Source organism: Amblyraja radiata, chromosome 6, assembly GCF_010909765.2.
Source record: "Amblyraja radiata isolate CabotCenter1 chromosome 6, sAmbRad1.1.pri, whole genome shotgun sequence".
Lineage (NCBI taxonomy): Eukaryota > Metazoa > Chordata > Chondrichthyes > Rajiformes > Rajidae > Amblyraja > Amblyraja radiata.
The window spans coordinates 29063070-29207248 of NC_045961.1; the positions used below are offsets into that span (position 1 = coordinate 29063070).

The window sequence follows — 144179 nt, forward strand, 5'->3', positions numbered from 1 at the left end:
CGTGATTCACGTGTTCCAAACTATGAGTGTGTATCTCCCCTATCTCTCTAAACTTCTTCCTGCTGAGCCCTGACATGAAATGTTAATTCTGGAAACCACTCATATCCCATGGCTCCGCACAAATAATTTCCTTTTAGTCCGAGAAGACCTACTCCCTTTCCAGCTACCCTCTTGCTTCTAATATATTGCAATTCTCTTCAATTCCGTTGGCCATGGCTATTTCATGTCCTCCCTTTTCCCTCCTAAATATTTTCATACGATCTCCCCTATAAAAACTTCAAAGCACTCACTTCCTTACAACTTAGTTTAACTTATCATTGTCACATGCAGTAAAAAGCATGGTACTTGTGGCAGAGATCAGTCTTGTTATCCTTGTGTGTTTTGTGTAGAAACGAAAGGAAGATAAAGAAGTTGAGGATTGACTGTCACTGCAGCAGATTTTCCAGTACCTCATTAAACCCAGTATGATAGAAAAAAATGTGCAAAACACCGTGCAACACTACGGTGTTCTTAGGGGGTGTCCATCAATAGCCTCAGTAAATTTGCAGCATTGCAATAATGGCCATGCATCATCACATCCCTGGCCTGTACCCCTCGAATTTTGCCGGGCCCCTCCTTCTCAGCCAGTGAACGCTTTTGCAGCCTCCCAGCTGCCGAGCGGTTACTCACTGGATGCACCGGCCGTCCCTGCAGAGCTCCTGCCCCGCCGGCACGCTTTATTCCTCCCCGGCACCGCAGCTACTGCTACTGCTGCTGCTGCTGCTGCTGCAGCGTCCGCGCCCTCGGCGTCGCGTGCCATGCACTCACCCGGTGCACGCGCGGCCGCGTCCAGTTACCGTCACCCTGGCAACGCTCAAGGCCGGAGAACCGTCACCATGGCACCCGGAATGTCTGTGGACGTCACACTCCTTCTACCGCGTGACGTCGGCTCAGCGTGCGCCGCGGCTTTTTGTGAATGAACCCACTGATGCAGCTTCTGCCCGAGCCCTGGAGCAGCGTCCCCGACACGATGCATCCCTTATGGGGAATAGTGGGCTAGCACGCAAGACTCTTGGAGAGAGTGGATGTGGAGAAAATGTTCCCATTATTGGGGGAGTCTAGGACTAGAGTTCATAGCCTCAGAATAAAAGGAGGTTCCTTTAGGAATGAGCTGAGGAGGAATCTCTTTAGTCAGAGGGTGGCGAATCTGTGTAATTCTTTGCCCCAGAAGGCTGTGGAGGTCAAGGCAATGGATATTTTTAAGGTGGAGATAGATTCGTGATTAGTATGGGTGTCAGGGGTTATGGGGTTAGGAGGGAGAGATAGATCATCCATGATTGAATGGCAAAGTAGACTTGATGGGCCGAATGGCCTAATTCTGTTATCACTTATAACCTTATGATGCAGCAACCTCGAGGGGCGGCACAGTGGTGTAACTGGTAGAGCTGCAGTAATACACCCTACTCAGGATTAAATTGCAGGAATACCAAATTCGCACCCATTTGTGGGCCTCAGTGCCTCGTGGAATATTTGTCAACTGACTTTCATCAAGCTTTTGTTCTGGCGCTAGAAACATTGTTGTGGCAAAAAAATCTCCCAAATGTCATTAAATGTGCTCCATTGTGATTTTCCAGCTCACGTAGTTCCAGGTTATTCACGTAATCTTTTTTTTTTCCTAACCATGTTTCTCCTGAAGCAGTGCTATTGAAACTGTTTAAGAAGGAACTGCAGATGCTGGAAAATCGAAGGTACACAAAAAAGCTGGAGAAACTCAGCAGGTGCAGCAGCATCTATGGAGCGAAGGAAAAGGCAACGTTTCGGGCCGAAACCCTTCTTCAGACGGCCTCAGCACTTATTCCCCAATCTGCTCAGGTTCAATATTTAGTTTTCTCTTAATTTTACAAGACTTTTCTGCACTCCACCCTAATTCGAATGGAAATTCACCTGTTACTCTTATTTCTCTTGTTGTATAACATGGTGCTGCATAATTGGCATCACAAGGGAGACTTAGATTATCCAAAACCTATTCTCAGGGTTTACAGGATTCACATAGGCTGGATGTCACCAAGATAATCCTCACTGAGATCTGTAACCTCTAATACAATCTCATTGTGTTTGTATTGCTTGGGCCACAGAGGTCATTAGCAACTTCCTCATCTCAGAATCATTCTAGGCCACTATGGTTGGTCTATGTTGCACCTCCGATTGATGCCCAGTGCTTTGTTGAGATCATTTAAGTCCTATACTTAGAATACTAGGTTGGCAGAATTTCTCAAAGCACAGACATTCATAGACTGCACTTTCATGTTCACCAACCTCTCTCATTTCATCTGAGGTCCGGTAAGCACTTTGGCACTCCTTGCTCCGCCCATAGCTGAAGCAGCATCACTATCCCAAAGCTAGATGAGTGCTACTTGTGTGGTGCATATATTTGCTGGATCCTGCCGTTGCCGCCAAAAGGGCAAGTACTGGCAGCTACACAATTTTGCAGTAGTCCAAAACAATTGCACCTGCTACAGCACTGCACAGGGAAATTTCACAATGCTGTTCAGGGTACTTTGTGTTGGAAGATCATAATATTTATGGGATTTAAAAGAAAAATTGTGCTAAGGGACTCTCAAAAACTGTGTTTATGGAAATAAGGAGGTATTTCCACAATCAATCCTCAAACTCATTGATCCAATGGAAAAGATCTAATACTTTTAAAAATACCCAGTATTAAGATTGCATTTTGATAATTTGGCCTGTAAGTACATTTTGGCAATGAATAAGAAACAAAGACAGAGAATAATCATTTTTTATATATTAAGAGGCATCGGATATGGAAGACACAGGAATGTGGCCAGATCTTATCAAAAGCCAAAGCAGTCATGATGGACAAAAAGGCATAAACCTGCCACCTTTTTGTCACTGGATAGTAGGGTTGCCAACTGTCCCATATTAGCTGGGACATCCCGTATATTGGGCTAAATTGGTTTGTCCCATACGGGACCGCCCTTGTCCCGTATTTGACTGCTACTACTTGGGTCGAGGGGACTGTCGGGTCGGAGCGCCATGTCCTTCCGCGCCCGTTCCGACGTAGTGCAGCCCATGGAGTGCAGCAGCAGCGTCTCGCCCATGACCCCATCGGTCCACAGCCCGGCCAGCTTTCTGACCTTCGCCTACCGCCGACACCACCACCCCTCCTTCTCATGGCCAATCATCAGTTGATGAGTTGGATGGGGTGCCGGACATTGTGCGCGGTGTCGCGCCCAGCATAAACTTCTCAGTCGGCCCGCCGGCTGGGCTTTGTGTGCAGTCCAGCACTCGGACCAACTCATCATTCACCCAGCCACGGCCTAGTCAATCAACAAATTGTCGTCGGGAATTTGTCCCTTATTTTGACCTTTCCAAGTGGCGGCGCTGTGATACGGCTGCGGCTCGCCTGCTGTCTGTCTGTTTTTACTTTTTTTTTTTTTTGTGTGCTGTTTTTTTTGTCTAGTTTAGTAATTTTTTTGGTTATTAGGTGGTGTTATGTGTGTGGGGGGAGGGTGAAACAGGGCTTTCTGTCTCTCCCTTCGGGGGAATGCGACTTTTTTGTCGTATCCCCCTTCTCTTCCCTCGTCTGCGCTGAGGCCTAATGGCGGAGCTGGCGGCCTCCAACCTGCGACCGACCTCGAGGGTCCGGAGGTAGAGCCAGCCAGGACTCACCAACGCGAGGCTGGCCGTCTTCGAGCTGTGGCGACGTCCGGGTAGCGGCACGACTCGGCGCTCCGGTGAGGGCGGACGGCGCGGGGCTGAGACACTCCCGTGCGGGCGGCACGGCTACCGGCTGGAAGGCGCTCCCGTGTGAGCAGCCCGGTGCGGGGCTGAGACGCTGCTGTGTGGGTGGCCTGGCTACCGGCTGGAAGGCGCTCCGGTGAGGGCGGACCGGCTCCCGGCTGGAAGGCGCTCCGGTGAGGGCGGACCGGCTCCCGGCTGGAAGGTGCTCCCGTGGGGGCAGCCCGGTGTGGGGCTGAGACGCTGCCGTGTGGGCGGCCCGGTGCGGGGCGGAGACGGTGCTCCGGCGGCTGAGGCGGCGTTCTGGCGGCGGCGACCTGGATCCGGGGCTCGGCCGCGGGCCAGTGGAGGACAATGTCGGGAGCTCGCAGGTCACAGGCTGGTGCCTGTTTTCCGGAGCACCCGTTGCAACAGCTGCGTCCGCTGGACTGGAGGGCGGCAGCTTCGTCCACCCCCGGGCCGCGGAGCTTGAACCGCGGGACTGACTTACCATCGCCCGGTGGGGTATCGGCGCAGAGGGAGAAGAGGAGGGAAGAGACAGTAACTCTAAGACTTTTGCCTCCATCACAGTGAGGAGGTGTTTGGTGAACTCACTGTGGTGGATGTTAATTTGTGTTTATAGTGTTTTGTTATTATTACATGTATGGCTGCAGGCAACAGCATTTCGTTCAGACCGAAAGGTCTGAATGACAAATAAAGGATTCAATTCAATTCAATTCAATTCAATTGTCCCTTATTCTGGAGTGAGAAAGTTGGCAATGGTTAAGAAATTCTTTTATACAACACTGAAAGAAGTGCTGTACGCTTGAAAACAGACTTAACTTACAAGAAAGCAAAAACTGTAGATTGGCTATTGCATGCTAGCCAATTAGAGTTTGTTTGTAGTAGCCCCGCCTAGTACATGCTTTATAATATTAGGAACTCGCCTATGTCAGGCAGTAGATGTAGAAGCTTGGACATGTAATGTGCTGCATATCCAATACTGTAAGTAGTCTAATAAAGATGCGTTGTATCTTGAAATGTGTATGAGCCCGGTAATTACATGGTGTCAGACGAGTGCTTCGGTCCCATTCCGCTGTTTACCACGATTCTTTTCCTTTATCAGTTTTATTTTATAATTTTTCTCTATCCGTTATGGCTAACTCTTGCCGCAAACCGAGCCCTTTGATCTTTGATTCATAGCCGAGCGATGGCGTCTCTTCGAGCGTGACTACACTCATTATATCCACATTGTTCATCGTAATGACCCTGACGATTTAAAAGCATCACTACTGCTCAATCTAGCGGGTTCAGAGACAATAAATCGCGCCAACATCTTCGAATTTGCTCCTGCCATTCTGGATGGCATCGGGCAGGCCCTAGTGCCTGCCGAGACCATTGATAACCCAGCAGTTCTACTCAGACAATTCAGAGAGCTGTGTGACTTGCCATCAAATCGTATACTCGTAAGAACAAAGTTCTATGCCCGTTTGCAACAGGTCGACGAACCTGTCAAGCGATTTATCAGCGATTTACGACACATGGTTGCATGCTGTCATTTCGGTGAGTTGACGAATGAACTTGTGAGAGATAAGATTGTGGGGGAATGATCGATCGTAAACTGAGGGCTGAGCTCCTTCGCAACCCTGAACTGACTCAGGAGCAAGCTATCCATTCATGTCGTATGTCAGAAGTTGTTGCACCGCTTGCAGACCCTGTGTCCCCCAGCCCACGACAGCAACACAACATCAATCTTACTAATTACTCCTCCCGCAAAAGCCCAAATGTACCTGCTGTGCGATGTTCGAACTGTAACTATTTCCACGAGAGAGGTTGCCAGTATTGTGTAGCTTACGGTAAAACCTGCAATCACTGTAAAATGCTTAATCATTTTGCGAAATGATGTAGTTCCCGTGAGACTGCCAGTACTTCAAGGACGAACTTGCACCTGCTCCGAGAATTCTCAGATTCTGACTCCCAAGAGCTCGACTGACTCCCACGAGAGCCATTCTGAAAATGCTGATGGCAGCTCTGTGATTCACTCCCTCCTACGATCCTCTAAAGGGCCTGTCCCACTGTACGAGGTAATTCAAGAGCTCTCCCGAGTTTAAAAAAAATCAAACTCGTGGTAAGCACGTAGAATGTACGTTGTGAGTACGTCAGAGCTCGGGACGTCTCTTAGCGGCTCGTAACGCTAACGGCAGGTACTCAGGAAATGCGGTAAGCTCGTGAAGACTCGTGAAGATTTTTCAACATGTTGAAAAATGTCCACTAGAACCCCGAGTACCTACGAGCGGCTATTACCGTAATTCTCCGAGTTCGATTCATGTGAAACTCGGGAGAACTCTTGAATTAGCTCGTACAGTGGGACAGCCCCATTACAAGCTGCTTGACCCTGAAGTGACTGTGTTCATAAACAACAGGCCTTTGCTAGCCAAAGTGGATGCAGGTGCAAAGGTCAATGTAATGTCGATAAGGGAGTTTAACAATATACGGAATGCCGAACAAATGCATAAGAACTCCTCCACGCTTCGGGCTTACGGGGGTGAGGTTTTGCATCCACTCTGAAAAGCCGATTTAAAATGCACGGTAGATGACCAGACAAGAAACCTGCAGTTTCACATCGTATGGTCAGACTCAGAGACCCTTCTCGGTATTAATGCATGCCATGACCTGGGCCTGGTATATTTTGGACGTGCCGTCCACAAACTATGTCTCACAGACGAGCCAGCAGAGCAGCTGCTATCCCAGTACAAAGACCTGTTTGATGATGGACTTGGCAAGTTGCCCACAAAGTATCGGATCGCTGTGGATCCTACAGTCACATCTGTGCTCCGTGCACCACATCGTGTTCCCCATGCCATGCGAGATAGAATACACAATGAACTTAAACGCATGGTTTCCATTGGAGTCATTGCTGAAGTCAGAGACCCGTCTGATTGGGTTTCCACCATGGTCGTAGCGACTAAGAAAAACAAAGAAGAGATACGCATCTGCGTCATCCCCAGAGATCTGAATACTGCAATAAAGAGCCCCCACTACCACAGAAGACGTCGCTGCGCAGATTGGAAACGCAGCAGTGTTCTCGGTCCTGGATGCCAAAAGCTCTTTCTGGCAAATACCACTAGATCCTGCATCATCCAACCTGACGACTTTTGCTACACCCTTTGGCCGATACAAATTTTTAAGGATGCCCTTCGGCATCAACTCCGCCAGCAAAGTTTTTCAGCGCACAATGGAACAAATGTTTGCAGAATACCCGTGTGCCATCATTGTTGATGATATTCTCGTCTATGGTCGCGATCTGGCTGAGCATGACGCAAACCTGAAGAAGATACTAGACCGTACCAGAGACATTAATCATAACTCAACCCACTTAAATGCAGATTTCTGGTTCCTGAGGTCACCGACGTCGGATATGTTTTCACCAGCAGCGGCCTAAAGCCTGATCCACTGAAAACTGCAGCCATTAACAAACTGCCTGCTCCTACCGATGTCCCAAGTTTGCAACGGTTCCTCGGGATGGTAAACTACCTGGGCAAATTTATTCCCAACCTCAGCGATCTGTCGGCCCCCCCTGCACCAACTGACACATAAGGACACGGCATGGTCCTGGTACCCGCAGCACCAAAGGGTTTTTGACACTCTGAAACTACAATTAGCCAGTGCGCCGACACTGTCATATTTCAACCTCAGATTACCGGTAACCATCACATGCGACGCGTCCCAGTACGGGTTTGGTGCGTCGTGCCTACAGCCCACCACCAATGGCGACGTAAAGCCAGTCTCATGCATCCCGTACACTGACTGATACCGAACAACATTATGCCCAGATTGAAAAAGAACTGCTTGCAGTGGTTTTCGCCTGTTCCAAATTCTCGTTTGTGCCGACGGACTGTTTACGCCGCCTGGGTGAATACACGGCTGCGGATGGAACTCTACAATTGCTGTCCACCACCATACGGGACGGCTGGCCCCATAAACAGTCGAGCACCCCGCTCGAAATACGACCATACTTCCTAGTTGGCGACGAATTAGTGCTGCAGGACGGAATCATAGTCAAAGGCCACAAGGCAGTGTTTCCGACTGCACTACGGTGGGCGAGTACTATGACGACATCCACAGGAGCCACCCCGGCACGGAAACCATCCTCCAGCGGGCCCAGAGTATGTTTTACTGGCCCAGAATTACAAAATTCATACGTGAAAAGACCGAAACGTGCACTATCTGCAACAGTTTAGCACCACACCAGCAGAAGCAGCCTCTTCTGCCCCAACCAGCTCCTTCCCTCCCGTGTCATCACTGGCCGATAACATCTTTGAATGGCATGGAAAACACTATCCAGTTCGTGTAGACTCTTACTCGGGATGGTTCGAAATAGACTTACTGCAAACCATTTCCTCTGAGTCTGTGATCGAGAAGCTGCAACAACACCTTTCCGTACATAGCTCCCCTGTACGCAGTCAGACTGACAATGGCAGGCAATTTACCAGCCAAGCATTCAAGAACTTTGCTAAAAGATGGAACTTCCAATACGCCACCAGCAGCCCAGAGTTCCCACAGTCCAACGGACTGGCCGAGCGCGCTGTTCAGAGTGCTAAACAACTCATGGAACGTTCCTACCTGACAAAATCCGACATTTACCTGGGCTTACTCAACCTACAAAACATTGCATGGGACAACGTTCTTGGCTCCCCCGCCCAGCGACTAATGTCCTGCCAGGCGCGTCCACCCTTACCTGTCTCTCAGCAGCAGCTGCAGCCAGGCGTCCGCTCCCCGCCCACGGTGCAGAAGCAACTGCAACTTAAACATGACACACAAAAACGTTACTACGACAAGTCGAGCAAGCCGCTTAAACCACTGGCACATGGGCAAATGGTTCGCCTGCAAACCACCAAAGGACATACCCGGCTGGGGCACATTTTCGGCCCTTCCAAAGAACCACGTTCGTCCCTGGCCGAAGTAGACAGTGTCATCTACAGACGCAACAGTCAACATATCCTTCCAGTGAAGGAACCTCATCCTGCGCCTACAGGTCCTGATACCCCGCCTCTCGTGTATGCAAGGACTGTTCCAGCTACACCACCTACAGCTGTTGTTGCTGCCGCGTGTTCCCCGCGTCAGTTTACACCTAGCTCGCCCGTGGCGACTTCTCCCACCAGGCCTGCCAGGTCGCCAGTCATGTCCCTACTCCCGATTCCCATTTTTGCTCCCGCAAAAGAGGGTGAGGCGGCCTCCTACTGCACAAGGGCCGGACGGGTTTGCAGGCCAGCCATTAAATATGGTGATTTTGTATAATCTTGCTAGCATGTTCCCCTCGGGTATATAGCTTAAGGTATCGTAGCTACTTTCTATTTTCTACAAGAAGAGATGTAGATTGGCTATTGCATGCTAGCCAATTAGTGTTTGTTAGTACAGGGTAGTAGCCCCGCCTAGTACATGCTTTATAATAATAGGAACTCGCCTACGTCAGGCAGTAGATATAGAAGCTTGGACATGTAATGTGCTGCATATCCAATACTGTAAGTAGTCTAATAAAGATGTGCTGTATCTTTAAATGTGTATGAGTCCGGTAATTACAAAAACCATGCTTATTTGTGGGCTTTTTAACGACCAGCAGAAAATTTGATCACCAACCTTCAATAATTTTTTTTTCAGTGCTGAAACATGTTATGGCAAAAACTCTCCCAAATGTCATTAACGATGTAACATAATAAAATTACACTGGAGGCAAACATATTTGTTGGCATATCTGATGCAGGCCATAAAAACAAGCGATTTTCTTTTGCCCTTTCCCAGTACAAAAGTCATGGAGTTGTACAGCATGGAAACCGACCCTTCGGCCCAACTCATCCATGCCAACCCAGATTTCCCCTCTACCGAGACACACCTGCCACGCTTGTCCCATATCCCTCAAAACCTTTCCTTTCCATGTACCTCTCCAAATGTATTTTTGAATACTGTTATAGTACCTCCGTCAACTACCTCCTCTGGCAGCTCGTTCCAAATACCTACCACCCTGTGTGGAAAAAGTTACTCCTCGGTTTCCTATTAAATCTTTCCTCTCTCACTTTAAAGCTATGTCCCCTGGTTCTTGATTCCCCTATTCTGGGTAAAAGACTCTTAGCATTCACCCTATCCATTCTACTCATGATTTTATACAACTCTAAGATCACCCCTCATCTTCCAATGCCAAGGAATAAAATTCTAGCCTGCTTAACCTCTCCCTATAGCTCAGGCCCTCGAGTCCTGGCAACATCCTTGTAAATCTTCTCTACATCCTTTCCAGCTTAATAACATATTTCCTATAACAGGGGGACCAAAACTGAACACAATACACCAAATAGAGCCTCACCAACGTGTTGTACAACCATCACATAACATTCTAACTTCTATACTCAATACTCTGACTGACGAAGGCCAATGTATCAAAAGCCACCTTGACCACCCTATCAAGCTGGAACGCCACTTTTGCTATTGCTTTTCAAAGCAATTTAGATTTTGCAAGGGGAACGGAGTTTCTGATACCATGTTAAGGAAGAGTCAAAAGATTAAGATCAGAATAATATTATAAATAGAAAGTATAGGGTTTATTTTCGTCAACACATCACAACAGAAAAAAGCCAACACTGACTGAAAATAAAATATTTACAATTTTACACCAAAAATCACAAAACATTTTCAATAGATTGATTAACACAACCAGTTTTGGGGTAAGTTAGGAAATGTACTCTTTTCACATTGACATTGAAACTGTTACAATGGCCATTTAAACTTCAGAAGGCTACTTAACTTCAACCAAATTAAAATGACCAGATTTTGTGTTTGGGTGACTATACATTTAAATGAATCATTTTGGTTCAGGTACCGAATTTGTGCAGTGTTCTGTAATTTCAAAGAGGTAATAGTAAACATTTGTTCGACAAGCAACATCAAATGCTGTCTCACCCAAATTATTTTTTAGATCAGAATTTATGTAACGATTCATTAGCAACAATTCAATGGCTTCCTTGGTATCTTTACTTCCTGAAGCAAGATGTAGTGCTGTATGCAGACCATTCGTCTGGGCATTGATGTCTGCATTATTCTGCAGAAGAAATGAAGCTATTTCGGCATTGTTCCATTTACAAGCACTGTGCAAAGGTGTCCAGCCATCTATAGTACGAGCATGCACATCTGCTCCTTGAGTTATCAGCTTGCGAACAACGTCAATATGACCACTGTAGGCAGCCCTATGAAGTGGTGTGTAGTGGTCATCGTCTTTAACATTGACAAGCTCTGGGTTTTCTGAAAGAAGTCTGCACACTATCGAAAGCTTCACCATGAAAATAACAAGAAAATATACATATTCATTATTATTAGGCATAGGTAAACAGGTTAATAATAGCTTCATTGAATGCAGCACATTCTTGATTACTAAGGCCATCATCGAATGTAAAGACATTCATAGCTATCAATACTTTTAAACTGTGTTCCTCAATACAAGCTTCATGACGTTACCACAACTAACATGTATCTATGATACACTAAATAAGAAATGTATGCTATCAACAAGATGCATCACAAAAATAAATTGAGCAATTCAGGATTAAAGTTACGATATTTTACAGTGGCAACATTTAAAAAATGCCCCAGGGATTCACAGTCCTAATGTTTTATTTGTATAAATGGCAAAAATAACATCACAAGGAACAATTAAAGGGCATAGTCCTTTGAATAAAGTATACAAGGCACATTTCAGGTAATATAGTGGAATGTGTAGATATATGGAAGAGGCTATTCAATATGAATAATAAAGTCTGCACAGTGCACATTAACAAGGCAGTAAGATCCTTAATAATGCACAAAGATGTCAAAATGCAGATATATTATCAGACAGTGATGGCATATTACAACCGATAAAAGGCAACTGGATCGGAGTAGGATTAACATAAATGGGTGTTTTATGATTGGTGCAAATATCATGGGCTGAAGAGTCTGTTTCCATGGTGCATGGTTCAATATTGAGTGAATTTTCATTGTTGAAGTATTTGAATCTGAAGATTCCCAATATGTCAACAATGTAAGCCATGGGTGATCCAATCAGGTACCTACCTGGTTTTTCTCAGCTGCCCAAAGTAATAGATTTGGTAGGTCATTTTCCAGCTCTTTCTCTTTCATTGTAAAATAAGCATCATTTTCAGCTTCGTCATCTTCATCATCAGACTCTCCTTGCCACATGCTGTGTGTCCCCACGGGTATCAAATGTCCATGTGTCTCTAATAGATCAAGTTGGTTGAAGTAGTTTGTGAGACCGGCAATTCCTTCAGTGCTGCATTCTGTATTCTCAGATTCTTCAGTTATTTGATTTTCTTCTGAAGATTTTGCAACAATTGACACTTTCTTCTTCACCATGGGACTATTATTCTCTTGCCCATTCATTTTCCACTGAAATACCTAGATTTTCATTATTGCCTTACTTGAGTGTACCACTTCAGATTCAACATTGTAGTTGAAGATCCACTGTAAAGAAAAAAACACAATCAGAATCAGCACTGACCTGATACCTAGTACCTATGTAAAATGTCCAGTGTTCTTTTAACCATTTAAAGTAGGCAAGTGCACAAAAATACACATTACTTTTACATTATTTATACTTGATGATGAAAGCTCAACAGAAGAGGTGATTAAAGCACTTTAATGCAGCCCAGATGAACAAAAGGGATTATGTATTAGTACAACATGTAGTAGCGGCTTTACCTAAAGTCACCAAAATGATTTTGAATTTTTTTTTAAAGTACTGCATTCTTAAATGGACTAAGTGAGCTTTATCTTACAATATATTTTTGGATAAGCAACAATATTTTGCTTTTCTGCTGCAACTAAGTGATGGAAGTTTGTAAAGGTAAGGCAATAGGAGAGTTTCCTTCTAAGAGCACAGGAGGGGCTGATTCCTAATCTTCTCAGCATTAAGGATATGTTGTTACCAAATAAAGTAATGGATTAACTTTAATGAATTTTAATGAACCACAGTAAGATCTTTTTCAAAACAGTGCTCTTTTAATGAAAGAACAAAAACATACATTTCAGGTAGAGACATCTGCTTAAAGCGAATGAAAATAAAATTGAATACATAAAGAGTTGTGATTACACATGAACTATTAAGAGAACGAGACAAAATTCATGACCGAGAGATTAGAGGAAATAAGTATAAACAATTCAGAGAAAAAACAGGAAAAAAATATTGACTGCTTTACAAATATCATTAAAGGGCAATAATAAGGAAAAACAAAAAAAGGATTACACAAATAAGAAGGTACACAAAAAAGCTGGAGAAACTCAGCGGTTTGAGGCAGCATCTGTGGAGCGAAGGAATAGGCGACGTTTCGGGTCGAGACCCTTCTTCAAACAAATAGGAAGGATAATTTGTGACTGACTCATTTTGGGTCATAATTTCCCAACAAAATAACGGTACAGTCAAAATATTCTTTAAATATGTGAAAATGTGAGTGAGCTCAGGTAAGGGCAGATGTAGGGTTAAATTAGAAATTGAGAAGCTGCTGCACAACACGTGATGCTCTACTATTAGCTTTGCAAAAAAAATGATAGTTTACTGTCTGGATCAAATAAACAACCCATGAAGCTACTGTGTATTCAGCAAGCTCAAACAAATCTCTGTAGAAAATAGATAGAAATTGTAGAAAATGTCACTGTTGAGTCCTTCAAGGTCAAGGTCAAAGCCAGCCAACTTTTCTATCATTAACGATTGACTAATGCAAGCATTGAATTTCATTCATATCTGCTGTGGAAATTAAATATTTTTTTACTCTTTCTTAATCCAGCATTTCTTTGCCACTTTTTATTTCACTATCTGTATGCGATTTGACATTGAACTCTCATATTTTGAACTGGATTTCTTTCTTAGTTTTTGTTGGTTTCATAAACCAATCTGCCTAGTTAAAAATATACAATTGTTTACCCGCCTCACTCAAATGACAGAGCCATACAATTTGATAATTATTTGAAAGACTGAGGAATTGAGAGCTATCGGGAGCTGGCACAGAGGGGAGTTGAATCCAGCATGTTAGGCTCCAGGGACCTATTCCTTTTCCAATTTTCCTGTGTTTTTTTGCTAGCTGTGGTCTAATCATTACCACCAAAATGCGAGACAATTGGAGCATAAATATGGAAAGTCAATCTAATGATGAAAACTGACAAATTCCCTTCAACAGAAAATTGGGCAATATATGCAACTGTTGCAATCCAGGGAAATAATATCTTTTAACAATGGGAGGTATCCTGAAAGTTTGAAAATAATACAAAAATAGTTTGAAATGGATTATCTGAATAAAGTATAGAAATTATGCTGTATTCCATCTGAACTGATAAAAGAAAAACAAAATTGTTAGGAAGAAGATAAGTTATTGCACCATTCCCTCAAGGGAAGTTTAGTGAAAGAATTTGAGAACGAAAGGAAGTCTGAAGTTGCTGTTCACACATATATCATGTTAGCACTTGGGATAAAGTATAAAAAATGGAGTCATGAATTTCAGTAATTGCCATGGTAGAAGCTGGTAGTGTTTCAGTAATGGTAATTAAAGTCCTTAGTGATGAGTAGAATGTGAAGTTTTTCAGAATTGAAAGTGGCACACAACATTTGTGTCAGCAAATAGATGTATGGGGAAATCTACTCAAGAAGAGAATAGGTCATTAAAATAAATCTAGAATAAGCTTGGTACACAGTGTTTTTAGAAACAGAAGATTTTAGATTTATGGCCTTTCACAGTTTAAAATAATTATATCAGGGACTGAGTGGTGGTGAGAGGAAAAATTAAAAGAAGAGCATGTGATTGGCTACAAGGTTCAAATCTAAGTTAGCTCTCAGAGCTAACCAATCAATCCCATTCCGCAACCTATTTAACTGTAAACTATTTCCTCAAAGATGTCCAATATAATCCAGTCAATTCTCCTACACTTGGGGAAAATGTCAGCAACCAATTCTTAACAAACAGTGCATCTTTGAGATGTTGGAGGGAAACCATGTAGCTGTGAGAAAATGCAAACTCAATTGAACTCAGATCATTAGAGTTGTGGGGCAGTTCCCCAAACATGCCAAATATATTTTAAAATAGTTCAACTTGCTGTTGAGGACGTAACAGGTCCAAGTGATAAAATAAGTGCACAAAAGTCGGAATATAAGCAGATCCGTATGGGATAGAGATTTAAATTGGACGTAACTCGAGGTTGGAGATGTTATTCCAAAATAAGCCAGGTTGAATTATTTATTTTAGTTCCCTCATCCTGTGGCAGGTAAAAAACACACACATATTTGGGGCTCTGGAAAAGGAAATGGAGTGGATAAAATGACAGTTATATCTGCGTTTGCTCTGGAAGCTGTCAAGGGACGAAAGCACAAGCTGGGTCGGGTTGAGCAGTGGGAGTTAGGAGATATTTAGTGTAGGAAGAAACGACAGATGCTGGTTTACACCGAAGATAGACACAAAATGCTGGAGTAACAACGGGCCGGGCAGCAGCATCTCTGGAGAAAAGGAATGGGTGACGTTTCGCGTCGAGATCCTTGGTGTTGGCCTCACTGAATGTAGAGGCTGGTGCAAGGGGGAGACGGGGCCAGGGAAACCACAGTGGAACATGGATGGGAATAAGAGTGCGGCTGATCGATGCAAGGACCTAAATCGCAGCCGGTTACTCACTTCATCCGCCACCTCTCCTCTCCTCTGCTCGCCTCTCCTCTCCTCTCCTCTCGGCCGCTTGTGTTTCCGGGTTGCAGCGGAAGGTCGGCCCTGGCCTGGTCGTGGGGACGCGGCGGTTGTGATTCCGGGGGGCGGCACGGACACAGGCCCGAAGCGGCCCCAATAACAACAACAGCAGCAGCAGCAGCTCCCAGCTCCAGCTTGATCAAGGCTGCTCCTTCATTCACATCCCCATCGTTCAGAAACCCACGCCCCGGTTGGCAGGAGCACGTGTGAAAGTGGAGCCGAGCAGTCTGCCAGGATGAGTGCTGGAAACACGCTGTAAGTTGTGCACAACAGAGTTTGCCGTGAATCATTCATTGAAAGCTTTCCGCACCTTATTAAATACATTGATAATATTACTGGTTACAAGAGTTTGCTGTGAAGTATTGAAAGCTTCAGCATTTGGTTTTCTTTGGCCTGTTTGTGTTTGTCAGTTTAGTTGCAAGGAGCAGTGTGAAAGTGAAAGTGGAGCCGAGCAGTTTGTTAGGATGAGTGCTGGAAACATGCTGTAAGTTCTGCACAAGAGTTTGCTGTGAATCATTGGAAACTTCCGCTTTTTGGTTTCTGTCCCGTTTGAGGTGTTTGTCAGTTTAGCTGCAAGGAGCAGTTTGCTCGGACCGAATGCAGTTTGAACAATAGTTTTTGTTTTCAAGATAGTTAATACCCCGAGTACGGTATATCTTTCCGCACCCGATTAAAGACATTGATACTATTACTGATTTTTGTTGATTCTTCTGTACAAAGATACATTATTTGAAACATTACAGATAAAACAACTCGGTTAACTTTTTTGATTCTTTTTAATTTCAAAATATACTTTATTCGAGGAATAATTATATACAATACAAGATCCATACAAAACTCCATTATACACTATACATTAGCAATGTTACACAATTTTGAGATTTAAAAAATCAAGTCTTTAATTTATCCTATCAGATAAAGCATAAAAAGAAGTTTAATTTGACACCTAATTCACTTCCATATCTTCAGTGTTAAATAAGTTATGGCCATTTTCATACTCGGAAATTGGCATCTTGTTCCCTATTGCTTTTTCATTGACTTAACACAAAAGCTGTGATCGAGAACATTTAAAAGCCGATAACTTTCTTAAAATTTAAGAGAACTGAAAGAAATGTTCAGTTATTATAGATTAAAGCATTCTGAAACAAATATGAAACAATCTTACTTAGATGACTTGAAATTAAAGCATATAATTAGTCAGTTACCTAATTGTAGCTAATAACAAAATTCAATTACTACATCTAAACATCTATCCATTTCTTAAGAATAGATTAACATTTTTAAATAGCCTAAGTGTCCAAATAACATTCACACAAGAATCCAGAATATAACATAATTTTAAAATCTCATTGTCATGGGTTTATAGGCCAAATGGAAGGAATGTAATGTTTAATACCTGTAAATGAATGGCCATTTAAATCAGCTTGTGAGTGGGATTTTCTGGAACGGGACCATTTGGAACGTTGAGGTTGCGGTGTTTTTAGTCCCCATATCTGCAGCAAATACACTGCCGGTTCGTTCGGGGACTAAATCACCGTTTCGCAACTTAAAATGTGAATTAAATACATCTTAAGAAACACTTTTATACATAAAAACAAACTACTTTCTTTTACCTGGTCCTCCATAAAATCCGTCCCCGTTTTCGGCATTGGCGGCTTCAGAAGCTGCTTTTAAAATCATTCCAGCGATTAACTTGTCGGGTGACTTAAAAAAACAAAAAACACACAGAACGGCCGTAGGAACGATTCTTTAGCAACATCTTGCACTCCAACAAATATAATTCAGGACCAGGTCGGGGGAAAAAACCCGTTTTAACCCCGCTCCCCCCCCCTCAAATGCGCCAAAATCGCGCACACGACCAGTGGCAGAATTACAGCGCCGCTGAAGGTAAGTTTTGTAACACACCTATATACATTCAATACAGTTTCCCCAAATCACAATTTTACCCCACACCCTTGCCACTTGTGGCTCACTGGCGTGGAATCCCTTCCCTTATTTTTGAGGGGCGTCTCCATCACACCCTGCCCTGCCCCCCCATGTTCAGCAGTGGAAGGACCCTAAACTGTGGTCCTCCCCCACCGAGCCTTGGCGTAGGCTGCACCGAGCTTCAGTGCGTCCCTCAGCACCTACTCTTGCAGCGGGCCACTCGCCAACATTCCCCGACGGACATCCCGCTCTGCTGGGAGGTCAACAACGCTTGGGCAGACAAAAGAGCGTCCTTCACTGAGTTGATGACCTTCCAGCAGCACTCGATGTCAGTCTCTGAATGCGTCCATGGGAACAGTCTGTAAATCCGTGACAGGGATCCCTGCAGACGTCAGGCTGTTATTCATTGATTACAGCTCGGCATTTAACACAATCATCCCCTCCAAACTGGTTACCAAATTCGCAGAACTGGGTCTCTGCGCATCCCTCTGCAACTGGATCCTCGACTTCCTCATCCACAGACCACAGTCTGTTCGTATTGGTGGAAATGTGTCAGCCTCGATAACAATCAGCACGGGAGCACCTCAAGGCTGCGTGCTCAGCCCCTCTGCTGTACTCACTCTATACCCATGACTACGTAGCGAACCACAGTGCGAACTCCATCATCAAGTTTGCTGACGACACCACTATTGTGGGGCGTATCACTGATGGGAATGAGTCAGAATATAGAAGAGAGATCGAGCAACTGTCCATATGGTGCCAGCGCAATAACCTGGCCCTCAACACCAGTAAAACCAAGGAACTGATTGTGGACTTTGGAAGGAGTAGGAGGGGGACCCACAGCCCCATTTATATCAACGGGTCGATGGTTGAAAGGGTCAAGAACTTCAAATTCCTGGGCGTGCACATCTCTGAAGATCTTTCCTGGTCCGAGAACGCTAACGCAATTATCAAAAAAGCTCATCAGCGCCTCTACTTCCTGAGAAGATTACGGAGAGTCGGATTGTCAAGGGAGACTCTCTCTAACTTCTACAGGTGCACAGTCGAGAGCATACTGACCGGTTGCATCGTGGCTTGGTTCGGCAATTTGAGCGCCCTGGAGAGGAAAAGACTACAAAAAGTAGTAAACACTGCCCAGTCCATCATCAGCTCTGACCTTCCTTCCATCGAGCGGATTTATCGCAGTCGCTGCCTCAAAAAGGCTGGCAGTATCATCAAAGACCCACACAATCCTGGCCACACACTCATCTCCCTGCTACCTTCAGGTAGAAGGTACAGGAGCCTGAAGACTGCAACAACCAGGTTCAGGAATAGCTACTTCCCCACAGCCATCAGGCTATTAAACCTGGCTCGGACAAAACTCTGATTATTAATAACCACTTTCTGTTATTTGCACTTTAACAGTTTATTTATTCATGTGTGTATATATTTATATCATGGTATATGGACACATTTACCTGTTTTGTAGTAAATGCCTACTATTTTCTGTGTGCTTAAGCAAAGCAAGAATTTCATTGTCCTATACAGGGACACATGATAATAAACTCACTTGAACTTGAGACCTCTCCACACTCTCTTTGTGAATCCACACTCTGCAAAGAGGTGGGCAACCGTCTCCTCTCAATAACAGCTGTCCCGAGGGAGACGTGCACTGGTAGTGAGGTTCCGATGGTGCCGGAAGGATCTGACTGGGAGGGCTCCCCTCACCGCCAGCCAAGCCAGGTCTTGGTGCTTGTTGGTGAGTTCTGGCGATGAGGCATTTTGCCAGACAAGCTGGGCAGCCTGCTCTGGGATCTATGCCACAGGATCCATGGAGTCATTTCCCTGCAGTGCCTGCAGGACATTCTGTGCTGACCACTGCCAGATGAACTTGTGGTCAAAGGTGTTGGTCCGGAAGAACCTTTCCACGAACGACATATGGTGCAGCAATGCCCAGCTGACTGGCACATGACGTGGCATCTGCGCCAGGCCCATCCTTCGCATCACCGGGGACAGGTAGAACCTCAGCAGGTAGTGACACGTGGTGCCTACGTGCCTTGGCTCTACGCTCCGCTTGATGCAGCCACACACAAACTTATTGACAATGTTACAATTCTAAGATTATCAAATTCAATGAACACTAAAAAATCGTTATCTATACATATACAACATACATACACATTTAGGACATACTGTTTTGGTCCATTATCTTCATGCTAACCATTACGAGGGGAGACTAATAATATAAGCATAATTTCTGCTGGGAAGTCGGGTAGGGTAGTGGTAGATGTAATAATATGTTGATCAATAAATGTGAGGTGTTGCATTTTATTTTAAGGTATGTCGGTTGTCAAGTAAGGATAGAACACCGTTAAACTGAAAAGTGCAGAAAAGATTTACGAAGGTGTTGGCAGGACTCGAGGGATTGATTTAAAGGGATAATTTGGGCAGATTACGATTTTATTTCTTCAAGCACAGGGGACTGGGGCATGATCTTATACAGGTGCATAAAACCCAGAAGGGACATAGATAGATAAGGTGAATGCACTGTATTTCCCAGGGTTGTGGAATCAAGAACTGGAGGACATAGGTTTAAGGTAAAAGGGGAAAAATTTAATAGGAGCCTGAGGGGTAGCTTTTTCACTCCGATGGTGTTACATATATGGAACGAGTTGCCAGAGGATATGGTTGAGACAGGTACAATAGCACCATTAAAATATATTTTGACAGATACGTAGATAGAAAAGATATTGAGGGATATGGGTTTGATGCGAGCAAATGGGACAAACCTACATTGGCATCTTAACATGGAAGATTTGGACCAAAGAGGTTGTTTTGTGTGGTATGACTCTTATAATCAGAGGGGATAGATTCAAAATGAGGAATAAGAGGTTTAGAGGGGAACTGGGGAATATTTTGTTCTCCCATGTAGGTGGTGAAGGCAGGTACTATCACAAGATTTAGGAACTACATTTGATTCATATCCTACTAGCGTAGGAGATTCAAGTGCTGGTAGATGAGATTGGTGGAGATAGATACTTAATGGTCAGCATCAACATAATCGGCCAAATCAGTTGTTTCTAGGCTCTAAAACTATATAATCCACCTCTCACTGCCCTCAACCCATTGGGCCTGGTCTCGCCCTAGCACAAATGTTCTTTTTGTTCTTTCCATTCCTCCTGCCACTTTCCCTGTAACATAGAATTACTCTTTATATATGTCTCTATATCTATATATATATATATATATATTTATTGTCTTTCCTTGTTTTGACAAAGATTCTCCCACCTGAAATGTTAACTCTTTCTCTTTCCATGCACTGTGTGTTTCTATCAATTCCTGTTTTTATTTTAGATTTCCAGTATCTGCAATTTTATTTTCAAGAAAGAGGTATTAATCTTGTTTTGCATACTACATGCTGAATTGTTCTTAATGACAGACAATTAAGCAAACTATTCAGATAATGAATCCTTGACCCTTTCTAATTTTAATTATCTGAATGTCTCATAATTATTACAGAGATGATACTGATACTTTGAAAATTTTGATTGCAACCGACATTCATCTTGGTTATTTGGAAAAAGATGCCGTAAGGGGAGGTGATACTCTTGTTACCTTTGATGAAATTTTAAGATGTGCACAGGATAATGAGGTGAGTTACCAATATCAGCAATAATGTTCCAGAAATGTGATTTACTATGATCATTGGTTAGTAAATGAAAAACATTATTAAAATTATTTCTTTCTTCATACTGTTATGTGCCTCAAGAAGACGGCATGTATTATCAAGGTTTCCCGCCATCAGGGCCAAGCCTTTTTTTTTGCACTGCTGTTATCAGACAAGAGGTACAGAAGCCTGAAATTCTGGAGTAGACTATCAGTTTGAGGAAGAGCTACCATCCATCCTATGATTGCCTATCTCGACAATGGAACATTATGGTCTAGCTCACGCGTTACCCTGGACGTTATTATTTCTAATTCTAATTATATGTCTGCACCAGTGTCTTATTTTTGTTGCGCAGTCTTTTAGAAACTTTAGGTATAATTTGTTTTTGTATGTTTGTCTGAGACTATGTGCCTGTGATGCTGCTGTAAGCATGGTTTTTCATTTACCAGTGATACTCTGTATTTGTGCTTATAACTTGAATAATCTCAACTTGAAACTGTGACTGAACCTGGGTTGTAATGAGACATGTAATATTCCGTGTTCTTGGATTCAATGTGTCAGCAAAACAGGAAAACAACTGCATGTATTTTTAACCGGTTTCTTGATCTGCTTCCTTAAAATAGGCTGGTCAGCATGACTTTGTGAAGGGGAGGTCTTGCTTGACAAATTTGCTGGAATGCTTTGAAGAAGTAAATAGCAGGACAGACGAAGTAGAGTCAGTAGATATTGCTTACTTCGATTTTCAGGAAGCTTAGGAAGTTGAGAGCCCATGGTATTAAAGAGCAGATACTAGCATGGATAGCAGGTTGGCTGGATGGCAGAAGACAAAAAGTGGCAATAAAGGGAGCTTTTTCTGGCTAGCTGCCAGTGACTAATGGAGTTCCGCAAGGGTCAGTGCTGGGGCTGCTACTCTTCACATTGTATATTAATGATTTGGACGAGGAGATTGAAGGCTTTGTGGCAAAGTTTGCGGATGATACGAAAATAGGTGGAGAGGCAGGTAATGTAGAGAAATCAGGGACTCTGCAGAAGGACTTGGACAGGTTGGGAGAGTGGGCAGAGAACTGGCAGATGGAATATAGTGTAGAAAAGTGTGGAATCATGCATTTTGGTAGTAGGAATAAAGGTGTAGACTATTTTCTAAATGGGCCATGATTGAACGGTGAAGTAGACTTGAAGGGGCGAATGGCCGAACAAAGTCCTATTCCTTATGACCTTTCAGCATGCTTTATTTACCTGTCCTCAAGGTCTCATCCCAAAACGTCACCTTTTCTCTGGAGATGCTGCCTGACCTGCTGAGTTATTCCAGCATTTCGTGTCTATCCTCAATGCGAACCAGCATCTGCAGTTCCTTCCTGCACTGCTTCCTTAAAGGATCCGCTGGCATCCATTCCAAGTTTCCTCCCACATGACCTATTAGCCATTGCAGTGCCTTTTCCTCAACTTTTGGATAAAATTTCATTTACTACTTTTTGCCCACCTGCCATCTAAAACTTTCCTATTCAGATATTTAGTATAAATTGTAAAGTTTACTATTACAAGGTCATAAGGAATAGTAGAATTAGGCCATTCGGCCCATCAAGTCTACTCTGCATTCAATCATGACTGATCTATCTCTCCTAACCCCATTCTCCTGCCTTCCCCTCATAACCTCTGACACGTGTACTAATCAAGAATCTATCTCTCTGCCTTAAAATATCCCATTGACTTGGCCTCTACAACCTTCTGTGGCAAAGAATTCCTCAGATTCACCAACATCTGACTAAAGAAATTTCTCCTCATCTCCTTCCTAAACGAACGTCCTTTAATTCTGAGGCGATGACCTCTAGTTCGAGATTCTCACAAAAATGGAAACATCCACTCTATCCATGCTTTTTACTATTCTGTATGTTTCAATGACTCCCCTTATTCTTCTAAACTCCAGCGAGTACAGGCCCAGTGCTGACAAACGTCCCATCATAGGTTAACCTACTTATTCTTGGGATCATTATAAACCTCCTCTGGACCCTCTCCAGAGCCAGCACATTCGTCCTCAGATATGGTGCCCAAAAGTGCTCACAATATTCCAAATGCGGCCTTACCAGCACCTCATAGAGCCTCAACCATACTATTGTGCCTCCTAAATTTAGTTTAAAAATTTTCATATTACATAATGTAGCAATGTTACAAAGTTTTGAGATTTTAAAAATCAAGTCTGCAATTTATCCCATCAGATAAAGCATAAAAAGAAGTTTAATTTGACACCTAATTCACTTTCATATCTTTCAGTATTAAAACTGTTGTGAATATTTAGTTTAAAAATAATGAACATGGAGAGAGAGAGAATAACACAAAATATAGACAATTTAGACGGCTTGTCTCCAAAAAAAATGGGCATTTTAATCATCTTGCTTCTGGAACGCGATCGATTGGAACGTTGCATTTGCGGTGAATTTCAACCCCATATCGGCAGGAAAAACACTGCCGATATGGGGCCCAAATAACATTTTCGCCTGTAGAGGATTGATTAGTCATCCCAAGAAGCAAGTTTATATGTAAAATACACGACATATTTTGTTTTGTCCCGTACGTGAGATCCGTCACGTTGTAGGCGTTGACGGCGTTAGAAGTCGCTTTTTATTTTAATATCATTAAATTGTCTCGCGATTTAAAATAAAAAAATCGGGAATGGAAGTTGGAACGATTTTTCTGCAGCAGCTGGCAGCCCGAGGAAATCTGCCTCGGACAGGCAGTAGAAAACTGGATTTTAACCCCCCCCCCCCCCCCTCTCAAAGGCGCCAAAGTCGCGCACACAGCGAGTGGCAGAACAGCAGCGCCACTGAAGGTAAGTATTGCAATATCGCTACATAATCTACAGGCTAAATTCCAGGAGGCTAATTTGCCATGAAATAATTTAGATAAGCTATAATAATCTTCATGCTTAATTAAGCAGATGTAACAAGTAACACATTTAACATAACTGGATGATTGTAATAAAAAGTTTTTTGCTTTGATTGCCATCAGGAAATAATTACTTTACCTCTAATGGTGATTTGATATATACTATCCAGGGCAGCAACTGAAACTTTAAAGACATTTACTCTGTGGAAACCCATAGATCTCTGTCCAGTTGCTGAAAGGGAAAATCATTTCGTTATTGCAGTATTCCCCTGCGCACTGTCATTTAAATTAGTCAAATTAAGGTTAACCTTCTAAATAGCTCTGGAAAAAGTATATTTTCGGCATTGAGCGTGGCTGATGCAAGATTACGCAGAAAATCATGTTTTAACTCCATCTCTTTCCATCTCTTAGGTTGATTTTATACTGCTGGGTGGTGACCTCTTTCATGACAACAAACCTTCCCGGAAGACATTACATACCTGTATGGAATTGCTAAGGAAATACTGCATGGGTGACACTCCGATACAGTTTGAAATATTAAGTGACCAGTCAGTCAATTTTGGTTTTAGTAAGTAAGTACACATTATGACTTTTATTTACTGATTGCAGTTTTTTCTATTATTTAAAGTATGTATAATAAAACTCTTAGCAAATTAATGATTGGCGAGAAACTCTGAACATTCATGGAGAACTGGCAAAATGATTTTCCTATTCATTTAAAGTTTTAAATGTACTCGGCATTTTTGTTACCCATAAATTTAATTTCAGTTGTATGGAGATGGATTTGGCAGGGCTAAGTTTGAAAAATAAAAACAAAACTTGCATTAAAGATCTGTTTTTCATAGCCTCAGATCTTTACTATACCACCTTGTTTTGTAGAACAATCAGCAGTCATTATACTCACAGTCCCACAGTGTTTTGATGACAAGATAATAGAAACATAGAAAATAGGTGCAGGAGTAGGCCATTCGGCCCTTCGAGCCTGCACCGCCATTCAATATGATCATGGCTGATCATCCAACTCAGTATCCTGTACCTGCCTTCTCTCCATACCCCCTGATCCATTTAGCCACAAGGGCCACATCTAACTCCCTCTTAAATATAGCCAATGAACTGGCCTCCACTACCTTCTGTGGCAGGGAGTACTTCTGTTAGAAGTGCATTTGTGAGTTCCCCTGTGGTCTTTATTTTCAAGTGTGCTCTGGCTGGTTTCAGTCAAAATCCAAGCTGCTTAATGGTAATTTGACTGAAATACTGGAGAAAGTCTTGTTCGAATACCATTTAAGGTATAAATTAAGGCTTGGATAGAGTGGTCATTGAGAGGATGTTTCCACTGGTGGGAGAGTCCAGGACTAGACATAGCCTCAGAATTAAAGGACCTTCCTTTGGGAAGGAGATGAGGCAGAATTACTTTAGTCAGAGGGAGGTGAAGCTGTGGAATTATTTGCCACAGAAGTATGTGGAGGCCAAGTCAATGAATATTTTTAAGGCAGAGATAGATAAATTATTGATTAGTACGGGTATCGGGGGTTATGGGGAGAAGGCAGGAGAATGGGGTTCGGAGGGAGAGATAGATCAGCCATGATTGAATGGCAGAGTAGACTTGATGGGCTGATGGTCTAATTCTGCTATTACTTATGACCTTAAGACCTTATGGATTGATGGAGTAGGGGAATAGACTTAAAATATAAAACAAACCTGGTATTTCTCAAATTATAACCATTGATCTGTTTTCAGGTTTCCTTGGGTAAACTATCAAGATGGAAATTTAAACATCTCCATTCCTGTTTTCAGTGTTCATGGTAACCATGATGATCCTACAGGGGTAAGATTTGTGTTTTTAATTTTTTACATATTGAGAATTTAATGTCCAATCAATTCAAGTCGGTGTCTTTTGTCTAATGCACTAAATTTAGTACATAGGATGCAACTTGAATTAAGACCAGGATTTGTGGAAATTATTTCTGTAAGTGGGTCAGATCTCTCGAACATTGAGAGATATAATTTTAAAAAGTACCAAACCACCTCATCACCTGTTAGCTGCAATTGAAAGCCATTTATTATTTTAAGACCTTGGAAGTCAAATGTTTGCCGAGTAGAATTATCAGAATTTGTTGTTAACTAATAGTAATGCCCAATCAATGGTCTTTAACCAATATTGCAAGAAGTTAGAGGAGAATTGTTCAAATGAAATGTTATTTCTGCACAGGTGCTATGGAATCTCCTGAGTACAGATTTTAGTTTTTGCTTTTATTTTAAATTATGAACTGTTGGCTTCATTTTTAAAATTATCTATTAACCTGCTGGGAGTAGTTGTCCAGCTATCCACTTCATGCTGGAACAGGATATCTAATGTGTGCAGAATTTTTGTAGATCTGGCATCCCTTCTCACCTTTCCTCCTCTTGTTCCACCAAACCTGTGTCAAAATCACTATGTCATGTATTTTCTATTAATCTTCATAATTGTTTTGAGGAGGTAGTCCTGGATTTCTTCTTTAATATACTTTTGATTTTTAATTTTAGTTGAACAATATAATGCCTTTCTTCATTTAAGTTTCTGTAACATTTAACCCAAACTAACCACCTCCAACAGATGAGTGAAATCATGGAAATTAACGCAGGGATGTTTATTGGACCTTTCATTTGCTTTGTTGCTTGGGAATATAATTGGAGTTTGTGTGCCATCTTAAATCTGCCAAAACACTCTATATTTCAATTATGTTACAGGCTGATGCACTGTGTGCCTTGGATCTCTTGAGCTGTGCTGGATTAATAAACCATTTTGGTCGAACAATGTCAGTTGAGAAGATTGACATTAGCCCTGTACTGATTCAGAAAGGAGATACCAGGTTGGCCCTCTATGGGTTAGGTGAGTTCTTGAGCATGGGTCACTAAAACTGTTGACTTATTTGAATGGGTGTATTTGTTTTAAGCAGTTAGTTATAAACTAAAAGTTTGCTCTTTGCAGGCAGAATGACTTGCGTTTTATGTAGTTTCTTTCTAAGAGTTTTATCATGCCTCATGACGAATAGTTTTTTGAAGTCAAGACAAACAAAGCATAAATGGTAAACATGATAAAAGGACAAGTAGACTAGATTCTATGACTTTTTAAAAAATCTTTTAATTAATTTTTTTCAAAAACAAAACAAAAAAAAAGATAAACGTAACAGTGATATTGATACATAGGGATCAGGATTACATTAATAACAAGTATAACCTAAGTATGAGTCCAGTGTCAAAATACACATTGAGTATAAACCTCCTGGTCTCTATGTAAATATAGTTAAGTGTTTAAAAGAGAACTTGTCTATATAAGAACAAAAAGATAAAAAGAAAAAAAAAAAAAAGCGAGAAAAAAGAGAAAAACAAAACCCTCTAAACTAGAAAAAAAATACAAAACAAAATCTGGGCTACAAAAAATTTCAACAATTTAAGTCCCTGTTCGTCGTCAAGTCCGTTCCACCATATAAAGGCAAAATAATTATTATAACGGTTAGAGAGGGGACAATTTATATCGTATGAAAATGTTGAATAAAGCCTATCCTACCAAGTCCTATCAAATTTAACCAAGGGTTCAACAATGTCACTCCTAATTTTTCTATCATTGATATCGTTTCAGAGTACCAATGGAGTGCAGTAGGAGGATTAGAGTCTTTCCATTTAAATAAATAGATCTTCTGGCAATTAATGTAGTAAAAGCAATCAGCCGATGGGCGGAATGGGACAGATGAGTAGAATCTAACATTGGTAGCCCAAAAATTGCAGTAATAGGATGAGGTAAATCAATACTTAAAACTACAGAAATAGTATCAAAAATTTATTTCCAATATTTTTCCAAAAGTGGGCAAGACCAAAACATATGAGTCAGTGAGGCCACTTCAGAATTACATCTGTCACAGGTAGGATTTATATGACCATAAAAAAGAGCGAACTTATCTTTTGACATATGAGCTCTGTGAACCACCTTGAATTGTATCAGAGCGTATCTTGCACACATTAAAGAAGTATTAACTAATTGAAGAATTCTCTCCCATTTCTCTATAGGTAGAGAAATTTGAAGTTCTCTTTCCCAGTCATTCTTAATTTTATCAAATGTATCTATTTGTAATTTCAAAATCAACTCATAAATAGTCGTTATTAAACCTTTCTGATAAGGGTTCTAATGTAATTTTTTCCCCAAGATTTCGGTTGGATGTGGTAACGGAAAAGAGGGTAGAGTAGCCTTCAAAAAATGTCTAATTTGTAAATATCTAAAGAAATGTGAGAGGTAGATTATATTTAGTGGAGAGTTGTTCAAAAGACATAAAACAACCATCCAAAAATAAATCACGAAAAGCTGCTAATCCCTTCCTCTTCCTTAACAGAAAAGTTTGATCAATACTGGAAGGTTGGAAGAAAAAATTAGATATGATAGGACTCGATAAGATAAAATTATTCAATCCAAAAAACTTACGAAATTGAAACCGTATTCGGAATGTATGTCTTATTGTTGGGTTAATCGTATATTTATTCAATCTCGTAATTGTGAAAGGTAACGAGGCCCCTATAATAGAGGCCAATAATAACCCTTGCATAGAATCACGTTCAAGATTTATCCATCCTGGGCATTGGGTATCTTCTAAATCTTTTGTCCAAACGTTAAATAGCGAGCATTAACTGCCCAATAGTAAAATCTAAGGTTTGGCAGTGCCAAACCACTGTCTTTTTTTGATTTCTGTAAGTATTTTTTACTTAGTCTGGGATTTTTATTTTGCCATATATATGAAGAAATTTTTGAGTCAATAATATCAAAGAAAGATTTAGCAATAATAATTGCTATCGTCTGAAATAAATTCAAAAATTTAGGTAGGATAAACATTTTATTGACATTGATTCGGCCAATTAGAGATAAGGACATTGGTGACCATTTAGTAAACTGTTGTCTGATGTGGTCAATTAGGGGCGTAAAATTGGCTTTAAATAGATCCTTATGTTTCTTGGTAATCTTAATGCCTAAATAAGTAAAATAGTCGGTAGTCAATCTAAATGGAAACTGTCCATAATTCGAAATTTGATTGTTTAATGGGAAAAGCTCACTCTTGCTAAGATTTAGTTTATAACCAGAAAAACTACTAAATTGATTAAGTGGTGCTACTATTGCAGGAATAGATTTCACTGGGTTAGAGATAAATAATAACAGATCATCTGCATAAAGAGATAGTTTATGTGTCTTATTCTCACGAACAATACCAAAAATGTTAGGGGATTCCCTAATAGCGGTGGCCAAAGGTTCCAAAGTGATATCAAACAATAAAGGACTTAAAGGACAGCCCTGTCTAGTACCTCAAAAGAGCCTGAAAAAAGAGGATCTCTGATTATTGGTAAGTACAGAAGCTTGAGGTATATGATATATCAGCTTGATCCAAGAGATAAATTTTGGACCAATCTTAAAATTTTCAAGTGTATTGAGCAAGTATTCCCAATCTACTCGATCAAATGCCTTCTCAGCATCAAGTGAAATGACACATTCTGGAATTTTATTTGACGCTGTATATACAATATTCATTAATCTCCTAACGTTAAAGTATGAGTAACGATTTTTAATAAAACCTGTCATCTTCAGAAATAATTTGCGGTAAAATATTTTCCAATCTCATAGCTAATATTTTTGAAAGAATTTTGGAATCTACGTTTAACAGTGATACAAGTCTATATGATGTCACTTCAGTAGGGTCTTTATCTTTTTTTAAGAATTAAAGAAATAGAAGCTTCATAAAAAGATTGTGGTAATATATTCATGAAAAAGGCTTCTTTAAAAATCTTGCATAGCCAGGGGGACAGTAAACTTGAAAAATACTTTAAAAATTCCACTGTAAACCCATCTAAACCAGGAGCTTTACTAGAATTCATCGAAATAATTGCTTTCTGTAATTCTTCCTCCGTGACGGGTTCATCTAACAACAGAGACTCATTATGTGGTAAATTTGGCAAGTTCAATTTCTTTAAAAACTCATGCATTATATTGGAATCAGTAGGAAATTCTGATTGGTATAGGGAGGTATAAAATTCCTGAAAGGATTTATTAATTTCATCCTGATCTACTGTCAATGTACCATCCCGTTTACTCACTTTAATAATCTGACGTTTGGCTGACACCGCTTTCAACTGATTGGCAAGTAATTTGCCAGATTTATCACCATGTATAAAAAATTGACTTTTGGTTTTAAGTACCTGGTTCTCAATCAGTGATACTAATAACAAATCATGTCTCATTTGAAGTTCAACTCTATTCTTATAGAGCTCTAAACTAGGAGCTTTTGAATATTTTTTAATCGATTTGTTAAATATCATCAGCCAATATACGTATTTCATTTTTAGTTTGTTTGTTTAATCCCACGGAGTATGAAATAATTTGTCCACGAATATATGCCTTAAAAGCATCCCAGACTACACCATTGGATATTTCTTCAGTAGAGTTTAAGAAGAAGGCAATCTGATCTTTAATAAAATTAACAAAATTGAGATCTTGAAGCAAAGTAGTATTAAATCACCATTGTTTAGCACTAAACTTGGAATCAGATAGTTTGAGTGTTAGTTTCAATGGTGCATGATCAGAAATAGCAATTGCATCATACTCACACGCAGTGACCGATGAAACTAGCTGAGAATCTATTATAAAGTATTTAATCCTAGAGTAACTATAATATACATGAGAGAAAAAAGAAAATTATTTGTCATTTGGATGTAGGAATCTCCAGACTTCTAACATTCCAGTCAAATAAAAAAGAATTGATAAAACTAGCGGATTGATTTGGAAGCGCATGACCAGATGCAGATCTGTCCATCGCGGAGTTCAAACAACAGTTAAAATCTCCACCCATTATCAAAAGATGTTCATTTAAATTAGGAAAGGATGCGATTAACTGTTTAAAAAAACTCAGGTTGATCAATATTAGGTGCATAAACATTCACCATAACAACTTTTTGGTTATGAAGAACACCAGTGATCATCAAAAATCTACCATATGGATCAGAATATGTTTCATAATGAACAAAAGAGATTGAGGAGTCAATAAAAATAGAGACTCCTTTCACTTTCGCCGGTGAATTTGAATGAAACTGCTGTCCTCTCCAAAACTTAAAGAATCGTTGATTGTCATCTTTCCTTACATGAGTTTCCTGAACAAAGATAATCTGAGCATTTAGTCTATGAAGAACTTTAAAAAAAATGTTTCCTCTTAATGGGATGGTTCAGACCATTAACATTCCATGAGAGGAAGTTAATAACTTTATCCATATTGTTTGTAAAAAACATGTGGAATGTTAAGGGTTAATTTTGTGGACCATAGCAGTTCATGATACTGGAAGGAGAAAAATCTAAGGCGGAGCCGGATGTGACGACATTTCAGACATTTTTGTAGTTCAAATTTTGCACAGATAGAAAAAACTAAACTAAAAGCAAAAGTCCCCCTCCACCCATGCAAAGCCCGAAACTGACCAGTAGGCAGTCAGTACGCTACCTAACCCCTCCCCTACCCCCGTCTCTTCAAATGACAGCTCCAAACTTTAACAATTTGTATATTTACCACTCAATAGCCAAAGCAAATTAATATTATGGTTGAAGAGTATGTGCAAACTGTGAAAAACAAGAACTGCTTCACATTGTTTGTCTAAAGATAGGGAAAAATCCTTCGGAGGACATTTTAAAAGTCGACAAACTAACAAAGAAAATCTTAAAAGTTAATGTATAATACCATTACATTAAATTAAGAGTATCTTAGAGAAATTAAAAGTTATGGTTTGATACCATCATACTAAAATTCTAAAAAGTAATTAGAAAATAATTCATCCGATTAAATTCTTAATCATTTACTGAGCGTTATATTGTCAAAACAGGAACAATAAATCTCCGATTTTAACTCAGTTATCAGTAACTCCCCGTCGCGGCTTCAGTATCCACCCCCATAACCCTGCGTTCTTGAGCATGGTTCACTAAAACTGTTGACTTATTTGAATAGGTGTATTTGTTTTAAGCAGAGTTAGTTATAAAGTGAAGTTTGCTCTTTGCAGGCAGAATGACTTGTGTTTTATCATGCCTCATGCCGAATTGTTTTTGATGTCTAGACTAACAAAGCATAAATGGTAAACATGATAAAAGGACAAGTAGACTAGATTCTTTGACTCTAAACATATGAACAGTGGTACGTCAGACACTCTTCAGAAAGCCTAATGGAAAAGAATATTAATTAATGATGCACATAACATTGAATGTTTTTTTCCCCTTGTTTAATGGTGAGAATTCTAATGTTTACAGTTCTAATGATCATCCCATATTAAAAGAAACAGTCTTCTCGTTCGTTTAAGTGCTGCGGGAATCCTTGAAATCAATTTATTTCACAGTTGATCCGAGATTTAAAAACAGCAACTTTTCAACACCATAGTTACAGGAGTATAGTTTCTACTTTATCTAGTATCAGTGTAAGGAACTGCTCACCTCATGATCCCTTAATGCCTCCCAGTCTTCTAAAAAAACCCTGAAATTATTAACAGAATTGAATCCAGCTCAGCACTCTACAATTTGCCTGGTGCACTGTCAATACAGCAACTTTTCAAATACACCTTCCTCTTCCCCCTGCATCACGAGTAGAAAAATGGCTGTTCTAAACTCCCTTCATGCCAGTTATCCCATTCCTTCATTGTCATTAGATCAATATTTTTATCTTAACAAAATAGTTGGAGCATGAATTCAAGGAGAAAATCCATCACCTCCTTTTGGTTTCTAAGAATTGCCCTCATCCTGCAAACAATTGGTACTCTTGTAAGCTCGATTGCTACTCTGGAGAAGAGAAGAATGGGGTATTGAGAATGGTGCAAGGAAGGAGGCCACAATATTTTAAACAAAGGCATTTAAACTTGAAAATCAATAAACTGCAGATGCTGTAAGACTGAAACAAAAACAAAAGAAAATGCTGCAAACATGCAGCAGGTCAGAGCAGCTCTGGAAATAAAAACAACTTAATTGATGTCTCTCTAAGTTGCAAACCTTGTAGGTGAGAGGTGAGCTACTGCAGTTTGGCAGTATTGTCCATACTTCTCAGTTGGATGTGACTTACTGCAGATGACATTCCACTTCTCCCTGACGATCCTTTGCCAACCACCTCATCAGTATGTGTAGGAAAGAATTGCAGATGCTGGTTTAAATTAAAGGTAGACACAAAATGCCTGAAGATGGGTCTCGACCTATTCCTTCTCTCCAGAGATGCTGCCTGTCCCGCTGAGTTACTTCAGCATTTTGTGTCTACCACCTCATCAGCATGACTGAATTGGAAACTTGCATGGGGAGAAAAAATCATTCTCCTCTCAACATGGTGGTTAAGCATTACTGAAGTTTTTTCTGCCATTGTTTAAAATATGTTGACTGCCAATTTTAGGGCAACGTTTGGGTAATTTTAATTTTGTTTCTCAGTGGAAGTGCTGAATGCGGTTGATGTGATGCATGATACACCAGTTTAAGATGTAAATTGGGACAAAATATCAATATTTAGCAATATCTGATATTTTAATGACATAAGGGGGAAAGGTAAATCAAATGCTGAGATAAAACAATTAGTAAGAGCCATGTTTTTGAGACTTATTTAACTTGAAGTAGTTTATAATATTTGATAATGCATTAAATAGCAGTTAGACGTTTAATACCAGTTGAGTTTTTGAGAATTATCCTTTTGTAAAATGCCAAGAGAGCAAATGATATTTTGTTGCTATTTGATGAAATGCTTTAACAGATGATGTTCAGGATATTATGTAATAATGCAATCAATAGAAGTAAGGCTTGACATACCAGTTAACATTTTGAGACTTGTGCTTTAGTAAAATACCCTAGTTAAACATGGAATTTTGTTGGTAATTTGGTGAAATGCTTTATTTGATTTAATAATTCATAGGATCCATTCCGGATGAACGTCTCTATCGAATGTTTGTAAATAAACAAGTAACAATGCTGAGGCCAAAGGAAGAGGAAGACAGCTGGTTTAACATGTTTGTCATTCATCAAAATAGGCAAGAAACAATCATTTTATGATTTGGTGGAAAATAACATTTCATAGTTCATAAGTTAGAGGAGCAGAAGTAGGCCACTCGGCCCATCGAGTCTGCTCTGCCTTTCAATTGTAGCTAATCTATTGTTTCCTCTCGACCCCACTCTCCTGCCTTCTGCCCATAACCCTTGACACCCTTGCCAATCAAGTATCTGTCAATTTCCACCTTACAAAATACCTGACGACGGCCTCCACAGCCTTCTATGGCAATTAATACCACAGATTCACCAACCTCTGACTAAAGAAATTCCTCCTCATTTTCTTTCTAAAGGTACAATCTTTTATTCTGAGGCTATGCCCTTTGGTTCTAGACTCTTCCACATGGAAACATTCTCTCCACATCTGCTCTGTCCAGACCTTTCACTATTCAGTAAGTTTCAATGAGGTGTCCCCTCATCCTTCTAAACTGCAGCAAGTACAGGCCCAGTGCCACCAAACGCTCATGATATGTTAACCCAGTCATCCCGGGGATCATTCTCGTAAATCTCCTCTGGACCCTCTCCAGCACCAGCACACCCTTCCTCAGATATGGGGCCCAAAACTGCTCACAATACTGATGCGATCTCCACACCTGCGGTCAGACCACACACCTTGCCCATGTCAAGCCACCTGAAGATTTTTTACAAGTAAACATTCATGTAAACGATGACTCAGAGAATGAAATCACAAATACGGTCTGACCAGTGCCTTGTCAAGCCTCAGCATTACATCCCTGTTTTTATATATTACTGTTCTTGAATTAAATGCCTTTGACTTCCGTACTACCGGTTCAACTTGCAAATGAACTTTTTGGGAAACCTGCACCAGCACACCCAAGGACCCTTGCACCCCTGAGTTCTGAATCCTCTCCCCATTTAAAAAATAGTCAATGCCTTAATTCCTACTACCAGAATGATTGAATTCATAACATTTATATGTAATTTTAGTTTAGTTTAGTCCAGAATGATTGAATTCATAACATTTATATGCAGATTTAGTTTTGTCTAGAGCGCAGAAACAGGCCCTTTGGCCCACTGAGGCCGCACCGACTGGCGATCCCCGCACATTAACACTATCCTACACACATTAGAGGCAATTTACACTTACACAAAGCCAATTTACGTACATATCTGTACGACTTTGGAGTGTGGGAGGAGACTGAAGATCTCAGAGAAAACTCACGCGGTCATGGGGAGAACGTACAAACTCCGTACAGACATCATCCGTAGTTGGGATCGAACCCACGTCTCCAGCGCTGTAAGGCAGCAACTACCACTATGCCAATACAATTTTTCCTTTAAATGAAAATACATTCAAGTGCAGAGTAAAATCCCAAATACTGCTCTTGTTGAGATCTTCTGTAAATTATCAACAAAAGGACATTCAATTCCTGCATTATTTCTATATCTGTAATAATCTACAAAGTATTGCTAAGAATTTAATTCTCTGAGCCATTGTTTACATAATTATTTACTTATAGAAAATCTTCGGGTGGCTTGACATGGGCAAATAGAGAGAGTACAGAGGAGATTTACTAGAATGTTGCCTGGGTTTCAGCAACTAAGTTACAGAGAAAGGTTGAACAAGTTAGGGCTTTATTCTTTGGAGCGCAGAAGGTTAAGGGGGGACTTGATAGAAGTCTTTAAAATGATGAGAGGGATAGACAGAGTTGACGTGGATAAGCTTTTCCCACTGAGTAGGGAAGATTCAAACAAGGGGACATGACTTGAGAATTAAGGGACTGAAGTTTAGGGGTAACATGAGGGGGAACTTCTTTACTCAGAGAGTGGTGGCTGTGTGGAATGAGCTTCCAGTGAAGGTGGTGGAGGCAGGTTCGTTTTTATCATTTTAAAATAAATTGGATAGTTATATGGACGGGAAAGGAATGGAGGGTTATGGTCTGAGCACAGGTATATGGGACTAGGGGAGAATACGTGTTCGGCACGGACTAGAAGGGTCGAGATGGCCTGTTTCCGTGCTGTAATTGTTATATGGTTATAAGGTGTGGAGATGTGTGGTATTGGTTAATATAGAGCGTGCCAAATATTTTGAAAGGGAATGCAAATAATTTTCATGATCTACCTTTATGATGGAATTGTCTTCAAGACGAAGGTCATAGTAAAGTGACTTTGAATTCTGTATTGGGGACGATCTCATAAGCCAGTTATTTGTTCAATTTAAAGCTGCTTAATTGTTTTACTTGTATCAGTAATTATTTCCTATGGTTCTAGAGAAGTGAGATAATAATTTAAAGTTTCATTCAAGATTAGCATTGTGTTTGGAAATATTTCTATAACTGTATATAATCTAATTCAGTAATTATGTGTTTCTCAAACAGGAGCAAGCACGGAGCCACCAATTACATTCCAGAACAATTTCTGGATGATTTTCTTGATCTTGTCATTTGGGGACATGAACATGAGTGTAAAATAGCACCCGCAAGAAATGAACAGCAGCTGTTCTATGTTTCACAGCCTGGAAGCTCTGTTGTCACTTCTCTTTCTCCTGGAGAAGCTGTAAAAAAGTGTGTATTTTGTTTTTGCTTGCTATAGCACTTTTAGCACAGGTTGACGAGTTAATAGGTGCATCTTCTGTTTTTAAAAGTTTGACTTGGAATTGTTATTTTTATGGCCCATCCCTGATTGCCACAAGGAGTTTCAAGTAATTGCCTTGACCTCCTATAGGACTTGTACTGAAATAATGATTTGGCACCGTTGAAGGAATCTCACAGAAATGATGACATTTGTATGTCCTCGTTAATCTGTCTTTTTGGCATACTTAGATATTAATATTTTACCAGTTAAAAGCTAATTATTGTATTATTTAGCAAAGCAGACAAAATTAGGTGGATTCTGAGGTGACAGATTAGATCAGTTTGAAACTGTAAATTCTTGCACGGGTGCGGCAGACAGAGAATGACAAGGCCGATGGATGGGTAGTTTGAAATCTCCCTCCAATATTTATGCACAGGTGTTCCTGGTGCATGGGCTAGAGGTTCTCCATGCCATCCCTAAAATTCTGCTTTAACTTTGGCCGTGAATGAAAGTTCTCTGGAACCAATGGAAATGTTGCACTTTTTCTCCATTCACAGTCAAGAAAGTTACTTAATACAATACAATACAAATTTATTTGTCATTTGAACCTCGTTGCGGTCCAAATGAAATGTTGTTTCTGCAGTCATACATACAAAAAGAAAAAGACCCAAGACACAACACAATTTACACAGACATCCATCACAGCGCATTTCCTCCTCGCTGTGATGGAAGGCAAAAACGTATCTCTCCCCTGCACTCCCCTTCCCCCCCCCCCCCCCCCCCCCCCCCCGATGTCAGAGTCAAAGCCCCTGGCGGACGATGGTAATTGTCCCGCGGCCATTAAAGCCACGCCGGGTGATGCAAGGCCGCACTCCGGGTCTTGGTGTTGGAGCCCCCGGCGGGCGCTAGCAAAGTCCCGCGGCCATTCCAAACCGCGCGGGGCGGTGATGTAAGGCCCCGCTCCAGGTAATCTTCAACCCCGCAACTCGGGCGGGAGAAGTCGCCGTTGCAGAAGCCCCGAAAAGCGGTCTCCCAGCAGAGACCCGCGGGCTCCCGGTGTTCCCGTCTGCCAGACCTGCGGTTGGAGCCTCCAAATTTCCGGGGGTCGGGTCGCAGCCGAGCGCCACCACAGCTCCACCCGCTCCGAACTCGGCCAGCTCCGCGATGGTGAGTAGGTCCGCAGCTCCGCGACTGGAGCCCCAGGTCGTTCCTGTTGGAGGCCGCTCCACGTTGCAGCCCCAACGACAACGGAGACCCGACAAAGAAAAGGTCGGGTCTCCCGTGCAGGGAAAGATTTTTAAAGTTTCCCCCCCCACCTCCCGCCCCCCATACACATACCCTGTCAAAAAATAAAATAAAAACTACATTAAAACGAGACAGAAAATAATAAAAAGACAGACGGACTGCAGAGGCCGCTGCGACGTGAGTAACATGCAATAGTTACTTGTGGGATACCTGAGCTTAGTATTAGAGGGGAAATCTTTTTTTTAAATTCCTTATTCCATTTCATTATCTCTGTTTTATATTAATGGATCCACCAATTGGTTGAAAAATATTTTTCTTAGATATTGTAAAGTTTTCCATATTCTACAAATAAAGCTTGCCCAAAATTAAAACCGGATCTGAATCTGAATTAGTAGCACAAAGTTTAGTTATCCATAGAATTTGGCTGCAAAAGTCATAGTCCCACTGTGCTAAATAATTGTTATCCATAACAGCAGCATGGTTTGTATAATTATTTCTAATATTAATGCCGAACTCCATCTGAGCAGTGCTCAATTATACACAGTCATCGGGTGTCTTTTACATGCACTTACATTTGGACATCATTAAAATTGTTGTTATTTATGAACATATATATTTCTGATAGTTTATTCCTCTCACTTAGACACATTGGACTGTTGCGAATCAAAGGAAAGAAAATGAATATGCAGAAAATTCCTTTGAAAACAATTCGCCAGTTCTTTATTGAAGATGTTGTTCTTGGAGATCACCCTGATATATTTAACCAAGATCACCCCAAAGTCACACAGAAAATAGAGGCCTTCTGTGTTGAGCAGGTAGGTCAATGCAATGTAGTGTAAGTCATTTGGTCTTACCATTCATTAGAAATTGTTGCTAATCATAGCCAAGATTAGGTGCTCCGGGTAAATTGGAGGGAGATTTTTTACTGCAACTGCATACCTTTTTGTTTTGGAAATATTTCAACAATGCCCAGAACTTACTTGTTTTTCTGACTGGCAAGAGAAATAAGAATAATTCCATTGATGACTCCATTGTTGTCAATCATTTTGAGTTAGACAATCTATTGTAACAGATACATTCTATCAGGTTTGGATACTGGTCGTTTGTTATTGCCTTTTATTGCTCAAACATTTAATTAACTTCAATCACAGTTCTTTTCATAATCTCACTTTCACCATTTGCCTGTTAATTCTGCTACTCTAAACATTTATTCGCACTGAAATCAGGTTGAAGGGTCTCAACCCGAAACGTCAGGTATTCCTTTTCTCCAGAGATGCTGCCTGACCCGCTGAGTTACTCCAGCTTTTTGTGTCTATCATTTGCTTTTTAACGTAGATAAAGCTGTTATTTTCTCAGTGATCGTTCTGTCATGAGGGAAAAAAGATTTATCAAAATTCTTAATATGGGGAGAAAAAAATGTATTCGACCAATTCATCATAAAGTAGCTGGAAGAATTAGTAAGCTATCTCCAGAAAAATCACAAATGTTATGTTTGTGAGTTGAACTTGTGGACTTGCAGGTTTCTCTGCTTAAAGAATTTGGGTAGAGGTGCCAATCAATCTGGCTACTTTCACCTGTATAGTGTCAAGGCAAGAGTGTTTTATTATCATATGCCCCAGATAGAACAATGACATTCTTACTTGCAGCCGCACAACAGAATATGTTAACATACCACATTGTAAACAATAAAATAAACAAGAGGAAAAAAAACTCAGTGTGCTCATATGCACACACACATATGCACACACGCGCACACACACCCACATGCATATACACACTCACACACATGCATACACTCACACACTTGCATACACACACACACACACGCGCACACGCACACACACATGCATACACATACTTACACATAAAAAACAAACAAACAATAATAGTGCAAAAACACAAAACTAATGGTCCAAAGTCTGTGTATTGGAGGTTGCGGTGTGTAATAGCCTGATGGCTGTAGGGAAGAATCTGTTCCTGAACCTGGACGTTACAGTTTTCAGGCTCCTGTACCCTCTTCCCGATGGCAGGGGTGAAATGAGTGTGTGGCCAGGGTGGTGTGGGTCTTTGATGATGCTGACTGTCTTTTTGAGGCAGCGACTCATGTAAATCCTTTAGATGGAGCTTTTGGAGTGCTGTCAGCCCAGCACCCATCTGAGCAAATGGATACTATGCTCCTGACAGATCCCATACAAGTGGTGAAAAGTTCTTGGGGTGCCAAGAGACGCAATATACTCAGCCTGTCTTGCCATGGGTATTTATGTGGAAAATCCAGTTGAGTCTTTGATTGGGAAATGGTTGCTGGTGATGGTAATAGCACTGAATATTGAGGGTAGGTGGTTAGGTTTTCATGGTGAATAGTTGAAGATTAAGGTTAAGATGGTGACAATGGTTAGACGTTTCTTAATCTGAATCCTATATTAATTTAGAACAATAATCAGTATTCATGTTCTCAGTATATTTGTATTTATCTTTTAGGTGGAAGGTCTATTGGATGTTGCCGAAAGTGAACGCATTGGAAATCCACAACAGCCTGAAAAGCCTCTCATAAGACTGAGGGTTAGTTTGCATTTATGATTTCCTGTTATTCAAAATACACATTTAAAACACAGCTAATTCCAAAGAACTGAAGTGCCAGTGGATTCTTCCAGCTTGGTAAAATTTTGAGCAGAAAAGATATCCCAATGAATTGCACAACATGCAATAGTTCAAAGCTGCTATGGGGAAAAAAGTCTAGGCGTTGGAGTTTGTGTGTTATTAAAGTTTTGTACAGCTTTTATGAAAGAAATCCAGTGTGGTGTGGAAGGGGATGCTTTTGAAATGTGATTTGATTTGAGATTGAATAACAAGGTATGTTTTATAGATATCGATCAGGTCTAATTTCAAATTCTGTTTTAATGAGAAACATAGAAATCCTGGTAAAGGCTCAGAGGATGGACAACCAGTTTAAGAACACTCGGTTACCAGGATAAGGGAGTTGGGGCTATTAACTTGAGTGAGGGTTCATAAGCTTTCAGTAAATTTGCCCAAGGTCATTTTTTGGGGGAAAGAAAAACCAAATGGATTTGAATGGGTCAATTTATTTGTTCAGATGGAGAGATGGAGAAGTGTTGAGATTGAGAAGTTGAGCTGGAGAAGTTACAGAGCAGCAGATATAAGTACAAGTTAACAAAGTCCAAAACTAGATGTGATGTGAAGAAGTTCTTCATTAATACTTTTATATTGATAAATTGGAGATGAATTTGAACACCTTTCATAGATCAGTGGATCTTGATAACAGGTTACTCTGCCAATCAATTAGCTATCATCTTATTGATTGGCAGAGTAGGCTTGTAAGGTCTACTCCCTTGACATTTTTTGTTAAATAAGATTAAGGGGAATAATGGCATCAGAAACTACATCTTGTCGGAAAACAAAGGATTAATTTTATACACATTAGGTAAATTAATCAAGTCAGTATTTTCCTGCATTTCATCAGTGATTATACTTAAGTTAGCTTTTGGAACAAAATGTTTTTTGACGTCTTTGGGTAATAAAAAGCACTGCATAATTGCAAAAATGCTCCAAGCAGATAATGAAAAATAAATTGTGCTGAGTTTCACTTCCTTGTCTTGATGTGGTTTAGGTAGATTACAGTGGTGGATTTGAACCCTTCAATACTCTTCGATTTAGCCAGAGATTTGTTGATCGAGTGGCTAACCCCAAGGATATCATTCACTTTTTCCGGCACAGGGAACATAAAGAGAGAAATGGTAAGCCTGCATTCTGTACTTAATGACAAATATTCATACATTTCTATTTGCCTACAATATAATATGACATTTGTGCTGCAACTTTCAATGATGGTAAGGCACTACAGGGGATTTGTGTGATCGAGTTATTAGTACTGTTAGGTTGGTTTGCTCTGTACCAAGATGCAGTAGAAAAACGTTGTATGATAGGATTTGACAGGATAGCAAATAAAACAATCAAACCATACACAAATCCAAGTGCAATGAGAAGAATGAAGATCGTGCAGAATATAGACTTACAGAAAGTACAAATAAGAAAGCTCCAGCGAGAGATCTGAACTATACCTTTGGCTTATGAAAAGAACGTTCAAATGTCTGATAACAGCATGGAAGAAACTGTTCCTGAATCCAGTGGTATGTGCTTTCAAGCTTTTGCATCTTCTTCCTGATGGGAATGAAGAAGTGGGAATGACTGGGGTGTAAGAGATCCTTGATTATGTTGGCTGCTTTCTCAAAGCAGCGTGACGTGTGGATGAGTCGATTGGGAGGGGGCAGGGGCAAGGGGGTACGTGGGAGGAGGAGAGGGGGCTAATTTACATGATGGACTGGATGGCATCCTCAACTATGCAGGGCTGTCAGGGCAGGTGTCAGCAAAATGGCATTTCAATGGGAGTGGCAACCTGACGGGGAGATTTGGTAGTGAATTCCATGCTGCTTAACTTTGATTCTGTTCTTATTAAGTATCACTTTAGCCGATACCTGTCTATCTAGTTCTATTATAAAATTCAAAATTTTAAATTGCAATGTTGGGAATTGAAGTTACAGGCCTGAGGATTGCCAATCTTCCTTTATCAGTATAGGTGCACATTTTTTCCCCACCCTCCACTGTACAGGGTCTAATGGGTTTTGTAATCTAAAATACCACATTTTGCTTTTGTGTGTGATATTGTGTCCCATGAATCTGATAGAGCTTGTTGAAAATGTCACCAAGAGGATTGGTAAAGGGAAGATAGTGAACATTGTCTATGTGGACTTTGGCATGGCCTTTGACAATATCCTACATGGTTTGGAAGGTCGGGAAGTTACCAGTGAGTATTCTGAGGGATAGGATATACATGCATTTAGATGGACAGAAGTTCATTACGGATAGTCTGCATGGTTTTGTACGTGGGAGATCATGTCCCACAGATCTGAGTTTTTTGAAGTTATGATCAATAGGTAGACGTAAATATGGACTTCATCAAGGCATTTGACAAAGTTCCGCATGGTAAGCTGCTCTGGAAAGTTAGATCGCTTGGGATACAGGGAGAGGTAGCCGACTTGATTGCAATTTGGTTTTGTGGAAGGAAGCAGAGGGTAATGGTGGAAGATTAATTTTTGGACTGGTCCGCTTTGGTATGGTGCTGGGTCCATACTGTTTGATGTCTGTTGCTGTTTGACATCTGTTACAATGATTTGCATGAGAATGTACAAGGCATGATTAGTTAAGGGCCTGTCCAAACCTGCATGCGATTGCATGCGTCTAGCGCGACCAAACTTGGTCGCTTGAGGCGTATGGCCTCGCGGGGCCGGTCCCACTTCGATCAGCGGAAGCGTATGGAGTTGTGCGGGGCTGGTCCCGACAACGCGCGGGGCTCCAAAAATCTTGCACTGTCCGAAAATCCCGCGGTTGGTCCGCAGGCGCATTGAGGGCGTACGCAGCGTCTCGACGGCGTACACAGCGTCTTGATGCGTACGCCTAGCGCGTGGCGTTGCGCGATGATGTCACCGCCCGACGCCGTGCGACGTCCAAATTCAGTCGGCCCGCCTCCTGCCCAGCTGATTGGTGAGTTTGACGTAAATTACGTCTTGCGCGAACTTTACGCGAACTTAGCGCGGACTTACCACGAACTTAGCGCGAACTCCGCTTCCGTTTGGTCGCGCTAGATGCATGCAATCGCATGCTGGTGGGACAGGTCCTTAAGTTTGCAGATGACACTAAAGTAGGTGGTGTTGTCGATAGCGAAGATGGTTGGCAAAAATAACAGCAGGATCTCCATGGTTTTGGCAGGTGGAATGGTTAATGGAATTTAATACAGATAGGTTTGAGGTGTTGTATTTGAGAAGTCCTACACAGAGAATGGCAGGGCTCTGGGAAGTGTTGCAGAGCAGCGGGATCTAGCAGTGCAGGTACCTAGTTCCTTGAAAGTGACATTGCAGGTAGATGGGGTGGTCAAAAAGGCTTTTGGCACATCGGCCTTCGACAGTCAGAGCATTGAATAAGTTTTATGAGGATGGACACAAAATGCTGGAGTAACTCAGCGGGACAGGCGGAATCTCTGGAGAGAAACAATGGGTGATGTTTTCAGTCGAGGCCCTTCTTCAGAGGATGTTGTCAGGCCACAAGGGCCGGGGCTATGGAGAGTGATTGCACAGGCTAGGACTTTATTCTTTGGAGCACAGGAGGGTGAGGAATGATCTTATAGAGGTGCATGGGAGGAATAGATAGGGTAAATGCATAGTCTTTTAGCCAGAGTAGGGGGAATAAAAATCCGAGGACCACAAGTTTAAGGTGAAGGGGGAAATATTCAATAGCAACTTTTTTTACACTAAGGGTGATAGGTATATGGAACGAGCTGCCAGAGGAGGTAGTTGAGCCAGGTACTGCCATAACATTTAAGAAATACTAGACTAAGTGGGACCCGTTGGGTCCCAGCATCACACGGGAGGGCTGGACACCCTACACAATATTCCACCTCTGCAGCAATTCCAATATTGCTGGCCAGTGGGGGGGGGGGTGGGGGGCACTTTCTGTTGCGCTAGTATGAGTTGTGGGCCGAAGGTACTGGTTTCCAGAGGGCTAGTATGGAGTTTGTGGGCCAAATGGATTTTTGGGCTGGCAGCACAGTCACTGAGGGCTGGCAGCTCAGTCACTGAGGCCTGGCAGTACAATCACTCGGACCTGGCAGGCTGGCGGCTGAGAAACTGCCAGAAATTCTTCCCAAAACAGGTGACAGACTGTAAGAGAGAAGGGGGAAGAGGGTGGACTGAATGGATTATTGGGCTGGCAGTTCAGTCACTTACAGCTGGTGGGCTGGCAGTTCACTAACTCACGGCTCGTGGGCTGGCAGTGCAGTCACTCACGCCTGGTACGCTGGCAGTTCACTCAGTCACCCCACCTACCTTCACCCCCCCCCCCCCACTCTGCTCCTTGCCATTCCCCTCCCACCCACACATTCAGTGCATCTCCAAACAACCTCCCCCCCATGCACTCTTAGTGGCTCTCCCACAGAGCAGCCATTCCTGCCTATTAGGTTCTATTGTGATGAAGAACACAGCATTAAAAGTGCAAAAAGGTTTTATTAAAGTTTAAAATGTGAATGACTCTTAAAATATAAGAACAATTTAAATTTTAAAGATGAGATTTATTAAGTTTTTACTTGTGTCTTGTTGCGTCTTGTTGTGTTCTGCTGTTCACTGCCTCTTGATGACTATTTCCTGTTGATAAAAAGAGACAATTTTAATATAGAGAAAGTCAGCGGTCAAATTTTAAGAAGGAAAATCTGAGAATTTATCTCAGAAGTCATCATTCAACGAAGCACGCTATTAATGACAACATTCTTGGGCGATGTTCCATCCTTCAGGAAACCTTTGACATTTCCATTCATATTTCTGTTGAGCTAGTATGTTGGGCTGAAGGTACTGGTTTCCAGAGGGCTAGTATGGAGTTTGTGGGCGGAATAGATTTTTGGGCTGGCAGCTCAGTCACTGAAGGCTGGCAGCTCAGTCACTGAGGCCTGTTCTGGCAGGGGGGCACCAAAATGCTTAGTGTTGCTGAAGACATCGGGAAGAGTTCTGTTCACAACTTCAAAGCATTCTCTCCTAATCATTGGACATTCATCCCAAACAATGACTTTCACTTGCCTCGTGAAATGTGCCGTCTTAGAGTTCTTCTCGATGTTGCACAATGTATCCTCGGCCACTTGGATGGGTATCTTGAATCGAGAATGTGTAGTTCTTCTACCAGGCAGAAATGTAGCTGCTATCCCAGAGGATACTACAGCAATAGCCACATCACCTTGACCTCTAACATTTCCTGACATGATGTTGAAAAAGCAGCCTAAAGACAATTTCAGTTGTTAATGAACACAAGATTTTGTGCAAAACATTTTTTTGAGGTGGGGTTTGTCAGGGTGGGGTGGGGGGTGGTAAACATGGTGCAGCCAAGGGAGGGGCGCAGCTTCAGGCGGGGGTCCTCGTGAGCTGATGAGAATATATTCATACACACACACACAGTCACTCACACACATATTCAGACACACACACGTACACACACGCACATATTCACACACACACACGCACATATTCACACACACACACACACATATACACACGCACACATATTCACACACACACACATATTCACACATACACACACATATTCACACGCACACACATTCACACACATTCTCATACACATATTCACACACACAGACTCATTCACGCACACACAAACTCATTGACACACACATTCACACAAAGACCCACACATAGACTCATACACACGGACTCACTCACTCACACGCACACACAGACTCAATCACACACACATACACAGACTCATCCCCCACCTCAAGACGTTGCCCTATGGGTGGTAAATGTCGTGCAGCCAAGGGCAGCTTCAGGCGGGGGTTGTCGTGAACTGATGAGAAGGGGGGTGGGGGGGGGGGGTGTCGTCATGCAGGGGATGTGGACGGCTTCAGTAGGAGGTGCATCCTATAGCATGGCGGAGGGCAGCGTCTTGAGGTGGGGGATGTCAGTGGAGGAGGGGGGCAGTGAGCGATTTACTCATGACCTGTGGACTCACTCACTGCCTTGGGATTAACTCATGGCCTTTGGACTGACTGACTCTCACAGCTTGTGGACTGACTGATGCCTGCCCGACTTCTGGAGTCACGTCCGACTTTTGTAAACTGAAAACTGTAACATCTACATTGAGGAACAGCTTCTTCCTGACAGCCACCACGCTATTAAACATAACAAATAAGCTCTGAACTACGAAATACTATATTATTTCACACACACACACACACATATATATTCACATGCACTCACACACATATGCACACACACTCATATTCACACACACACACACACACACACACATAATCATGCACACACACACACACACACACACACATTCGCACACACACATATTCACTCACACACATATTCAGACACACACATGTACTCACATATTCACACACACACATATACACACACTCGCATATTCACACACACACACATATTCACTCACACACATATTCAGACACACATGTGCACACACACACATACACATATTCACACGCACACATATTCACACACACGCACACATATGCACACACACATTCACACGCACACATAATCACACATACACATATATTCACACACACACGCACATATATATTCATACACACACACACACATATAGGGAGGTTTCACGGCAGTCGGGTCACAACCCATGATCCGTACTGTTGCTACGCTACACCAAATGGATTACACGCGATGTACTGCAGGTAGGCACTTACCATTGTTTCCAACTCCATCTTCCAGGGAGATGCTAACCGCATTTCGTTGTCTCTGTACTGTACACTGACAACGACAATTAAAGTTGAATCTGAATTTGAACGTAGTGGGTCCGTTGAAACCCGCCGAAAATGTCCATTTTTGCGCTGCAAATAATTATGGAAATCGGGATGAGCATGTGAGACATTTAGCCTACCAGAATTCCAAAAGTGAGGAGAAATTACGGTAGATAGAAGTGAGAGCTGAAGGGACAACAGACAGAGTGCTTAGCGAACATTGGCCGTTTGCTCACTGCATTTCATCAACACTAAAGCATTATTTGAGTTTTTTCTTGATTCCTTTGGCATCTAAAAAGTTTCAGAAGTGATAAATATGGCTGTATTTTTTTAATTAAAAAAAAAAAAAAAATAGGTTATCTACTATAGGTAAATAGGTTTTTACGTACAAAATGAAAACTCATCCGAAGAAAAATTTACAGCCAGATTTATCACTTCTGAGAATTTTTAGATACCAAAGGAATCAAGAAAAAACACGAATAATGCCTTACTGTTGATGAAATGCAGTGAGCAAACACGATAATTCCGATATTTTCAATTACGATATCTGCACAGCCAATGTTTACCAAGCACTTTAGTTGATGTTGTCCCTTCAGCTCTCGCTTCTCTTTACCTTCATTTCGCTTCACGTTTGGAATTCTAATGTTGGGTACATGTCTTTCACACTTACCCCAACTTCCACAGTTTTTTTCAGAGCAAAAATTCAACATTTTGGCTGTTTTTAACAGGTAGGAAAGTACGCGTTTCTTGCATTAATAACATATACCGGAAGTGACGGATGTCTTCCAGATGGATTAAGCGGTTCCGTGCGTCAAGTCCTATGACCTTGTGACCTTACGTGCAACCCCCTATTCACACACACACACATCCACACACATATATTCACACACACACACACACATTCATATATATTCACACACACATATATATATTCACACGCACACACATATATGCACACACGCACGTTCATATATATTCACACACATATATATTCACACACACACAAACACATATATTCACACACGCATATATATTCACACACACACATATATATTCACACACACACACAAGTTCAAGTTCAAGTGACTTTATTGTCATGTGTCCCTGTATAGGACAATGAAATTCTTGCTTTGATTAAGCACACAGAAAATAGTAGGCATTTACTACAAAACAGATAAATGTGTCCATATACCATGATATAAATATATACACACATGAATAAATAAACTGGTAGTGCAAATAACAGAAAGTGGTTGCTAATAATCAGAGTTTTGTCCGAGCCAGGTTTAATAGCCTGATGGCTGAGGGGAAGTAGCTATTCCTGAACCTGGTTGTTGCAGTCTTCAGGCTCCTGTACCTTCTACCTGAAGGTAGCAGGGAGATGAGTGTGTGGCCAGGATGGTGTGGGTCTTTGATGATACTGCCAGCCTTTTTGAGGCAGCGACTGCGATAAATCCCCTCGATGGAAGGAAGGTCAGAGCCGATGATGGACTGGGCAGTGTTTACTACTTTTTGTAGTCTTTTCCTCTCCAGGGCGCTCAAATTGCCGAACCAAGCCACGATGCAACCGGTCAGCATGCTCTCGACTGTGCACCTGTAGAAGTTAGAGAGAGTCTTCCTTGACAATCCGACTCTCCGTAATCTTCTCAGGAAGTAGAGGCGCTGATGAGCTTTTTTGATAATTGCGTTAGTGTTCTCGGGCCAGGAAAGATCTTCAGAGATGTGCACCCCCAGGAATTTGAAGTTCTTGACCCTTTCAACCATCGACCCGTTGATATAAATGGGGCTGTGGGTCCCCCTCCTACTCCTTCCAAAGTCTACAATCAGTTCCTTGGTTTTGCTGGTGTTGAGGGCCAGGTTATTGCGCTGGCACCATATGGACAGTTGCTCGATCTCTCTTCTGTACTCTGACTCATACCCATCAGTGATACGCCCCACAATAGTGGTGTCGTCAGCGAACTTGATGATGGAGTTCGCACTGTGGTTCGCTACGCAGTCATGGGTATAGAGTGAGTACAGCAGGGGGCTGAGCACGCAGCCTTGAGGTGCTCCCGTGCTGATTGTTATTGAGGCTGACACATTTCCACCAATACGAACAGACTGTGGTCTGTGGACGAGGAAGTCGAGGATCCAGTTGCAGAGGGATGCGCAGAGACCCAGTTCTGCGAGTTTGGTAACCAGTTTGGAGGGGATGATTGTGTTAAATGCCGAGCTGTAATCAATGAATAACAGCCTGACATATGAGTTTTTGTTGTCCAAGTGGTCCAGTGCGGAGTGGAGGGCCAGCGAGATCGCATCCACCGTTGATCTGTTGTGGCGGTATGCGAACTGCAGTAGGTCCAGGTTTTTGTCGATGTAGGAGTTGATTTGCTCCATGATCAACCTCTCAAAGCACTTCATCACTACCGGCGTTAGTGTCACTGGTCGATAGTCATTGAGGCACGTCACCTTACTCTTCTTGGGCACCGGTATAATTGATGCCCTTTTAAAGCAGGTGGGGACCTCAGACCTCAGAAGTGAGAGGTTGCAAATGTCCGTAAAAACTCCCGGCAGTTGGTCCGCACAGGTTTTTAGAACACGGCCGGGTATACCATCAGGTCCAGGTGCTTTTCGGGGGTTCACCCCTCTGAAGCTCACACACACACATATTCACACACACACTTATTCACACACATATTCACACACACACCCACACACATATTCACACACACATATATTCACACACACACACACACACACACCCACACACATATTCACACACACATATATTCACTCACACACATATATTCACAAACACACATATTCACACACACATTCACACACACACACACACACATATATATTCACACACACACACATGTATTCACACACACACACACACGTATTCACACACACACACACATATATATATATACACACACATACACATATATAGACACACACACATATATATATACACAAACACACACACAACTAAAATACACTGTGTAAAACGAATCTTCAAATCCTGCTGCAACACAGTGCCGCTGTGGCTGCAACGCGGTGCCGCTGTGGCTGCAACAAACACACAAACACTTACCAGTTCTGTAGAATTTTTCAACAGCGCGTGCGCTCTGTGGGCAGCGCCATCTTGCCTCCGACCGGAAATGACTTCATCGCTTCCAGCTTACCGATCACCGGACATGACGTCATCGACGCCATCTTGCAACCGCCAAAATCACAAAATGAGCGCCAATTTTAAATTTAAACACAGTTCTGGTCAAATAAAAAGCTTTATTCATGCTTTATCCGCCTGAAAACGGTTACAACAAATCTCCTTTATTTTCCATGAACATTTCAAAGACAATACAGACATCATGCTTTAGTCACCTGAAAACGGTTGCAACCATTTTAAAACCCAAGAGAAACAAATTTGCAAACGCTTTACAAAAATACATTTTATGTTCAATACACATCATTTCAAAGACAATATAGATAGATTATTAAATTACATTACATAGACTATATTATTCAAAAACGAGGTTGAATAAATTTTATCCAAACGTCTCTCCCAGATGCGATAAATGTTTGTTTCAAAACGCTAATTTAACACATTCATTTGTAGGATGTACAAAGTTGAATAAATTTTGGAGTGATATATTTGATATATTTACAAAGCTCTTCAAGTCAAGAATAGAACCCAAAATGGAATGGATTATATTTGGAATAATAGGAGAAGATACCAATTTAAATAAAGACCAAAATGTTTTTTTTAATTATGGGTTAATAATTGGAAAAAAATTGATACTTAAATTTTGGAAAAATACAACCATACCAACTGTTAAAATGTGGATTAGGAATATGATGGACATAGCACGCCTTGAAGAAATGAGACTCCGACTAATAGATAAATATGACCAATTCTTAAGGAGTTGGTCTCCTTTCATCGATTTTTTGGAATCATGTGATGCAGCGGTACCATAAGGATTGCTGATTTCAGTTCATGACGTGGATAGATCTACATCTCCGAATATAGATTTGAAAAATTCTCTTTTAAGGGGCCTTTTCTTCTATTTCTACTTTCCACCTTTTCTTTTTTATTTTATTTTTTTATTTTTATTTTTTATATCCACACTTCACATTTTTCTACTCTCTACCATCTATTTTTCCACTCTTTCCCCTTTCTATTGTTTTCTTTTTCTTGTCTTGCCTACTCATAACATAAAACTAGAGGTTGTACATAGAATGGATTACGGTATGACACAGTTGGCACCTAAAATTAGGTGCCACTGTATTGTTTTGTATTGTATTAACTTCTAATAAAATAAACAAAAACAAAAAAAAGATAGAAAAATTTACAAATGCATTTCATGTTCAATACACATTCGTTTCAAAGACAATATAGATAGACAAATTTACAAATGCATTTCATGTTCAATACACATTCATTTCAAAGACAATATAGACAAATTTGCAAACTCCAACAAAATGCCAAGAAACTTCAGACCATGGTAAACAACCTACATATCAATTGTCTGAAAAAGCACATGGAGGGGACTCACCTTGGAGTAGAGCTGCAGCTCAGAGAGCCATGACCCTTTCACTTCGTGGTCCGGTAGAAAGTGAGTGAAGCAGGACACTACCGGGTTTTATAGTCCCTCCCTCCCCCCTGCTGCCAGCGGGGACAGCAGAGAGCATGGGGAAGTTTGTAAAAACATCTCTGTCATATTTCATCGACGGGAAAAATCCTCGGCACACATGTGGCAGAGGGGGGCTCTGAGCGAGGTGGCCAAAAATTACGGCCGTAGGTGGCGGCGTTCTCTCGGAAATGGCAGCACAGATCGCCAAAACCGGTCAAGAACAGAGTTTTAGTAATATAGATTTGGACAGGTACATAGATGGGATAGGTTTGGAGAGATTTGGGCCAAATGCAGGCAGGTGGGACTAGTGTAGATGGGAACCCCTACCACCCCAGCAAAGGCATTGAGTACAAAAGTTGGGAAATCATGATGCAGCTGATCTAGATATTGATGAGACCACACGTGTTCAAAAGTCATAGGAACAGAATTAGGCCATTTGGCCCATTTAGTCTACTCCGCCATTCAATCAAGGCTGATCTACCTTTCCCTCTCGACTCCGGTCTCCTGTGTTTTCCCCGTAGCCTTTGACATCCTTACTAATCATGAACCAATCAATCAATCTATGCTTTAAAAATATCCAAATATGTCCTCCGCAGCCACCTGTGGTATGAATTCCCTCTGGCTAAAGAAATTCCTCTTCAACTCATTTTGTAAAATACGTCCTATTATCCTGAGGCTGTGCCCTGTGATCGTAGACTCTCCCACACCCACCCTATCCAAATATTTCATTATTCGGTTTCAATGAGACGTTAGGCCTAAGGTCTTGATCCATGCTGCATAGCTCTACGACTTTTGGACTTTATTAATCTCAGTTTATATTTGTCTAGTTTATTGCAGTTGCTGACATCAATGCGGTCTCATTAACATTGGAGAAATCGCACCCTGGGCATTCCCTCTTCTCTCTCCCATTAGGAAAAAGGTAAAGGAGTTTGAAAACTCACACCACCAGATTCAGGGACAGTTTCTTCCCAGCTGTTATCAGGCAACTGAATCATCCTACCACAACCAGAGAGCAGTGCTGATCTACTATCTACCTCTTTGTGACCATCAGACTATCCTTGATCAGATTTTGCTGGCTTCACCTTGCACTAAACGTTATTCCCTTATGTATCTATACACTGGAAATAGATCGATTATAATCATGTATTGTCTTTTTGATGACTAGTTAGCACGCAACAAAAGCTTTTCACTGTATCTCGGTACACATGACAATAAACTGAACTGAAACTAAACTGAAATGCAGATTTGGCAATTGTATCAGAGTGCACCCACATTTGCTTCCTTCAATGTAGCACAGGAGTGAGTCTGAAGTTCTGCTTTTCAATTTTCCATCCACTCCCATTCTAACCTTTCTGCCTGTAGCTTCCTGCTCTGTTACAATGAAGCACCAGGCAAGCTTGATATACAACACCTCGTCTTCTGTCCAAGCACTTTGCAACCACAGAACTCAATGTTGACTTCTCCAACTTTAGGAGACTCGCTCTTTCTTCCCAATTGTATTACAACTGGCCATTTTTGATTCAGTTATTTTTCTAATTGTCTGATGTGACCAAATGGGCATATCTCACAGCCCTGCTGAAGATAATATATTGCATAGATAAAGGTGCATATTCTTACCCCTACTGTTCCTCCAGTTCTACATTAACACATTTGATTTCGAACAATCAGAGATATTCCCTTTTTTTATGTATCCCTCCCACACCTTTGCTGAAAACTTGTTTTCTATCTTTTCCAGTTCTGAGAAAGGGTCATAGACCTGAAATGTTAATTGTTCCTCTGTCCACACATGCTGCATAATCTGTGTGCAGGCATATTTTGGATATTTTTATAATCCACAAAGTCTTTTATCCTAGCAGGGGAATCAAGTATCAGAGGACATAGGTTTAAGATGAGGGGCACGATTTAAAAGGAACCCAAGGGGAAACTTTTTCACTCAGAGTGTGGTGGTTTTATGGAATGAGCTGTCAGTGGAGGAAATTGAGGCAGCATTTAGAAGACACTTGGACAGATACTTGGATAGGAAAGGTTCAGAGAGATATGTGCAAAATATGAGCAAATGTAACTAGCTTAGATGGGACGTGGGTGAATGGGCCGAAGGGTCTATTTCCATGCTGTACCACCCTATGTTTCTATGCATTTTATTATTAGAAACATAGTACAAACAGAAAAAGTGATTTATATACTAAAACATTTGGATTTTTGGATATTTCTTCAAAGGTTAATATTTGGGATTAGTATAAACAGTGAACAATTGGGCATCAATTGAAACAATGAAATTAATAGATTTGGAAATAAACGTAAGAGGTAAGGTGAATTAAGCATCAAATTGGGTACTAAAAGTGAATTAGAGTGGGAAAATAAAAATGTATTTGGAAAAGACTGAGGTGAAAAGTAAGAAAAAATATGGAATTTACTGTTTTAAGGCTCCCATGAATATTCAAACGAGGGATTGAGACTCCAAAGTTGAGAGTTATTGTTACTTGTCAGGTATTATTGGAATATTTTTTTTTATCTGTGGTGTGTTTTATGGAGAAATTTAGCAATTCAGAGAAAAAACTAATTAAGAGCGGGATGTTGTTCCCAAGACATTAGCATATAGGCTCACGCTTATACAATATTGAGCTCCATTTGTCTGAAAGTCATCTTGTGACATTCATTTCATAGAATACAGCATAATCAAGGACCCTGCCCATTCCCTCTTCTCCCCTCTCCCATTGGGCAAGGTGTAGAAGTGTGAAAACACACACCTCCGGATTCAGGGACAGTTTCTTCCCAGCTGTTCCCAGACAACTGAACCATCCTACCACAACTAGAGAGCAGCCCTGAACTACTATCCACATCATTTGGAGACCCTCAAACTATATTTGCTCAGACTTTACTGGCTTTGTCTTGCCCTAAACGTTATCCCCTTATCATGTATCTGTACACTGTGAATGGCTCAATTGTAGTCTTGTATTGTCTTTCCGCTGACTGGTTAGGATGCAACAAAAGCTTTCCACTGTGGTATACTTGACAACAATAAACTAAGCAAAAAATATTTGATAGAATGAAGGTGCTTGACGATCTTTTTATTTTCCTGCAGATACAAAAATTAACTTTGAAAATTTTGCAAATAAATCTTCAGAAGGGATGACATTAAGGGTGGAGGATCTGGTCAAACAGTACTTTGAGACTGCAGAGAAAGTAAGTTAACACCATTTTGACATTCTGTGTCAATTATAAGTACAACTTAACTGCAAAGATGATAAAATGCAAACAGTAATTTGCTAAAATACTTGAAGTGAACCCCTAAGAATTAGCTTTCTCTATCTGCATTAAAATATTAATCTGGTTTGAAATGAATTAGACTAACCGAGTATTAAATTTCCACTGTGTGCTGATTGCCTTTTGTAGCTAATGATTTTGTGGATTTTGTTTTTAAACACGTATAAATCTGATGAACTTCGGATTATTTGATAAAGGAACAAGAACAATGTGCATACAAGTACAGCAGGCTGTTTTCCACAAAGCTCTTATTCTATTAGCTCACAGGCTCCATGAAGTGAAAACAACCATAGGATTTTCCCTTGTTGAACTGAAATACAAACGTTGCTGTTAGGTTTCCAACGCAGCTTCACAGACAATGTTTACAACTTTATCCATTCCAATCAAACTAACGTTACCAGAATTGACATGCATTTTTGGATTTTTATGAAGTATCCTGCTGTAAAATATTCCAAGAACTTCACTTTTGTTACACAATTGATTGTTGAGTTTTTAGTGGTGAACTTAGCTATGATTATTGTTTGCTATATATTGGCAAGTATTTAAAAAATAATAGATTTTAAATTTATGTTAAATGATATTTTAACATGTATACTCGGCATTTCTACGTATTACAGCAGCAGGAGTCAATGTAGGTCCTTTCCGAAGATATTACTAGCTTTTAAGATGAGATTTCTCAAGATTTGTGGGGTGGGTTGTGCTTCCCAGTCAATTCTCTTTATTTTGGGAATGTGGAGCAAAGGATTCAGTCTACAACATTAAATAGACCTCCAGCATTTCAGAGAGTTGTCCATTTTCTATAATTCTTGTCCATCATGTATCCTCGATGCAGTCAGACAATCATAGCAGAGTGATTGATTAGTTATGACCAGAATCATCATCCTCATTCATAGCTTGAAGAAGCTATGCGTGCCAATGGGTAGAACTTTTGAGCAAATCAAATTGCAGTGAAACAATCCACTATAAAACTGAATCTTTACTTCAGCTGCCTTGACAAAATATGATCTGCAAATTTTCCATTTAGTTTCATATTTAATATTAACATTGTTGCATTTTAACTACCCTGTCTGCTAAGTTGCAAAGTCAAATATAAAATATTTTAACAACATAGAAATCCAGTTCGCTACAGCATTGCTTTGGTTTGCAACACAATGTGATCAATTCTTAGTATAGTTACAGCTCTCTATATAAAGGAGGCACCAGACCTTTACTTAGAAGGTGAATGCATATGTATATCCTTGGGCATGAAAAATACATAATTTTGACGAGTAAAATTGTAATGTGAAATTGAGACATGAAAATAGCATGCGATTTGCACACTGAAGCTGGCTTTAGAGGGTTGAAGACTGCATCAGTTTAATTTAACTGATTGACATTTGCCCTCCCATTCATCTCCCGTCATCTTCATGACTTGTGCCTTTGTGCTACAATCTACTTCTTTTCCTCCTCGCCCTCATTCAGCTGTCTGGTACACCTATGACATATGATATTATTCTCCAACAAATACCACAAGTTTGCACCATCCCTTCCCGTTGACTTCAGGTAAATTTATGGGAATGCAGTGCAGTATTTTTATATTAATAAAAAATAAATTTATCTGGACTAAAATGTTTTATCCTCTGCAGAGTATCCAGTTGTCACTGCTGACTGAAAGGGGGATGGGAGAAGCTGTCCAAGAATTTGTTGACAAGGAAGAAAAAGATGCTATTGACGAACTAGTAAAATTTCAATTGGAGAAGACACAGCGGTATTTGAAAGAGCGGAGAATTGATGCCATTGAGGACAAGATCGACGAAGAGGTAATTGGTGCTGATGGTTCACCATATCTGTACCAGGAAATGCTGGCCTGCATTTGTTAGTCCAAGTTTAATTCAGAAAAATATCCCAAAACACCTGACAGGTATATAACTAAAATAAATGTATATTAAATCACAGAAGATATTATCCGGAATTGCCAAAATCTTGTTCCATGGAGTGTTATTAATCAACGTCTTAAATGAGGTGGAGCGACTTGAAGTTTAACAAGAGAATTCCACTGTGTAGCCGTGGAAGCCCAGGGCAGAGCTGTCAATGGTTGGGTGAACGGGAGATGGGGTTGGATGTGGAAGGGGAAAGAAGTCTGAGAGAGAATTATTATAGGGTTAGAACAGATTACAAAAAAATTACTTAAACATCAACATGATAATTTTGGGATGCTGAAGACTAGAAACCATTGGAAGCCAATAAACCATTGGAAGCCAATGACCAAATGCATCAAGGGCATGAATAGTTTTGAAGCATGGATGTTGGAAGGCTTCTGCAGATTAAGGTTCGAGATGTATAATGCTGTAAATTAAAATGTTCCTAATGTTAGAGAATGGTTTACAATTAAGTAATGCTAGAATTGCAAACAGTTTGAGCCCGAGGTGGTATATTGAGGAAAGTGGTTGTGATAAAGGTGCAGAATTCAGTCTGCTTATGACTTTATTTAGATGACATTGAAACTCATCCATGACAGAGTGCATTGGTTTTCATTTCTCAAAATTCTTTATAGTTTGGGAAGGAACTAATCATTTGTAAAATGTATGTAACAGAATGTTTGACAAGCAAGAATGGCGGACTTGGGAGAGGCAGGGCAAACAGTGTTCAGTTTGAAAGTGGAAGCTGACATCATGTTTGCAGATTACATTGTCATGGAGCCACACGAAGAGAAATGGCCATAAGGTAGATCCGTAGGGAGTTTGTGAGAAGTGTGTGAGGAAGAGATATATAAGGGGTTAGGGACTCTCCCGGGTAATGCAATGGAAATGAAAGCTAATTCTCAAGGTGCTCTGCCAGGAGTTGGATATATCAGAGTGGTACAAAGGTGCAGGGAAGAATTGTTCAAGTAGGTTAGTGCAATGTTTGCTCACTACTACCGAATTTAATATTCCTAAGTACCTCTTCCCACTAACTACAGGTGCACAACCTTTTATCCGAAGATCCAAATAACGAAAACCTCCGAATAGCGGACATTTTTTCGGTCCTTGAAGAAAAGTCCTTGAAAACGTTCACTGAGGGCAGCCCGCAGAGGTGACAGCGGAACCTCCGGTTGGTCCTCGAAGAAAGGGAAACTAAATCCCCATTCATAAAAGAGAAGGTGAGGGTATATTGCGCGGGAGGATTAATAATTGACAATATGCTGCTGCCTGCCCGCTGAGTTAAAAAGTTCCCACGGTAGACTCACGATACACTGTGTATCGTGAGTCTACCGTGGGAACTTTTTAACTCAGCGGGCAGGCAGCAGCAGATTGTCGCTCCCTTCAGTTTCACCCCACCTACACCCCTCTGCTTCCCCGCCATGTGTGTAACCCCTTCCCTCCCCTCTCCAGCTCCCCGCCCATTGCACCAGCGCGGGGGCTTTGCACTGTCTTCATGTCGGCGATACCAGCAGGTCAGTGCCAGTCACCGGAGACGTCAGGACCAACGGGACACCGACCCCCAGGCCCACTGCAAGCACGGAGATCCCAGAGACCCACAGCCAGCAGCAGCCCAGCCCCGTTCCAACTCCAGAGGAAAACTGCAAACTGGCCGGAGACGTCAGGACCAACAGGAACCCGCTCCCCGAGCTGCGCCCCCTCATCGGGACACCGACCCCCAGGCCCACTGCAAGCACGGAGATCCCAGAGACCCACAGCCAGCAGCAGCCCAGCCCCGTTCCAACTCCAGAGGAAAACTTCAAACTGGCCGGAGACGTCAGGACCACCAGAAGCCGTTCCCCGAGCTGCGCCCCCTCATCGGGACACCGACCTCCAGGCCCACTGCAAGCACGGAGATCTCAGAGACCCACAGCCAACAGCAGCCCAGCCCAGCCCCGCTCCAACTACAGAGGAACCTGGGTTGCGGATGACGGGGCGCAGCTCGGGGCGTCGTAGGGGCCCATCGGGGAGTGGGTTCCTGTTGGTCCTGACGTCTCCGGCCACCTGCCATCCTCCGGGAACTGTACCGCCCTTGCAGGAGAGTGGGGTTGTTTGCAGTTGCAGAGGGAGGGGGCAAGGGCGGTACAGTTCCCAGTCTCCGCTCCAGTCCAGGGGGGTGGCCGGAGACGTCAGGACCAACGGGACACCGACCCCCAGGCCCACTGCAAGCACGGAGATCCCAGAGACCCACAGCCAGCAGCAACTCCAGCCCAGCCCCGCTCCAACTCCAGAGGAACACGTAGGGGCAGAAGCTGATGGTGTGCAAGGTACGTCTTGTTCTTGGGGTGGCGGATGAGGGGGCGCAGCTCAGGCTGTGGGCAAACTGCCACTTGTCGCCGTAGCGGCCCATCTCGCGGTGACATGAGTGCGAGAGGTGATTCAATGCTGCGGGCACATTTACAAATTCAGGAATTCGTTCAACACACTGCATTTCATACAGACATTTATTCTGCAAGAAAAAACGACATTGAAGACTCAAACTCGCGACCGAGTAACTGCCGGGATCAAGGCGCAAACTCGCGACCTTGCGGATATGAGCCGAGCACTCTACCACTGAGCCAGCCATTAAAATCTACGCTAAAAAATTTTCATTCCGAAGGACGACAAATTCTGAATTACGAAAAGTGTCTGGTCCCAAGGCTTTCGGATAAAAGGTTGTGCACCTTGAAATTTCTGCGATGTTAACTTTTATACTTTTGCAGCAAAATGCCAGTTCAAAATTCATTTGTCATCTCCTTGTTTTTCATTGCTAATTCCCCAGTCTCATTTTCTACATGATCATCCATCAGTTTAACTTTTTCCACAACTATTGACATTTGTACTATCTGGTTTGTATTACTGCCTGATTGTATTTCATATTCTATTTTTGTCAGTCATTTAAAAAAAAAAGTTTGACACTACTTTTAAAGTTTTTAACTAACATAAAATCGTGGTTCCACCCATGGAATGTTTTGATTTTGGGTACCCTGAAAGATTCCCTTAAACATCTGTCACAGCATTGCAATTAACTGATTCTTTACACTAAAAAATGTAGTTCATTTTTCGTCATTGTCATTGAGTGATACAGCAAGAAAACAGGCCCTCGGTCCATCATCCATGCCGATCAAGATACCACATTCAGGCTGCTCGCATTTTCCCATGTTTGCCCCAATATTCCTACAAATCTTTCCTATCCATGTACATGTCCAAGTGCCTTTGAAAAGTTGCTATAATACCTGCCATCCACCACCACCTCTGACAGCTCATTCCATATACCCACTACCTGAGTGAAACCGTTGCCTCCTGTTAAATCTTGCCTCTCATCCTGAACCCATGTCCTCTGGTTTTCGATTCCCTTACACTGGGTAGAGGAATGATCGTGCTATCACCCTATTAATTCCCCTCATGATTTCATGCACATCTGTACGATCACCCCTCAGCCTCCTGCACTCCAAGGAATAACCACCTTCCCAACCTCTCCTGACAGCTCAGGCCCTCAGGTCCTGGCAACATCTTCAGAAATCTTCCCAGCTTATTGACATAAAACAATAATGACATTAGTGAGTTATTTTTATGCCCACAATTGTCCTTATTTAAGTTTAAAATACCATTCTTAGTCTTCTCTCCCACAAGCCAAATGATACCTACACGAAGAGGTCATTGATTAATTGTGTTGCTCTGCAAGATTCTACGATGTTCGGACTGTTCTATCTATCATTGGTTCAAAATGCTCAAATACTCAAAATCTGTCAAGTGGAACATAACATAGGACAATGTGTATGTTCCTAGTTACTATCTAGTGGCTCTGCTGTGCACTCACTTAAGCAAATTTTGAAAGAAAACAGGACAAGAATCAAATGCGATGTCCATGATCAGAAAGTTAACCATCACTCCAGAATCTCACAGGAAGAATAATCACTGAGGGAAATTGTGTAGTAATCCTAAAATGCCAATAGATGATGCAAGTGAGCTTTATAACTCTGGTAAAACAAGGTTTAAGTTAATTTGCTTGTGACCACTTGTATTTCTGTTTCAAGAGACTACAGCAGTACTTGGTGGCACATGGACATAAGTATTACATTATGTATGTGATTAACAATAAATTGGCATATCATCCAATTAAATTTGCATTAAAAAAAAATCCAGCAGACTGTTTGATATGAGAGCCTCCAGCAAATCTTACTCCTGAGACATATAATGCCTGCATTCACCATATTTGGGTGGAGTGGAACAAGAATGAACCTGAATCGCTACACTATGCAGGGAAAATAGAACATTTAGTTTAGTTCAGTTTATTCTGGCCATGTGTATCGAGGTACAGTGAAAAGCTTTTTTCTTGTGTTCTATCCAGTCAATGAGAAGACTGCTGCACATGATTACAATCAAGCCATGCACAGTGTACAGACACAGGATGAAGGGCATAACATTTAATGCAAGATAAAGTCGATTAAACATAGTTCAAAGGTTTCCAATGAGATAGATGGTAAGTTGGAACCACATTCTAGCTGGTGAGAGGACGGTTCAGTTGCCTGATATCAGCTGGGAAGAAACTGTCTCTGAATGTGGAAGGTATGCGTTTTCAAATTTCTGTACCTCTTGCCTGATGGGAGAGGTGATAAGAGGGAGTTTCTGCGGTGAGATTGGTCCTTGATTATGCTGGTGGCCTTGCCAAGGCAGCGTGACTTTTGTAAGCAGGTTATGTTGAAGCCACCATGGTTCCGCCTGATCCCGGGGAGCCGCTCGCCGCGGGAATGTCCAGGAGAGCAGCACGAGCAGAACAACCATGGCGCCGACGACCAGAACGACGACCGAAGATTGAAACTTGCCCCGGTAGGCCCGACGCCCCGCAGGCCTCCCAGGAGACTGCGGTGAAGCCGGGCGGCGAGACCTGCCTGGGCTGAAGGAGCCTCGGTGGCGGCAGCGGGTACCTCGGTGGCGGCAACGGGAGTCTGTGCCGGTGGGGCCTCGCAGTTGATGAGCGCAAGGGAGGAGGGGAAGACAATGGAGGACCTGGTGTGAGGGGACCGCTGTGAAGACAATGGAGGACCTGGTGTGAGGGGGAGCGGCTGTGAGGGACAGTGGGAGAACAAAGGGCGACCCGCTGTGGAGGGGGGGGGGGCACTACAGTGATCTCAATGCAAGCATTTGAAGTTCAAATGATTAACAGCTATAATTGTGATAACTATACAGTTAAAGACAGAACTAATTGTTATGTAGGTTAAGGTTGTAACATTCTTTAAAAAGATGCAGTTGCTCCTGAGTTGTAAGAAAAGAAAATGCCTGGAGTACAAGAAAGAAGGCAAAATAGTGGAGGACAATAGCTGAGAAGTTTTACTCCTGTTATACTTCAAGTCATGCTCAGGCCAATATGCATGAAAATAACTGATATTAACTATCTTGAGTAAGATCCCTGGGACAGGTGGACCTGGAAGGCACTCTTTTTTCCTATTTGAACACCCTCGCCTCTCTGTCCAATGATATCTTGGTACATCTGTAGATTGGTTACTTCTTACGAACCAATTGTTGTGCTCTAATAGTAGAAGCTCCGCCTACTATGTGTGTTTATATTATCAGAATTTAGTTCATATGCTTAGTCTGAGTATTTGTTAAGCTTGCTGTAACACCATGTTGAAGTATACTGTGAGTAGATTTAAAAAAACATGTTGTACCCTGAAGTGCGTATGACTGGCGTTATTACATGGTGTAAAAAAGTGGTTTCCTGCCCACTCAGTTTTTAATTTTGTCGGGTTTTATTTTTCCAACCTGCTTTATGTGTTTGTTATCTCTGTCATGGCAAACTCGCCTCGCCGTCCAAGTCCTTTGGTCTTTGACCGACATTGCTGTACGATGGCGCCTCTTCGAGCGCGACCACAACCACTACGCTCGTATTGCTCATCGCAACGATCCGCCAGAGGTTCGTGCTTCTGTACTCTTAAATCTTGCTGGCCTTGAAGCAATGAAGCGTGCAGAGCGTTTTAATTATGCGCCTGCTGTTTCAGACCACACCAATCAGATTGCGGTGCCTGCAGAAACAATTGACGACCCTGCAGTTTTACTCGCTAAGTTCAGACAGCTATGTGACCTGAGAGCCAACTTGATAATTGAACGCGCCAGGTTTTTTGCTCGTTTCCAGCAACAAGATGAGCCGATTGAAAGTTTTCTGAGTGATTTGAAACACATGGCTTCATGATGCCGCTTCAGAGATTTATGTGACGAATTAATCCGTGACAAACTTGTAGAAGGTTTACTCAGTGACAAAGTGCAAGATGAATTGCTCAGGAACACAGAACTGACTTGGAATCAAGCCGAGCATGCATGTAGAATCGTTGAAATAAATGCTTCTCACACAAGATCTGTAAGCTCTGGGCAACGTTCCTAGTAGGGTGTTAATATTGCCGATACCTCCTATCGTAAGAAGCCTCCACAGCCTTCCCCTCCCTGACAGCCTCAAAGGTATATTGCTCGGTGCCCTAACTGTAACAACGCCCATGCTCCAGGTCAGGAATCTGCGCCGCCTATGGAAAAATTTGCCACTACTGTACAAAGTTTAACCAGATCATGAAATGTTGCCGTTCTCGTGCGACCAGTTCTTTCCCAAGACCAAATGTGCACCTGTCAAAACAAGAACCTATTGATAACGAGTACCAAGAGCTGGACACGCCATCCCCCGCTCTCCTCTCTGCAAGCCAAGATAACAGTTCAGACATTCAGTCCCTCCTCCCTTCCACTGACAAGCAGCTCGACCTTGAAGTCACCCTGATTATCAACAACAAAATTGCGCTTGCCAAGATTGATACAGGAGCTAAATGCAATGCCCTGTCCGTTTCTGAATTTAAACGGATACGTAATGCTGAGCATGTTTAAAAAACTACGGCCACGTTACCCACTTGGAGAAACTGAATTGAACTGCATCGTCGACTCGCAGTCTCACACACTCAAGTTTTTATAGTTCGAGGGGAATCGGCAACTTGAGCGCCCAGGAGCAGAAAAGACTACAAAAAGTAGTTAACACTGCCCAGTCCATCATCGGCTCTGACCTCTCTACTATCGAGGGGATCTATCGGACAGTCGCTGCCTCAAAAGGCAGGCAGCATCATCAAGGACCCACACCATCCTGGCCACACACTCATCTCCCCGTTACCTTCAGGTAGAAGGTACAGGAGCCTGAAGACTGCAACGTCCAGGTTCAGAAATAGCCGCTTCCCCACAGCCTTCAGGCTATTAAACTCAACTCAAACAAAACTCTGAACATTAATAGACCATTATCTGTTTATTTGCACTTTATCTGTTTATTTATTCATGTATATTTATATAATGGTATATGGACACACTGATCTGTTCTGTATTCATGCCGACTATATTCTGTTGTGCTGAAGCAAAGTAAGAATTTCATTGTCCTATCTGGGACACATGACATAAACTCTCTTGAATCTTGAATCTTGCTTGGTATCAATGCATGCCATGATCTAGGCCTAGTCTCCTTTGGGCCTGCTGTCCATCAAGTCTCTCACACTGAGGGCTCCACTCTGCAGATACTCTCATAATACAAAGAACTGTTTGACGACAAGCTTGGAAAGCTGCCCCTCAAATCAATATCGCCGTTGATCCCAATATCACTCCTGTGGTCCGAGCTCCACACCTTATTCCGCTTGCCAAGCGCGACAGAGTACACAATGAGCCACAGCGGGTGGTGTCCCTGGGTGTCATAGCTACGGTTACTGACCCATCTAACTGGGTTTCCACCATGGTGGTTGCAACAAAGAAAAACAAGGAAGAAATCCAAATCTGCATCAACCCCAGAGAACTAAACACAGCGATCAAATGGCCACACTACCCGATGCGAATGGTAGAGGAAGTTGCTGCTCAGATAGGCAGTTCATTTGTGTTCTCCGTTCTGACGTGCGTATGAATGCAAATATTACAATATCTATGAATAAGACTTAAGGGCCTGTCCCACTTGGACGACCTAATCCACGAGTTTAGAAGACCCTAGACGAGTTGGAAACAAATGTCAAGGTCATATTGACTCGCCAAAGTAAAATACCTCATACAACCTCCTACGACTATGTCTACGACTTCCTACAACTATATCTACGACCTCCTACGATTATGTCTACGACCTCCTACGACCCCCCTCGACCTCAGTCTTCCACACCTAAGACCAACAACGACTAGCTACGAGTGGGAAATGATCACATGGTGAAATTATGTCATGTTTGCTTTTTTTTTTTTCTCGGGCCAGTTACCTACCTACAACTATCTATGACTACCTACGACTGCCATCACAACCTACCTACGACCTACCTACGAGTAAAAAGTATAAATGTTTTCCATGCCGACCGTTTTTTTTTTCTCGTGGACATTTTTTATCAGGCTGGAAAAAACGCCACGACCTACTTGAGGCCACGAGTACTCAGAGACCACTCACGAGCATGAGGAAGAGTTACGAAGACCTCCTAAGACCTTGTGGCAACCATGCTGCGAGTATGAGTCAAGGGCAAACTCGGCAAATGTCGCCAATTAGGCCGTGAAAGTGGAACACAGGCTTTAATAGGCAATTGAAAGTCCTGAAAGGTCTTTGGTTTCTTGCAACCATACTTCCCAGTTTCCTCTGGAATTGCACTCCTCTCCTGGTGATGCATTTTTTGCTCGGGTTTCTCCCTACCTCCCCCCTCCACATTCTAATCCTTCGTATTCCCAATCTTCTCTCTGTCACTCTGATCTCTCACCATCTTCCTCTAATTTATTTTCACCTCGACACGGAACATTGCACTCACCAGCGATTCCCCCTGACACCAGTCATCTCCTTTCCCCTTTGGGTGTCTCATCTTTCCAGCTGGTTCTGATGTCTTTTCTTCCCAACTATCCCTATTCTTTGCCTACTGTTCTCACTGTGATCTCTAATTTCTCCAATGGTGAGAGACTGAAAAAGGACAGATTTTGATGTTGATTGCAAATGCAAGCCCTATTCTAATACTGGAACTTTAAGGGCCACTAAACTGATATGAATGTGCAGTACATGTTCAGTGATTGAATTCAATTAGATTTGATGTTTGTAGTGGAATAGGTGAGAAGTTGGATAGGAACGAACTAGAGGGGTATGGGCCAAATGCAGGCCAATGGGACTAGCTCAGAATGCCAACTTGATCAGTATTGACAAGTTGGGCCATATACTTGTTTCCATGCTGTTTCGTTCTATGATTCTAAATTTATTAGAATGATAAACCTGAAAAATTAAATATTTAAAGTGACTATCTTTCAGCTGGTTAATACTTGATTATAGTGTTAAGAGAACATCATGTGGTCTGGTTATTGTGGTCTATAGGGAAGACGTGTACTTTGTAATTTATCACATATACTGATCATGTCTGATTATTTTAACTTTCAGGTACGGCAATTTCGTGAAATACGAAGAAAAAACATAGCAGAAGAAGATGAAGAGGTTAAAGAAGTATGTATTGTATTTTTATGTTTCTATTAAACCTTTTCTAGTTTTAAATAACGTGTGGCCCAATTTTCACTCCCTGTTTCTGAACTTGCGCAATGCGATATAACTCACTCGAGTAATTTTTCTCTCTAAACTGCGCACGTGTCCAGATTTTACAATGGTACTGTTTTGCTGTCCTGCGAATTTACAGGTCCAAATCTAATCCATGTATACCCAGAGACCTCTGTAGTAATCACATTTATTGCTAGATGAGATTATTGTCCAAAATCCCTCTTTTGTTTGAGTTATGCATGCACACTTTCCCTGGTCCCTGGTGTCATAAGTGGAACCAGCACGGAAATAGTTTCCTCAATCCACTATGTTCGTGCCACCCTCCTCCTTTTTCCTCTTATCTTTACTGATCCTCACTTTTTTATTTGTGCAGATTTGATCCAAGGTCTTGCGATTTTTAAATACTTGCCCGCCTCTTTTTAAATATAAATATTTCTGGTCCCCTCTGAACATACAGTGCCATACTTAATGTTTGGGACAAAGACCCATCATTTATTTATTTGTCTCTGTACTCCACAATTTGAGATTTGAAATAGAAAAAAAAATCATGGTTAAAGTGCACATTGTCAGATATTATTTAGGGGTATTTTTTATACATTTTGGTTTCACCATGTTGAAATTACAGCTGTGTTTATACATAGTCCCCCTATTTCAGGGCACCATCATATTTGGGACACATAGCTTCTCAGGTGTTTGTAATTGTTCAGATGTGTTTAAATACCTCTTTAATGCAGGTGTAAGAGAGCTCTCAGCACCTAGTCTTTCCTCCACTCTTTCCATCATCTTTGGAAATTTTTATTGCTGTTTATCAACGTGAGGACCAAAGTTGTGCCAATGAAAGTCAAAGAAGCCATTATGAGACTGAGAAACAAGAATAAAACAGTTAGAAACATCAGCCAAACCTTACGCTTACCAAAATCAACTGTTTGGAACATCATTAAGAAGAAAGAGAGCACTGGTGAGCTTACTAATCACAAATAGACTGGCAGGCCAAGGAAGATCTCCACAGATGATGACAGAAGAATTCTCTCTATAATAAAGAAAAATCTCCAAACACCGGTCCGACAGATCAGAAACACTCTTCAGGAGTCAGGTGTAGATTTGTCAATGACCACTGTCCGCAGAAAACTTAATGAACAGAAATACAGAGGCTACAATGCAAATTGCAAACCACTGGTTAGCTGCAAAAATAGGATGGCCCAGTTACAGTTTGCCAAGAAGTACTTAAAAGAGCAACCACAGTTCTGTAAAAAGATCTTGTGGACAGATGAGACGAAGATTAACTTATATTAGAGTGATGGCAAGAGCAAAGTATTGAGGAGAGAAGGAACTGCCCAAGATCCAAAGCATACCACCTCTGTGAAACACGGTGGTGGGGGTGTTATGGCCTGGGCATGTATGGCTGCTGAAGGTACTGGCTCACTTATCTTCATTGATGATACAACTGCTGATGGTAGTAGCATAATGAATTCTGAAGTGTATAGGCACATTCTATCTGCTCAAGTTCAAACAACTGCCTCAATATTCATTGGCCAGCGGTTCATTAAACTGCAAGACAATGATTCCAAACATACTGCTGAAGCAACAAAGGAGTTTTTCAAAGCTAAAAAATGGTAAATTCTTGATTTGCCAAGTCAATCACCCGATCTGAACCCAATTGAGCATGCCTTGTATATGCTGAAGAGAAAACTGAAGGGGACTAGCCCTCAAAACAAGCATAAGTTAAAGATGGCTGCAATACAGGCCTGGCAGAGCATCACCAGAGAAGATACCCAGTAACTGGTGATGTCAATGAATCACAGACTTCAAGCAGTCATTGCATGCAAAGGATATGCAACAAAATACTAAACATAACTACTTTCATTTACATGACATTGCTGTGTCCCAAACATTATGGTGCCCTGAAATGGGGGAACTATGTATAAACACTGCTGTAATTTCTACATGGTGAAACCAAAATGCATGAAAATCTTCTTCTTCTTAAACCCTTTGCTCCTCTAGGGAGCATAGTCCATTGATAAATGTCCTCCACCTCACTCGGTTGTTGGCAGTTCTTTCGAGATCTCCCCAGTCGAGCTCACTCTCAGACATTTCTGTCTGGACACCTCTTCTCCAGCTGTTCCTGGGGCGACCTCTTTTCCTTTATCCATAGGGGTTCCATTTCAGGGCTTGCCGGGTGATGCTTGTGACAGGTTTCCTGAGGGTGTGTCCAATCCAACTCCATTTTCTCCTTCGAATTTGTAAGCCAATGGGCTCCTGGCTTGTTCTTTTCCACAGGTCCACATTGCTTACTTTGTCTCTCCACCAGATGTTAAGTATTCTCCTAAGGCAGGTGTTAATGAATGTTTGCAGCCTGATTGCAGTGTGTTGATTGTTAACACAGCTCTCAGCAAACATCTCGCCACTTTCATTCATTTTCCCCACTCCATGCTTTCCCATTATTGCCTCATATCCCTCGTTTTGACCTCCAACCTTAGCGTTAAAGTCACCCATCAGGATAATGAGGTCTCTGCCTCCAATACTACCAAGTAGATGGTTCAAGCTGTCATAGAACCTGCCTTTGACCACATCCTCTGCATCGTTGGTGGGTGCATAACATTGGATTATGTGGGCTTTGACTCTTGTTGTTGGTTTTGAAGGTTGCAGAGATGAGCCAAGGGCTGATGGGTTCCCATGCTGTTAGAGCCTTTCTAGTATCCTTCGTCATCATAATGGCCACTCCCTCTGTATGCTTCGCTCCCTCCTCTTCCTGTCCGGAGTAGGTAATGGACTGCCTGCTGACCATTTTGATCTCCCCTGACTGTCCATCTTGTTTCAGCCAAGCCCAAGACTAAGAGATTGTAGCACACCATTTTGTTGGCAATTGTGGCAGTCTTACCAACCTGGAACATGGTTAGGATGTTCCATGTCCCCACAATGATGGATTTCTTTGGCGTCAGAAGGTGTGTCAGCTTCCCAGCGCTCTTGCGGATTTGGTTGGGGAGCATGATGCTCACAGTCGTTTACCCAGAGTAGAGGATTCTAAAACTAGAGTGCATATGCTAGTGTAAGAGGGGAGAGATTTAAGAGGGACCTCAAGCAACTTTTTCATTCACAGGGTAATTCCTATCTGGAATGAGCTGACAGAGAAGCTATCACAGCAGACACAATTACAAACATCAAACGACATTTGGACTGATCTAAAGATAGGAAGAGTTTAGAGGGATATGGGCTAAACACAAGTACATTGGGCTAGCCCAGAATGCCAACTTGATCAGTGTGGACAAATTGGGCGGAAGGACCTGTTTCCATGCTGTATAGATACCTCTACGACTCTACACCTGAGAGTGGGCAAGAAGTGGCAATGAGCTTTTCACTGGATTTCATCACAACTTTGCCAGATCTTTCTTTGAGTTTTCCATGTCCAACAAAATAATGATCAAGGTTTCGAAGAGATTTTATAGCTGAAATACAGTGTCTCAGTTGTTTATTATCAGTGATATACAGGTTTCTACAATTTAGCACAAAGCCCCTGTCTCTTGCTCCAGAATGATTGGAGCAGGTAGATAAATTGTTCACCAGAAAGGAGATTGTGGAGGTCCTCCTTAATTGTGGAGAATATGTTGTCCAAATTTCCACTGCATGGATGTATGGTGTTAGAATACATTATAAGATGTAGTATTGCCAGCATTGATTGTTTGCATTTAGTCTGTAACATTAGAAACATAGAAAAAATAGGTGCAGGAGTAGGCCATTCGGCCCTTCAACCCTTCAATATGATCATGGCTGATCATCTAACATTAGTACCCTGTTCCTGCTTTTTCCCCATATCCATTGATTCCTTTAGACCTAAGAGCTAAATCTAACACTGTTGGGTTTCGGCCCGAAATGTTGCCTATTTCCTTCGCTCCATAGATGCTGCCTCACCCGCTGAGTTTCTCCAGCTTTTTTGTGTACCTACTGTTGGGTTATTGTTTGTTAGCAGCAGTATTGGATTTTAACACTGAGTCTATGTGAAACCTGGTAAATTGGTATACATATCTCAGAGGATATGTATATGTTTGGCCATTTTATTGCAGAAATATTGAAAACAGCAAAAGGCCATGCCATAATAGTAGGTATGTTGCAAAGCCTACCTGAAGCGTCTTTGAAAATCTGCCACTGCGGGTGTGCGCGATTTTGGCGCCGTTTAGAGGGGGCGGGTTTAAAACGCGATTTTCTCTAGGCTGTTCAAATCGAAGATGTTCAGCCTAGTTAATTATTAACGAAAAATCGCTGGAAGACCCCGTCGCAAAAGCTATTATTAGGTTTAAAGGCCTTGAATAATAGTTATAGTAGTTTAAAAATCAATCTCTAAACCCGCGACCGCCAGCAACCGCAGGGTCTCATAAAGCAAACCACAGAAGGTAGGTTGTATATTTTTACATTAAAAAGGGCTTCTAAAGATCCCTTTATACAAAGTTTAATATTGCGAGTAGCTCATTTTGGGCCCATTATATCGCGCAGTATTTTTCTGGGCATTTGGGGCACAAATCTACCGCAATATGAACGTTCTAAACCAGCGCGTTCCACAGAGACCCACTGGAAAGCTGATTTAAATGGGCATTTATTTACAGCAATTGAACACTGAATTCCTTCCATTTGGCCTATAAATTAATGTAAATGAGATTTAAAAATCATGTTTTATTGTGAATTATTTGTGAATATTATTTGGACATTTAGGCTATTTAAAAATGTTAATCATTTATTAAGAAATGGATAGATGTTTAGATCTAGTAATTGAAGTCTGAAATTAGCTACAATTAGGTAACTAACTAATTATATGCTTTAATTTCAGGTCATCCAAGTAAGATTATTTTATATTTGTTTCAGAATGCTTCAATCTATGATAACTGAAAATTTCATTCAGTTCTCTTAATTTTTAAGAAAGTTATGGGCTTTTGACTGTTCACGATCACAACTTTTTTGTTATGTCCATAGAAAATCAATAGGGAACAAGATGCTCATTTCCGAGTATGAAAATGGCCATAACTTTTTAAATACTTGAGATATGAAAGTGAATTAGGTGTCAAATTAAACTTATTTTTATGCTTTATCTGATGGGATAAATTACAGACTTGATTTTTAAAATCTCAAAATTTTGTAACATTGCTAATAATAGCAACTTAATAGATTTTCCATGCTTTAGTTGCACAAAAACAAGATAAAATTGGTTAAAAAAAAATACATAAGCATTCTTTGAAACGTTCCTTTTAAAATGTAATATGAACTATGTTCTATAAGTATAAAGATTTGGAATGGTATCATTCATTTTAACTTTAGTGGAGAAAGTGTAGCTGTAATATGATCCTAGAGATTATCATATTGAGGTGGACTATGTTAATCTTGTTTGTTTGGTTTCAAATTATTGGTGGAGGAACAAAAAGTCAGCATGTAGAGGTTTAGATTATTAGATGATACAAATTCTCTTGTCAATGATTTGTTCCTCAATTGGCCAGATTTTTCAAAAGAGTAAATCTTCTTGCACCATTCAAATGAATGGTGGTATTCTTTTATGTCTTAACAATGTCATCCTCTGGATTATATAGTTGCTCTAACTGCCCATTTTGAAACATTAATTTGCAAGCATTTATTTATCTTTTCTTACTGTCATTTCTAATCACCCGGTTCAAAATTATAACAATGCAAACAATTATTTGAATTGTGATCAAGAATGCTACTTGCCTTAGTTCGCAGTAAACCATGATCCAAAGTTGACAAATAGGCTCCCTTAAATTATTTTCTAATGGAATTTGATGTAAATAAAGCAGTCATTACATACTTGATTATTTCTTGTTTAATGTCACTGTAATAAATATTTTTTCTGATTGGCTCTACTTTTCTCCACAAATGTAAGGCAATTACCCGAGCTAGGGCACATAGAGCTGAAGGGAAAGGAGTCTCGTCATTGGTTAGTGATGATGACATGGATTGCATGGACAGTATTGATGAAAGAAATGCAGACTCGGATGAAAATACATCACTCCCTACCAGAGGGCGAGGAAGAGGAAGGGGTAGTTCCCGAAGCCAGAGTTCTTCCACTGGAAGAGGAGGATCGAGAAGAGCGGGCAGTAAGTATTGTTTGCATTTTTTTAAATGTCACAAAATTGTTAGGTAAGAGAAAGGCCAGCTAGCCCATCAAACCAGACACGACTAAGTAGCTGGCAGCACCATCATTGTCAAAAACCTCTCAATCTCTCAGTCATGTGGTCTTATGGGAGATTAAAAAGTGAAAATGTATCCAGAGAATTCCTCTCTGAGCTAATCGAAATCACTCCAGGTAATAAGTTGGACCAAACATCATTTAATTGACACAAAAGTTTAGGAATTAGAGATACAAGAGACTGCAGATGCTGTAATCTTGAGCAAGAAGCAAGGTGATTTGGTTGGTTTATTTTTGTCACGTGTTCTGAGATACACTTTAAAAAAATGTTATCTGCTGTGCCATCCACAAGTACAATCAAACTTTTCATGAGTACAAGAGTGCAAAAAGGGAAAGGAAACAGAGTGCAGAATACAGTGTTACAGCTGCAGAAAAAGAGCAGAAAAAGAAAAAATGCAGAGGCCACGGTGAGGGAGATTGGGAGATAGGGAATACATTCGAGGGTTATGAGAGGTCCGTTCAAGAGATTGATAACAGTGAGGAAGAAGCTGTTATTCAACCTGGTGGTACGTGTATCTTTAGCCCAACAGGGATTTGACATGAATGCTGCAGAATTACACCTGGGATTGGACATCGCAATTCATCCATAATTGCTGGTTGGGGAATACACATATTGTCTTCTTTGGTATACGGTCCGATACACACTTGCTGCTAAACTCTGATAGCAGCGGCATATTCATGTAGGTTAGCCACAGATTCCTTGAATATGGACCCATCCTCAACTCAAAACAGTCACGAAGGGTATCGTGTTTTCCTCGGTCCAGCACAACACAATTTTCTGTACCAGATCCTCATACTTCAGTTTTTGCATGAAGGCAGGAAGTGGACGCATGGCGAGGTGATTAGATTTACCAAAGTGCAGTCTGGGAATGGTGCGATATGCTTTGTTGATGGTTGTGTAGCAGTGGTTGTGGGTGTTGAGGCCTCTGGTTGAGTAGGAGACCTGCTAACAGTATTTTAGCTGCATGTGCTTGAGGTTGGCCTGATTAATGTACCCAGCTATTATGAACAAGGCACCTGGGTACTTCATTACAAGGCTATTGGTGACTGTAAAATGTTAATTATAATCAATAAATTATTTTTTATTTGAAGACGATCATACAAACATATTTCTTTCAGCCCTTTCGGAGCATTATGAGTCATTTTCCATTGAGACGGCACACTATTCTTCACACCTTTGGCAAAGTGCAGTGAAAATCCTTCAGAGACAGTGGTCTTTGGAACAGACAAGCAGCTGGCAACCTTTTCCCTTCCAGCATGATCACCCATCACCTTTACCCACCTACCTTGAAATCTAACCCTCAGTTGTGATTTTTAACAAGTTAGTTGATTATAATTTACATTCCAAACTAATCAGAAATGTTCACAGTAAAAAAAAGATAACCTGAATGCCTAACTGTCAACGTATATATTCAGTCATAATTTGAAATGCAAAGTACTCAATCAAATACTACCTACTATCATTTCACAATTGTTTTCATACTAAAATGATTTGGGCCTACTCTGAGGTAACTGCATTTGTTCTGATTTTGATGATAAGCTTTCTTCTTTTATTCACCAGGAAGCAGTGGAAAGGAAACTGGCAAAGAGTCAAGGGGCAGCAGCAACAGGGCATACAAGGCTCCTGTAGTTACACAAATAAAGAATAAATCGATCCAGGAAGGTAGGCCAATCAGTATGTTCGACACTGTAGATACTTCAAATATGATACTTTTATTTACTGTACATAGAAACATAGAAATTAGGTGCAGGAGTAGGCCATTCGGCCCTTCGAGCCTGCACCGCCATTCAATATGATCATGGCTGATCATCCAACTCAGTATCCCGTACCTGCCTTCTCTCCATACCCTCTGATCCCCTTAGCCACAAGGGCCACATCTAACTCCCTCTTAAATATAGCCAATGAACTGGCCTCGACTACCCTCTGTGGCAGAGAGTTCCAGAGATTCACCACTCTCTGTGTGAAAAAAGTTCTTCTCATCTCGGTTTTAAAGGATTTCCCCCTTATCCTTAAGCTGTGACCCCTTGTCCTGGACTTCCCCAACATCGGGAGCAATCTTCCTGCATCTAGCCTGTCCAACCCCTTAAGAATTTTGTAAGTTTCTACAGTAACTACAGTGCCATCCATAATGTTTGGGACAAAGACCCATCATTAATTTATTTGCCTCTGTACTCCACAATTTGAGATTGGTAATAGAAAAAAAATTGCATGTGGTTAAAGTGCACATTGTCAGATTTAAAAAAAGGCGATTTTTATACATTTTAGTTTCACCATGTAGAAATTACATCTGTGTTTATACCTAGTCTCCCCATTTCAGGACACCATATTATTTGGGACACATGGCTTCACAAGTGTTTGTAATTGCTCATGTGTGTGCCTCCTTCATGCAGATATAAGAGAGCTCTCACCACCTAGTCTTTCCCCTAGTCTTTCCATCACCTTTGGAAACTTTTATTGCTGTTAATCAACATGAGGACCAAAGTGTGCCAATGAAAGTCAAATAAGCCATTATGAGACTGAGAAACAAGAATAAGACTGTTAGAGACATCAGCCAAACCTTAGGCCTACCAAAATCAACTGTTTGGAACATCATTAAGAAGAAAGAGAGCACTGGTGAGCTTACTATTTGCAAAGGGACCGGCAGGCCAAGGAAGACCTCCACAGCTGAAGACAGAAGAATTCTCTCTATAATAAAGAAAAAAACCTAAGCACCTGTCCAACAGATCAGAAACACTCTTCAGGAGTCAGGTGTGGATTTGTCAATGACCACTGTCCTCAGAAGACTTAATGAACAGAAATACAGAGGTTACACTGCAAGATGCAAACCACTGGTTAGCCGCAAAAATAGGATGGCCGGGTTACAGTTTGCCAAGAAGTACTTAAAAGAGCAACCACAGTTCTGGGAAAAGGTCTTGTGGACAGATAAGACGAAGATGAACTTATATCAGAGTGATGACGAGCAAAGTGTGGATCAGAGATGGAACTGCCCAAGATCCAAAGCATACCACCCCATCTGTGAAACACGGTGGTGAGGGTGTTAGTAGCATAATGAATTCTGAAGTGTATAGACATCCTATCTGCTCAAGTTCAAACAAATGCCTCAAAATTCATTGGCCGGCAGTTCATTTTACAGCAAGACAAATGCTAAAGCAACGAAGGAGTTTTTCATAGCTAAAAAATGGTAAATTCTTGGGTGGCCAAGTCAATCACCCGATCTGAACCCAATTGAGCATGCCTTTTATAATCCGAAGAGAAAACTGAAGGGGACTAGCCCCCAAAACAAGGACAAGCTGAAGATGGCTGCAATACCGGCCTGGCAGAGCATCACCAGAGGAGACACCCAGCAACTGATGATGTCCATGAATCGCAGACTTCAAGCAGTCATTGCATGCAAAGGATATGCAACAAAATACTAAACATGACTACTTTCATTTATATGACATTGCTGTGTCCCAAACATTGTGGTGCCCTGAAATGGGAGGACTATGTAACAACATAGCTATAATTTCTACATGGTGAAACCAAAGTGTATAAAAATGGCCTTTATTAAAATCTGACAATGTGCACTTTAACCACATATGATTTTTCTATTACAAATCTGAAATTGTGGAGTACAGAGGCAAATAAATAAATGATGGATCTTTGTCACAAACATTTTGGAGGGCATTGTAATTTGTTTGTTTATGCGGGTTTCCTTTGACTTCCATTGCATTCCCAATGCAATTATCTTCATGAGTAGAAAGTATGACATTCTTAATGTTCACGGAACGTTTTTATTCTGCACAGTGGTGGACTGAAGGAAAGTAAATTTAAAATTAGTCATAAGTGTCTTGTTCTTTGAATTCCATGTTTACATATGACACATCTCTGGGCTCTTCTAATACCCTGTCACCATGTGCTTTACATATGATTCTACAGCATAATTTATATGAATATTTATTTTACGCAGTGGTGGGGTGACAATTCCTGTTTTATCTGCCTGGGGCAATATCCAGCTCGTGCTCCCTCCCACCTCACCACAAGCACCACCACCACCAATCATTATGCCTGAAGTGCTTTGATTGTTGAGCTCAAATTTTGTCTATGGAGTTATTCAGACAACTATTGATTAGTACTTTTCAGTACTAATGTTTATTGTTTTAAGTAAAATAATTTTGAGCAGGACATAATTCTAACATGCGTTCTAGTTTTTATAAAAATAATTATAGGTTTTATTTTTTATTTAAAATCTTTTTTTTTGTTAGAAGCATATATACAAATAATAGTAAGTGACAATTTAATTACAGATTTCTTACATAGCGTCAGTTTTTAATTTTTTTAAAAAGAATAAAGATAAAGAGAGAAACAGATAAAATAAACATTAATCTAATAGAGAGAAAAAGAAGACGAAAAAATAAATTACAAATAACAAGATTGTGGAGATAGATCCAGGAGATGTTGAGTATAACTATTCATCCAATCCCAAACTCAGGTTTCAACCCTGATTTTGTGTTAAACCGATTCACTTGTGTAAGAATTCAATAAACTGAGACCATATTCTAACAAATAATTCTGGTTTGTCAATTAAGCCAAATCTTATTTTTTTCAAATGCAAGGTCTCAGTCATTTTCGTAATCCACATTTTAATTGTGGGGGCTGCTGTTTTTTTCCAAAATTTTAGTATTTCCATTAACTTGGGACTTACATAGGTGTCTTTTATTTATTCTGTGGTTCTTATAATCCCAAACAAAATTTGTAACAGTTGAATCAATTTTTTTGAATCATTTTTTTGGAAGATATATCGGAATTGATTGGAATAAGTATAATAATTGTGGACGAAAAATCATCTTTATAGCATTAATTTTACCAACTAAAGAGATGGGAATTTTTTTCCAATATTGGATATTTCTGTGTCATTTAGTAAGTAAAGGAGGAATATTTGATTTGAATAAAGAAGTATATTTCTTGGTCACATAGATTCTAAGGTATTTAAACTTTTCATAGGCAATTTTAAAAGGATACTGTTGGAGTATAAGCGGGTTTTGTTCCATTATTGGCATAATTTCGCTTTTATTCCAATTAATTCTATATCCCGAGAATGAACCAAATTGAGTTATGAGATTTAATAAACTCGGAATGCTAATAATTATAGGTTTTAGAACTGCCAATTGACACATCGGTGTTTCAGAATACATTTTCCACCTTTCTGATTTGCAAGAACATTACCAATAACCAAATTTTCTTTACCAGCTTTTAAAGCATCGAGCCAGCGACCAGCACCGACCATTTCCACAGAGGTATGACAAATAATCCTTTATTAAACATTCGATATCTGGTATTGTTTAACATACAGACAACTTAGTGTTTTGTAGCTGGGAGACATGACCAAATACTAATACTAGCAATACTAATCTGAGGGATGGCTGCAGGGGAACGTCTGGAACCAGCCAGGAAAGGAATAGGGTGAAGCAGATTATTGGTATTGGATTATTATTGTCAAGTGTGCTGAGTTACAGTGGGAAAAAACTGGTGTAGTGTGCTCTCCAATTAAACAATATCATACCATACATGAGAACAATCAAAGGTAAATTAAAAGGAGGGCAAAAGTGGGCAGAGGGAATGGTGAAAATGTGAGGTTTGTTCTATTGAGCTACGAAATGCTTCCTTAAGCCGAGTCTGATATTGTCCTGTAAATTTGGATGAGATATCAGTTACTCCTCCAATCCCCATCTTGAATAAAATGTGTCCTCTGTGGGAAGGATTGGAGTTGGCCTTGCATGCTCTCAGTGGAACTCTGGGCTGGTTTGTGGTGGGAGAAGTGACTGAGATTTGAAATTGACCTTTTTAGATAGATGGGTAGAAGTAGTGAGCATTGATTCATTCCATGACTCGGAAATCATCTTCCCCAGATGACTTTATTGCAAAAGGATTTGAGTGCAAGATTGCCATCCTCATTGTTCCTGATGAGGCTGCACCTGGAATGTTATGTGTAAGACTGGTTTCCATACCTAATGAAGGATATGATGCCCATAGAGGGAGGCCAATAAAGGCTCACCAGATTTGTTCCTAGGAATAGGATTTGACCTATGAGGGGAAATTAAGCAGAGTTGGTCTTTGAGATCAGCTCTTATTCTTCCATTGAACCACAAAGGGTTTGACAGAGTACATGCTGAGATGATGTTCCCCTGGCAGGAAAGTTTAGAACAAGGATCACAATCTCAAAATACAATGACAGCCAATAAATCTTTGAAGTTTTCTATCCAAGAGCTATGAAGAATCACTGAACTCATTTCATTCAGATGGGTTTTGCAATATTAGAGGGAATCTGCTAATGTGGGTTTAGTGCAGGAAACTGGAACTGATATAAAAGATCAGCCATGACCTTATGAGTGGCAGAACAAGTAGGAGGAGCCTCATCGTAGCTGTAAGGAGATTTTTGAGCCTGTAAAGTCCAATTTAATTATATTAAAGGAGGGGAGGGGTTGATCTGGGTGTCCAAGTAGATTAATGGGCCTGTTCCACTTAGGCGAGTTTAGGCGACTGCCGACGGCTGTCATAGTCGTAGCAGGTCGTGGAAAAACCTGTGACTGGGCTAATGGGCCTATCCTACTTAGGCTTTTTTTTTAGGTGACTGTCAGCGAATAAGACAATGGAATTCACTGAAGTCAGCACCGGCGACAACCTACGTCACGTGGCACCAACCTGCGACATCCTGGTGACAACCTACGTTAACCTGGCGACAACCTACGACGGCACCTACGTCAAGCTACGCTCATTGGCGTCAAACCCACTGTGGCCGAAGATGTTTCAACAAGTTGAAAATCCAGCAGCGACCAGAAAGACGCTACAACTCTTTTGGCGACTGAGGAGACTACTCACGACAATTCAGGCAACACCCCGGCGACCACTGGCGACCATGTGGCAACAGCCTAGTCGCCTAAAAAATCGCCTAAGTGGGACAGACCCATTAAGCTGCACTTTTCTCTGGATCGATTTACATCTATGATTACATTCTGCATGGTGTGGCTTGAAGGCAGTACCTGGGCTTGACAGCCAAGTGTAATAGTTTTGTACATAGTTGCACAGTATATCTCCCTGGCATTCCATAAGGAGTTTCAAGATTAAAGATAGTACTCCTAAAGCCCCTGTCCCACTTTCACGACCTAATTCGCGACCTCTGACGACCTTAAACGACAGGTATTTTTTGGGGTTGTGCCCTCCCCCTGCGCTGCTGCCTTTTTGGTGCCATCTCTAAAAACACGTCTCCTCTCCAAAAAACTCTCCAGCTATGAATGAACATGCCTTGGAGTGACAGAGGTGACGTTCTGCTGTTTAAATAACCTTTTTTTTCTACTGACCTTTTTTTCACCCACCCCGGACCTATTACCCACGACTGCCTCCGATCCCCCACGACTACCATCACGACCTACCTACGAGTAAAAAGTATCAATTTTTTCTATGCCGACTTTTTTTTACTCGTGGACATTTTTTATCAGGCTAGAAAAAAATGCCACGACCTACTTGATGCCACGAGTACCTGCGACTAGCATCACGACCTCCTACGACCTACCCACAAGCTCGTGGTGACCATGCTGCGAGTATGAGTCGAGGGCAAACTCGGCAGAGGTCGCGAGTTAGGTCGTGAAAGTGGGACAGGAGCTTAACACAATAGACGAAGGCAGAAGAGTGGGAAAGAGGCAAATGGAAGGGAAAGGACCTGAGAAGTCAAGTGTTTTATTGTTATATATCCCGAAACGGAACAATGAAATTCTCACTGTTCGGATATTTAAACATCCTACTCTGTAGTTTGATGGTTGTTAGGAAGAAGCTGCTTCTGATCCTGGATGTTACAGTTTGTGCAAAGAAGGTAAAGGTAAATTGGGAATAGAGAGTGGAGGGAACAAATGCTAAAAAGCAATCTCGGATAAAGAGTTTATGAGGAACTTCACAGGAATAATTATTTTCTCAGCTGACATAGCAAACTAAAAAGCAGTGTAGAGGTGCTGTCTTTTCATACATGACAGGATACACATATCCTCTCCACAGGGCATCACATCTATCTCAGCTGTAGAATTTCCTCTGATGATGTGGCATGATTGCACTTTAATTTAACCACAGGATTCTTGAGTATCCCATTTCTTTATAAACTAAAATTGCAATCCAATTCATTACAAAGACGACATTAACTATATTCAACTTTGAAATTGTATTTTACACCACACTGAGATTTTATAGTACAAATCTTGAGGCAAATAAAGTCCTGCAAATAATTTTTGCAATCCAAGTTAAACTTCAAATCAAGTTTTAGAAGTTGCAGTATTTTGACAGAAGCTCTATTTCGTAATGTGTTTAGTTTGGTTTATTGGCACCTGTACTGAGGTACAATGAAATACTTTTGTTGCGTGGTATCTAGTCAGCTGAGAGACATAAAACAAACGTATGAATTTTTTAGAAAATTAAAATGTCTGCTATCTGTTGCACATTACAGATTATAATCAGTGATGATTCAGATATGGACGATGTTTCTTTATCCAGGTCTTCAAAACTAAATCAGAGGTATGTATGATTTGCATGTCGACAAAACATTGTGGGGCTGTAACTCTTAATGATAAATATATATCACTGTAAAATATAAGATACAATGGAAAAGACTACAAAAAGTAGTAAACACTGCCCAGTCCATCCGGCTCTGACCTTCCTTCCATCGAGGGGATTTATCGCAGTCGCTGCCTCAAAAAGGCTGGCAGTATCATCAAAGACCCACACCATCCTGGCCACACACTCATCTCCCTGCTACCTTCAGGTAGAAGGTACAGGAGCCTGAAGACTGCAACAACCAGGTCCAGGAATAACTACTTCCCCTCAGCCATCAGGCTATTAAACCTGGCTCGGCCAAAACTCTGATTATTAGCAACCACTTTCTGTTATTTGCACTACCAGTTTATTTATTCATGTGTGTATATATTTATATCATGGTATATGGACACATTTATCTGTTTTGTAGTAAATGCCTACTATTTTCTGTGTGCTTAAGCAAAGCAAGAATTTCATTGTCCTATACAGGGACACATGACAATAAACTCACTTGAACTTGAACTTGATTTAAACAGTGTTCTGGGTATATTAAAATGATGACATTATACACCTCACATATGCAGTAATGAAGGAATGTTGATGCTTCTTGCATTTATTTAGTGCAAATGAAAATTATGTCACCAAGCATGCCAATAAATAGGTATCTAAAAAAAAACAATAACTGTTTATCAGTGCATATTCACAGCGCAAATTGTATGTCATTGCTCCCCCGGAAGGATATTTAATGTAATTGTGTGCTGCATTCTGTTTTGAGGAGATAAATAATAATTTAAGAACAATTAAGTTAATTGAAAAGCATTATTAATTTATAATGGACTTTCTTTGTTTCCAGTTTTTGTGAAATATTATGTTTGTTGTTTTATCTCTGTAGACCAGGTGAAATTGTTCAAACTAGCCGAGCACATTTTATAAGCATGTTGTCTTGAGATTAAATCTAGTTTCTATCATTTTTAAAGATTATTTTAAAATATTTATTGAATTTAGCTTGCTTATGAAATTAGGCCATTTAAAGAAGGCTTTCAAATTGAGCCGTAATTAAAAATAGCATAAATGTTTTTGCATATTAATAAAATACCTTATTTCCTTAGGAATTGAATCAATAACATTAATGGTTTAGTCAATTTTAGTAATCTTAAGTCATTTTAAAATTTATTTGCTCACAGATGGAGGACTAGACACTAAATTATCTGTCCTAATCTCAATTTCAGCAGTATTAATTATGAAATCACTATTCCTGAAACATCAATGAACATCTTTTAAATGCAAAGAGGAAAAATGATTACTATTATTTCAACTGGCTGATTGTGATGGTCCATGGAAGATTTTAAACTTGTGATATCCAGAGCCTTGGGCTCTTTGGTCTAGATGTATGATTCTCGCTTCGGGCGAAAAATAGCTTAATATGCGAGAGGTCCCGGGATCAAACCCCGGACCATGTGTTAGGGCGGCATGGTGGCGCAGCAGTAGAGCTCCTGCCTTACAGTACCAGAGACCTGGGCTTGATCCTGACTACGGGTTCCGTTTGTACACTCAATAATCCCGCAACTCAACAAAAAATCGAGGAGTGCAGTCGTGAGGCAATTCGTTCATGGCTGATTCATTTTTTCCCATCAATCCTATTCTCCTGCTTTCTCATAACCTTTGACGTCCTTATAATAAACCATTCAATCACTTCTTGGAGTGTAAGAAATGTCACCACATTCTGTAGGAAAAATGTATTAATGAATTAGAACACATGAGTGTAATATAGCACCTGATTCAGACAGCCAAGGTCGAGAGAAGAAATTTGCATGTAGTGTTTTTGGACCTGGCAAATGTGTTTGGATCTGTGCCACATAGTCTTATTTGGAGTGCTTTTGATTTCTTTAGAGTTCCAGGGTCGATAGTAAATGTACTGAAAGCATATTTCCAAGATGTCCAAATGTGCTTTAGTACAGCAGACTTTACGACAGCATGGCAGAGACTAGAGATGGGCACTATGGCAGGGAGTACTATTTCCCGTTAGCGTTTCCAATGGCGATGGAGCTAGTGATTAGAGCATCACGGTGGGTCGTCAGCAGGGAGAGACGGCAGGACGGGCTGTGCCTCCCTCCAATCGGGGCCTATATGGATGATATTGCCTTGGTGACCATAATAGTAGCTTGTACAAAAAGGTTGTTAGAGAAGCTAAATGATAATCTTAATTGGGCTAGATTGAAGATTAAGCCTAATAAGTCACGGAGTATTTCTTTGGCAAGAAGAAAGGTAGTAGAGAAAAGGTTCTGTGTAGATGAAGAAGAAATTCAATCTATAATGGAGAAACCAGTTAAAAGTTTAGGTAGATGGTATAACAGGAAGTTGGATGACTCTGAACAGGCTCAGCAACTTAGAAAGGATGTTACTGACGGGTTAGAAAGGATAGAGAAGTCAGGGCCTCCAGGCAAGTTGAAGTTGTTGTGTTTGCAGGTTGGGCTATTCCCTAGGTTGATGTGGCCATTGACGGTATATGAGATGTCAATTTCTAAGGTGGAAGGCAGGTCCAACAGAGGAGGAAATTGGTTGTAGAGCAGGTATGTCGTCAGGAGACATTTTGTAAGACTAATTTTCACTAGCATCTTCAAAAAATAGTGTGATGACATCCATAAAATGTCTGTGTTTCCATTAAGCTGAATTCTGCCATCTGTCGTTCGACGTATATTTTCTAGAAGAGTATTACTTTTTTTTTCATCAAATGTTGCAAGCCTGGTGTCTTGTCATTGAGGAGCATGTTATGAGTAATGGGTTGTGAATCTGCTCCAGGTTTCAAACCTACTGCAGGAAACAATGGTCTTTCTGAAAGATACTGATATGGGAGGAAATTATAGAAAATATTGTTATGTTACATATCTCCATTTTACAACCTTCCTGACATTTCATTTAGGGGTGATGAAGCGGGATTTTCTTGCAAGATATTGAGGGAATGCCACAAGGACATTTACAGTAGAACTACTGGCACAGATGCAGTAAATGCAGGGGTCAAACAATAAGAAAGCTAACCAAATTTGTGTTTAAACAGCCAGAAGCAGCCAATTTAAAATAAAATGTTAACTCTGCGTGGTATATAATTATTGCCAGCATGAGGTTTTATCCACAAAGCTGGGGGGCAGTGTTAGCTGTGTGGAGGATGCTAGGAGGCTGCAAGGTGACTTGGATAGGCTGGGTGAGTGGGAAAATGCATGGCAGATGCAGTATAATGTGGATAAATGTGAGGTTATCCACTTTGGTGGCAAAAACAGGAAAGTAGACTATTATTTGAATGGTGGAAAAGGGGAGATGCAACGAGACCTGGGTGTCATGGTACACCAGTCATTGAAAGTAGGCATGCAGGTGCAGCAGGCAGTGAAGAAAGCGAATGGTATGTTAGCATTCATAGCAAAAGGATTTGAGTATAGGAGCAGGGAGGTTCTACTGCAGTTGTACAGGGTCTCGGTGAGACCACACCTGGAGTATTGCGTACAGTTTTGGTCTCCTAATCTGAGGAAAGACATTCTTGCCATAGAGGGAGTACAGAGAAGGTTCACCAGACTGATTCCTGGGATGGCAGGACTTTCATATGAAGAAAGACTGGATAGACTCGGCTTGTACTCGCTAGAATTTAGAAGATTGAGGGGGGATCTTATAGAAACTTACAAAATTCTTAAGGGGTTGGACAGGCTAGATGCAGGAAGATTGTTCCTGACGTTGGGGAAGTCCAGAACAAGGGGTCACAGTTTAAGGATAAGGGGGAAATCTTTTAGGACCGAGATGAGGAAAACATTTTTCACACAGAGAGTGGTGAATCTCTGGAATTCTCTGCCACAGAAGGTAGTTGAGGCCAGTTCATTGGCTATATTTAAGAGGGAGTTAGATGTGGCCTTAAAGGGATCAGGGGGTATGGAGAGAAGGCAGGTATAGGATACTGAGTTGGATGATCAGCCATGATCATATTGAATGGCGGTGCAGGCTCGAAGGGCCGAATGGCCTACTCCACCTATTTTCTATGTTTCTATGTAAGTAGGCTTTTGGAGTTTTTTTTAACATGTTCCTTATTGTTAAAATTGTAAAAAATATAACATACAAGCCCTGATGATTTTTAGGTTTCTAAACGACCTCTTCTGAATGTCAAGTATTTATAAAACTAATTGCAGTTGCTGATTTATGTTATTTCATTCATAAAGGACTTCCAGTATATCAGCATCTTTCAGTAAAGGAGTGAATTTTCATGATGATGAAGAGGATGATGATGAGGTAATTTTGTTTTTCTTCTTTGTTTTCCACTGAAAAGGAAGATTTAATGGTCTCCTTAATGTGTCTGTGTGTTTTTAAACCTTCACCACCCAATTTGAAATCGTTACCTTCAAGAATTTGAAATCAAGAACTCAAAAATGTTGATGTCCTCTCTCGCTTGCAAGCCACTGATTTCAACCTTTTTAATCCCAAATCCTTTAAATTCCTCTTCCCAAATCCATGCCCATGTTCACTTTTACGATATAGGAGTAGAATTAGGCCATTCGGCCCATCGAGTCTACTCCGCCATTCAATCATGGCTGATCTCTGCCTCCTAATCCTGCCTTCTCCCCATAACCCTTGACACCACATTCCAAAACCTCTGTTTGAATTTTTCCAATCAGGATTCTGATTTGTACCAAAGTTGCAGAGGATATTCTGTGTGACTATAGGGAAACTCCTTTATTTGGATTGTTTACAAATACACAGGACTAGATGTTAAAAGTCCAAAGTGCCAAATATCAATTTACTCCCGATGGTGATGGGAGCCTTCTGCACTCACCTATGCTCCTCCGATGTTGAGAAGGCTAGGCAGACACGTCATTGGGGTTATCAAGTGGGCATCTACTTTCATCGACGTTTCGCTGATTGAATCCACGACGTCTCCAGTAGGCTCAGCGGTGCATTCTGGCGTCCCAGAACCACCCCCCTCTGCATCTGTCTAGTTGGTTATTTGGGAGACCAAATGGGGTATTTCGTCTTCAGCCAGAGCCACTGGCTACTCCGCTCTTTGATGGCCTGGCGTAGGGCTTGTCCGCTGATCCCCAGGTCCTTCATCAGTCTTAAGGTAGATGTTGCCATGAATCCTCGACATCCAACTTCTACCGGGCCCCGCTGTTCTGCCTCCGCTGCAAGCTCTGTATATCACAGTTTCTTTCTTTCGAAGGCTTCCTGCACAGCATCCTCCCAAGGGACTGTGAGCTCCACAAAATACACCATGCGCTGAGAGTTCGACCAGAGCACAAGATAAGGCCTCAAGTTGGTGATGGCTATCTCTGATGGAACTGTAAGCCATTGGTCCACATCCACCAGCATCTGCCAATCCCGGGCTGCCTCCAGCTGTCCAAACCTGGTCCTTGGTGGAATTTTCCATTGCCTTTGGGTCCCCCCCCCCCCCCCCCCCGGGAACAAAGGCAATTGTCTTAACTGGGTTGGTTGTTCTGGGCGGCAGGGCATTGTTGGCTGTTCTCCTGCGTTCCAGAGTCGCTGAGAGATCTTGTTCCTGAACTGCTCTGATATCTCATTAGCAACTTGCTGCTGTCAAATAACTTTGAACACATTAAAAACATTTCAGTTAATCATTTCAGTTAAACTACATTGGAAAAGGAATTCAAATAATTTTATATAGTCCTTAAAGATAAAAATAAACAAAATCTTATAAAGGTCTTTGGGTCTTGACAAATAACTGGTGTAAAGCTGAGAAGCGGGAGAGGAAATGGGCATTTTCAATTTTCCCCTGGATTTCAATCCTCTGTAACAGGCCTGACCTGCATTTCACAGCTTTGCATCTCCCTTGATTTGACTTCTCTGTCGCCAACTTATCTTACTCAACATCTCTTAATCTTATCCACCGGTTGGCTTTATCTTCAGCATTTAACCCTATCGTAAATATTTCCTTTGTATGGTCCAACCTGCCCTGATTTTTTTTTCCCCCAAAAAATAAACTTTATTCAGAATTTTAAAAATATACAAAACAAAATCTGCGCACAAACTCTTCATACATTCTCAGTGCCTATAGATGGGTCAGTTTCATATTCAGTAGTGCTCATGTGTATCTTTATACAAAGTACCTTTGCCACTCGTGATATCCCTATTGTTTGAGGAGAGTTCCCAGTGGACTGTGCCCCTCCATGTCCAGCAGCAGCAGAAGAACCCAAGGCTTTGGTCCTCTCCCCCTCACTAGAGCCTTGGCATTGCTGCACCAAGCTCCAGTTCAATCCTCAGCATGTTCTCCGACAGTCTGTATAGGCCTGTCAACAACATTCCCTTTTGGACATCTCGCTGTATGGGGAAACCAACACATTTCAGGCAGACAAATGTCTGTTGGTGAGCTCTTAACAGCAACTTGAAACTGGAGTTGTTGAAACTTTAACTTATTTTCCCTTTTTCAATTCTGAGGGGACAACAGAGTGGCTAAGCTAATTGAACTGCAACCTTACAACTCCAGTTAGCCAGGTTCAATCCTGGGTACCGTCAATATGAAGATAGACACAATATGCTGGAGGAACTCAGCGGGGCAGGCAGCATCTCTCGTATGAAGTTTGTACATTCTCACTGTGAGTGCTCTGATTTCCTCCCGCATCCCAAAGACTCGTTTTTGTAAGTTAATTGGGCCTAGGATGCAGATGCGTGGTAGAATCTGAGGGAGTTAATGGAAATATGGAGAGAACCAAATTGGATTAGTAGTAGATGATGGTTGGGGCATACTCGTTGTGCTTAAAGACCTGTTTCTGTGTTGCAAGACACTGAGTGGGCAATGAAGTGTTCAAGCAAAAATGTTAACTTTTTATCTGCCCATTTATGCTGCCTGACCTGTGCTTTCAAGTTAAAATGTTAATTTTCTCTCTGTCCATTAATGCTGCCTGACCTGCTGTTTCCAGCATTTACTATTGTTAATTCAAATTTTCAACATTCGTAGTTTTCCTTGAATTTCATATTTTTTAAACCTACTTCTTTAGTAGTTGCTTATGTGGTTTAATATTAAAATTTATTGAAAGCACGTTGAAATTTATTGAATAGTTTTATTTCATTGACGTATAAATGCAAATTTGTATCGATTGCTCCTACCCGCATGGTTCCAATTATTATTATTAAGCTGAACAGCCTCCTTGCAGGATGCTGCAGAAGCACTTTTAACCATTGCAATTATTTTATCTCAAGTGGTCATGAGTGACAGACAACGTCCTTTTTTTCAGTCGAGTGAATGACTTTGAAAGCACACTCACTTTTGTGTTGTTACATTATCTGCCTTTTAAATGAAGCCTGGAACTGAGTTCTGGTTGCTTAATCAGGTGGATATGAGGTTCTGTGCTAATATTCAAGAGTTTCCCTTTTACCCTGGTCAGATTAATTGCAATTCAACTACTTTACTGCTCTAGATTTTCCTGTATCAAAGCTTTTTATCCCCATCTGAAAGGCAAAGATATTAAGTAAATCAATCGCTGGCTTTGAAATACAAAGTGTTGTTGGCAACACCCTCAAACCTTCTCAAGAACAAATTCTGATAAATGCCTTGCTGTGGACATGCCAGATGCACCAAATAATTCTAAATTAATATGCAAGTTCTTCTAAAAATAACAGAGCATCTGTTGTTGCCTGGTTGTGTTTGCCTGTTCACTTTCAAGCTACCAAATTATTTTGAACATACGAACATTTATGGAAAAAAACAGGAGAGAAAAAAGCTCTGATGTAAATTATGCATTCTCTGTAGGATTGCAAAAACGGCATTGATGTCAAAAAGGGAAAATCTCTCTCCCCCCCCCCCTCGCCTCTTCACCCGAAGACAAGTTGGGGGAATTATTTTCTGTTGTTGTCACCACTCTCTCAACATATTTAAAAAAAACATACAGCTTGTCATTTATTGTTCTAGATCGTGGGGCCTTGATATACAGGTTGAAAACAGATTTTCTGACACCAGCATGCCCTTCTTCACTGGTTCACACGGTTGTTGTTGAGGCTCATGTTAGGCCGTGGTGAAGCGCTTTCTTCGGGTCGTCTTTTCTTGCGACATTATCAAATGTAAAAGACAAATATAAAAGCAAGTCATTTTCTGGCAATAAGATTTCTCTTTAAAACCATTGGTCAGGTTTTTGTCATTAATTCTAATATTTCCTCTAACTTTCCGGCTGATTTCCTTGCTCCAGTGGGAAATGTTTTTATTATCTTAAAATGTGATTATAAATGTACATAGTATCAAATCAAGGATTTTTTTTGTTTCAAGCCATATAAAGAAGAGATTCAGACAAATATATTCAATTAATTGCCAAGATGTCTCTTAAATTGATATATTACTAGACCAAGTGGCCTGTCGCACGGGAGGCCTGGTCCCCCAACGCAACCTGTCCCCCCAACGCAATATTCCACCACTCACCCATAGGCCCCACGGGAGGCCTGGCCCCCCAACGCAACCCATTCCTCCAACGCAATATTCCACCACTCGCCTGTAGCCCTCAATTGGCTGGGGTGAGGCTCATTTTCCCCACATCCCCCAGCACTCCTGCCCCCTCCTCTTCACCTTCCCTCTTTTAAACTTTAAAAAAAAATTTGCTTGCTCTGTGACCTGTCTTTGTAACATTGTAACGTGCAGGGGCAGCAAGTTGGAATTGGATTTTTTTACAGTGGAAAGTTATTTTTTTAAAATGTGAATAACTTGTAAAATATAACATCAATCTGAACGAAACTTTGATAAAACACACCACATGACAATCGTAAGGTGGTCAAAGAATTGTAGCGCTATGGAGCGAAGGAGATAGGCAACGTTTCGGGCCGAAACTCTTCTTCAGACAAGCTCTCCTTCGCTCCATAGATGCTGCTGCACCCGCTGAGTTTCTCCAGCATTTTTGTGTACCTTATATATATATGTGTGTGTATATATATATATATATACACACACATATATATATATATATACACATATATATACATATATATATACATATATATACACATATATATATACATATATATACACATACATATATATATACACATACATATATATATATACATATATATATACATATATATATATACACATATATATATATACACACACCCATATATATATATATATATATATATACACACACACACACATATATATATATATATATATACACACACACACACATAGATATAGAGAGAGAGAGACATATATAGAGAGAGAGATAGAAGAGATAGATATAGACAGACAGAGATAGACATATATAGACAATATATATAGACAGAGAGAGATACACAGATATAGAGATATATATGTATATATAGATACACAGATATATATATAGACACAGAGAGAATAGACACAGATATAGAGATATACACATATATAGATAGAGACACAGAGAGAGAGAGACACACAGATAGAGAGATACACACATAGATAGAGATACACACATATATATAGAGAGATAGACACACATAGGATATATAGATAGACACATATAGAGAGAGAGACACACAATATAGATAGAGAGACACACACATAGAGAGATATATATAGAGACAGAGATATATATATAGAGAGAGACACATATAGAGAGATAGAGACACACAGAGATAGAGATAGAGATATATAGAGAGAGATAGAGACACAGATATAGATATACACATATAGATATAGAGACACACACACAGAGATATATATAGAGATAGAGATATAGAGACACAGATAGAGATAGAGATAGAGATATAGAGAGATAGAGACATAGAAGATAGACACACACATATAGATATAGAGACATAGATAGACACACACACAGAGATATATATATAGAGATATAGAGAAGAGAGAGACAGTAAGAGAGAGAGAAGAGAGAGACACACACACACACCGAGATAGAGAGAGAGAGAGAGAGAGAGAGAGAGAGAGAGAGTAAGATACAGAGAGAGACAGAGAGATACACAAGAGATAGAGAGAGACATATAGAACAGACAGAGATACAGAAGATACAGAGACATAGATACATAGATATATAGAACAGAGACATGAGATACAGATAGACAGATATGATAGAATAGAAATATATAACAGACATATACATACATATATACATATACTATACATATAATATATATGAGATATAAGCTTATTAGATATACATAATAATATATAATATAGTACAAGAGATATATATACACCACACACCAATATACTATACAATTGTGTCGGGGGGTATGGTGTTTTTTATATACACACACACATATCTATAAGGTACACAAAAATGCTGGAGAAACTCAGAGGGTGCAGCAGCATCTATGGAGCGAAGGAGAGCACAGTCTGAAGAAGAGTTTCGGCCCGAAACGTTGCCTATCTCCTTCGCTCCATAGATGCTGCTGCACCTGCTGAGTTTCTCCAGCATTTTTGTGTACCATATATATATATATATATATATATATATATATGTGTGTGTGTGTGTGTGTGTGTGTGTATATATGTGTACACACACACACACACACAAACGCAACTGCGCAAGGGCAGCTCATTTCCCCTTATATCCCGGCACTCCCCATCTCTTCATCCTCCCACTTTTTAAACTTTAAATAAAATGCAAGTACTTGCTGCCAGGAATTTAAAGAAAAATCCAATTCCACTTCCCCTGCCTCCCCCAGCACCCCCTCCCCCTCCTGTTCAGCCTCCCTCTGCCAGGACTCAGTGTTCTGTGATGAGATCCCATTGTGACGTCATAGCTGTACCTGCCAACAACTGCCACTGCGTTCAATTCGTTCTTTCTTAAACTGTAAACTTAAAAATGTGGTAACTTGTAAAATATAACATAAATCTGAATGAAACTTGTTGAAAACACACCATAGGACAATTGTGAGTAAGGTGGTGCAAACATTGAAGTGCTATCTTTACCATTTTGGCATAATTTCAGGATCTCACTCATTCACTCACTCACTCACAGACAGGCATCCAAACAAACAAGATGAGAGTTTTAGTATAATTATAATAATTATTATTATTATTATTATTATTATTATTATTATTATAATAATGCTAGACCAAGTGGGCCCCTTTGGGCCTTGTTCCCACAACGCAATATTCCACCACTCACCTGTTTCCCCCATGCAACCCGTTTCCACCACTCACCAGTTTCCCCAATGCAATATTCCACCACTCGCCCATAGCTCCCAACTGCGCAGGCGCGGCTCATTTGCCCTCATCCCGAACACTCGTTCCCCCTCCTCTTCACCCTCCCTTTTCTCTCTCCTCCCACTCCTCACCTCTCCCCGTTGCACTCCTCCACTAAACACAATGTTTAAATAACATTTCTCCTTCGCTCCCCCACTCCCTCCCTCTCCTTACAACAATGTAACAAATCTCTCATTGCGCTGGGTGGAACACTATGTAAATGAGATCCCATTGTGATGTCATTATCGGGTAGAACAATGTTCACGGGCAGTTTATGTAAATGAGATCCCATCGTGACATCATAGCTGTAACTGCCAGCAACTGCCACTGCAGTGTTCAAGTCAATCTTTCTCAAACTGGATTTTGTAAAGTTGAAAATGTGAATAACTTGTAAAATATAACATCAATCTTAAACAATTTTTTTTAAACACACCACAGGACAATTGTGAGTATGGTGGTGCAAAAATTGTAGCGCTATCGTGTACCATTTTGGCGTAATTTCAGGATCTCACTCACTCACAGACAGACATCCAAACATGATGAGAGTTTTAGTGACAGACAGACATTGTTAGAACTAATCAACATGGTTATAAAATACTGTTTAATATGCTTAAACAAGATTTTGGCTGTGTTGCAAAATTTGCACCTGCAGTTAACTCGCTGTGAATAAACTGAGTTAACTGAAACAGCAGTCTTGATGAAAACAGACGTTAATATGTCAATACGTTTAGCTTTTCCACACTGACTGCTTTAATTATTTTGGAGTACATTCACTTTTTCCACAAAGTGATGTTGCACCTTATGCGCCTTTGATTCTGGCAATGCGCCATTCATGTACACGAGTGTTTAAACTGTCTGTTTAAAATAAAAAATATTTAATACATTTTTAAATACTGAATATTACAATCTTACGGATGTTAGCTGATCTCAATTTCTGAATTTACAAACAGAGTAACTGATTGTATCTATACCATATATTTGTTCCCAGGATGAATATGATCCGTTTAAAAGTTCGGCAAGCTCAAGAAAAGCCAGGAGATGACATGTCGAGCCACTGTAATGTACTGGCTTTTACATTCGATTCTGGATCAATTTTCCTGTTCAGCAGTTGATTCCATTTAAATGTCATTGTAACAATGTTTAACCAATTGTGGGGTTTTTATGGATGCTACCCCAACAAGCACCTATCCTTGGTATGTTGATAGTATTCCATAGTAAATGCTATAGTGATCTATACACAGTACAATGCGGTATTGCTTGAGGAATCCCATCCAATCTAAATCAGTCTTTTCTTTCCTCAAAAAGTTTTATTGTTTGAAACCTTCAATATTATGCCTCTAAAACAGTTTCTCCTGCCACCCTGCAATTTTGTTTTAATTAATTGGATAACCGTTTATAATTAAAAACATTGTAATTTTCCTGTGAATCTGCAATGATTGTTAATATAAATTATTGATGCATTTAAAATAAAATTGCAGTGAGATTTATGTATGTAATGAAGGTCTCTCAGTGCCTTTTATTAACTGTACATACTTATTACTAGCCCCTTAGTAAAAATACATGTTATCTTTAATTTTGTTTTGAAACTGACTGATAAGCTTGCATCTTTTTTTATACAAAATTGTATTTGCTCACCTTCTTTTAGGAAAAAACAATTGCTTTAAGAAAAATTAATCCTTAAAATGTGACCAGTGTTAACAAGCAATCTTGAAAATTGCCTTGTTGTTAAATGCACTATAAACTGTTGTGTAGAAGCCCGTTAATGTTCCGATTGTATTTTTGATCAAAATAAATTATCTCTTTGTTAAAATGTCTCAAATGCAAGTTTCTCCCTTGATTAAAAATCATGTTTATAAATATTGTCTGAAAAGACTTTAAAATAATATTAACCTTGCCTGCATCAGCACACTAGCCTGGCAGTGTTGTGTTCTGGAGATTGGAGCAAAAAGAGCTTTAGTTCCTTGCATTTGTTTCCTCATTCATGGTGGATTTACCTCAATTTAAATTCCTGATATATCCACTTTCCCTCCTTATTCAAAAATCTATTGGCTACTTACATCAATGGTTCTTTCTCACGCATGCACTGCACAGTGATATTCTAGCACCCATCACCATAGTCCTTATGCTGGATGTACTGGAGTGCTCCCAATCCAGGTAAGCCCCTGGCTACTGCAGGGCCTCTGTCGCCCTGGACCGGCTCGCCCTGCCAACTGATGGCCCCCTCCTCGACCGACCGCATTGAATTCTCCTATTTTAGGTAACCACAAAGCTCCCCCTCCATTTTCATCTGTGCCCCACTTGGACTGGCACCTATTTTTCCCCCCCTCCCCTTCCCTATCCATCTACATTCACAGTTTACATAGGCAATTGGTGCAGGAGTAGGCCATTCAGCCCTTCGAGCCAGCACCAACCACCATTCAACCACCATGGCTGATCATCCACATTCACTACCCTGTTCCTGCCTTCTCCCCATACTCCTTGATTCCACTAGTTCTAAGAGCTCTATCGAACTCTCTTGAATAGAAACATAGAAATTAGGTGCAGGAGTAGGCCATTCGGCCCTTCGAGCCTGCACCGCCATTCAATATGATCATGGCTGATCATCCAACTCAGTATCCCGTACCTGCCTTCTCTCCATACCCTCTGATCCCTTTAGCCACAAGGGCCACATCTAACTCCCTCTTAAATATAGCCAATGAACTGGTCTCAACTACCCTCTGTGGCAGAGAGTCCAGAGATTCACCACTCTCTGTGTGAAAAAAAGTTTTTCTCATCTCGGTTTTAAAGGATTTCCCCCTTATCCTTAAGCTGTGACCCCTTGTCCTGGACTTCCCCAACATCGGGAACAATCTTCCTGCATCTAGCCTGTCCTAACCCCTTAAGAATTTTGTAAGTTTCTATAAGATCCCCTCTCAATCTCCTAAATTCTAGAGAGTATAAACCAAGTCTATCCAGTCTTTCTTCATAAGACAGTCCTGACATCCCAGGAATCAGTCTGGTGAACCTTCTCTGCACTCCCTCTATGGCAATAATGTCCTTCCTCAGATTTGGAGACCAAAACTGTACGCAATACTCCAGGTGTGGTCTCACCAAGACCCTGTACAACTGCAGTAGAACCTCCCTGCTCCTATACTCAAATCCTTTTGCTATGAAAGCTAACATACCATTCGCTTTCTTCACTGCCTGCTGCACCTGCATGCCTATTTTCAATGACTGGTGTACCATGACACCCAGGTCTCGCTGCATCTCCCCTTTTCCTAATCGGCCATCATTTAGATAATAGTCTGCTTTCCTGTTTTTGCCACCAAAATGGATAACCTCACATTTATCCACATTATACTGCATCTGCCAAACATTTGCCCACTCACCCAGCCTATCCAAGTCACCTTGCAGTCTCCTAGCATCCTCCTCACAGCTAACACTGCCCCCCAGCTTAGTGTCATCCGCAAACCTGGAGATATTGCCTTCAATTCCCTCATCCAGATCATTAATATATATTGTAAATAGCTGCGGTCCCAGCACTGAGCCTTGCGGTACCCCACTAGTCACTGCCCGCCATTGTGAAAAGGACCAGTTTACTCCTACTCTTTGCTTCCTGTTTGCCAGACAGTTCTCTATCCACATCAATACTGAACCCCCAATGCTGTGTGCTTTAAGTTTGTATACTAATCTCTTATGTGGGACCTTGTCGAAAGCCTTCTGGAAGTCCAGATACACCACATCCACTGGTTCTCCCCTATCCACGCTACTAGTTACATCCTCGAAAAATTCTATAAGATTCGTCAGGCATGATTTACCTTTCGTAAATCCATGCTGACTTTGTCCAATGATTTCACCACTTTCCAAATGTGCTGCTATCCCATCTTTAATAACTGAATCTAGCAGTTTCCCCACTACCGATGTTAGACTAACTGGTCTGTAATTCCCCGTTTTCTCTCTCCCTCCCTTCTTAAAAAGTGGGGTTACGTTTGCTACCCGCCAATCCTCATGAACTACTCCAGAATCTAAAGAGTTTTGAAAGATTATTACTAATGCATCCACTATTTCTGGAGCTACTTCCTTAAATACTCTGGGATGCAGCCTATCTGGCCCTGGGGATTTATCGGCCTTTAATCCATTCAATTTACCCAACACCACTTCCCGACTAACCTGGATTTCACTCAATTCCTCCAACTCCTTTGACCCGCGGTCCCCTGCTATTTCCGGCAGATTATTTATGTCTTCCTTAGTGAAGACGGAACCAAAGTAGTTATTCAATTGGTCCGCCATATCCTTGTTCCCCATGATCAACTCACCTGTTTCTGACTGCAAGGGACCTACATTTGTTTTAACTACTTTCTTTTCACATATCTATAAAAACTTTTGCAGTCAGTTTTTATGTTCCCTGCCAGTTTTCTTTCATAATCTACCTCCACTCATTTCATAATCGGCCTCCACTGCTTTCTGAGGCAGAGAGTTCCACAAATTCACAACTGTGTGAAAAAGTTCTTCCTCATCTCAGTTCTAAATGGCCTACCTCTTATTCTTAAACTGCGGGCCCTGGTTCTGGACTCCCCCAACATCGGGAACATGTTACCTGCACCTAGCGTGTCCAATCCCTTAATAATTTTATGTTTCTATAAGATCCCCACATCCTTCTAAATTCCATTGAATACAGGCCCAGTCGCCCCATTCTTTCGTCTTATGACAGTCCCGCCAACCTGAGAATTAACCTCGTGAACCTACGCTGCACTCCCTCAATAGCAAGAATGTCCTCAAATTAGACGCAAAATGCACACAATTCTGTGGTATCTCCAGGGCCATGTACAACTGCAGAAAGACCTCTTTGCTCCTATGCTCAACTTCTCTCGTTATGAAGGCCAACATGCCATTAGCTTTTTTCACTGCCTGTTGTACCTGTATGCCTACTTTCAGTGACTGATGTAAAAGAACACCCAGGTCTTGTTACACTTCCTCTTTTCCTAACCTGACACCATTCAGATAGTAATCTGCCTTCCCGTTCTTGCCACCAAAGTGGTTAACCTCACATTTATCCACATTATACTGCATCTGCTCCCTCACCCAACCTCTCCAAGTCATTGCATCCTCATAGCATCCTCTTCACAGTTCACCCTGCCACCCTGCTTTGTGTCATCTGCAAATTTGCTAATGCTACTTTTAGTTCCTTCAATGTATATTGTAAATAGCTGCGGTCCCAGCATCGAGCCTTGCAGCACCGCACTAATCATTGCCTGCCATTCTGAAAGGGACCCGTTAATCCCTACTCTTTGTTTCCTGTCTGCCAACCAATTTTCTATCCATGTCAATACCCTACCCCCCAATATCATGTGCTCTAATTTTGCCCACTAATCTCCTGTGGGACCTTACCAAAGGCTTTCTGAAAGTCCAGGTACACTACATACACTGGCTCTCCTGTGTCCATTTTACTTGTTACAACCTCAAAAAATTCCAGAAGATTTGTCAAGCAAGATTTCCCCTGAATTAATCCATGTTGTCTTGGTCCGATCCTGTTACTGCTATCCAAATGCGCCGCTATTACATCTTTGATGAGGAACTCCAGCACCTTCTCCACCACCGATGTCAGGCTAACAGGTCTATAATTCTCTGCTTTCTCTCTTTCTTGAAAAGTGGGATAACATTAGCTATCCTCTAATCCACAGGAACTGATCCAGAATCTACAGAACATTGGAAAATGATCACCAACGTGTCCACAATTTCTAGAGCCAGCTCCTTGATTACCCTGGGATGCAGACCATCAGGCCCTGGGGATTTATCAGCCTTCAGTCACGTCAGTCTACCCAACACCATTTCCTGACATGTGAATTTCCTTCAGTTCCTCCATCACCCTAGATCCTCTGTCCCCTAGTACATCTGGGAGATTGTGTCTTAGTGTTCACCTTGTCTGCCATTTCCTTGTTCCCCATAGTAAATTCACCTGTTTCTCTCTTCAAGGGACCCACGTTTGTCTTAACTATTTTTTTCCTCTTCACATACCTAAAGAAGCTTTTACTATCCTCCTTTATATTCTTGGCTAGTTTATCAACGTACTTCATCTTTTCTCCCTGTATTGCCTTTTTAGTTACCTTCTGTTGATCTATAAAAGTTTCCCAATCCTCTGGTTTCCCGCTCATCTTTGCTATGTTATACGTCTTCTCTTTTATTTTTATACTGTCCTTGACTTCCCTTGTCAGCCACGGTCGCCTCTTTCTCCCCTTAGAATATTTCTTCCTCTTTGGAATGAAATTAACCTGCATCTTCTGGATTTTTCCCACAAATACCCGCCATTGCTGTTCCACCGTCATCCCTGCTAGGGTCCCTTTCCAGTCAACTTTGGCCAGCTCCTCCCTCATGCCTCCATAGTCTCCTTTATTCAACTACAATATTGACACTTCCGATTTTAACTTCTCCCTCTCAAATTGCAGATTAAAACATCATATTATGGTCACTACCTCCTAATGGTTCCTTTACCTTGAGTTCCCTTATCAAATCTGGTTCATTACACAACACTAAATCCAGAATTGCTTGCTCCCTGGTAGGCTCCAGTACAAGCTGCTCTAAGAATTCATCTCAGAGGCACTCCACAAACTCCCTTTCTTGGGGTCCAGCACTAACCTTATTTTCCCAGTCTACCTGCATGTTGAAATCTCCCATAACCACCGTAACATTACCTTTGTTACATGCTCATTTTAACTCCTAATGCAACTTGCACGCTATCTCCAGGCTACTGTTTGGATCACATAAAATCCCAATAAAATACATTTACGTTTGTGGTTGTAACGTGACAAAATGTGGAAAAGTTCAAGGGGTATGAAAACTTTTGCAAGCCACTGTAGATGCTGCCTCACCCGCTGAGTTTCTCCACCATTTTCTCCACCATTTTCTGTGTACCTTCCCCTAATTGGGCCCTTGAATTATGCATCGGCCGTTTTATGGCACTTTTTGTCAAATGCCTTTTGGAAATCTAAGAAGACCACATCTACCGGTTCCCCTCAATTAACTCTCCTAGTTACAATCTCCAAGAGCTCAAGCAAATTTGTCTAAAACAATTTTGACACGTTTTGATTACCCGGTAGATTAAACTTTTCTAATTGATTGGTCATTTCATCTTTGATTAAGGATCTGCATCTTACCAAAAAGAGATATTGGTCATGTTTGATGTTTCCTAATCCTCTGGTACCCACCCTAAATTTAATGATTTGTTTTTTAAAGTTTCAGCTAATATGCCACTTCCTTTAAAATTCTTGAGTGCAGACCTTTGGGTCCTAGTGCTTTATTTGCCTTTTGGCCTGTGAGATTCTCTAATACTTTGTCCTTGGAGATTGGGATATTTACAAATTCTTCCATTATTTACTTTACTTTAGAGTTACAGCGCGAAAACAGGCTCCTCAACCTACTGAGTCCGCATCGACCAACGATCGCCCCGTTAATTAGCACTGTCCCACACTAGGGATAATGTACAATTTTTTAAAAACAAAAACCAGTTAACCTACAAACCTGTACGTCTTTGGAGTGTGGGAGGAAACTCCCGGAGGACACTCACGCAGTCACAGGGAGAATGTACAAACTCAGTACAGACAGTACACGTAGTCAGGATCAAACTTGGGTCTCAGACGCTGCAAGGCAGCAATTCTACTGCTGCGCCACTGCCGCCCTTTGAAATTAATCAATTTTTTATCTTGATATATGCATTGCAGTATCCTCCACAGTAAAGACACTGTGGCTGTGATACCAGAAGAAGTCAACTCTCCTTGCACTCATCAATATTAAAATGCTCCCTTAATTCACTGCTCATAGTTCCATCATCAAATCCGTTCATTATTTTATTTCTGCACAAATAACTGTCCAAACCCAAAAGTACGCACATGCACATACCTACAGTGCATTCAGAAAGTATTCAGACCCCTCCATTTTTTCCACATTTTGTTACGTTACAGCCTTATTCCAAAATGGATTAAATTCATTTTTTTTATCATCAATCCACACACAATAAAAAAGCGAAAACAGGTGTTTAGAAATTTTTGCAAAGTAATTAAAAAGAGATAACTGAAATATCACATTTACATAAGTATTCAGACTCTTCATTCAGTACTTTATTGAGGCACCTTTGGCCTCAAGTCTTCTTGGGTATGACGCTACAAGCTTGGCGCACTTGTATTTGGATAATTTCTCCCATTTTCTGCAGATCCTCTCAAGCTCTGTCAGGTTGAATGGGGAGCTTCGATGCACAGCTATTTTCAGGTCCAGATATGTTTGATTGGGTTCAAATACAGGCTCTGTCTGGGCTACTCAAGGACATTCACAGATTTGTCATGAAGCCACTCCTGCGTTGTCTTGGCTGTGTGCTTCAGGGTCATTGTCCTTTTGGAAGGTGAACCTTCACCCCAGGCTGAGGTCCTGAACGCTCTGGATCAGGTTTTCATCAAAAATCTCTCTGTACTTTGCTCCGTTCATCTTTCCCTCGATCCTGACTAGTCTCCCAGTTCCTGCCGCTGAAAACGTCCCCACAGCATGATTCTGCCACCACCATGCTTCACCGTAGGTATGGTATTGGCCAGGTGATGAGCGGTGCCTGGTTTCCTCCAGACATGACGCTTGGCATTCAGAACAAAGAGCTCAATCTTGGTTTCATCAGACCAGAGAATCTTGCTTAGGTGCCTTTTGGCAAATTCCAAGCGGGCTGTCATGTGCCTTTTACTGAGGAGTAGCTTCCGTCTGACCACTCTTCCGTAAAGGTCGGATTGGTGGAGTGCTGCAGATATAGTTGGCCTTCTGGAAGGTTCTCCCATCTCCACAGAGGAAATCTGGAGCCCTGTCAGAGTGACCATCGGGTTCTTGGTCACCTTCCTGAGCAAGGCCCCCCTCCCCTGATTGCTCAGTTTGGCCGGGCGGCCAGCTCTATGAAGAGTCCTGGTGGTTCCAAAGTTCTTCCATTTAAGAATGACGGAGGCCACTGTGCTCTCCAGGACCTGCAATGCTGCAGAAATTGTTTTATACCCTTCCCCAGATCTGTGTCTCGACACAATCCTGTCTCAGGTCTACGGACAATTCCTTCGTCTTCATGGCTTGGTTTTTGCTCTGACATGCACTGTCAACTGTGGGACCTTATATAGTGTGTGCCTTTCCAAATCATATACAATCAATTTAATTTACCACTGGTGGATCTCACTCAAGTTGTAGAAACATCACAAGGATAATCAATGGAAACGATGCACCTCAGCTCAATTTTGAGTGTCATAGCAAATGGTCTGAATACTTATATAAACAAGATATTTCAGTTATTTCTTTTTAATTACTTTGCAAACATTTCTAAACACCTGTTTTCGCTTTTTTAATATGGGGTATTGTGTGTAGATTGACGATTAAAAAAATGAATTTAATCCATTTTAGAATAAGGCTGTAATGTAACAAAATGTGGAAAAAATGAAGGGGTCTGAATACTTCGTGAATGCACTGTAAGTGTGCTTTGGTTTAGTTCAAATGGCACAATCATTATTAAAGCAGGACATTGGGCCTTCATTTGTAGACCTACAACTTTACATAGCACAGAAAATGTTATGAAATGTGTAATGTGCCTTTAACGACTTTATTAAGTCCACGTATGCGCGGGGGTTCCAGGCATGCAAAGGAGTTTTACTTACTGGAAAAGCTTGTCCTTGCACATGGTGGCAGTGGTGGTGCCTTAAAGAATCATTTTTCTGCCACAACCTGAAGCTCCCGGCTGGAACAGTTAGCAACTAAGGACTAGTGAAACTGTCAAGTGCCGTAGGATTGGTGATTGAGCAGCATTTAAGGCACAGAAAATATTAAAAGTGCCGGAAAAAGACATGGCTACCCGAAGGATGGGGCAGACAGCCGCTCTGCAGCAAGCCGAGTTAAGTGCAGACGAGGAGACGGGCGACCAGCGGCCTACGAAGACGGCCACCGCTAGCGCTCCACAGCACGCTGCCGGTCCACCTCCCGTGAGCGGTATATGACCACCGACCCCATTAACCGTCAACCGCTGAATGATTGAGGGTTGGAAAACATGGCGTCGGATGTGGCCAAACAACAGCGTGGTGGCACAGCTAGACAGGCAAACACCAGCATACCAGACGGCATTGTTTCTCCATACAATTGGCCCGTCGGGACTGGAGATTTACCACAGTTTTGTGGTCGCCAATGACGAGGAGAGCCAAGAACTGGCCGATATCATTCGCGCATTCAAGAGCTACGCCATTGGCGAGAAGAATGAGACGTAAGAGCGATACCTCTTTAACAAGAGACAGCAAGAAGCAGGTGAGAACTTTGAATCGTTCCTCGCGAGCCTGAGAACACTAGCGACGACCTGTAATTTCTGCCAGTGCATGATGACAGCTTGCTCCGTGACAAGATCGTGTTGAGCATTAGCGACTCGTAGACGAGGAGACGTTTGCTGCAGGAAAGGAAGCTCACTCTCAACGGATGTATCGACATCTGCAAGAGTGCCGAGACTGCTGACACATCTCCAAGCTTTCACTGGAATTAGCAGGTCTGCTGCTGCAGTCCACAAAATCAGACAGCAGCGCGGCAAGAGAGGCGCGGCTGTGCAACACCCACACAAGCAAAGCAAGTGGGCTAAGCCTAACAAAAGCCAAGGCAAGCACAATCAAGAAGCGAAAGCATGCAAGTATTGCGGCAAAGAGCATGCAATGGACAAACAGCAATGTCCAGCTTACGGACAGACGTGTGGGGCATGCGGCTGTCGCAACCACTTTGCCAAAGTGTGCAGAAAGAAGAAAGTACATAAAGTGGACAACCAGGCCGGAAGTGACACGAGCATTGAGAACATTGATAGTATCACGCTCACAATTAACACGGTGCGGCTGAGAGATGATGTCTTGCATCGATGCTTGTCAATGGGAGGCAGGTCGACTTCCAAGTGGACAGCGGAACGAGCATGAACATCTTGCCATGCAGATATTTACACGGCTTAGACCACACTAGCCCCATGTCAAAAGAAGCTCATGATGTGGAATAAGACTACAATGGATGCGGAAGGAGTTTGCCGGTTTAAGCTGTTCAACCCCAAGACAAACCGCAAATATTCTGTGGAGTTCATTGTGGCTTCGCACCACTGCTAGGAAGCAAAGCTAGTCAGTGAATGAATTTGATCACTGTACATGGCAGCTTTCACCGTGTACACACGTCGACGGTTGTAAAAGAGAAAGCGGGTAAGACTGAAGATCGCTATGCAGAGGTGTTCGACGGTAAACTAGGAGAGCTGCCTGGTGAAGCACACCTGCGATTGACGAGGAAGTGCAACCCACAGTCTTGGCCAAGACGTTTACCTCATGCAATAAAGCAGAGGGTGAAAACGGAGCTAGAGCGCATGGTAGAGCGTCCCGTGATCGCACCAGATCACGAGCCGACAAGTTGGGTCAGCCAGCTCGTGGTCGCGTAGAAAAAGAATGGCGATCTCCGGGTGTGCATCGATCCACGACCGCTAAACAAAGCGCTGAAGGGAGAACACTATCTACTCCCAGTTATTGAGGACATCTTGCCAGATCTCGACCAGGCGAAGATCTTCAGTGAGCTAGGCATGAGCTCAGCTTTTTGGCAGGTGAAACTTGACGATGAATCGTGCAATCTGACGACGTTCAACACAACTTTCGGGTGTTACTGGTGGCGCCAACGAAGATTACATCTAGCGCTCGAAGGGCTACCTTGAGTGATCTGTGTTGCAGACGACATCCTCATCTATGGTAAGGGCGAGGCAATGGAAGACGTGGTCATCGACCACGGCTCGAAGCTCGAGCACTTGCTTCAGCGATGTGTACAGCAACACATCAAACTTAACAAGTGTGTCTTCAGAGCAACTGAGATACCCTTTTTAGGACATGTGATCACTGGCACAGGACTGCAAACCGACCCCAAAACGGTTGCAGATGTCGTCAATATGTCAGCACCCTCAGATGTACAGGGTGTGCAGAGGCTAGTTGGATTTGTCAATTACCTGAGCCGTTTTCAACCCAGCCTGTCTGATACCCTTGAGTCCATCAGACAGCTGACGAGACCAGACATAGAATGAGAGTGGTCTGCTGAGCAGGACAAAGTGATGTCCAAGATCAGACAGATGGTATCGGAAGCACCGATCTTAGCGTACTACAATCCCAAGGAGAAGCTGACGATTCAGTGTGACGCGAGCAACAAGGGACTGGGGGCAGCCTTGCTCCAAAAGGGACGTCCCATCGCGTATGCGAGCAAAGCAATAGCTGACACCGAATCGTGAAATGCCCCGATTGAGAAGGAGATGCTCGCCGTGGTATTTGCAATGGAGCGTTTCCATCAGTATAAATTTGGTCGTTTCACCAGCGTGATCAGCGATCACAAGCCGCTGGAAATGATAGTAAAGAAGCCACTAGTGAAAGCGCCGAAGCATCTTCAAGGAATGCTACTTCGCCTACAGTTATGATTTTGACATCTGCTACTGTCAGGGGAAGCTCATGTACCTTGCGGATACACTGTCGCGTGCAGTTAGCAGTACTTCGAGCAGAGAGTAAGCATTCGAGGAGGTCAACATGGTATCACACTTGCCAATTCGAGATGAGTGTCTCGAGCAAATTCGCGATGAAACAGCGAAAGAAGACACACTACAGATGCTGAAACGTGTCATCATCAGTGGTTGGCCTAGTGAACGAGATAGGCTACCAGAGCAGCTCACGATTTATTACAGCTATAGGGGGGTTTCACGGCAGTCGGGTCGCGACCCATGACCCGTACTGTTGCTACGCTACTCCAAATGGATTACACGCGATGAACTGCAGGTAGGCACTTACCATTGTTTCCAGCGTAGCGGGCCCGTTAAAACCCGCTGAAATTGTCAATTTTTGCGCTGTAAATAATTATGTTAATCGCGATAAGCGTGTGAGACATTTAGCATACTTCAGAATTTCAAAAGTTAGGAGAAATGACGGTAGATAAAAACGAGAGCTGAAGGGACAACAACAGCCAGAGTGCTTGGCGAACATTGGCCGTTTGCTCACTGCATTTCATCAACGGTAAGGCATTATTTGTGTTTTTTCTTGATTCCTTTGGCATCTAAAAAGTTTTAGAAGTGATAAATCTGGCTGTAATTTTTTTAAATCGCCCATGGTTCTCGTGGGTTTTTACATACAGAATGAAAACGCATCTGAAGAAAAATTTACAGCCAGATTTATCACTTCTGAGAATTTTTAGATACCAAAGGAATCAAGAAAAAACACAAATAATGCCTTACTTGATGAAATGCAGTGAGCAAACGCGATAATTCCCAATACTTTCAAAGTTTACCAAGCACTTTAGCTGCTGTAGTCACTTCAGTTCTCGCTTCTCTATACCTTCATTTCGCTTCACGTTTGGAATTCTAAAGTTGGGTACATGTCTCTCACACTTACCCCGACTCCCACAATTTTTTTCAGTGCAAAAATTCAACATTTTGGCGGTTTTTAACAGGTAGGAAAGTACGCGTTTCTAGCATTAATAACATATACCGGAAGTGACGTATAATAATAATAATAATAATACATTTTATTTAATGGGCGCCTTTCATACATCTCAAGGACACCTTACATAGTAATCGAAATAAAACATATAATCGGAATAAAACAAGTAATTAAAGACATCACAGTGACACAAATTAAAAACAGAATTCAATCCAAAAACAGAAAATCAAAAACACAGTGTGAAAAGAGAGCAGCGGCAGCCAAAGCGCGCCAGCGTCCACTCTCTCTTCACGGCAGCCATCTTGGACACAGACCTACAGGACTACAATTAGACAAAAAAATCATCCCCCCACAGTGGATAGCACTGTGGAGGAAGGCACAATGTCCAATCCCCACCCCATGTTCACCCCAAAGTCAGGCCTATTGAGGCCACCGCAATTGCCTCTACGGATGCCCGATGTCCCTGGCCGTTCTCACCGGGTGGTGTTGCCCCGGCGTCGGGAGAGTCCTTTCGGCGGCTGGGCCACTTGGAACGGCCGCTTCCTGGTTGGAGACCGCGGCTGCCGAAGCCGACAAGGCCGCGCCGGTTTGGCGCTCCCAGGCTCCTGATGACAAAGTCGGCGCCCGCTTTCCTCACTGCCGCCTTGCCGCCGCTACGCACGCCGTCTCTACGCACGCCGCCTCTCCGCTCCGCAAACCCGCAGCCCGGAGATGTTGCTCTCGGCGGTCCAGCTCGCCAGAGCTCCAGCGCGGCGACCCAGGCAAGGCATCGCCCGCTCCGACGTATATCTTCCAGTTGGATTTAGCGGCTCCGTGCGTCGAGCCCTATGACCCAGTGACCTTTCGTGCAACCTCCCTATAGGGATGAGCTCGCAGTCCAAGGTGGTTTAATCTTCAAGGGCTGAGCACAAGTCCCGCTCAGCGCCTCATGAATCGTCGCACTCGTACACTTCTGCCGACGACAGCGAGACTACTTGAACCCAGAGGTGTGTACGAGCATGAACGCATGAAGCAGCGCGTTCAGCAGCAAGCTGACAATTACAATAAGTCAGCTAAAGATCTTTCCAAGATGAGGGCGACAACGTGCGAATGCAACCCCTCGCACAAGGAAAGAAGAGTTGGGAGAAAGTCATTGTTTCTCGCCAGCTTGGCGAGCGTTCATATGTGGTTCAGAGCCCATCTGGCATATACCGTCGCAATCGCGTACATCTCCACAAGACCTGCGAAAATCCACCAGATGAGCCAGTCGCACGTCAACACGTGAAGCACAGCCAGACCATCAAAGACCAGGGCAAATCTAGACTGGCCACAACTAATGCGACACACGAGTTGAAACAGCAGCCAGCGCCGACTGAAAAGCGAACAGCTACTGACTGAACTGACAAAAACAAGGACATTGACATAAACGAAACAGTGAGAACTCGCTCAGGTCGAGCTGTGAGACCTGTATTTCGGAGACTATGTGACCCATTGATTTAGTTCTTATCAATTGTTATGTCTGTATGGGGTTGCAAGTATGATAAAACAAGTTTATGTAAATAAGATAATGAGAAGGATCTTTAGAAAAAGTGTTCTTTTCTCACTTGGACAGATATATACATTGTACAGCTGTACGTTTTTATCTTTTGGAAAAAGAGGGGATGTTATGATATGTGTAATGTGCCTTTAACGACTTAATAAAGTCCACGCATGCGCGGGAGTTCCAGGCATGCGTAGGAGTTTTACTTTCTGGAAAAGCTTGTCCTTGAACAGAAAACTGACCTCAAGAACAATTTCCCACAGAGATCTTTTATGTTCTTATTTTCAGAAATAATAATGTTAAGCCATATAAAAAACCGTTGTGGTTTTAAATATTCATAAAACAAAATTATAATACACTTTTCTTTGACCAAATAATTTGTTAAGCAATGATTATGATTTAGCGTGCCGCTGAAAACTCACTTAGACCATGTAAATCAAAGCTCAATTATTCAACATTTGCAGTATTTAATAGTTGCCGAGTAACTAAATATGCTGGTAATCTGCTGTTGCTCCCCTAGTGCGACATTGCTAAAGGCCTGGCTGTTCCCCTGCAGTGCCAGTTACTGGAGAGTGCTGGTTATTGAAGTGCCGATTACCTAAGCCTTCCAACTTTTAAAGTTATTTTACCCTGGAAACTGCCCGGGCCTAATTAAGAAAAAGATAAAATTCACATCAGTTCAAGTGATTTCAACTTGATTGTGCAGAGAAGGTTGTAGACGGTGTAGCCCTTGAAGATAAATTGGATAATCTAAGGCAAAATCTGAATTGACACATTAAACTACACATTTCCTATTGATCTCATGGTATAATAATGAACATTACTGGTAATAGTTTCACTGACATTAGTACCATTATAACTTACGTCAATATATGGCTGATGAGTTCATTACATCTTCTTGCTTCAGTAACTTTGAATATTATCTCAAGTACTTTTTAGTAACTGGAGAGGAGATTCATCGGGCTGTCAAGGTGTCAAGGTTTCAAGATCAGTTTATTCTCACATGTACCAATTAAGGTACAGTGAAATACGAATTACCATAGAACCATACTAAAAAAAAGCAATTAGACACGCAACTACATAAGAGTTAACATAAGGATGTGATGGAAGGCAATAAAGTTCAAGCTTCTTCCTCTTTTATTCTCCCGCGGTTGGGGCAGTTGAACTATCCGCAGTCGGGGTGATAGAAGCTCCCGCAGCCAGCGGTCGAAGCCCCAGCATCGGGGCGATCGTAGCTCCCGCGTCAGGGCGATCGAAGCTCCCATGTCGGGGCGGTCAAAGCTCCTGTGGCTTGAAGTTCCCGAAGTCGGTCTCTAACCAGAGACTGCGAGCTCCGCGATGTTAAAGTCCACAGGCTCCCACGGTGGACCTCTCGAAGTCGGTCTCCAGCAAAGGCCGCCAACTCCTCGATGTTAGGCCGCAGTGCGGACGGAGATACGATACGAAAAACATTTGCATCTCCGTCGAGGTAAGAGATTAGAAAAAGTTTCCCCCAACTATCCCCCCCACTCCACCCCCAAATAAAACAAGCTAAAGAACACTAAAAACTACATTTAACACATACAAACAAACAACAAAGAAGGAAGGGACAGACAGACTGTTGGCGAGGCAGCCATTGCTGGTGCCACCCGGTGGATATGTGATCTGGAATGGGAGTAGACTATAAGGTGAAATCGTATGGGCTTGTTTTTTTATGGAGCAGAGGAAGCTGAAGGGGGGCCAGACTGAGGTATGTAAAATTATGAGGGGCATTGATAGGGTAGAAAATGGGAAACCCTTTACTTTTGCAGGTGCTATATAACTGGTCAGGATTTGTTTAAGGTGTAAGGTTTAAAGCAGTTGTGAGAAAAACGATTTTTCATCCAGACGTTGGTTGAAATCTGAATGTATTGCCCAATGAGGTGCTGGGGCCAGGTATTGTCACAACATTTCAGAAGAATTTGGATGAGCTCTTGAAACACCATAGGGTAGAAGGCTATGGGCCAAGAACCTGCCAAATTAGTTTAGCAGAGGTAGATACTTGATGGCTGGCCCAGATACAATAAGGGGTCTGTTTCCATGTTGGAATGCAACATGTGTATAACAGAGGAGTGTGCAATGCTCCTGAAGTGTACTTGATTTGTTGAACAAGTTATACATATGTAGTCATTACAATATAGAGAATAGCCATTTGACCAATCAAGTCCAATCTGTCTTCTCTGTGTCGTTTTAGATAGCAAAGAAAAAACAATAGCATGCACAATGTACACATGTTATTGCTACTGTTCCATATTGATTGTAAGATAAACCTTTGAACACTAATTTATGTCAGTAAGGGCTGAAATTGGTATTATGTGTATAATGGCATAACTAAGTATGTGCTTGATGGTGGGAAAATGTCAGATGCATAAGTTTTATTCACGCCTGGATATTCTTGGTCCAATTTGTGAACAGTTACATTTTCACCCAGAATTGATCATCGTGTATTGTAAGTAAAACTCATTATTGTGCCACGAACATCTAAAAATGAATACTAATTCATCCTGCTCCAAAACTGTGATTTCAGAATTTCATTTTGTTGATTTCCTGCATGATTAACTTGTGATCTCCTTATTGGGCCAGCCCTCTCTACATACAAATGAGAGGGGGTTTGCATTGAGTGAACTAAAAGTAGTCTTTGGCTTAATCTTGAAACAATGCCTGGATTGCATCTACATTTGTAGCAAACGTCTATTACTGCAAGACTTACCAGATCAGTACAAAGGGATATAGCCATTTTAGAGCATATATCACAAAAGATTAGTAAGCAGGTCCAATGAACAGTTGAATGCGCAAATTACATCTTGGGTTTTATTGTGACGGATTTGGTGTTTGAAAATAGTGACGTTTTGTTACAATTCTACAGGGTGCTGGTCGAGCCACACTCAGAATACTATGCACAGTTTTGATCAGCGATATATACCAGTTAACTCCTGGCTCAAGACGGTTGTCCTGAGAGAGGCTAGACAGTTTGAGTCTGTTTTACTTAGTGTTTCGACCCTAAGGATCTTAACAGGGTAGATTATGAGATGTTTCCTATGCTGGAAGAATCATGAATCGGGGACATAGCTGTAAAATAAGGGGCTGATCATTTAAAATTGAGATACATAGAAATTTCCTCTCTCAGAGGTTAGTGAATTTTTCAAATCACTGGAGGCCCGATCATTAGATATATTTAACGCAAAGATCATTTATTCGATATTTATTAGATATATTTAATGCAGAGAAAAATAAATATTTGAAAGATCCAGCAATAACATCAGCAAATTTGCAGATGACACAAAGCTGGGTGACAGTGTGAATTGTGAGGAGGATGCTATGAGGATGCAGGGTGACTTGTACATGTTGGATGAGTGGGCAGAAGCATGGCAGATGCAGTTTAATGTGGATAAATGTGAGGTTATCCACTTTAGTGGCAAAAACAGTAAGGCAGATTATTATCTGAATAGTGTCAAGTTGGGAAAATGGGAAGTACAATGAGATCTGGGGGGTCCTTGTTCATCAGTCACTGAAAGTAAGCATGCAGGTACAGCAGGCAGTGCAGAAAGCGAGTGGTATGTTGGCCTTCATAACAAGAGGAGTTGAGTATAGGAGCAAAGAGGTCCTTCTGCAGTTGTACAGGGCCCTAGTGAGACCACACCTGGAGTATTGTGTGCAGTTTTGGTCTCGAAATTTGAGGAAGGACATTCTTGCTATTGAGGGAGTGCAGCGTAGGTACACAAGGTCAATTCCCGAGATGATGGGAATATGTTGTCATACGTTGATAGAATGGAGCGGCTGGGCTTGTATACTCTGGAATTTAGAAGGATGAGAGGAGATCTTATTGAAACATATAAGATTACTAGACTAAGTGGAACCCGTTGGGTCCCAGCTTCACATGGGAGGGCTGGTCCCCCAACGCAATATTGGTGGCCAGTGGGTGGGGGGGGGGGCTTTCTGGAGGGCTAGTATGGGTGCTGTGGGCTTAAGGGACTGGTTTCAAGAGGGCTAGTATGGACATTGTGGGCCGCCTGGATTCTTGGGCTGGCGGCTCAGTCACTCAAGCCTGGAGTGCTGGCGTCTCACTCACTCACGGCTGGCGGGCTGGCAGTTGACTCATGGCTATTCCTTGAAATTCCATTTCAAGCAGGGTGCAAGGCCAACAAATTCAAGTGCAGTTTCCAACCATTTCAAGCAGGGTGCAAGGCCACCAAATTCAAGTGCAGTTTCATACCACTTCAAGCAGGGTGCAAGGCCACCATATTCAAGTGCAGTTTCATGCCACTTCAAGAAGGGTGCAAGGCCACCAAAGTCAAGTGCAGTTTCATGCCACTTTAAGCAGGGTTCAAGGCCACCAAATTCAAGTGCAGTTTCATACCACTTCAAGCAGGATGCAAGGCCACCACATTCAAGTGCAGTTTCATACCACTTCAAGCAGGGTGAAAGGCCACCAAATTCAAGTGCAGTTTCATACCACTTTAAGCAGGGTTCAAGGCCACCACATTCAAGTGCAGTTTCATACCACTTCAAGCAGGGTGCAAGGCCACCACATTCAAGTGCAGTTTCATACCACTTCAAGCAGGGTGCAAGGCCACCAAATTCAAAAGCTAGCTTCTTTCAGCTTCGGATGCTGTCTGAAAAATAAAACAATTCCTCCAGTTTGATGACCTCAAAAAGATCATCCACACATTTATCTCCTCCTGCCTAGATTACTGCAACTCCCTTTACACTGGCATCAGCCAATCTTCCCTGTCCCGCCTGCAACTGGTCCAAAATGCCGCAGCGAGGCTCCTGACGGGCACCCGAAAAGGGGACCACATCACCCCGATCCTGGCCTCTCTCCACTGGCTCCCTGTGCGGTTCCGAATAAATTTCAAGACATTCCTTTATGTCTACAAAGCCCTCAATGGGCTTGCCCCCACCTACATTAAAAGTCTGCTTACCCACCACACCACCTCCAGGTCCCTCAGATCAGCCGACCTGGGGTTGCTGAACATCCCGCACTCTAGGCATAAACTCAGGGGCGACCGCGCCTTTGCGGTTGCAGCTCCTAGACTGTGGAACAGCATCCCTCTTCCCATGAGAATTGCTCCCTCCATCGACTCCTTTAAGTCGAGACTAAAAACTCATCTCTACTCCCAAGCCTTTCTTGACGTCCTCTGAGCGAGGGCTATATGTATGTAGTGATGTTTGTATTTAATCTATGAACCAATGTTGTTTGTTATACTATTTTTATACCAATGTAAAGCACTTTGGCCAACGAGAGGTCTTTTTTAAATGTGCTATATAAATAAAAATCACTTGACTTGACTTGAAGTGCAGTTTTATACCGTTTCATGCAGGGTGCAAGGCCACCAAACTCAAGTGCAGTTTCATACCGTTTCATGCAGGGTGCAAGGCCACCAAATTCAAGTGCAGTTTCATTCCATTTAAAGCAGGGTGCAAGGCCACCAAATTCAAGTGCAGTTCATACCAACTCAAACAGGGTGCAACGCCACCAAACTCAAGTGCAGTTTCATACCATTTCAAGCAGGGTGCAAGGCCACCACATTCAAATGCAGTTGCATACCACTTCAAGCAGGGTGCAAGGCCACCAAATTCAAAAGCTAGCTTCTTTCAGCTTCGGACGCTGTCTGAAAAATAAAACAATTCCTCCAGTTTGATGACCTCGAAAAGATCATCCACACATTTATCTCCTCCTGCCTAGATTACTGCAACTCCCTTTACACTGGCATCAGCCAATCTTCCCTGTCCCGCCTGCAACTGGTCCAAAACGCTGTAGCGAGGCTCCCGACGGGTACCATTTTAAGCAGGGTACAAGGCCACCAAATTCAAATGCAGTTTCATACCATTTCAAGCAGGGTGCAAGGCGACCAAAGCAGAGAGTCGTGACATCTCCTTCCCCCATCTTGCAGAGACTGAGCCACGCCCATACTTCTGGGTTTTATAGTCCCTCCCCCCCCCCCTCCTACCGGAAGGGACGTGGCCTTCATGGCATGATTGACAGGAGAGAGAATCTCAACATTTTTTAAACACTAATAACTCTTTTATTTTTCATCGATGGGCACATGATGAGCGGAGGGGACTCTGAGTAAGATGGCCAAAATTTACAGCCGTACGTGGTAGCGTTTTTTCTAAAATCAATATACAGCGCAAACAGGAAGTGGTCAAGATTAGACTTTTAAATAGTTAGAAGGCAACACCACTTTTCAATGAGGCAAAGGCAACACCACTTTTCAATGAGGCAAAGGCAACACCACTTTTCAATGAGGCAAAGGTAATACCACTTTTCAATGAGGCAAAGGCAACACCACTTTTGCATTTTCAAACCAACACCACTTTTGCATTTTCAAACCAACACCACTTTTGCATTTTCAAACTACATTAATGGCACTCACAGGTCAGTAAAACCACTCACAGTTTAGTAGATATGTGTTCAGTGTAATTCGCAGCTCAGACAGAGTTGTGACCTCTCACTCCCCCATATTGCAGAGACTGAAGCAGTCCACACTTCCGGGTTTTATATTCACTACCCCTCCCACCGGAAGGGGCATGGCCTTCATGGCATGATTGACAGGATAGAGAATCTCAACATTTTTAAAACATTAATAAGTCTTTTATTTTTCATTTGGGAAAAATCCTCTTGTCCTGCGCAGCGGAGGGGGACTCTGAGTAAGATGGAGAAAAATTACAGCCGTAAGTGGTAGCGTTTTTTCTAAAATCAATATGCAGTGCAAACAGGAAATGGTCAAGATTTCAGTTTTAATTATATAGATTAAGGGTTTGGACATGCTAAAGGCAGGAAACATGTTCCTGATGTTGGGGGTCCAGACCCAGGGGCCACAGTTTAAGAATAAGGGGTAAGCCATTAGAGCGGAGATGAGGAAAAACTTTCTCACACAGAAGGTTGTGAATCTGTGGAATTATCTGACTCAGAAGGCAGTGGTGACTAATTATCTGGATGTTTTCAAGAGAGATAGTTAGATAGAGCTCTTAAAGACAGGTGAGTCAGGGGATATGGCGAGAAGGCAGGAACGGGGTACTGATTGTGGATGATCAGCCCTGATCATATTTAATAGCGGTGCTGGCTCGTAGGGCCGAATGGCCTACTCCTGCACCTATTGTCTATTGCCTAATTGAGGTTTATGAGGAATGGGCACAGAAGAGGAGTTGAAGTCAGCGTAGATTAGCCATTGGATGGTACAACAGGGTAGAGGGCTTGGTGGGCTACTCCCATTTTCTCGTGTCCTTGTGTTTTTGTGTCATTTTGTTCTGCTGTGGGACTTAAATCCATGTAGGCTAGATAAGTTATCCTCTGGAGAAGCTAGATGAATAAATTGACCTTTGATAAACAATTGGAAGCAATCATGTTTTATTTCCTAATGAAACCCCCCTGAAGTTCCATTGCCTTATTAAATTCTGTTTTGCAACGTGTATATTGGCACTTGATCGTTGGGTATAAATCCAAACTCCCCCACTATTAAGGTACTTGTACATTACAGAATCACTTTATCTTGCAGTTATATCTCCATTCTTTAGTACACAAGCTTATTCTGAAATTTACAAATGTCCACCATGTTTTTAATTAATATGTCCACAAATTAAAAATGATAGAATAACTCACATTAGAAGTAGTAGATATTCAAGTGGTCTGTCGTTGTTGGGACGACAGATGGCACAATGGGCTAAGTGTTCGGCTGGCAACCTGAAGGTGGCCGGTTCGAATCCTGCTTGGAGTGTGTACTGTCGTTGTGTCCTTGGGCAAGACACTTCACCCACCTTTGCCTGTGTGTGAATGTGTGTGTGTGTGAGTGATTGGTGGTGGTCGGAGGGGCCGTAGGCGCAGAATGGCAGCCACGCTTCCGTCAGTCTGCCCCAGGGCAGCTGTGGCTACAGAAGTAGCTTACCACCACCGAGTGTGACTGAGGAGTGAATGAATAATGCGATGTAAAGCGCCTTGAGTATTAGAAAGGCGCTATATAAATCCCATCCATTATTATTATTATTATAAGTGTGAACAAGATCACTAACAATTACAAATAAAAGATTTCTCTGCCAATACATTGATTTTTTTAATACTTTGGATACCATATCAGAAACATCATGAAAAAACATATAATATTTCAGTATTTATTTCGTAGAAATTTCAAAACTGCCCAAAATAATATCCATAACATTTTTTGAAGGAGGTATACAGAGCTCTTGTGAGGTCCAGTGCAGAAAGAAATACACAGTACTTTGGGAAAGTGGCTAAATAGGTACAATTTGTGTTTATATCCAATAAAATGGCAAGTTTAAATGCAATTATTTCATAACAGTTGCAGTAATTAGCATCGGGCCGAGAACCAGTTGTGATTAAATTAGCACTGGTTTGATCAGACTGCATCAGTTTTTGCATATTTATCCATAAACCGCACAGTACTGCTTTTGTGCACCCCATATGCAATCTAATCTTATTCCATGACTCAAATAAAATATTCTTCCCTTATTCATGAGAACTGGATGAATAAAACAATTACAATCCTTTAAGATGAAACAACCATCACTGCCTGTGTAAATGACCAGTTCCTGCGTTTTTACCAAATGCCTTAATCCCAAGAGATTAGTGAATAATACCATTAATACAAATTCAATTTATTCAGTCACAGTCATGAACATTTTTCTTGCAGGTTCACCACATTTTACTCAGGGAAATTATCATCTTATAGATTGTGAAGACACCCCATATAATCATTTATCTAAACTAGCGAGGAGGCAAGATTAAAAGGAACTAAACTAATAACAGTTTTAAACAAATTAATCTCATAATTTCAGGTTTAGTACTGTGTCTAATTAATTTTAATGGTAACACTATAATTAAGCTCATAATGTCATAACAATAACATGTAAATACAACGTTTACAACTTGCCCTACAATTCAATGAACACTGCTGTAGGCATTATTAAAAACCTGAGAGAATTTTAACAAATTGTACAATTGTACAATTGTACTTTGTCTGCCATTGAAATTTAAACCAATTCACATGGGAGTGTGGGTCAACAGATACGAGGCAATACCAATGGAATGGATCAGTAAGTACTTCTTCTTTTCGTGTCCAGCTTGTTACAAACGTTGACCTCGCTGTCATCGTCAGTCCTGAAAAGGACACAAGCTTCTGGCGACAATCATTTGGAACCATCACTTGTCGCAATAGATGATGGTGGTAGCAGAATTAGCTCAGGATACTTCCAGTTTCCAGCCCCACGATGTGGACGCTTCTGCTATGGGGCCAGTAACTACTAGCCACTCTCTATCATGTGTGTTTTGGAGTTGTAGAGCTATACAGCATGGAAACAGGCCCGTTGACCCAACTTTACAATATCAAGGTCATAGGGAATAGGAGTAGAATTAGGCCATTCGGCCCATCAAGTCTACTCCGCCATTCAATCATGGTTGAACTATCTCTCCCTCCTAACCCCATTCTCCTGCCTCCTCCCCATAACCTCAGACACCTGTACTAATCAAGAATCTATCTATGCCTTAAAAATATCCACTGACATGGCCTCCACAGCCTTCTGCGGCAAAGAATTCCACAAATTCACCACTAAATAGATTTCTCCTCATCTCCTTCCTAAATGAACGTCCTTTAATTCTGAGGTTATGGCCTCTAGTCCTAGACTCTCCCACTAGTGGAAATATCCACTCTACCCAAGTCTTTCACTATTCTGTATGTTTCAATGAGATATACCCTCATTCTTCAAAACTCCAAGAGTACAGGTCCCAGTGCCGACAAACGCTCATCATAGGTTAACCTACTCATTCCTGGGATAAATCTTGTCAACCTCCTCTGGACCCTCTCCAGTGCCTTATAGAGCCTCAACATTACATTCCTATTTTTGCATACAAGCCCTCTTGAAATAAATGCTAGCATTGCGTTTGCTCTCTTTACTACCAATTCGACTTGCAGATTAACGTTTTGTGAATCCTGCACCAGCACTCCCAAGTCCTTTTGCACCTCCGATTTCTGGATTCTCACCCCATTTAGAAATAGTCAACACCTTTATTCCGACTACCAAAACTCCACACTTTGCTACACTATATGCTATCTGCCACTTCTTGGCCAACTCTCCAAGTCCTTCTGCAGAGTCCCTGCTTTCTCTACATTACCTGCCCTTCCACCTATTGTTGATCAAAGTGGAATTCTCAGCCATACTGGGCAATATTAACCTCAGTTCTATGCTTAGATAGACATTCAACAATCAGAAGCCTTTTCTCTTTTGGCATTAGGATGGAAATGTATCTTTGGTTACTACATTGAATGGGTATTATAGTATTACACGCATTATACGGAGATCATTGAAACTACATTTCAGGAGCAAAATTCAACAAAATCATAGTTGATTTGATCTTGGGCTCAAATCCACTTTCCTATCTGGTCTATGAACATTGAAACCAAAATTGTACCAAAGCCTATCTCCATGTAGAAAATATTCAATGGCTCTGCCTCTCAGAATCTTTTATGTTTCAATGAGATTCGTCTAAACTTCATTAAGGAAGAGCCTGCTGTTGTTGTGTGGCCTTTTTTGTGTTTGCTACCCAATGCACAGTCTCCCCTGAAACTAGGTAACTGCAATATACATGGATAGAAATCATAAAGTCAGAGAAAGATAGATTACAAAAACAAACCATTTGGCCCACCGTGTCTGCACCAACCATCATTGCCCCCTTTAAACTAACCTACAGTAATCCCATTTTTTAAATTCTCCCTGCATTCTCATCAGTTCTAGATTCTACCACTCACCTACACACTCGATGCAATTAATGTCACCAATTACAACAATACAATACAATTTATTGTCATTTGAGCCTCAGTGAGACTCAAACGAAATTCTGTTTCCACAGCCATACAAACAAAGACAATTCCTAGACATACACACAATTTAATTCACACAAACATCCATCACAGTGGACCCACTGTGATGGAAGGCAAAGTCTTTTCTCTTCCCTGTTCTCCATGTCTCTCCTGATATCCAAGCCCCAGGCGGGCGATGATAAGTCCCACGGCCATTTTAAGCCGCGCCGGGCGATGTACGTCCCCGCTCCGGGTCGTTCCAACCCCGCGACACGGGCTGGAGAAGTCGCGTTGCGGGAGCTCCGGGAAGTGGTCTCTCTCTCCCCCCGGACCCGCGAGCTCCCGATGTCCCAGTCCACCGGACCTGCGGCTGTGTTGCTGGAGCCTCCGAGCCCCAGGAGTCGAGTCGCAGCAGCGAGTCACCACCGCTCCCCACGCTCCGAGGCCGGCCAGCCCCACCATGGTGAGTAGTCCGCAGCTCCGCAGTCTCCCGAGCCCCCGGGTCGTTCAGGTTGGAGGCCGCTCCACGGTGCTAGGCCCCAACGACAACGGAGACCCGACAGGGAAAAGGTCGGGTCTCCCGGACAGGGAAGAGATTTTAAACGGTTTCCCCCTCCACCCCCCCGCCGCCCCCCACATATACACATTTAAAACTAGTATTAAAAAAAACACCAACACTACATTTAACTAGACAAAAAATAAAAAAAGACAGACAGGCTGTAGGGGCCGCTGCAACGGGTGAGTCGCGCTCTGGACCAGTTGGAGTCGGTTGGTGTAGGTGGAGCTGATGCCAAGGAGAAGTGAGTTGCAGTAGTCCAGTCGGGAGGAGATGGAGGCATGGATGAGTCTTTCAGCAGCGGGAGGTGTGAGAGAGGGTCTGAGTTTGGCGATGTTGCGGAGATGAAAGAAGGAGGTTTTAATGAAATGGCGGATGTGAGGCTCAAGGGAGAGGGTGGAATCAAAGATCACGCCAAGGTTGCGGGCCTGGGGAGATGGGGAGACAGTGGTGCCGTCGATGGTGAGAGTGGGGTTATTGATTTTGCTGAGTGTGGCTTTGGAGCCTATGAGGAGGAATTCTGTCTTATCGCTGTTGAGTTTGAGGAAATTATGTTGCATCCAGGTTTTTATAGCTGACAAACAGGAGTTAATATGGGAGAGGGGGGGGGGGGGGGGGGGGGGGGGGGGGGGGTTGGGGGGGGATTTGGGGCCGAGGTAGATCTGGGTGTCATCAGCGTAACAGTGGAAGTCCAGGTTGAAGTCGCGGAGTATCTGACCAAGGGGGAGGATGTAGATGATGAAGAGGAGGGGGCAGAGTACGGAGCCTTGGGGAATGCCTTGAGTGACTGTGGTTGTAGCAGAGGTGTGGTTGTGGAGAGAGATGAAGTGGGATCTGTTGGAAAGGTAGGAACGGAGCCAGCTGAGTGCAGAGCCTTCAATGCCGAGGTCTTTGAGTCTGGTGAGCAGGATGTTATGGTTCACTGTATCGAAGGCTGCGCTCAGGTCGAGGAGGATGAGGATGTTGAGGGAACCAGTGTCAGCAGAGGTGAGGAGGTCGTTGAGGACTTTGAGGAGAGCAGTTTCTGTGCTATGGATAGGTTTCTGATAGGCAGATGGTTGGACAAAGGTTCTTTTCAAACCATCAAACCCACCTATCACCCTGTACAAACCTATCACTTGCCAGGCTTTGTCCTGCCCCCACTTCACTTCCAGCTTTCTCACCCTCCCACCCACCATCCACAACCAGAAGGGTCCCAACCTGAAACGTCACCTATTCTTGTCCTCCAGAGATGCTGCCTGACCCACTGAATTACTCTTGCACTTTGTGTCCTTTAGACTCACATAAAAAGTTTGGGTTAAAGAGATTGTGGATTCCAATGTCTCTGATATTACCTGGGATTGCCTTAGTGTGAGAGACTTGGGGTGTGTGGAATTGTTAAATGCCTTCAAAAGAGATTTTTGAATGAGAATGTAGGTCATCCTATTAAAGAAGGAACAACATTGATCCTAAACTGAAACTGCGACTGGACAAATAGCTGGAATTCAAATGGAAGATCGTTTTGGAGATAGTGACCATATCCCCTTTGTTTCAAGCAGTTGCAGAAAAGGATAAGGATGGACTGGAAACTGAATCCCAAACTGAGCTGGTAAAAGGAGGAAAAGAGTGACGGAGGGAGTTGTTTTTGTGATTGGAAGCGTAGTACAGCACGAGGATCCACACTGAGACCCTTACTGTCATATACATTCATGATTTGATTGTAAATATATGATGTATAAGGAGTACATATGAAGATGACATAAACATTGTGGTGTTATTATTAGTGAGTAGGGCAGTCTTAGGCCACAGGACAGTATTAACAATGTGATAAAATGTGCAGAACAATGACAGAAGTAATCTAATCCTGGTGAGTGTGAGATGATGTAATCTGGGAGGACCAACAACTGTAAGACAAACACAATGACTGGTAGGACTGTAATAAGGAAAAGGGGACCTCGGTGATCAAATCCATGGAACCGTGAAGAAAGCAGTGCAAGTGGATAAGATGCTTGAGAAGACATATGGAATACGGCCTTCAAAAGGCATGGTATAAAATATAACTGTAGAAAGGTTGTGACACAGTCTTATAAAAGTTTGAGTACTGTGTGCATTTCTGGTCTTCAGACAAATGCGAATCTTCTCTGCACCTTTGAATCACCAGGACTTTGCCTGGGATGGAATGTTTCTATTATGAATAGAGCCAAGATAGGTTGGGTTTTGTTCCATGGAGTGGAGAAGGCTGACATGTGACTTGACACAAAACCATGCTGTTTAAAGACATGATAGATCATAATTAAAAATCCCCCCACTGCAGAGGAGTATAAAACCAGAGGACTTAGATTTTAGGTAAAGGGTAAGAGGGGATCTGAGGAAGGATTTTTCATCTTCGCATATTTGGGGTCTGGGCGATTGTCTGATGGTGGAGACAGGTACCATCGCAATAACTAAAAGTAGCCAGAAGGGTACTTGAATATTCAAGGCAAACAAGGCTACAAGCCTAATGCTGGAAAGTATAGATGGGATCCCAATGGTTGGCATGGATCTCGATTGCTAGCCTGATTCTGTGCTCTTTCTCTTTGAGTTTATGAATGCCTTGTTCACCTTCTCCCGCACTCATCTCAGTGAAGCCAAATAATACAGATAATACCAAAGATAGACTCAAAGTGCTGGAGTAACTCAGCGGGTCAGGCATCTCTGGAGAAAAAGGATGGGTGGCGATTTGGGTTGGAACCCTTCTTCAGACTGAAATCAGAAGGGAGGAAACTGGAGGTAGGAAAAGGCCAAAACAGATTGGGATGGCAACAGATGACTGAGGAAGGGTGTAGCCCATAATGACCCATAGTTGGTTGGGGAAGAGATAATAACAAAGGAATACAAGGATGAGAACAGTGGAACAGTGGTAGCCCAAGTGGGAGGAGAGAAGTGAGTCAGTGCTGGGAAAACAGTTGAAAACTGAGGAATTTGGTTTGTAAATTGGTAAATCGTGTCAATTTAAGCAAGACTGCTCTTAGCGAGCGGCAGTGAGTGAGCGAAGTGCCCTGTGAGAAAAGTGTGAGTCTTCGGCGAGGAGACGAAAGAAGGAGATGTCAGGCAAGCTGATTCAGTGCGATGCTTGCAGTATGTGGGAGGTCAAGGACACCGCTAGTGCCTCTGGCTGCTACAAATGCGAGAAGTGCATCCAGGTAGAGCTCCTGAAGGGCCGTGTTGGGGAACTGGAGAAGCAAGTGGATGACCTCCGGTTCGTCCGAGAAACTGAGTCGTTCCTCGACAAGTCCTACAGTACGATTGTTACACCTAAGGTACTGGAAGAGAGAAGGTGGGAGACAGTGAGAACGGGAGGGAAGCATGGAATGCCAACGTCCCCGGGTGTTGTACCTCTTGTGAACAGGTTCACCCACTTAGAAGCTGTCGGGACAGAAGAGGTGTTTACACTGGGCGACGGACTGGCTTGTGATGCGAATAGGGCTGTTGAGCCAAAACCAAAAAGGCCTAAGGCAGGCAACGCCATTGTAGTGGGAGACTCCATTGTGAGAGGTACGGACAGGGGTTTCTGCGGCAACAGACGGGATGCGAGGATGGTGTGCTGCCTTCCTGGTGCCAGGATCCAGGATGTCACGGACAGAGTGCAGAAAATCCTCAAGGGCGAAGGTGAACATCCGGAAGTGGTAGTGCATGTCGGCACAAACGATGTCGGAAAGAAGGGGATGAATATTCTGCAGCGTGACTTTAGAGAGCTCGGAAAAATGCTGAAAAGCAGGACCTCCAGGGTTGTTATCTCCGGTTTGCTTCCAGTTCCTCGTGCTGGCGAGAGCAGGAACACGGAGATACGGGACCTGAACGTGTGGCTGATGAACTGGTGCACGGGGCAGGGATTTAGATTCTTAGATCACTGGGATCTGTTTTGGGGTCAGGGGGAACTGTACAAAAGGGACGGATTGCATCTTAACAGGTGTGGGACCAGCATTCTGGCAGGCAGGTTTGCCACTGCTACACGGGTGGTTTTAAACTGAATAAGGGGGGTGGGGTGTCGAATGGGATAGTGGAGGATGGAGTTAAAGGGAAAGGGTTTCTTAAATGTGTGAGCGTAGAGACAGAGGGGTGTAAAATTAGGGTAGAAGCAATAGGTAGCAAGGTGAAAATTAAAAGTGGAAGGCAGACAAAACCAGGGCAAAAATGAGAAAGGGCCACTTTTCAACATAATTGTATAAGGGGTAAGAGTGTTGTAAAAACAAGCCTGAAGGCTTTGTGTCTCAATGCAAGGAGCATTCGTAATAAGGTGGATGAGTTGAATGTGCAGATAGCTATTAATGACTATGATATAGTTGGGATCACGTAGACATGGCTCCAGGGTGACCAAGGCTGGGAGCTGAACATCCAGGGATATTCAATATTCAGGAGGGATAGAGAGAAAGGAAAAGGAGGTGGGGTAGCGTTGCTGATTAGAGAGGAGATTAACGCAATGGAAAGGAAGGATGTTAGTTTGGAGGATGTGGAATCGGTATGGGTAGAGCTGCGAAACACTAAGGGGCAGAAAACGCTGGTGGGTGTTGTGTACAGGCCACCTAACAGTAGGAGATGGTATCAAACAGGAAATTAGAAATGCGTGCGACAAAGGCAAAACCGTTATAAAGGGTGACTTCAATCTGCATATAGATTGGGTGAATCAAATTGGCAGGGGTGCTGAGGAAGAGGATTTCTTGGAATGTATGCGGGATAGTTATCTAAATCAACATGTAGAGGAACCAACGAGAGAGCAGGCTATTTTAGACTGGATATTGAGTAATGAGGAAGGGTTAGTTAGCAGTCTTGTTGTATGTGCCCCCTTGGGCAAGAGTGACCATAATATGGTTGAGTTCTTCATTAGGATGGAGAGTGACATTGTTAATTCAGAAACAATGGTTCTGAACTTAAAGAAAGGTAACTTTGAGGGTATGAGACGTGAATTGGCCAAGATTGACTGGCAATTAATTCTAAAAGGGTTGACGGTGGATATGCAATGGAAGACATTTAAAGACTGCATGGATGAACTACAAAAATTGTTCATCCCAGTTTGGCAAAAGAATAAATCAGGGAAGGTAGTGCATCCGTGGATAACAAGGGAAATCAGGTATAGTATTAAAGCGAAGGATGATGCGTACAAATTAGCCAGAAAAAGCAGCATACCGGAGGACTGGGAGAAATTCAGAGACCAGCAGAGGAGGACAAAGGGCTTGATTAGGAAAGGAAAAATAGATTATGAAAGAAAACTGGCAAGGAACATAAAAACTGACTGCAAAAGTTTTTATAGATATGTGAAAAGAAAGAGATTAGTTAAAACAAATGTAGGTCCCTTGCAGTCAGAAACAGGTGAGTTGATCATGGGGAACAAGGATATGGCGGACCAATTGAATAACTACTTTGGTTCCGTCTTCACTAAGGAAGACATAAATAATCTGCCGGGAATAGCAGGGGTTGGAGGAATTGGGTGAAATCCAGGTTAGCCGAGAAGTGGTGTTGGGTAAATTGAATGGATTAAAGGCCGATAAATCCCCAGGGCCAGATAGGCTGCATCCCAGAGTACTTAAGGAAGTAGCTCCAGAAATAGTGGATGCATTAGTAATAATCTTTCAAAACTCTTTAGATTCTGGAGTAGTTCCTGAGGATTGGCGGGTAGCAAACGTAACCCCACTTTTTAAGAAGGGAGGGAGAGAGAAAACGGGGAATTACAGACCAGTTAGTCTAACATTGGTAGTGGGGAAACTGCTAGAGTCAGTTATTAAAGATGGGATAGCAGCACATTTGGAAAGTGGTGAAATCATTGGACAAAGTCAGCATGGATTTACAAAAGGTAAATCATGTCTGACAAATCTTATAGAATTTTTCGAGGATGTAACTAGTAGCGTGAATAGGGGAGAACCAGTGGATGTGGTGTATCTGGACTTCCAGAAGGCTTTCGACAAGGTCCCACATAAGAGATTAGTATACAAACTTAAAGCACACGGCATTGGGGGTTCAGTATTGATGTGGATAGAGAACTGGCTGGCAAACAGGAAGCAAAGAGTAGGAGTAAACGGGTCCTTTTCACAATGGCAGGCAGTGACTAGTGGGGTACCGCAAGGCTCAGTGCTGGGACCCCAGCTATTTACAATATATATTAATGATCTGGATGAGGGAATTGAAGGCAATATCTCCAAGTTTGCGGATGACACTAAGCTGGGGGGCAGTGTTAGCTGTGAGGAGGATGCTAGGAGACTGCAAGGTGACTTGGATAGGCTGGGTGAGTGGGCAAATGTTTGGCAGATGCAGTATAATGTGGATAAATGTGAGGTTATCCATTTTGGTGGCAAAAACAGGAAAGCAGACTATTATCTAAATGGTGGCCGACTAGGAAAAGGGGAGATGCAGCGAGACCTGGGTGTCATGGTACACCAGTCATTGAAAGTGGGCATGCAGGTGCAGCAGGCAGTGAAGAAAGCGAATGGTATGTTAGCTTTCATAGCAAAAGGATTTGAGTATAGGAGCAGGGAGGTTCTACTGCAGTTGTACAGGGTCTTGGTGAGACCACACCTGGAGTATTGCGTATAGTTTTGGTCTCCAAATCTGAGGAAGGACATTATTGCCATAGAGGGAGTGCAGAGAAGGTTCACCAGACTGATTCCTGGGATGTCAGGACTGTCTTATGAAGAAAGACTGGATAGACTTGGTTTATACTCTCTAGAATTTAGGAGATTGAGAGGGGATCTTATAGAAACTTACAAAATTCTTAAGGGGTTGGACAGGCTAGATGCAGGAAGATTGCTCCCGATGTTGGGGAAGTCCAGGACAAGGGGTCACAGCTTAAGGATAAGGGGGAAATCCTTTAAAACCGAGATGAGAAGAACTTTTTTCACACAGAGAGTGGTGAATCTCTGGAACTCTCTGCCACAGAGGGTAGTCGAGGCCAGTTTTATTGGCTATATTTAAGAGGGAGTTAGATGTGGCCCTTGTGGCTAAGGGGATCAGAGGGTATGGGGAGAAGGCAGGTACGGGATACTGAGTTGGATGATCAGCCATGATCATATTGAATGGCGGTGCAGGCTCGAAGGGCCGAATGGCCTACTCCTGCACCTAATTTCTATGAACTAATTCGACTAGTAGGATAGGATAGGGGAGGGGAGGGGAGGGGGGGGGGGGGGTGCAGGGTTATGTGAAATTAGAGAAATCACGTTGATTTAAAAAAAATTTAAATCAGCATCTGCAGTTCCTCTCCTAACAGATAATATATTATCTGATGCAGGGTCTCAATCAGAAACGTCTACTATCACTCGGTCTCCACAGATGCTGCCTGGTCCGTTGAGTTACTCCAGAAATGTGTTTCTTTTGCTCAGGATTCTCGCATCTGCAGTCTCTTGCGTCTCAAAACATCTCCTGTTTTCTGATCTCTATTAGATCTGAATGAGATTCTGGAACTTTAATGTAATCGCTCAGAAGTCTAAAGAAATATGAGGAATCCCTCTTGGAAACCCACGCAAAAGAACCGGAATGCATAAATGAGTAGCGAGGATACTTGCCTCCACATACGAATCTGAAACACGAAGTGGAAATGCTCTCGTGTTTTATAATTAGTTTTTTTTAATCCAGGGCAAGTCGATAGCGATACCAATGAAGAGCGTTTTGTGTTATTTGGGCGACGTCGGCGTTATCTGTATTCCACGGGGAACTGAACTGAATTAATGAATAAAATTCCTCACGTAAACTTGAATTGTTACTTGAAATAAAGATCTAACAGAAGTACCATTGACGAGTGAATGCAGGCTGACAAAATGCCAAGGATAGCATATGATGTCCCGTTTAAAAAAAAAAGTTAATGGCTAGTTAGGGTTGCTGGGCAATGCAAAAATAATTCTGCTTTTTTTACATTTGTAAATAACTATATTTTTGAATACAATGAAAATGAATAGAAAGGGTGCAATATAACGAAGGGGCACAGGGAACTGAAGGCGCTGAAATATAAAGCAAAGCTTCGCCGGGTGAGGGGGATGGGAGATTTAAGGAATTGGAGAGTTCATTCTTTGCTTGAAACAGAGTGAGACGTACACTGAGGTGGAAATACAGCACCGCGTTATGCTATGCAGATTTTCAACAAAAAAAAAAGGAGCGACGAGAAAGGACGTCACTGCGCTAAGGCGGCCAAAACATCAATTGGTTACAGTACGTGTCACCTTGTGCGTAGGTTTCAGCTGGCTTCATGTATAAAAGAGCTCGCATCATAATCTCTCGGCGGTAGCGAGATGTTGGCTCAATACGACCCAAACACACTCCACTACTGCACAACCCGACCAGCACTTTCTGAAATGAGTGATTTACAAAGCGGTTTCTTATCTAAGATCGAACAGTGCAGATGACGGCATCGCTGCAACTTTTCAGAAAGCAACTTTGCCAAGATTTATAAACCCAGAGACTTGTTGTGTTTTTTTTTAACATTATAATGACCCGTTACATGTCTCTTCCTTACTTGACCAAAGCGTTTCAAAGATCAAGCAACTTACTTAACGTCAGTTTATCTGGATTGCCTTTAATGTCTAACAGGTCGACTTTCTTTCCGTGGGGCAACTTTACTCTGGACGATTGGGAGAGCTTTGTAGGATCGGCTAAATACGAGGCAGAATCTCAAAATGCAACCGTCAAGGCTTTTCTTATCGTGGCTTATTCGGTCATGATAGTTATCTCCCTCTTTGGGAATGTTCTTGTGTGCCAAGTCGTGATAAAGAACAAACGGATGCATTCTGCTACCAGCCTGTTCATTGTTAATCTCGCCGTATCGGACATCATGATAACTCTTCTTAACACTCCTTTTACACTGGTAAGACCACAGTTATGTTTTAGAGGGCGGGGGTACGGTGTTCAAACTTAATAGCTTTCATTGCTCGTTTCATAAGGAAAGAGGGAGAGAGAAAGCGGGGAATTAGAGACCAGTTATCCTTACATTGGTAGTGGAGAAGTTGCTGGAGTCGATTATTAAAGATGTTACAGCGGCTCACTTGGAAAGGAATGACAGGATCGGTCAAAGTCGGCATTGATTTATGAAGGGGAAATCATGTTCGACTAATCCTTTGGAATTTTTTTGAGGATGTAACAAGTAGAATGGCTAAGGGAGAGCCAGTGGATGTGGTGTATCTGGACTTTCAAAAAGCCTCTGACAAGGTCCCACACAAGAGATTAGTGTGCAAAATTAGAGTACATGGTATTGGGGGTAGGGTATTGACATGGATAGAGAATTGGTTGGCAGACAGGAAGCAAAGAGTGGCATCCTTAACGGGTCCTTTTCAGAATGGCAGGCAGTGACTAGTGGGGTGCCGCAAGGCTCGATGCCGGGACCCCAGTTCTTTACAATATACATTAACGATTTAGACAAGGGAATTAAAGGTAACATCTCTAAATTTGCAGATGACACAAAGTTGGGTGGCAGTGTGAGCTGCAAGGAGATGCTATAAGACTGCAGGGTGACTCGGATAGGTTGGGTGAGTGGGCAAAAACATGGCAGATGCATTGTAACGTGGATAAATGTGAGGTTATCCACTTTGGTGGCAAGAACAGGTAGGCAGATTATTATCTGAATGGTTTCAGTTTAGGAGGGGGGGGGGGGGGGTACAACGAGACCGGGGTGTGCTTGTACATCAGTCACTGAAAGAAAGCATGCAGGTACAGCAGGCAGTGAAGAAAGCTAATGGCATGTTGGCCTTCTGGTCGAGAGGACTTGAGTTTAGGAGCAAGGTGGTCCTACTGCAGTTGTACAGGGCCCTGATGAGACCGTACTGTGTGTAATTTTGGTCTCCTAATTGGTCTCCTGATTTGAGGAAGGACATTATTGCTATTGAGCGAGTGCAGCATAGGTTCACCAGGTTAATTCCCGTGATGGTGGGACTGACGTATGATGAAGGAATGGGTCGACTGGGCTTGTATTCGCAGGAATTTAGAAGGATGAGAGGATATCTTACAAAAACATGTAAAATTCTTGGACGGGGTAGGCACAGGAAAAATGTTCCCGATGTTGGGGGTGTCCAGAACCAGGGGTCACAGTTTAAGAATAAGGGATAGGCCATTTATGACTGAGATGAGGAAAAACATTTTCACCCAGAGAGTTGTGAATCAGTGGAATTCACTGCCACAGAAGGCAGTGGAGGCCAATTTACTGGATGTTTTCAAAAGAGAATTGGATTTAGCTCTTAGGGCTAAGGGACTCAAGGGATATGGGGAAAAAGCCAGAACGGGGTACAGATTTTGGATGATCAGTCATGATCATATTGAGTGGCCCGAATGGCCCAATCCTGCACATATTTTCTATGTTTCTAAGAATCCACTGAAAATTACATTAAGGCACATTCACACGTATTCATATGGCGCCTAATCTGTAGCACAATATTGGAAAATTCACGAATAGATTTGGCAAATGTGTTATATTGTGTTACACGCGATGAGTTGTGCACTTGGAGTATCCGAATGAAGCTTTCAGCATTTTGCTTCAACTTAACATATGCAAGTAGGAAACATCCTGTGGCAGGTGTAGTTTTTTTACTTTTGCACATGTCTTCTCTTCAGTGTATAATAAACTGGTGTGCCAGTGGACAGTATGTGTAAAACAAAACGCCTTGGCTAATAAATATTATAGTACGGGTCAAATATAACTGGACTGGGATAAACATAACTATATTTCGGGCATGGAGCAAAAGTTACACCTGGGTGACAGACTGGCTGTATAGCAAAAGGCAACACGTTGGCACAGCTGGTAGAGCTGCTGCCTCACAGGGCCAAAAATCAGGATTTGATTCCGACCTCAGGTGCTATCTGTGTGGAGTTTGTACGTTCTCCATGTGACCAGTAACTATCCTCTGGGTGTTCTGGTTTCTACCCACATCCCACAGACGTGCAGGTTTGTAAATTCATTGTCCTCTATAAATTGTGTGTAGGAAGTAGATGCGAAAGCGGTCTAACATAGACATGACCACATAACCAATGGGGATAGACATAAAATGCTGGAGTAACTCAGCGGGTCGGTCAGGCAGCATCTCTAGTGAAAAAGAATAGGTGACGTATAGGATTGGAACCCTTTCTCAGAGTGAAAGTGGAGATGTGGGGGGGGGGGGGGGGGGGGGGGGGGGTAAACTGGAGGCGAGAAAAGGCCAGCACCTGCAATTCCTTTTTAAACACAACTAATAATAATGGATTATGGATGGGCTGCTGGGATTCGATGGGGTGAAGGGCCTGTTTCCATACTGTATCTTTCAATTCAATTCAATTCCATCCTATCATAGACATAGTTCCCCTTATCTCTCTCTCTCCACCTTCCCTGTGCCACTCACACCAGCCCCTGACACGCCTCCGTTTTCTCACCCTACCAGTTCTTATGAAGGGTCATAGACGGGAGTGTTACCTCTGCTCCTCTATCCACAGGTGCCGTCTCCGCCGTCACTAGCACTTTCTGCTTTAGTAGTCATGGAACTATCACAGCACAGAAACTGGCCCTTCGGCCCAACGTCTCCATGTCGGCGAAGTTGGCATTGTGGGCTAGTCCCATCTGTCCAAATGTGTTTTGTAGGTTGTATCCGTTCCTGCAGCTTTCTCTGGCAGCTCGTGGACTACCCTCTGGATGAAAACGTTGCTCCTGCGATTCCACTTGTATCTCTCATCACCTCTGTGCCCTCTAGTTTTAGAACCCTCCATCTTGGGAAAGGGACTGTGAGCGGAATAGAGGATTACATCATTCGAAACCTTTATTTTAGACTGTGCATTTCCCCCCATTGGGAGTCAGTATATCTGGAAGGCATTCCACATACAGCGTGCCCCTTAGTTAACAGCGTGGACAACACGCAATAATAGCGAAGACGGACGCAAAAGGCTGGAGCAACCTAATGGGTCAGGCAGCATCTCTGGAGAAAGTGGGTGAAAGCGTCAGTTTTTCCTTTTCTCCAGAGATGCTGCTTGACCCGCTGAGCGAGTTACTCCAGCCTTTTTGGTCTGTCGTCGGTTTTAACCAGCATATGCAGTTCCTCTCTACACACAGTAATAGCGAATGGCCATTTATCCATGCACAGTGTACATGTCTCTCACGGTATGTGAAACATTGTGCGAGTTATCTTCTACTTTTGGTTACCAGGTCCGGTTCGTTAACAGTACCTGGGTGTTCGGAACGGTCATGTGCCACATCAGCCGCTTTGCTCAGTACTGCTCACTGCACGTCTCCACACTCACCTTGACCGCCATCGCTCTGGACAGGCACCAGGTAACTACCGCCTTTGCAAAGAGGCCTGCCTATGCTTCCCAGAACTTTTCTACGCGCCTACTGTCAATTTTGAAATCACCTACATCAATGCAAACACCGAACTGATACTGTTCATTGTTCTGAATAACATAACCGGTATTCAGATGTTTTACGTGTAGGAAGCAACAGCAGATGCTGGTTTAAACCGACGATAGACACAAAATACTCAGTAACTCAGCAGAACAGGCAGCATCTCTGGAGAGACGGGATGGGTGACGTTTCGGGTCGAGACCCTTCTTACGGTTTAACTATTAGAAGAAGTGTCACTATATTCAACCAACATGGCAATAAGATGCCATTTAAACTTAACAATTTATTTGGCTGATGGGTGTTTGCATAAGATTAATGGCGCCTCTTTAAAATATCCTTTCAATTAGCTGTCCCGACCAATATCAGCCATCTCAAAATAGACCAGGGCTGAGAAATACTTAATAGAGGGATCATGGAAGTCGAAAATCAGTATCCTAAAACATTGCCCCCTCCCCCCCAGAAAATGCTGCAAATATTTAGCAGGTCAGGCAGCATCAGTGGAAATCAGAATCAGCTTACGTTTTGGACCGAAGTCTCTTCGCCCCAACTCTGTTTCTCTTTCCACGGTTGCTGCCTGAACTGCCCCGTGACGTTTTAGATTTCCAGCATCGCTGAAGTATAACCGGAGAAATTTGCAACCGACTGGATTTGTAGTCACAGGGGGTCATCAGCGGGAACCCCGGAAATAGCTGGCTGAAATCCCCACTGAATCGATGAATGTTGGCTTCGCACTGACGTAGCCCGTGAGTGGATGTGTCTCCTACCTCCCTCCCTATTCCCACGAATTTCATCGAACACATTTCATTTTCTGGAATACCTGAGTGCTTCACAATTCAGTGCATTCCAAAACCTACCCACAGTACGTACAATCTCAGAGCCAGAGCCCGGTGCTCAATGCACACCACTTGCGATAACACCACGCTCAATACCTCTTGTGCAGAATTATACCGCGATCCGACATCAGGAGCTGGAGCAGGTATTCATTTTGTGGTTCAACTACTAATGTCCTGAAATGCCGCAGTGATAGAGACCGCAGGCTCGGTTGCTACTGGGCACCGACACAGCCAGCCGATTCCCATTTTAATCTCTTCGCAAGTAACAAACGCAACATAAAACATCGGATCATTTGCACCGTGACTAGGCTAAAAGCAAAAGAAAGCATTTTGTTTTGGAAACATTTAATCTGTTCAGAACTGAGAGCAAAGCCCTGGGTTCTGGGGGTGTCCTCACACCGACCTGAACGCTCTCATCTACAGAGCCTTGAACATCTTATCCTGATCAAAGATTCGTGTTAGAACAAAGGATTAAATATTTATCTTCCCTTAATTCGATGGTGATTATTAATAGTCCATTTATTTTAACATAAATCCGCAGTAACGGTATCCATCATCTAAAGCACATAGCGACTCAGTTCTTGATTTTAAAGTCCTTACTCCTTTGTCTTTCTTGGCTCTAATGTTCAGTCCCGCGTTTTAATTTCAATTAAGCTACCAGAAAAATGTTTTGGAAGTCAGCCAATTAAATGCAAAATCAATGCATGCAGCATCGCAATGAATCACTCAGCAGGGGCTCTGCAGGTTCTGCGGCCACTACCTCGATTGGCGTCAGAAGAAATGTTATTTTGTTTCAAGACTGCAAATAAAGCGGTTCTGCAGCCAGAGATTCCAGTCCCGCCTTCGCATCGGATGCAGCCGAGCAGAAGATGGGGGAGCCATGCGTAAGCGTCCTCACTGCCGCCCACTCCAAATAATTACATCAACTCGCTGCATTGCCAGAGCGAGTCATTCTAAATCCATCTACTTTTCCCCAGGATTACTTTTCCTTTCCGAATTACGCCGAGACCTGCAATTAATTAATTTCATAATGAAAAGAAATTCATGGCTCCTGAAATACACCGTGTGTCTCTTGTGCCGTCAGTTTCAAAATTCCACCTATATTGTGTTCGCTGGGCATTAATTTACATCATGCAATGAAATCTCTAAGGGAGGAAAATTAAATAAAACATTTAATGTTAGTAAATCATCACTTGATGTTGTGGTAAAATCATAGGAAGACGGCAAAGGCAGAATGATTTAGGGGCATCAAATGGATTGCACAAATGTATCCCAGTGTTGGAAGTTAATTGTTATATTTTGTGCAGGTTATAGTGCATCCTCTAAAACCACGCATGTCAACTGCCAAAGGTGTACTCTATATCACCGTCATCTGGATTATGGCGAGCTGCTTCTCTCTTCCTCATGCCATCTATCAGAAGCTCTTCAAATTTGAATACAGGTACAGATGGAGAAATAATTACCTTCATTGGCTCTCTTATCTTCATTATGTTGGTAAAGATTATTAGTTAACAGGAAATTAGGTTCTATTCACTGGTGGCCCTCACATCACTAACGATTGTATGAATAAGTCGAGACATGAAATATCGTAAATGAGTATTTGGGAAGAAGCTGAAGGTGGATTTATGATTCCCAATTGCTGGGAGTTTTACTCACTGAGTCTGGGTTTCTGGTGGAGAAATTAATGAAGATTGACAGTTATGATTAGTCAGTAAACCTATTGTTGCCTGGGGTCAGCAGTGTATGGTGATAGACTAACCAGTTGCATTCCCTTAGGAATCTGATCATTCCTTTGGTTTCTACAGTTTTTAGTGTACCATCTGGGCTATATTTAAGAGGGAGTTAGATGCGGCCCTTGTGGCTAAAGGGATCAGGGGGTATGGAGAGAAGGCAGGTACAGGATACTGAGTTGGATGATCAGCCATGATCATATTGAATGGCGATGCAGGCTCGAAGGGCCGAATGGCCTACTCCTGCACCTATTTCCTATGTTTCTATGACACCTCAATAACATGCTGACAGGTTGTTTAAGAAGGAACTGCAGATGCTGGAAAATCGAAGGTAGACAAAAGTGTTGGAGAAACTCAGCGGGTGCGGCAGCTTTTATGGAGCAAAGGAAATAGGCAACGTTTTGGTCCTGAAACCCTTCTTCAGACTGATGTAGGGTGGGGTGGGGGGGGGGGGGGGGGGGGAGGAGAAGAAAGGAAGAGGAGGAGCCAGAGGGCTGAGGGAGAGCTGAGAAGGGGAGGAGACAGTGAGGACTACCTGAAATTGGAGAAGTCAATGTTCATACTGCTGGGGTATAAACTGCCCAAGCGAAACATGAGGTGCTGCTCCTCCAATTTCCAGTGGTCCTCACTCTGGCCATGGAGGAGGCCCAGGACACAAAGGTCGGATTTGGAATGGTAGAGGGAGTTGAAGTGCTGAGCCACCGGGAGATCAGGTTGGTTATTGCGGACATTCTGACAGGACTTGATCTTCCAGATAAGATATAAAAACGAGGCTATATCCTATCTTCATAAGATATTGAATTGGGCCAATCAGCCCATTGAGTTTGCTCTGCCACTCAATCTTGGCTGATCCTGTCTTAGAAACATAGAAACATAGAAAATAGATGCAGGAGTAGGACATTCGGCCCTTCGAGCCTGCACCGCCATTCAATATGATCATGGCTGATCATCCAACTCAGTATCCCGTACCTGCCTTCTCTCCATATCCCCTGATCCCTTTAGCCACAAGGCCCACATCTAATTCCCTCTTAAATATAGCCAATGAACTGGCCTCAACTACTTTCTGTGGCAGTGAGTTCCAGAGATTCACCACTCTCTGTGTGAAAAATGTTTTTCTCATCTCGGTCCTAAAGGATCTCCCCTCTTCCCCAACATCGGGAACAATCTTCCTGCATCTAGCCTGTCCAACCCCTTAAGAATTTTGTAAGTTTCTATAAGATCCCCCCTCAATCTCCTAAATTCTAGCGAGTACAAGCCAAGTCTATCCAGTCTTCCTTTTCCAGGGCAGCTCCCAGGCTCTGGAACTTCCTCCCCCAACTGATCCGCAATTCCGTGTCCCTCACCATCTTCCAGTCCCGCCTCAAGACCCATCTCTTCACCTCTGCCTATCCTTAGCCCCACGTCCCCCTCCCTTTTCATCTGTGCTTGAATTGCCTCATATTATGTTTTGAATTGAATTCTGTCTTTATTTGTGTACTAGTCATGTCTCTACTATTTATTTCATTCCGCTTACATGTTTTTCCTCTACTTGCTAAATTTTTGTAATTGAGACTCTTGAAAGGCGCCCATAAATAAAATTATTATTATATGAAAGTCCTGACATCCCAGGAATCAGTCTGGTGAACCTTCTCTGCACTCCCTCTAGATGTAATCAATCTCCTGCCAACCATAGCCATATGTTTTGGTCTTGCCCTAAGCTAGCAGCCTTTTGGAGGAGTGCTTTCGACTTGATAAGCAGAGCCTACGGCCAGACTATTCCTCCAAACCCACTGTCAGCCATTTTCGGTACCCCTCCCAACACCAACCTCTCTGTTGCGGTGAAACGGGTTCTAGCTTTTACAACCTTGTTAGCCCGGAGACTGATCTTGCTTAACTGGAGGCTCACCTGTCCCCCGACACACACCCGCTGGATTAAGGAGGTGCTTTACAATTTAAAGCTTGAAAAACTTAGGTTCTCTCCCAAAGGCTCAACCAAGACATTCCTAGATACATGGAACCCTTTCTTGGAACTTGTTAACTCTCTCAACTTGTCCCCGGACTCGGAAGAGGACTGAGTGCTCTCCACCATTGTTCTGCTCTACTGTAGCTGCTCTCCCTTAACCCCCCCCCCCCCTCCCCACACTTATTTATTTAATTACTTACTTATTTACTGTTATTAGTGACCCCCTTTTTTTTTTTTTTTTTTAGTACTTTTTGTTTCGTTTATCTTACCATATTTGTGTGGATGTGTATGTATGTGAGTGTTGTTTGTCCCCGTTTGGTTCCGACCTGATTCGGGTGGGTTGAAGGTGGGTAAGGGTAAGGGCTTTGAGGGTCGCTTACATATTGTTGCACAATTATGCCTTGACTGTCACTGACTGTTATCATTGTATGTATGCAAATTGCTGTGAAATTCAAATAAAAAGATTTAAATCGAAATATATAACATTTAAGGACAACTTTTTATCGTGAACACCGATCAAACCCAACATGAATCATTGAAGATAGATACAGAATGCAGGAGTAACTCAGCGGGACAGGCAGCATCTGGAGAGAAGGAATGGGTGACATATCAGGTCGAGACCCTTCGTCAGACTGAGAGTCAGGGGAGGGGAGGCACAGAGATAAGGAAGGGTAATGTGTGAAAATGAGACATCAAAAGATGAAGAAAGGTAGAATAGATAATTATTTGCTAGGAGAAGGTGAAAACAAAGCAAACAGATTTGTTGTGGAAACTTACTACAGAATCGCCTTACCTTGAATGTTTTCTGTGGCGTAATGTATACTTATTATAAAATTAAGTTGTGCATTGAATTCAGTTATGTTTTCCTTGTAACTTAATGTAAACGTCTATACTATCATTATGAAATGTGGTGAGAAAGATTTGTTTAAAGAATTACAGTTAGTACTAATAATCAAACTATTGATTTCTGGTTATGGTGGAAAATGGAAGGAAAAGTCAAGTAAAATATCTAAAACATCTCATAAAGTTCATTCGGTTATCATAAACTATTGATCACAGTGATGATCTTCTGTTTTCCATTGCAGTAAAGAAAAGATTCGGAGTTTGTGTGTCCCAAATTTTCCAGAGCCAGCGGATCTGTTCTGGAAGTACCTGGACCTGTCCACATTTATCATGTTGTATGTGCTACCCCTTTTAATCATCACTGTCACCTACACCACTGTTGCCAAGAAGTTGTGGCTTCGCAATGCAATCGGGGATGTGACAACAGAGCAATATTTTGCACATCGCCGGAAAAAGAAAAAGACGATTAAAATGCTGATGCTGGTTGTGGTGGTGTTTGCTGTCTGTTGGTTTCCACTGAACTGTTATGTTGTCCTTATATCTAGTCAAATCATTCGTACCAACAATGCTCTTTATTTTGCTTTCCACTGGTTTGCCCTGAGCAGCACTTGCTATAACCCATTCATCTATTGCTGGCTAAATGAGAGTTTTCGTTTAGAACTTAAGTCTCTCTTAAATATATTCAGAAAACAACGTGAAGTGCAGGAGCATATCCTTCCATCTATGGCCCCTTCTTACAGGTTAGCATGGCCACAACAGAGTAACTGCAAGAGACAAGATCCACAGATTCTTCGCTCAAACAGTAACATCCAGTCAGGAAAGACAGATATTTCATCAGTTGAGCCAATAGTAACGATGAGCTAAAAATGAGAGACCTGCCGATTTCTATCATCATCTTACGAGAGTTGTGTAATATCTAGTTCTAAAGAGTTCATTTATCACAGTGCTATTGTACAGAATATTTTTATGCTTTATAAAACAGGTCAGCATTATTGAAAGTAATTGTTCATTAAATATCTTAAATGCAACAACTTGGATTGTTCCAAAACATTCATCAATGTGCAAATGAAGATTAATTAGCATTGCCCAGGGAGGAGGAAGGGGAGTCTGGCATTCTTACCAACCAACCACCTACACTGAAGTGGACGTATGCTAAGGGGAGACAGGATAAGAAGTTATTGGTCATAGTACCATTAGGTGTCTGCATCTCGGCTACGGGAAACAAAGTTTAATTCTGACCTTAGAAACATAGAAACATAGAAAATAGGTGCAGGAGTAGGCCATTCGGCCCTTCGAGCTTGCACCGCCATTCAATATGATCATGGCTGATCATCCAACACAGTATCCTGTACCTGCCTTCTCTCCATACCCCCTGATATCTTTAGCCGCAAGGGCCACATCTAACTCCCTCTTAAATATAGCCAATGAACTGGCCTCAACTACCTACAGTGGCAGAGAATTCCAGAGATTCACCACTCTCTGTGTGAAAAATGTTTTTCTCATCTCGGTCCTAAAAGATTTCCCCCTTATCCTTAAACTGTGACCCCTTGTTCTGGACTTCCCAAACATCAGGAACAATCTTCCTGCATCTAGCCTGTCCAATCCCTTAAGAATGTTGTAAGTTTCTATACGATCCCCCCTCAATCTTCTAAATTCTAGCGAGTACAAGCCGAGTCTATTCAGTCTTTCTTCATATGAAAGTCCTGACATCCCAGGAAAGTCTGGTGAACCTTCTCTGTACTCCCTCTATGGCAAGAATGTCTTTCCTCAAATTAGGAGACCAAAACTGTACGCAATACTCCAGGTGTGGTCTCACCAAGACCCTGTACAACTGCAGTGCTATCTACAACTAGGTGCTTTCTCTGTGGACCTTTTGTGTCCTTATTAATACTCTCCTGGGTGTTCCAGTTTTCCCCTAGGTGGGCTCCTATTTCCTCCCAAATCTCAAAGATGACGGGTGTCAGAGGTTATGGGGAGAAAGTAGGAGAATAGGGTTCAGAGGGAGAGATAGATCAGCCATGATTGAATGGCAGAGTAGACTTGATGGGCTGAATGGCCTAATTCTGCTTATATTACTCATGACCTTATGACTTGGTAGCTTAATTGACTGTTGCAAATTATCCCTAGTAGAGGTAGAGGTAAAAAAAAAAGAATCGGGGAAGCTGAAGGGCACCTGAGAAAAAGCAAGTTGCAAGGATATAGGAAAATATAGTGAGTGGTCATGTGATAAATGGGATTGCTTTGTTGAGTGGTGACGTGGATCTGATAGGTTGATTCATCTCTTTCCACCTCATATTATGTTAGTTCAATGAAATGCAATTAGAAGTAAGATGGCAGGGCTTGGACATCTGTAGAAATGTCAGTGCCTTTAAAATAGAACGTGGAAGTATAGAAGAAGAATAAAACAACTACATCATTGATATGAGTTAAAAATACCATGTTTAATATAGCTTCTTAAGGACTTTTGTTAAAATAATAGGAAATCGTACCAAGCAGTTAGAGAGTATTGGCAAAGATGTGCAAGAGGCTGTAGGTCAAAATTGGAACAGACCCTATTGAATTATTTAACGTGAAGTCAAACTGCAGAGTTTTAAACAAGTCATTCAACATTATGGGTAGATTTTACCAACGTGCTTGTCAAGACCATGAACTGAGAATTCAGGCACAGATGTCAACAGAGCTTATTACATTTTCCATCAATTTCTTTCAATGGTTTCAACATCCTGAGAGACCAGCTAGCCTCTGTGACTCAAATCCTGATGACTTGTTCTGGGCACACAACATATTAATGTGCAAATTTGTAGAATCTATCATGAGAAGCATCAGGTATTGTATTAAGCTTGTATTTGATTACTGAACACGAGCTCTAAAGAGTTTATTCTGTTTCATGATCTATTTATAACATCCACAGTATGCTGAACTTCTTTAAGACATGGAATTTGTGTTTATAGATATTTTAATAATTTATATAACTGTGTAAAAAAGAATGCTGTGATGTCCACACTTGATATAAATATTCTGATCTGATACACGTGGTGTAAAAACTGCTCATTAAAGACGAGAATGTTTTGAATTTTGAAGGATTGCATAGGAAAACCAGTATAGAAATTGCAATTGGATAAAATGGTAACACCAATGGCTCAAGATGATGCATTAAATATTTAAAATTGTAACCAATTATTTGTGTAGTAATATGTTAATTCTTTGCTTAAATATTTTATTTTGTAATCAGATTTTCTTTCTCATAATAACATAGAAACATAGAAAATAGGTGCAGGAGTAGGCCATTCGGCCCTTCGAGCCTGCACCGCCATTCAATATGATCACGGCTGATCATCCAACTCAGTATCCTGTACCTGCCTTCTCTCCATACCCTCTGATCCCTTTAGCCACAAGGGCCACATCTAACTCCTTCTTAAATATAGCCAATGAACTGGCCTCAACTACCCTCTGTGGCAAAGAATTCCACAGATTCACCACTCTCTGTGTGAAAAATGTTTTTCTCATCTCGGTCCTAAAAGACTTCCCCCTTATCCTTAAACTTTGACCCTTTGTTCTGGACTTCCCCAACATCGGGAACAATCTTCCTGCATCTAGCCTGTCCAACCCCTTAAGAATTTTGTAAGTTTCTATAAGATCCCCCCTCAATCTTCTAAATTCTAGCGAGTACAAGCCGAGTCTATCCACTTTCTTCATATGAAAGTCCTGCCATCCCAGGCAATAAACCATGTCTTATAACAATAAACCATGTCTTCTCTTTAAATAGTGTCCAATAATCAAGTTACTTAAAGTCGACATGGAATATCAACATCAAATATCCATTTAGTCCTGAAGTTTTTTCAGATGTATGTTGAAACAGCTACCTCCACCTGCCTGGCCTTCCATTTATCAAAGATAGATACAAAATGCTGGTGTAACTCAGTGGTCAGGCAGCATCCGTGGAGAACATGGATAGGCAACGTTTTGGGTCAGAATCATTGATTGGTGGGTGAGGGGCGGGGGGGGGGGGGGGGGGGGGGGTGATGTGGGTGGGGGGGGAAAGAAAGCTGGGGTAGAGAAAGGGCAGGACAGATGCAAGTAAAGGTGATGCAGGTTTAAACCAAAGCTGGAGTAACTCAGAGGGACAGGCAGCATCTCTGGAGAGAAGGAATGGCTGATGTTTCGGGTTGAGACCATTCTTCAGACACGACGCGAAACATCACCCATTCATTTCCTCCAGAGATGCAGCCTGTCCTGCTGAGTTACTTCAGTGTGTCTATCTTCAGTAATAGGTAAACACAGGCAATGAGGATATTTGAAAGGCAGATTGTTAAACATAGGCCAGCGATGCAAAGGCAGGAGATTCCCGAGAAGATAAAGAGTTGTTAATTGTTAAATAGTCAGGATTAGAAAAGTTGTGAAATGTGTATCCATTGTAAATGGTACATGTTGAGGGGGAGGGGGGAAACTGGTGCGAGGTCAGCCATGTTTCATATGAGGAGAGGGAAGAGGTATGGGGGGAGATAAGGGGAGGGAAGATGGGAGGGGGGGGGGGGGTGAGGGGAGAAAGGGGAGGGGAAAGGAGGCTGTGTGGAATAGTTATTTAAAACAGGAAAGTTCAATGCCCAATGTCTCGACCCAAAACGTCACCCATTCCTTCTCTCCAGAGATGCTGCCTGTCCACAGGGCCGGATTTACGTATAAGCTAGACAAGCTTAAGCTTAGGGCCTCGAGATCTAGGGGAGCCTACTCACCTCACTGCGTCACCGGACCCGTCGAAACTCGCCGCCCCACTGACCATCCACCCACCGGGACCTCCTACTCTTTGCCCGCTGACCCAGGCCACTCCACCGCCCTCCAGCAGCCTGCAGCTGTCGCCTTACCTGCAGCCTGGCCCCTATTGATGATCCCTTTTCCCGTCTCCAACGGACCCCCTCCTCTTGGATCCCCCCCTCATGGCCATTGGTACAATGAAATTTGGGGGCCACCATCGGACGTCGGAACGAGAGAACATTCTCAGCGACTTGGACTTCCGAATCGGCCACTTCCTACTGGAGACCGCGGCTCCCGAAGTTCACAGGCTGAGCTGGGTGGAGATTCACGATGGCGGCCCTCAGCAAAGGGTTCCCAGGGCTCCGCGAAATTAAAATCAGCGCGGCCCGAGGCTGGGAGCTCCGCAAACCACAGCCACCATGATGTTGAAGCAGCAGGCCCAACACTCCAGAGCTTCAAACGGCGATCCAGGTAAGGCATCGCCCGCTCCGCGGTGAGTCCAATATGTATTTTAAAACCTACTGTTTAATGACAACATACAGTAGGATCTAAAAGTGTCACACTGTCGGGTAGTCATGGCCCTCTAGTTGTGGGGGTGGGGGATTGGGAGGGGGGGGGGGGGACTCACAAGTGAAATAGTTTAGGGCCTCTCTTCATCCAGATCCGGCCCTGACTGGAGCCAGCTGAGTTACTCCAGCTTTTTGTGTCTATCTACGGTTTAAACCAGCACCTGCAGTTCGTTCTTACACAAGCTCAATGTTCATACCATTTAGTTGTAGGCTGCTCAAGTGGAATATGAGGTGCAGCTTCTCCAGTTGGCGTGTGGTCATTAATCATCTGACTAAGGTTTTATTTGGATTCCTTATTTCATCTTGAATTATGTAACCTCCAGATGTGGCCAAGGCAATGGATTCTTGGCTTGCCTCCACCTTCCCTCATAAAAGTATTCATAAACACTCAGCTGAAAACATCCTCATTTGCACCAAATCCTATGCAGCCATTGCCACTGTTCTCACTGAGCACGCAGGCCTCTGATTGAACTACATCTTATTTTTAAAATTCTACTCCTTGTATACAATTCTCCTCCTTTATAATAATAATAATGGATGGGATTTATATAGAGCCTTTCTAATACTCAAGGCGCTTTACATCGCATTATTCATTCACTCCTCAGTCACACTCGGTGGTGGTAAGCTACTTCTGTAGCCACAGCTGCCCTGGAGCAGACTGACGGAAGCGTGACTGCCATTCTGCGCCTACGGCCCCTCCGACCACCACCAATCACTCACACACATTCACACACATTCACACACAGGCAAAGGTGGGTGGAAGTGTCTTGCCCAAGGACACAACGACAGTATGCACTCCAAGCCCATTGTCCACTCCAGCCGAATACTTAGCCCATTGTGCCATCTGTCGTCCCACCTCTTTATGTGGGTGGCATGGTGGCGTAGCAGTAGAACTACAGCCTTAAGCCCCTGTACCACTTTCCCGAGTTACTCACAAATTCTCCCGAGTTTTCCCCTTGATTCAAACTCGGAGAATGTCCGTAGCGAGTCCGTAGGAGTCCGTAGACATTTCGTAGCGGCTCGTAATGCCAGCCGTAGTTACTCGGGGCATCATGTAAGTCGGGACATTTTTCCAGCATGTTGAAAAATGTCCACGAGTGTAAAAAATAGCCCCGAGTACCTACAGCTGGCTATTACCGTAATTCTCCAAGTTTGAATCAAGGGGAAAACTCGGGGAAATTTGTAAGTAACTCAGGAAAGTGGGACAGGGGCTTTACAGCGCCAGAGGCCAGAGTTCAATCCTGACCAAGGGTGCTTGTCTGAACGGATTCTGTACGTTCTCTCCGTGACCCGAGTCGATTTTCTCCAAGATCTTTGTTTTTCTCCCACACTCCAAAGACAGCACCCGTAGTCGGGATCGAAGGTTAATTGGCTTGGTGTAAATGTAAAATTGTAGGTTAATTGGCTTGGTGTAAATGTAAAATTGTGCCTAGTGTGTGTAGGATAGTGTAAGTGTGCAGGGATCGCTGGTAAGTACAGACTCGGTGGGTAGAAGGGCCGGTTTCCGCGCTGTATTTCTAAACTAAACTAAACTAAACTAAACTAAACTAAACTAAACGGCACTGTGGTATTGTCTCTACGTTGGTATCTGTACCTTGTCCTACCTCCTCCTGTGATATCTATGGCCTTTCAATTCTGGTCTTGCATACACTTCAAATGTGGCCTTTCATTGGTATCATGCCTGCAGTTGGTAAGAGCTTAAGACCTGTCAGCATAGTGGCGCAGCGGTGGAGTTGCTACCTTACAGCGAATGCAGCGCCAGAGCGCCAGGTTTGATCCCGCGATGGGTACTGTCTGTATGGAGTTTGGACGTTCTCCCCGTAACCTGCGTGGGTTTTTTCCGAGACCTTCGGTTTTCTCCCACACTCCAAAGATGTACAGGTATGTAGGTTAATTGACGGTATTAAAAAAAATGTAAATTGTCCCTAGTGGGTGTAGCATAGTGTTGATCCACGATAGCGGGAATCACTGGTTGGCGCGGACCCGGTGGGCCGATGGGCCTGTTTCCGCGCTGTATCTCTAAATTAAACAAAACCTGGAATTGCTTTTATAAACCTCACCACCTCTCCTGGTGCTCTTTAAAGCATCACCTTAAGCCCCATCTAATCTTGACTATTCTTTAATTATTGGTACTTATAAAACATTAGCATCATTCAGCATCGATAACCATATAATCATCATGTTACAATTGGTGGAAGCATTGCGCTAATTGGTTAGGTGCTAAAAATATCAACACATTGGAAGGTGTTTTGGAAAGCAGATTCGTTTAATTTGGAATCATGTTGGGCACAGAAATCATAGGCCAAAGGGGAATGTTCTATGTTTTACCTTCTATTCCATTGGCTGTTAAATGGTTTATTTGGAGCAAAATGTGTTATTTAAATGCAGGGCTTTTCCTTTTTTGTCACTTTCATTTTGCTTTCCTCTCCACAGTTATTTCTTGCAATAAATGCAACTAGTTCGTTAACCAGAATTGTACACTTTGACCATCGGAACTTGAGCCTTGGAGGACATTATGGGGGCCCAAGGGTAATATTGCTTCTTGTATGAGTTTGGTGACAGGAAAGCTTGTAATCCTAAAA

The 144179-nt window shown here is 42.2% G+C and overlaps 3 protein-coding genes and 1 long non-coding RNA gene across 6 annotated transcripts; 2 read left to right on the forward strand and 2 right to left on the reverse strand.

Moving 5' to 3' along the window:
* Positions 1 to 10285: 10285 nt before the first annotated feature.
* Positions 10286 to 15475, reverse strand: ankrd49 (ankyrin repeat domain 49). The gene is made up of 3 exons (XM_033022408.1): positions 15408 to 15475; positions 11812 to 12219; positions 10286 to 11032 (listed from the first exon to the last, which is right to left on the reverse strand). Exons 2-3 carry the CDS (start codon positions 12136 to 12138, stop codon positions 10568 to 10570), a joined length of 792 nt encoding a protein of 263 aa, XP_032878299.1. The 5' UTR covers positions 12139 to 12219; positions 15408 to 15475; the 3' UTR covers positions 10286 to 10567.
* An 18-nt stretch (positions 15476 to 15493) lies between these two features.
* On the forward strand, positions 15494 to 94113 carry mre11 (MRE11 homolog, double strand break repair nuclease). Of its 3 annotated transcripts, none has more exons than XM_033022405.1 (19): positions 15494 to 15728; positions 20898 to 21030; positions 24337 to 24497; positions 25663 to 25750; positions 26653 to 26794; positions 33846 to 33960; positions 36316 to 36501; positions 38400 to 38571; positions 40235 to 40315; positions 41382 to 41508; positions 54810 to 54910; positions 56617 to 56790; positions 66296 to 66358; positions 72282 to 72495; positions 74149 to 74250; positions 77818 to 77864; positions 81056 to 81123; positions 85338 to 85407; positions 93288 to 94113. In XM_033022405.1, exons 1-19 carry the CDS (start codon positions 15709 to 15711, stop codon positions 93339 to 93341), a joined length of 2118 nt encoding a protein of 705 aa, XP_032878296.1. In that variant the 5' UTR covers positions 15494 to 15708; the 3' UTR covers positions 93342 to 94113. The 3 variants fall into 3 exon arrangements, with proteins under 3 accessions (XP_032878296.1, XP_032878298.1, XP_032878297.1); XM_033022407.1 differs by having other exon boundaries at positions 15534 to 15728; positions 85338 to 85402; positions 93286 to 94113; XM_033022406.1 differs by lacking the exon at positions 15494 to 15728 and adding an exon at positions 15895 to 15957.
* A 27153-nt stretch (positions 94114 to 121266) lies between these two features.
* LOC116974194 lies at positions 121267 to 130507 on the reverse strand. The gene is made up of 3 exons (XR_004412302.1): positions 130468 to 130507; positions 127430 to 127431; positions 121267 to 121278 (listed from the first exon to the last, which is right to left on the reverse strand). It is a non-coding gene; the product is annotated as an uncharacterized LOC116974194 (long non-coding RNA).
* On the forward strand, positions 126878 to 137630 carry gpr83 (G protein-coupled receptor 83). The gene is made up of 4 exons (XM_033022409.1): positions 126878 to 127442; positions 130734 to 130859; positions 133069 to 133202; positions 136519 to 137630. Exons 1-4 carry the CDS (start codon positions 127068 to 127070, stop codon positions 137138 to 137140), a joined length of 1257 nt encoding a protein of 418 aa, XP_032878300.1. The 5' UTR covers positions 126878 to 127067; the 3' UTR covers positions 137141 to 137630.
* The last annotated feature ends 6549 nt before the right edge of the window (positions 137631 to 144179 follow it).

What these genes read in the sequence shown, in the direction of transcription:
- ankrd49 (XM_033022408.1), bottom strand. Translation starts at nt 12,138, where the DNA reads ATGAATGGGCAAGAGAATAATAGTCCCATGGTGAAGAAGAAAGTGTCA. An exon ending in GGGCAGCTGAGAAAAACCAG is followed by an intron (nt 11,033 to 11,811) that starts GTAGGTACCTGA and finishes TTCATGGTGAAG; the next exon opens with CTTTCGATAGTGTGCAGACT.
- mre11 (XM_033022405.1), top strand. Translation starts at nt 15,709, where the DNA reads ATGAGTGCTGGAAACACGCT. An exon ending in GTCAATTTTGGTTTTAGTAA is followed by an intron (nt 24,498 to 25,662) that starts GTAAGTACACAT and finishes ATCTGTTTTCAG; the next exon opens with GTTTCCTTGGGTAAACTATC. An exon ending in ACTTTGAGACTGCAGAGAAA is followed by an intron (nt 54,911 to 56,616) that starts GTAAGTTAACAC and finishes TATCCTCTGCAG; the next exon opens with AGTATCCAGTTGTCACTGCT.
- gpr83 (XM_033022409.1), top strand. Translation starts at nt 127,068, where the DNA reads ATGACCCGTTACATGTCTCTTCCTTACTTGACCAAAGCGTTTCAAAGA. An exon ending in TTAACACTCCTTTTACACTG is followed by an intron (nt 127,443 to 130,733) that starts GTAAGACCACAG and finishes TTTGGTTACCAG; the next exon opens with GTCCGGTTCGTTAACAGTAC. An exon ending in TCGCTCTGGACAGGCACCAG is followed by an intron (nt 130,860 to 133,068) that starts GTAACTACCGCC and finishes TATTTTGTGCAG; the next exon opens with GTTATAGTGCATCCTCTAAA.